Source organism: Protopterus annectens, chromosome 2.part0 (assembly GCF_019279795.1).
Source record: "Protopterus annectens isolate FY-2018-M chromosome 2.part0, PAN1.0, whole genome shotgun sequence".
Taxonomy (NCBI): domain Eukaryota; kingdom Metazoa; phylum Chordata; order Ceratodontiformes; family Protopteridae; genus Protopterus; species Protopterus annectens.
The window spans coordinates 568,631,103-568,775,281 of NC_056728.1; positions in this window are offsets into that span (position 1 = coordinate 568,631,103).

A 144,179-nucleotide genomic window follows, 5' to 3' on the forward strand; every position below is an offset into this window, starting at 1 on the left:
TGAATTGCACTATGCTTGTGAGTGTCTGCAACTTGTGCTAGTATGCAGAGTGCACTTGCATAAATGACTATGAAAACATCCATAAAATCATGCACACAGCTTCATCTATTTGTAATGTTTACCACCGTGTAAGTGTCAGTATGGGGAGAAGGGTGGCTCAAGCATAAAGCAAATATTCAGAAACTCATAATCCTTTACCTGAGGACATTTGCTTTTTAGTCGATACAATTTGGTTGACTAAGCAGATGGCTGACAGATGTGTGATAATGCAAAATTCCTTGGAGTTAAGAATATGCCCCTTTTCTCAGTATTGTGTGATCTAGGACTTAGTATATATAATTATCAGGGGGTGTGGGGTGTGAAGGGGGGCTTGCCCCTGCATAAAATTACATTTCTCTCTCTCTCTTTTTTTTTCTTTTTTTAGTTTTGCATGCAGTAAGGTATATCTTCACCATATGCATTTCTGATGTTCTTTGTTGATGTTAGGGATGTTAACATTTGGGTCTGTTGATCTTATTTAGTAGAGCTATATATATAGAGAGAGAGAAAGAAAGAAAGAGAGAGAGAGAGACACACACACACACATTATATATATATATATATATATATATATATATATATATATATATATATATATGTGTGTGTGTGTGTATATGCTTTACATTCATTTTACTGAATTACATGCAGTTAAATCAAACTTGCACAACGTCCTAAACCTGAACGGTGAAAATTCCAAACACCAATATTTCTGACTGAACAATCTTGCTCCCCCGGTCTGGTCTGTAGCAGTAGGGAGTTTCGAGGTTCAGTGTTTATGTCAGGTATAACAGAATTCGGCATTTTGAATTTCGTGGAAGTGCATCGATTATATGATGACTCCACCAAGTGCGATTCATGGAAATGAATGTAAACCTATCTATCTATATATATATATATATATATATATATATATATATATATATATATATATATATATATATATATATGGGTCTACTATACATGATCGAAATTCCAAAAAGCCAATTCACATATGGCCGAGACCATATGATCGACTTTTGGAATTTCAAACATCATTAAAAAAAAAGAAAAGACAAAACAAAAACTTACCTACATGCTGCTCCCCCCCTGCAATTTAAATATACCAACTTCAAGATTGCACTATAGTGTGGAAGATAGAAATCTTTCCATTCCGCACTATACAGAGATGCCTGCTCTGAACGTTCGAAGTTCCAAAAATCAATCATATGGTCTTGGCCATATGGGAATTGGCTTTTTTGGAATTTCAATCATGTTTAGGGGACCTATATACACATATATATATATATATATATATATATATATATATATATATATATATATATATATATCTACACACACACACACACACACACACACACACACACACACATATGTGTGTGTGTGTGTGTGTGTGTGTGTGTGTGTGTGTGTGCGTGTATATGCAATATATGTATTTGTATATATATATATATATATATATATATATATATATATATATATATATATATATATATATATATATATATATATATATATCTCCACAAGAAAGCTAGAACGATGGTCACCAAAGTCAGGTATCCAAAAGTATAAAATAATGAATATCCAAAGTAGAATACCATGACCACCACAGCTAAACAAAGAACTTTATTGGTAAAAGGATGAGTGCTTTCGGGTTGATGTAACCCTTCTTTAGATCAAAGTTCAGACAAACAACTATTTAAATGGCAAAACAACCAATGGAAGTTTTGGCATTAAAGCACCAAAATAGTTAGCCAATAGAATACAATATGTTAATAAAACATAAAAATCAACCTGTCAAATTAAAATATAATCATTGTCTTAAACCAATGGTTGAAGGACATACTGATATCAGTGAAAACCAAAGGTTTTACTTTATTCATATGTATAATGATCTATATATTTTTCTATATATTTAATCAAATTCCTGTTGTATAGTGGTGCACTTTAGACCGATTGTCTTGATTCAAATTCACATTTTCATTTTTTGTATATAATAAAACATTATATTCCTAATTTTTAACTTTAAAAGAATGACAGAATAACAAATATTAGTAGAACCAATCACGAACCCAAGATCCAGTTAAGGACTAATCACAAAATCTTAAAATGATGACCCAATGGCTAATGAGTATTAGCAAATTCCTCCAATAAGAACATGATGTCATTTGACAAATGATTGTAAGTCATAGTGTTCATCAACTAATCAGAATAATATGTATTTATATCTGCATCAGGTCACAGATTATTTACAAATAATTGTGTCATCTCCTAAAGTTGATGTCTCAAATGTAGGAGCCATGATAGAACTCTTTGACAATCGCCAAAATACAGCAGCGTATGAAAAAATAAAATAATCAGCATATTAAAAAATGTGTCGTTCTCCCATAATATGTTGTACAATCACAATAAAACCCATTTCAAATAACAAAAATAAAATAATAAAACATAATCAATGAAAACATGTAATAGTAAGGTTTTTAATAAAAAATAAAGTAGCATATAATATCAAAATCATCTGTCTTTGTATGCCAACTTTTCTTATTCTTGAAACTTACGTTTCATATTTCAGTGTCTAAAAGAATCAGTCATATTTTAAAACTAACTTCATAACCAATGGGTCTATTTTAGTGAAAATAGGAAGTCATATTGACAAAGTAAATTTAGACATGCAATACTCCAATCAGTAGGATGAACTCTAAATATTAACCAAATGGATTTAAGTGGGTAAAGAGAGTGTGTAGCTCAATCATAAGAACACAGCTTTAGAATATAATATGAGTCACTGCAGTGGCTCTGCTGGACCGAGGCACAGGGAACTAATCTAAGGGGGTGGCGAAAGCCAACACATTCTGGCTAGGCTTATAGATGCCCTCGGGTAGATAGCCTAGTACTTACCTATGAACCTATGAAAGCATAGTGCTCCAATTATGCACGTTAGAGTATTGGCATCATGATCAACTCTAAAGATCATCTAATACAAAATGTTAACACCTTAAAAGATCGATAAAATCTACATTCTAATGCTGTTAGTCAATAGTATCAATCGACCAAAGTCAAGAATCCATGTTGATAACCAATTATATTACATTCAACTTTCCACTAGTTAAGTGAAGGAATTTCACTCAGCAACCAATCATATTTAAGAGTTTACATTGTCTTCTTTAGGTTTGTATTACATAGTGCTTTCACATAGAACTTGATTGTTTCAGAATCAGAGATATGATGTCTGAACACAAGAATCAAAACTATAGTAAAAAGAAGAAATGCGAACAATGGATGTAAAGCAGGTGAAGAATGAGCTTAACTATGTAAACAACACCAACATCGAAGGACATAGAATCGAGCAAAAGTATGCCCAATCAAATCCAAAATCCCTGGCCAAACAAACTGAACAATTTCTATTAGTAGCCAATAATAATCACAGTGGGTTGTTCAAAAATCAAATGGTATATATCCATTCAGCAACCAATGAGTGCTAACACCTTATGTTAGTATTAGAGAATATCTCTACAAAAGGCAATGTTTGCAATTTTCACTATAAAAAATTCAGACAACAATGAAAGCATCAAGATGCCCATAAGTAAATCAGGATATGAAAAGCTATACTTCAATGTTAATGAACAAGAAATCTTGCATTCGCATCGAATAATGCTATTCCATACAGCTGTTTTTTAAAGAAAAACATATTTGTCATAAAACTATAGTCAAAGATCAATGAATTACATAACACCAAAATAAAACCAAATAGAACATTACAATAAATGTTGAGTCTCTGAATTATAACGCCAAATATAGAATACATAATCCATGTGCAAAAGGCTCAAACATTACATAAAGTTAGTATTCCAAGGTATCTCAAAACACAAGAGCAATGCTTAATTTTGTAAAATATATACTGTATATAGACCCATATACCCATACACACACATACATACATACATATCTACATATGATATATTATTGCAGGTATTTCATTACATGCTGAAATGCTGTTTTTGTCATTTGTGGCACAGTTGGTCAAATTAAGTATTGGTCAAAGTTCATTAGATCAACAGTTACATAATTCCAGTTATTTCTCTCTTTCTTTGAGTTTGTGCAACTCTTGAGTTAATATATTTAATTTCTGGGGGTGTGGGGAGAAAAGCCTCCTAAATAAAAGTTGTTTCTTGTTTTTCTTTTGTCAGTCACAAATATAACCTAATGGTCTGTATTTCTGATTACATTTTTTGATGGCTTTAGTGGTGATTAATGGTAACAATGGATGAGAGTGGTCAATGTTTTGTGTTTCAGTCACACTCACTGCTGATTATTCATTATAAACTTACATATATCTTAGTACTCATAATATCATCATCAGCCCTGTTTTCCCATTTTCTACATGTGGTTGGATTTCCATGTTAACTATCGCCATCTCTTTTGATTCAATGCCACACTCCTGCTTTCTTTGACACTCATGCTTGACTGTCGCAGATCTTCTTTCACACATTCCATCCACCTCTTTTGTGGATGTCCTCATTTCCTCCTATCTTCTTCTTGTCTGTCCCAATCATCTTCACCAGATTGTCTTCTGCTTTTCTGCACTTGTATCCAAACCACCATAATCTGTTCTCTTTGATCTTTTCTGCAATTGGAGCTACTTTGGCTTCTGCTCTTATGTCCTCATTTCTTTGTCTGTCCCACACTGTGCATCCTACCACCCTTCTCAGGCACTTCATTTCTGTTGCATCTAGTTTCCTCATCTGTTCTGCCTTTACTGCCCAGGTTTCTGTACCATACAGAAGTACTGGTCACACCACTGTCTTGTACACCTTACTTTTCATCTTCTTTGGCATTCTTCTGTCATAGAGTACACCTGAGATTCTATGCCTGTTGGCTGCAGCTCCTCTGATTCTAGCTATGACCTCTTCATTAAGACTTCCCTTCTTCTCAACCACCCCTTACAGATGCTTGAAGCTATTTACCTGTTCCAATATCTTCCCTTCTAGCTCATTTCTCAGTTTCTTCTGATTTCCTCAAGTTTGCTGCCATTACCACTGTGTTATCTGTGCTTAGTTTCATCCCATGTGCCTTCAGTTTTGAATTCCATTCCCCTAGCCTTTGCTGAAGTTCTTGCTCAGAGTTAGCCTGTAATGCCACATCATCTGTATGCAGCAACTTTGTTGATCTATCCACTCCGACATGTTTGCTAATGTAGTCCATCACCAGTATGAACAGCAGTGTGGGCTCAGAGCTGAACTCTGGTGCACACCCACTCACACTGGGAACCTCTCTGCGAGATAAAACACTGTTCATACTTGAGTCATTGGGTCCTAGTACATTGCTTGCATTAATTCTACCAATGTTTCTTGGATTTTGAACCACCACAGTACTGCCCAAATCAGCTTCCTTGGGACCTTGATACATGCTTTCTACCAGTCTAGGAATGCCCAGTTGGGCTCTATCCTCATCTCTTGCTTCTTCTCAATTATCTGTCTCACTGCAAACATCGGGTCAATGGTGCTGCACTCTGATCTGAATCCAAACTGCTCATCCCCCATCTTACATCCTACTACTATGCATATCCATTTATCAACCACCCTCTCCATAACTTTCATGCAATGCAACAGGAGTTTGATACCTCTGTAGTGCCCAGAGTTGTGGATGCCTCTTTTGTTCTTGTACACTGCCATGAGTATGCTTGTTCTCCTGTCATCTGGGATATACCTTTCTCTCCACACTAATATGAGTACCTTCAGGGGCCATTTCTGTCCTATCTCACCCAGCATCTTTATCATATCTGCTGTGATGTCATCTCAGCCTGTTACTTTCCATGACTTCATTTTCCTTAGTGCTATTCTTACCTCTTTTAGGATGGGCTCCTCTCTTCCTCTCTCATCATAGGCTTATCCTAGGGCAGTACAGCTTCTGTGCATTTTTCTTCATTCAGAAGCTGCTGGAAATACTCCTTCCACCTGCCTTATTGTCCTGTGAATGGGTGAGCAGGTTGTTGCTGGCATCCCTTATGAAGGTTATCTTTCTGTCTGTCTTGCAACCTGATATAGTTACTTTGTGTCATCTACTGAGTCACTTTTCAGAAGCTAGTCGAGTGCCTCTGATGCCCTGTTCTTTGCTATTGCAACTCCTTTCTTAGCTTCTTTGTTAGCCAACCAGTATTTCTTCCTATCCTGGTTGGTCTTTTTTATCTCCCACTTTTTCTTGCACTTTGTCTTGACTTTCTGGACTTCTACACTCCACTAGCAGTTTTCCTTATGTACCTTATTTCCATACCTGGCTCAGCCACATATCAGTTCTGTAGTCCTCACACATGATGTTCTGAGGAGCTGCCATTCTTTTTCAACTCCACCTATTTCCTACTCTTTTTGGGGTGCTAGAGCCCTGAGTAATGCCTTGAGCTGTTGTACTTTTTCTACAGTTAACCTCCAAGTCTTCAGCCTGGTCTATGTTGACCTTAGAGTCTTCTCTGACCATTGCTTGCAGCTGACTGTGACAACCAGTGGTTTATGCTGTGGGCTGACTGTTTAGCTGGGGATGACTTTGCAATTACTGAGTCTAACCCAGTGCCCTTTCCTTACTAGGAGGAAGTCTGCCTGAATTGCATGTTTGCTGCTCTTGTATGTGATCTTGTGATTGGCTCTCTTTCTAAGCCATATGTTGGCTACTATCAAGCCATTTACCAGACAGACATCTAGAATGATCTCTCCTTCTTTCTTCCAGTTTCCCCATTCATGTGGACCCAGGCAGTCCTCATATCCTGTTCTGCTTGTCCCAATATGTGCATTCAGCTCACCCATTATCAACACCAATTCATGTTTTTCATGCATTATCTAGTAGATCCTGCAACTGATGTCTGAATGCACTCTTTTCTTCACTATCACAACCTGCTGTGTGGCATAGGCTGAGATTATGAATACTGTCCTATTATTACATCGGAGTGTGATCGCCATGAGTCTGTCACTAATTCTGATGATATCCTTCACTGCCTTCTGAAGCCCTTCTCTCACCACAATTCCCACACCATTTCTAGCTTGTCCTCCTCCTGAGTAGTTGACTCTGGATCCCAAGCCAATTGGCTTCACTGCACTGCCCTTCTATCTTGTCTCTTGGATAGATAAGATGTCCAGCCTCATCTGTATTATCATGTCATCCACATCCAAGCTGCATGCTGTCAGTGACCCTACATTAAATGTAGCAATTCTCAGTTCATGTTTGGCAGGTTAATTGGTTTTATGTCTAGCTTTCACTCAACAGAGCTATCCCACATAACCCAGGATGGGCAACTAGACACTGGCCAGCCAGTAGCTTATTGACCCAGGGCTCTTGGGTTTTATGGTGGGCACACACTGGCCCACAGAGGCACATACATCCCTCCCATGGATAGCATGGGTACCTGGTGTAGGTTGAGTCCTTAACCCACTTATCACCAGTAACTACCAATGTCCATTTTGGAAACATTAGTCAACATGACCAAATCCTGTGATCTGTGTTTTCCTCTCTTGAGTATGCTGCACACCACAGTAGATGCCCAAAGTGGTTGGTCTGTACAACTCTTCCACCTATAGGGCACCATGTAGAGTTTGTGTTGCTGCCCACAGCTCCATTCATTGGTGAGTTTGAGATGCAAACACTCAATTTGTTTTCCAGAGGTGGGAGGAACCCTACAGAGACACAGGAAGAACATGCAAACTCCAAACAGGCATTGGCTAGAGATTGAAGATTGTACCTTGTACTTTGGGCATGGGATGTGAAGACCTTAGCCATTATGCTGCCTGGACAAGTTACAAAGTGATGACAAGTCATATAAAGTCACCCTCTGTAAACCAGGTATAAAGCAGAATTCAGATTGTATCAATATGTTAAGTAGGAGGAAGAAATGCATATTTGTTGTGAAATGCATGAAATGACATTTGCAGAAAGGCTGTCTTGAAAAGTAATAATAATAATAATAATAATAATATTTGGAAGGTGAAAAACATGGGCTGTATTACCACTGTATTTATGTATGTGTTTCCGTTATGTTTGTAACACTCTGCACTCACATTGTGTCATAGTCAAATATGTCTATTCTGGCAAGATGCATCTAATTTGACTGTGAAAAAGTGACTTAAAGCCATGTTATCACATACATCCAATGCCCCCCCCACACACACACACAATGATGATTCCAACCATATCAATGACTAGTAACTGTAATAAAACAACAGCAGGTGTCCATCACTTTCATTCACATATTGTTTCCATCTCCACCAATTACATCTACTATTGAATATGTACAGCTTAGGTATCTGTTTGCGAGCAAACAAAAATTATTGGCCACAATGCATGTCATCTTGTTTCGCAATACATATTACTAGATCAATAACAATTTAAATCTGAACAAACAACAGGAGGTGGGTCACTCACTTTCATCCATAGACTGTCTCTATACTCACCATTTACTGTCACTTCATTGACTCTGTACACTGCAGATGCCTGACTGAAATCAAATTAAAAAAATGGTCACAGTAATGTACCTCAGCTTGTTTCATACAAATGCATAAAAGTGCTGTTAAACTTAATTAATGCTTGCTTAACTATGAACAAATGACAGCAGAGGGTAATCACATACATCTATAGAATGTCTGTGTGTACACTAATTATAAGCACTTTATTGACTGCATACACCTTAGATGTCTGATTGTAAACAAATAAAAATATATAATAGCCACAGCATGAATTTCAACCACCCAAAATACTTTAAAAAGCACTATTACATGTTATAAAATAAAATGAGAAACAATAGCATTTCCAAGGCAAAATGAGAAAACATGCAAGTAAAAAAATACCTTTTTAAGTGATCATGACAAAAGCAGCTGTTACCTCGTTGAGCATCTGCATGTGCAAGATAATATTTTATTTTTTCATCCTATAAAATGAAAATAGTTAAATACACGGAGTTAATGTAATTATATTGCTTTTCCATTTCATTGTCATATAATGGAATCTAATTTAGGGATACAATCCCTGATTCACAGCTCAATTGTTTAATTTCTAGGGGTGTGGGGGACAAAGTTTCCCAAATAAAAATTTTGACCTCCAGTCACTATGTATTCAATGCTTCATGTTTCCAGGTACCTGAATGGGTTTTTCTTGAGCCTTTTGTCTGCAGTGTTATGGCATCCACATCTGAGCTCCTGCAGAAACCAGATTTAGCTTGTTTTTTTTTCATTTGACTCCATTCTTCAGGCCCTTCAAACACTAGTAACCCATGTTTCAATTATTTAAATTGCCATTTAACATGTACATTTTTTCACTGTATATTGGTTAGTGGGTATAACTTAGTTTGGCAGTGTTTGAGGCTACTTAGGAACATTGTTAGTGATTATCTTGTGCAAGAATGCAATTTGTTGTTTTTTCTGGCAGTTCAAATTACTTATGCCTGAGAAAAACTGTTTGGCAGTGTTTAGGGGCTATTGGAGCAGATTATTTATTTATTTAGCCAGTTAGTTATTTATCCTTTGTTGATCAGGCTAGTTGTCCCTTTTTAATGGTGACCCAAGGTGGTATTATAGTACTAGGGGAAATTTTTTCAGGGAATTTGGGAATTTCACCAGTTTTTTGGATAGGTACTGTGGGATCTTTTACATTCACCTGAGCTACCACCAGCTCAAGCAGATGGGACCTCAAGTGAATGTCTCATCTAGTGATGGGCCACTATTAATTGTCTGTTGTGTGTTACTGCATTGCTACTAGTTGAACAGACTCCTTTTTATTGTAGTGTTCTTGCATAAACTGCATTGCTACTGGTTGAACAGACTCCTTTTTATTGTAGTGTTCTTGCATAAACTGCATTGCTACTAGTTGAACAGACTCCTTTTTATCGTAGTGTTCTTGCATAAACTGTGTTGTTCTCACATAATGTGTGCACGTGCGCGCGCGCGCGTGTGTGTGTGTGTGTGTGTGTGTGTGTGTGTGTGTGTGTGTGTAGTTGTGCTAAATTACTCTTAGCTGCTCAGAATTAATTGCTCCATTGCTTAGCACAGTTTTCCTTTTACACCCTATATCCTGAACAGTTAAACAAACAGATTCAAGACTCACCAGAACAAAACTGAAAGTAAACCTGCTTGATCCCTTCTGTTGCCAGCTGTATAGCATGTGGTACTCTCAGGCAGTGTAGGATGTGCCATATGTTCTACAGGCAATGAACCTGAACTTAGCACAAATAATGCAGTCTGTGAGGAGTGCAAATGTCTATGCAATCATGGCTGTAAGAAAGGCCCTAACAAAGCCTCCTAGGAATAATAAGAACAGGTCTCAGCAGATATCGACAACCACATCAGCACTATGCTAACACATACAGTAAAACATCACCGAGAGATAGACTGCAAATCATCTAATAGTTCAAATTCCATGAGTAAAAACAATAACCTCTTAGTGACTGGACTCTATTATCAGGCAGACTGACTTCACACTCTTTAGACTGGACAAACATGATTATAACCTACTGGTAGTCCACATGAGTGTGGCGTGAGATGTATAACTCTGATGGATATGCAGAGAGACATAATGACTCTCTCTGTGCATGTGTCCAATGTCAGCAAGATACAGATCCTGAGAGGAATCCTTCCTTCACTGAAAATGATACTTATGCACAAAGAAAAAATAGGCAGTGTTCTACAAACTAGTAAACACAAAGGCTGTTCTCCTATTAGTCCCATAGAGTCAGCAATGGTTCAAGAAACATATTCCAGCCAATCTTACTTTCAACGTTTCTCTAGAAACGAGTGCTGCTTATTTCAAGGGTAAAATCCAGCACTCCTCAGTTTTAAGGAGAATTAATCAGACAACATATTCCTCTTCTTTCTCAACATAAGGAAACAACTCTCCCAAATCCCTCAGACTTCTTTTTAAGTGGAAGATTTGTAAATTTCTGTTTACTACAACTACACAATACCTTAGTTTACAGTAACTATAGTTCCAACCTGTCTTATCTTCTGCATGGAATTAACCCTTTCTTTTCTAACAACCACTTAAGGATCTGTCTATACCAAATCAAACACATTTCCTAAATAAGATTCCCTAAAAGGGGGGAGTGCACATGTGTGTGTGTGTGTGTGTGTGTGTGTGTGTGTGTGTGTGTGTGTGTGTGTGTGTGTATATATATATATATATATACTAAATGCCTTACAGTTTGTCAGAGAGAGCTGGGTGGTTTAATTATAGAGTTGATAAGTACAAGTCAGAGGATTGTGGTGGCAGAGCACTATTGTTAGGGGGAATGGGGCAAAGCCCCACACATAAAAATAGTATTAGGATATTAGGATATACTTTTATGGTAGGTGTATGTCAGTAAGGTGGGGAGTTTGTCTTTGCTGTCTGTCTCTTTTGAGTGTGCTTTCATGTAGAGTGTTATTATCACAAATATGGACTTTGTGCTTAAATTTGTGACTGGGGACATTCGAGGACAACTTTCCTTGATAATTGTGGCATTAGATGAAATTAGTTGATATAGTGTGCGTTGACCGATTTCAGCTTTGATGAATTGTAATTTACTCATGTATGCATACATTGTACCACATAAACACACGCACATACAAGCACACACACACGTGCTCATGAGCACACCCATGTATCTCTACCAATATGGGAGCATATATACATATATAAACACATTTGCAGAGATTCAGATAAAACTAGATATATGAATTACTGTATATATTTATGTTTATATATATGCTGACATTGTAATCCACATTACGTACAATAAAATATGCACTGTCACACACATGCAGGAAACTGCACACACAAAATTACAAGCTAAATGCAAAGTATGTCAAACAACCTGCAGTAACAGATGTAGGTATGGGGAGGGTTAGCATGTGCTGCTTGTGCAACACAGCGTGACCAGAGGAAATGGAATTCCTACAGATGTACATATATGTACATAAATACATACATTAATGAAACACATACCTATTTACTCATTCATATTTAAGAAGCAATTACATAGCTCTCAACCTCTCCAGAATCAGGGACACGTCCAGAAATAATCATGGACAATCAGGGACACTTTTTTTAATATTAGTACTTATAACTCGAGAAGCTGACAGAATGAGAGAATGTGAATTAACATGCATTTTTCTGAAGAAAAAGATGTATATAGCTTTAATTTATGTAATTATTTATTAAGTGCAATCCACCACCTTTTTTCTCAAAATTGCTTGTTTTAGGAGGGAATAAAAGGGACAGAGCAAAATTCTGAATAAATATCAAGGGCATCCCTGAAAATCAGGGACAATTCAGAGGCACCAAAAAAGTGGCAACAGCAAGTATATATAGAACTAAACTAGAAAGACCCTGATTAACCCTATAAAAAAAAACAGTTATAAACCTATCCTGATAAAGAAATCATAAGGTATATGCAAATTATCCCTTAGGGGCACGCATGATTTCAAACTGACTCACTTCTGATTAAACAGTAACCCATACGTCTTCATTAATGCATGCAGGCCAACAAAGACAGACTTTACTAACTGTATACACAGCAAGCCTTGTCCATATATATGAACACAGATGCAATTCAGGGGAATACTGCATTTGTCAGTTTGAGAAAAATTGCAAATGAACATGTGTTTTAGAAAATGAATGATGTGAACTAGTACTGAGCAGTATCTTGCCATTGCCAAGAATGATGCCACAATACAAACAAAAGATTACTGAATTCAATTATTGGCTTAGCCACTGCTGTCATTCTGAGGGGATTCAATATAGATCAGCTTGAGAGAGATGACAGACAACCCAGGATGCTTTGTTACGGATGACCTGCACCTGTCTCCTCATAACTTCTGTATATTAGCTAGGACCTTTTTCTCCTCCATAGTGCCTTTTTTAGTCATTATCAGTATTTTACCTGCATAGCTATACAAAAGCAAAACTGTATGAAGGTAGGACTGTTCAATGCTATAAGCTTAAACAAGAAGGTGTACTCCTTGTAGGCATTTTTAAGTTTTGGAAAAATGGTTATCTGTACCCCAAAGGTGCAGGGTTCCAGTGTGTACCTCTCTTTTAGACCCAACACAAAAAATGAAGGTGTTACTGGGGGGGGGGTTAATGCAGTTCTAAGAAGCCATCTGCTCTCAAGACTGTTAAATCAAGCCAATGACTTTGAACTTCTCCATATCATATTATAGTAAACAGAAATTGATACCATATCCTAGCCAACTACCGACCCGCGGTAGTGGTACTGCTGTAGCGTTGTCACCTCACAGCAAGACATTGTCACGTTTGATTCTCAGCTAGAGCGTCTTCTGTGTGGAGGCATGCGTGAATGGGCGTGCCTTCATTGAAGGTTGTGCGTCAGGGCTGGTAACTCGGCATGTAAACATCCACTACCAAACATTAGTGGACCGGAGTTCCGCTGTGGCGACCCCTAACTGGGATAAGCTGAAAGAAACAACATCCTAGCCAACTACCACATACCTCTCAACCTGGAATCAAAAACATTCTTGACAAAGGCCCATGAAAAATAGGTACAACTGCCCAAAATCTGTACACTGATTAACATACAATTTGCATACATGATTAATACATGATTATGTAACCCTGCCCACTCCAGTGGAATTGTGGGATACCAGCTTTCAAACACCAACTGAAGAACAGACAAAATATGAAACATAATACACAAAATAAACAGAAGAACAATCATGTTTTATTTATAATAATATTTGAACTTGTATCAAACTTTAAACTTGTGCAAAACTAAAGTACAGTTTTCTTTTATAAAAATACAATTAACTGATTCTACATTGTCTGTATATATTTAGTATGTATGTATAAAGCAGTTATTGTTTAGCAGGATTTATTGTAGGTGTAAAATGAGCATATTTTGCATGCCCCTTTTAGATTAATCAGTCAGATTGCTTAACATTCAGGCCTGTTTCTCACACACACACACACACACACACACACACACACACACACACACACACACACAGTACAAATGTTCATATATTTAACTTTTACACAAGGGTACATTCGTACTAACTGCTAGTCAATATGATTGGCTTAGATATCGCCAGTGGAATAACATTTCAGTGTGCGCATTCTATGATTGTGAAGCTAAGTCCATAAATCATAAAAATGTGTGCCCTCAAGAATCTGTACTCACAGAAACATCTCCACTCTGAAAAGACTGGATCACCTATGATCTGGGGAAACCACAATGTCATTTAGGACCTGCTGATGTCTCTTGTCATTCTGAGTGATCAATTTCACCTTCACTGTAGCAAAAAGAAAACCTTGAGCTTTTACAAAACTAGCAGCCTACTTCAGACTACAAAAAGTAGGAGGTCCCTCTAAGGTCCCTCTAGCAGTATACACTGTATTAGTTTTATGTTTGCGGAAAATGAGACCACCACAGTTTGTTTTCTCATTAAATGAGTAGTAAAATCATTATAAAGGTCTATCTTTGTCTTGGGTAGTAAATATTAGGTAACAACCTTATAGTTCTCAAAACCATCTCCTTCTGCATGGAGGACAAAAAGTACATAATTATGGTGGAGCACAGTTTACGTGGTAGTGGTAAGGGGCCACCAGATAATAGTGGCTCTCATTAAATAAGAGATGTCTTAATTCAACTTTAAAGTAAAAGGAATCCAAGCTCAGAGAAAGCCAACAAGATCCTTCTAATAATATCCTTCTGGAAAACTAGATATGCATATTTTGTTCCAACAAATGTGAGCCTCTAGGTCATCGATCTTTTCAAAAAGCTTTAGAATAAAATCACATTTTATATGTACCTCTTTTTTCAGTAATACAAAGCTCCAAATGAGACAGAGCTGTCTCCTGATGGGCATCTTGCTGCTTAACTACAGTAAGAGCTTCTTTCAGCTCTTTCCTGAGACTGCAGAAGAGACTGAAAGGTGTCTAGTGTAAAATTAAGGTTCATAAGGTTGATACAGCTAGATAGTGATATCAGGAAATGAGTCCTCCGGTAGTAAAGGAATACTAGCTGTTGAAACCAGGGAATAGTGGTTAAAGAATGAATTTGTCTCCTCACGGTCATCGTGAGATGGAAGAAAATAACTCTGTTGTGTTAAAATCTTATTCTTGCTCCTATTTAGGTAACAGAAAAGAGTTCAGCAGCAGTTCCAAAAAGTCAGAACAGACTGCATCTAAATTACTAAATGAAGCAAACATACAGTTAATGACATGATGTGAACAGAGACAGAAGCCCTCTCTTTTCAACTCCTGTGTATCTTAATTTACTTTCTCAGTTTCAGTTGGCAATCATATAGATTTGGCAATTTCTGCTAATAAGACATTTTTCATAGGTTTGATTGTTTCTTTTTATACTGTTGCATAATTTTATCATTTTATAATGCCACCATAATGGTTTGTTATTGTTTCCCTCCTTTTAATGTGTTCCATAACTAGATAAGTTTAACAATATAGTCACTTAAGATATCATAAATATCTTGATAATTTCTAGATAAATCAGACTAGTTTGCCATAGAAAGGGTGCCAACAATAGCTGAATAATCAACCTTTCAAAATCCTGCTGCTGATGTGAATTTCTAGCATGTCTAGTGAGCCCTTGTATTTCAAACAAGAATGAGTTATAATCTGCTTCTGTTGTTTGTCTGTTACATAATTTATTTTCTTTTGGGGAGGATTTTCTTAACTTTTTCATGTTGTAAGAAAATAGAATATGTACTGAAAAAAAGTGTATGTGCAGAAAATATGGTTTTCTTTCTTAAAATGTCTTTAATTTCCTTTTTGTTTTTTGTTTTACAAATAAAAAAACATCAATGCAACCCAAAACCTCCCAGATGAAGGAACACATTTTTTTTATTCTTTTACCTGCCATTGGAGATAAATTTCCTCATCCTGTCCCTCCTGAATCTGATTCCGGGTCTGGGATTCTTGGGCACTGAGCGTACCGGTCTGGACTATGGACTCTGCTCAAGCTCGAGCTCGACTGCACTGCACTGCAGAAACTCCAGAAAGTATTACTTGCAGTTGCAGTTCTTTCTTATTCTTCTTGGCTTTGCTGGCAGTAGTTAGCTTCAATATTATTTAAAACAGCACCTTTGCTTGCTGGAAGCTATGTGTCTGCTGCTGCCTGTTGCTGTGCTACCGCCCAACTGTCCAACGTATGAGAAGTACTATGAATGTATGTACGTAAAGGTAAACAGTAATGTAAACACACAGACACACCGTCCAAGCCTTCAGTTGAATTTCGACTGGCTGGCAGTCTGCTTCATGAAGTTGATGTCATCACGCACGCCCCTGCATGTGATGACAACAGCAACAATTTCAACTATAAAAAAAAAACGGGAATTGAAGGGGCCACTTGGGAATTCATGGCACCCCATTATTTTGAACTCAAAACTGGTAAATACTGAGGAATTCAATACGGTTGAGAGGTATGACCACACCCATATTGAAGCAAAGTGATATTCCTTTCTATCAAGTCTAATACTATTTTCTTGAGAGACCTCAATTATCCCCCCATTAACTGAGACACTTATATCACCTCAAATAAATGTGCACAAATATTCCAGGACATCATTAATGCTAACTCTTTAGATCAGCTGGCTCAAGTTCCAAACAGGGATTCAAAAATGCTGCACCTGGTTCTCATTAATATTGCCACTCTATGCTCAGCAATTACAGTCATCACATCACTGGTCAAATTTGACCACAAACACTCACAATTAGGGTAAAACCCTGACTTACAACAAAACCCTTCTGTCTTTAGAAATTACTCTAAGGCAAATATAATCCAACTAACTGATGACCTGATGAACTTTAAGTAACCTCCTCACCTTAATGACTCCATTTCTCATGCTGTCATATTTGTGGATAATTTCATATGCTCACCTTAACATGTACATTGAGACGTATGTACCCATAAGGCACAAGTACAGTGCTGAATTCAGGAATAAACTCCTATGGTGGAACCTTAGTATAGACAAACTATACAATATGAGGAAGAAATTAATAGCCATAAAAGCAAACTTAATACCCCATCATCTAGAGATGATCTCAGAAAGATCAATAATACAGTACTCAGAAACAAAATCAAATCTTCCAAAATTAAGTATGAACTGAGAAATGCTTGTTCTGTTAAGGATGACCACAAAGCCTTTTTCAGTCAGAAAACTTAGAGGTAATGCCCAGCAATGCTCGGAGCTAAAAATTGAACAGCAGCACTGATGCATCCCTGATGACATAGTCAACATACTAGCAGACAAATTCAGCTCTGACTTTACTCCACTATCTCCCCTTATCTTTTTCCAACTTATTAGAACACCAACACCACCCGTCTGCTCATAGGATCATAGAAAGCTACTAGGCTATTGGGCCTGAGGCCCTTACAAGCCTAGCCAAGAGTTTAGACCATATTTAGACAAGTCAACACCATATTCCCCTGTACAGCAGGGACATAGGTGGAATCCTAGGGATGTATTTTCTGTTTACCATCCACTTATCCAGGTTACACTTAAAAAGGGGTAAAGATGTACTCTGCTTGACGTGGAGAGGGAGTCTATTCCACAGATGGCGGAGTCGTCTCTGGGACACAAATCTGTTCTGCCAACATGTCCTATTGATGTCACAGACCAGGTTGAGGCTGTGCATGCTGGCTATTTGAGTGGAGCTTGACTTGCAGATATGCAGCAGTCCCATCAAGGCGGGGATGTTCAACTCTAAGGAAGTTGTGAATACTCCCCCCAAGGCCAAAAACCACTGGCTCCATGGGTACTGATAATGTTGCCAGGCTGCCTCATCAGACACTTTCTGGAAGCCTTGCAAGTAAGCCTATTCATCCTCTGCCTCTCCAGTGGATTCATGCCAGAGGAATAGAGAACTGTGGTAGTCATTCCACTCTACAAGGGGCAATACACTACTGATCCAGCAAACTACAGACCTTTAAGCTTCACAAATCTTATCTGCAAAGCAATGGCGTGCATCATTATGGAACTTATTAACAAAGACAAAGGCATTCTACAAGCCCTGAAAACAAGCCAGTTTGGGTTTGTTAAAGGCAGATCCTGCTCCCTAAACTTGTTGTGCTTCTATGAACATGTTATTGATGCATTACACATGAGGATATCAGTTTAAACTACTTACCTGGAACTGTCCAAGCTCTTTCATACCATTCCACATTCTGATATTGTCAACAAGCTAATCAAACAAAATGTAAACCCCTCTGTTACCCATTGGGTAGCAAACAGGTTAGCTGACAGAACCCCAATATATTAATGTGGGAGACATGCTCTCTTCAAAAAGGGTAATTATTCCCTAATTACCCTCCATGGAGAGGAGAGGAAGAGGAGCCCATACTAGAAGAAGTAAGAATAGTACTAAGGAAAATGAAGTCAGGGAAAGCAGCAGGCTCAGATGAGGTCACAGCAGATATGATCATGGTACTGGGTAAGATAGGGGAGAAATGGCTCCTGAGGGTACTCATAACAGTGTGGAGAGAAGTGTTTATCCCAGATGACTGGAGAATAAGCATATTTGTGCCAGTGTATTAGAACAAGGGACATCCTCAACTGTGGGCAGTACAGAGGTCTCAAACTTCTGCCGCATTGCATGAAAGTTCTGGAGAGGGTGATTGATAAACAAATATGCAGAGTAGTAGAAAGTAAAATGGGAGATGAGCAGTTTAGGTTCAGATCAGAATGCAGCACAACTGATCTGATGTTTGCAGTGAGACAGACAGTTGAGAAAAAGCTAGAGATGAGGAAAGACTCCAACTGGGCAATCCTACACTAGGAGAAAGCATACAACAAAGTCCCAAGAAAGCTGATTTGGACAGTACTGTGGTGGTTCAAAGTCCCAGAAACATTGGTAGAATTAGTGCAGGCTATGTACAAGGACCCAGTGACTCAAGTATGAACAGTGTTCGAGTCACAGAGGGAGCCCCAGTGTGAGTAGGTGTTTACCAGGGTTGAGCTCTGATCTCACTGCTATTCATACTGGTGATAAACAGGTCAGAGGGGACAGATCAACAAAGCTGATGTATGCAGATTATGTGGCATTACAGACAGACTCAAGAACGTTAGCAAAGGAGAGGGGAATGGGATGCAAAACCGAAGGCACATGGGATAAAACTAAGGACAGATATGACAGTGGTAATGGCAGCAAACTGAGGAAATCAGAAGGTGCGAATTGAGATAGAAGGAAGATAGTGGAACAGGTTAATAGCTTCAAGTATCTGGGAGGGGTGGTTGAGGAGAAGGAAAGTCTTAATGAAGAGGACAAATCTAGAATCGGTGGGAGTGCAGCCAACTGGCATAGAGTGTCAGGTGTAGTATATGACAAAAGAATGCCAAAGAACCTGAAAAGTAAGGTGTACAAAACAGTAGTGGGCCAGTATTACTGTATGGTACAGAATGCTGGGCAGTAATGGCAGAGCAGTTGAGAAAGCTAGACGTGATTGAAATGAAGTGTCTGAGAAGGGTGGTAAGATGCACACTCTGAGACAAACGAAGAAATGAGGACATAAGAGCAGAAGCCAAAGTAGCTTCAATTGCAGAAAAGATCAAAGAGAACAGATTATGGTTGTTCTGGCACATGTGCAGAAAAGCAGAAGACAATCTGGTGAAAAAAGATTTGGGGTACCCTTTAAAGAGATGGATGGACTGTGAGAGAGGATCTGTGACAGTCAGGCATGAGTGTTGAAGAAAGCAGGAGTGTGGCACTGAATAGAGAGAGAGAGAGATGGTGACAGTTAACATGACATCCTGACCCCATGTAGAACATGGGGGAAAAAGGGGGATGATGATGATGATGATGATGATGATAATGATGATGATGATACCCTGCAGGGATCGGCTCTAGAACCACTTGTGTTTGGGATTTACTTCTCTGATATCAAGGCAGACATCAAGGGCCTGTAGATGACCATGTTTGCAGATGACTGCAAACTTGGAGCTGTCTTTAAATCCCTATCTGACTTGCAAATTCTTCAGGAGGAACTAGCACACACCAGTAGGTAGTGTCTGGCCATGGCCTAAAGCTAAATTCCAAGAAATGCAGCATTGTGTCCTTAGGCAAAATTGGTGACAGCATTAGGAATCTGGGGATTTTTGTTGGTGGTGAACTGTCCTTTGATCACCTTGTATACACTGCTGTACATACATACATACATATTATGTGTGTGTGTGTGTGTGTGTGTGTGTGTGTGTGTGTGTGTGTGTGTGTGCATGTGTGCGTGTGTATGTATATATATATATATATATATATATATATATATATATATATATATATATCTATATACACACACACACACACACACACACACATATATATATATATATATATATATATATATATATATATATATATATTTAGATACATACATGTAAAATAAAAACACGAAAAGTGCAGTTCCACGGCTGATAAAAGATGAAATTCTAGAGAGGTATTTAAAAAGACAAGCACAGCAAAAAACATCCTTCATAAAAAAAAATATGTATAAACAAGTTACATAAAAACTGTTAAAAATTCTACAACACTCTAAATGACCTGAAAAAACTAGATATAGATATATTGATTAAATATTATGTTAATTAATGTAGTATAAATATTATATAAAATTACTTTCTCAAACCCCTGTTATTTAATCTGGTTTCCGGGGAACTACATAATTTAGAACGGAGCCTTTATGCGCTCTGAGTCTAAGAATCCATCTAGTTTCATTGCGTTCAGTGTTATTAATAATATCACCTAATCTCATATCAGTCCTGGTAACCTCCAATACCTGAAAGGCAAATGTATGCTGATCCCCTTCCTGTGCTACATGTTTAGCAAGTGCACTGTACTCTAATCATTTACTAATACAATATAAATGATGTCTTATCCATTTACGGAGACGTCTGTTGGTCTTGCCAACATAAAATGTTCTACATGTCATACACTTAGTTAAATATACTAGATTTTTGGTGTTACAATCTGCTTTAACATTAAGCATGAACTTATGCCCAGAGTCAGGATATATAAAGCTCGTATCTTCATTTATACTAGTACAAAATTTACAAGCACTACATCTCTTACTGCCTGTCAGTTTGTTTGTTTGTGTCTTTCGGCTTTTCCCGGTTAGGGGTCGCCACAGTGGAACTCCGGTCCGCTAATGATTGGTAGTGGATTTTTACATACCGGGTTACCAGCCCTGATGCACAACCTTCAACGAAGGCATGCTCCATTCACGTATGCCTCCACACAGAAGACGCTCTAGCTGAGAATCGAATGGGACAACGTCTTGCTATGAGTGACAATGCTACCGCAGCACCACCACTAGTGCCTGTCAGTATATGGTTCATATCTTGCCCTTCATGTTTAGGGTAACATAGCTGTCTTCTTAAAGATTTTTTATTCCTGTAAACAAAAGAGGGCTTAGTTCCAAGAATTCCAGCTGCGTTTTCATCAGTTTGCAAAACATGCCAATGTTTACTAACTATATTCTTAAAAAACACTGACTTCACTACTGTATGTTAAATTAAAACAAAATTTTCTGTCTCTAGATCTGTGATTTGAAACATTTCTTCTCTGGGGTGAGGAAAAATAAGGTTTACCAAGATTCTTCCTCTCCTCCCTAATTACTTCACTTGTTTTATGAATCTCAGTACTATCATAACCCCTATGTTCAAAATCTTTAATGAGTTTAACCAAGCTCTCTTCAAAATCTATATCATTAACTGTTAATCTTGAGGCACGTAACATTTGTCTCTTCATAACATTGGGGACTATATGTCCCGGATGCATACTATCTCTATGCAGGTAAGAAGGTACATAACATTCTTTCCTATAAACATTTATGGAAATACTGCCATCTTCTTTATCCCGCTGATTTAGTACATCCAAATAATGTGAAAACTCAGAAGAGTATTCAAAAGTAAACTTCAGGAAACTGACTGTTGTGTTCATATAATCAAAGAACTGTAAAAATTCTGTCTCAGTTCCTTTCCATAAAAGGAAAAGATTGTCTACAAAACGACAAGAGAATGCTATATTCTTCCCTATTAGGCATTTAATATATTGAGATTCCCATTCTGCCATTACAAGGTTGGTGTAGCTATTGGCGCAAGGAGTGCCCATAGCTATGCCAGCCAATTGCAAATAATAATGGTGCTCAAAAATAAACACATTGTGTTCTAGAGTCATTTCCAGTAAAAAACATATAAGGTCAAGGTGTTGTACACTGTATTCACTATTTCTTAAAACAAATGCTTTCATCTTCATCATTTCTCTCCCTACTGAAGTGGGAATCATGGTGAATAGAGATACAACATCCATGGTAACAAAAAAACTCAAAATCACAAAACTGTAGAATTCAAATACATATAAAGCTGTTCAAGAAATTGTTTACTGTCTTTTAATACTAAGTCATATTTGTTCAGTATAGGTCTCAATTGTTTTTCAATATAGATGGAAAAAGATTCTGTTAACCAGACAGTGCCCGAAACAATAGATCTAAATTTAGGGGTTTGTGGGTCCTTATGTACTTTAGGTAACCCATGTAAATATAGAACCAGTGGTTGTTCAATAATAAAATACTGAAACATTTCCTTGGAAATGATACCCATCTGCAGTGTTTCCATAAGTGCTCTCTGCACTCTTGATTTCATTGCTTCTATTGCAACCACATCAATTTTCTTATAGGTGTTAGAATCACTCAACATATCCCTGATAGTATCAAAATAGTAGTAAAGCAAGTGGCGCCAAAAACACTAATAAACAACCAAATCCACCACAGTCCACCAAGCGCAAATAAATCCAGTCCTTGGAGTACGTGAAATTGTAATTTAATCAGCGAAATCAGCAAAACACACCAAACAATAAAACGCATACAGGACGTTTTCGTCTTCAACTTTGTCAATACACACTGAAATAACTGTTAAGACCGTATGTATATATATCCCAAAATTCCCTCCAAATCTAGACTAATTATCCAATAAAAACTTGTCAATACCAACCAATGGATTTTATAACTAGTCAAATAAATTAATAAATAAACCACAAGTATCGATACATAAAATTTCCTATTACTGCCTATAAATACATAATAAATATATGTGTAAATTCCTTTAGTAGTCATATAATAAGTACATGTTAAAAACATTCATAAAAAAACTTTCCATTAAAAACTAGCGAAATATGTTGACCAAAAGGTTAAAAATATTTTGGAAACTAGCACAAATATTTTAAAAGACTCTTGGGATTTTTTGAGAAGATTGAAGGCTAATTTATATACTGAAAATATAGCTTTTGCTACTATGGATGTAATAGATCTTTTTACAAGTATTCCGCATGATATAGGTATGTTGTGGTTTGAAGAAATGCTAATAGTTAGTAGGAAGTTTACTCACATTGAATTCAGAAACATTTTAACCTTCATGGAATTAATCTTAAAAAATAATTTTATTTATTTTCAGGGTGAATATTTTAAGCAAGTTAAAGGAGTAGCAATGGGGGCTCATTGTGCCCCAATATTTGCAAATACAATTATGGCATATTGGGAAATGAAATTCCTTGTAAATTCACCCTATTATAGTAATTGTGTTTTATATTCTAGATTTTTAGATGACTTATGTTTTGTTTGGAATGGAACTAAGAATGAGTTTGATAATTTTAAACAATACTTAGATAATACCACTAGCTTTTTAAGATTTACAGCCAATTTTAACCAAGATGAGCTCCATTTTTTGGATGTGAAAATTGGTAAGAAAAATGGTAATTTCACCTCAAGGATTCACAGAAAAGAGACATTTTCTAATTCCTACTTGCACTTTTCTAGTTGCCACCCCTTTCATCAGAAGAAGGGGGTGGTTAAAGGACAATTGGTGTGTGCAAGTAGGATGATATCTGATGACTTAGTATTTTTGGAGGAAGTGGAATACTTGAGAGGTCTCTTTAACAATAGAGGGTACCCACACAAATTATTTGATTCCATTTTAGGAGAAGTAAAAGAAAAAAGGAAGGACAAATTTGCACCTATTTTGGGCAAAACTGACATTATAAATAAGGAAAACATTGAGAATATTCCCACTGGTGAATATGATTCTGGATTAATAACTACCTTTGATGGAAATTCAGGTATAATTAGAAAGATTTTCCTAAGGGAATGGAATAATTTTTCCAAGATTTCTGACCTGGAGGGTATTTTTGATAAGGAGTCCACTTATACATATCGAAAAGGAAAAACAATTAAGAATATAGTAGAAAATAGGTTCGGGACCAAAGGTGGTGACAGGTTGAATAGAACTACAAAGAAAGGTTTGTTCAAATGTGGCAGGTGCAGATATTGTACATATTTAATAGGTGGTGACCACATATTTTTGGATGCCAGAAAAAGGAAATTGTTTTTAGATACCTATGTAAATTGTGAAACAAAAGGTATTATTTATATTGCAATCTGTGAAAAATGTGGCTATTTTTACATAGGAAAAAGTGAGAGGAAACTTAGACAAAGAATCTACGAACATTTATATGACATTAGGGTTAAAAATGATAGGAATGCACTATATAAACATTCAGTAAAGTGTGGTTGTCAAAAGTTTGGATTCTTTGTCCTAGAGGTTGTACCTATGAACCCAAGAGGTGGCATGTGGGAAACCCAAATCGAGTATAGAGAGCTATACTGGCAAGTGGTTTTAGATGCTGGGAGAAGTCCCAGGCTCAATGAAATGGTTTCAATTGCACCTGTATTAAAATTAAGGGCTGCAAAACTTTAGCTAGTGGTTAAAAATTTGACCTTTTCTTGTCTTGTTATTTAATTTAACAATACCTTTATTATTTATTCAATATTTAATTCATTACATACTTATTTTAGTATTTTAACTATTTATACATTACAATTTACAAGTTTATTCATCTAATTCTTCTCATATGAATTTAGTTTTCATGTATTCCACTAGATGGTGCTGTTTTGCTGTTGCTTTTTTTTATTACACTTGTATTTTAATGGAAAGTTTTTTTATGAATGTTTTTAACATGTACTTATTATATGACTACTAAAGGAATTTACACATATATTTATTATGTATTTATAGGCAGTAATAGGAAATTTTTATGTATCAATACTTGTGGTTTATTTATTAATTTATTTGACTAGTTATAAAATCCATTGGTTGGTATTGACAAGTTTTTATTGGATAATTAGCCTAGATTTGGAGGGAATTTTGGGATATATATACATACAGTCTTAACAGTTATTTCAGTGTGTATTGACAAAGTTGAAGACGAAAACGTCCTGTATGCGTTTTATTGTTTGGTGTGTTTTGCTGATTTCGCTGATTAAATTACAATTTCACGTACTCCAAGGACTGGATTTATTTGTGCTTGGTGGACTGTGGTGGATTTGGTTGTTTATCAAAATAGTAGGCCCTATTCATAATAACTATTGACCCCCACTTTATCAGCTGGGCGAATAACTATAGTATTATCATTATGTAAATTACTGACAGACAATTTTTCATCAATAGATAGATTCACAAACTTATTACATTTTCTGTTAAAAACAAACAAAAAAATCCCCAAAAGGGTTATAGACATCTTCACACAATTTGAGAACATTTTCAAAAGCAGGACTGGTTGCAGGTATAAAAGCACTAGGCTTTTTAAAAAGACAAGTAGCACTGGTAAATTCTTGATCTTTAAAAATGACTTTCAAAGACAAATTATGTATAAACAGTCTAAAGTCTAATAAAGTTTCAGGTAAATCAGCCATTTGGGTAGGAATGAATGACAAACCTCTGTTCAGTTCCTTATATTCAAGGTCCATAAGTATTCGATCCGAAATGTTCCATACTAAGTTGTATTGTTCATGTTCCACATCCTTTTCAAGGTATAATTGCTGTCTTGGAAATGTTGCTTCCTTTTTACCCCATTTCCCTTTGAAGTACTCTCGACTGACTTCGCCCTGTGCCTCTTGAAAGGGAGAGGTAGACCAGAAAAAACTTGTTCGTTTACCACAGAGCCCACTTTACTTCTAACAACAGGCTCCAATTCTCAAGCTCTACCTACAGGTTGCTGTACCAGAATGGCAAGGGTCTCATCCACAAGCAGTGCGCTATACACCAAATGTGTTGGAGCACTCTGAATAGAAGGCAAGATTTCCTTCTGATGTTCCATTGTAGGTGTAGCTGTGGTAACAAGATTCTCATTCAGCTCATTCACCTTGGGTGTATCACGCATCACAACTGGTTCTCTGGGCCAAGTAAAAACCCAATTGTTGCTGAAATCACGGATATCACGCTGAAGTTTTTTCTTTTTAGTTGTAAGTAAACACTGTTCATAACCAGATACTCGATCAATAAGTTCACGGCAATGTACATCAGCAAAAACATCACCGGTCTCTTTGCATAACTCAGTCTGTGCTAATTGTATTTTATTAACCAAGGAATGCTCAATGGGCATAAAAAAGTCTATCAGAAGCTGTGTATATCTGAAACTGGTGTCTAAATTAATCTGCTGCCAGTTTGCAAGCAGCTCAGCATAAGTGTTACCATAGGTGGGCATATTAAATACCGATAACCCTCTTGGTATTACCTTCAGTGATATGCATGCTTCAAAATGAAGCCTCTGACACTGGAGTCTCCTCAGTTGGTAAAGATCAATCTCTATCTGCTTCATTATACTCCGAACCTTTATTTTTTCACCTTGAATCTCATTTTCAGAAGGAACATCTGTTTGTAAATCAGGATCCAATAAAGGATTATTGTCCAAGCACATAAAATTAATGAGTCTCTCACCAGTAGGTCTCATAGGTAACGTATTCACAGTAACATTTCCTTCAGCCATGTCCTTGTGAGGTACAAAACAGCAACAAGTCAAGAAAATATAAATACCTCACAATGGTTAACTGCACAAAACCAAACAGTCAACAGGTAAATAAACAAGAAAAGTGCAGTTCCATGGCTGATAAAAGATAAAATTCCAGATCCAATGTAGTCAAAAAGTTTAATGAAAAAGATGATCGCTTTCACAATTCAAACAATTGCTTCTTCAGATCACAAAAAGACCAAAAAACCACAGGTTTAAATACTCCATCAATTAAGAATAATTAGTCATGTGATATGTAAAACGTAGTAAATGTGCTCAGGAAGAGAGCTATTTAAAAAGACAACCACAGTAAAAAACATCCTTCATAAAAAAAATGTGTATAAACAACATACATAAAAACTGTTAAAAATTCTACAACATGCTAAATGACCTGAAAATCTAGATATAGGTATATTTATTATATATTATGTTAACTGATGTATCATATATTGACAGGGACTAAGAGATGTGGTGCTTGTAATTTTTGTACTAGTATAAATGAAGATCCGAGCTTTATACATCCAGACTCTGGGCATAAGTTCATGCTTAATGTTAAAGCAGATTGTAACACCAAAATCTAGTATATGTAGAAAATATGTAGTATGACATGTAGAAAATGTTATGTTGGCAAGACCAACAGACGTCTCCGTGAATGGATAAGAGATCATTTATATTGTATTAGTAAAAAATTAGAGTACAGTGCACTTGCTAAACATGTAGCACAGGAAGGGGATCAGCATAAATTTGCCTTTTAGGTACTGGAGGTTACCAGGACTGATATGAGATTAGGTGATATTATTAATAACACTGAATGCAATGAAACTAGATGGATTCTTAGACTCAGAGCACATAAAGGCTTTGGTCTAAATGATGTAGTTCCCCTGAAACCAGAATTAAAGAACAGGGGTTTGAGAAAGTAATTTTATATAATATTTATACTAAATTAGTCATGCCAATTGGTACCTACAATATGGGGTACTGTGGCTAGGTTACTAATGGTCTTCTGGATTAACAACCTAATATTGATCTTTAGATTTGTGAACCTATGAAAGACAAAAAACAGTACACCCAAATGGCTGTATAATACTACTGTCATATTTATCAATATATTTTTAGCCAAATTAAACTAGCAACTTTTATCCAAATACTATGTCAAGACCATCAGCACAGGGGTCTGCAACCTGTGGCTCTGGAGCCGCATGTGGGTATTCCATCCCTCTGCAGTGGCTTCCTGTAGCTTTGAAAAATAATGGTCATTCTACAGCTCACACACACACACACACACACACACACACACACACACACACACACACACACACACACACACTGAGAGTGATCAAGTGACAGACTTTAAATATTGCTTTTATAAACTTATAAATTTTCTAGAATATCACAGTTTCTGTTGCTATGCATTCCACACAGTGAGACTGATCAAGCAATCGCTTTTCAGCAGCAGCTTCTCCTAAAATGTTTCCATACCTCTCATACCTCTCAAAGTCTTACCGCAAGAAATCTGGACAGAACCACAAATAAAGGGGAAACAAAGGAACAAAAATAGGGATTGACTTTAAATATTGCTTTTATAAACATTGAAACTTGCTAGAATAACATGGATTCTGTTAGCATCCATTTTACACACAAACACACACACACACACACACACACACACACACACACACACACACACACACACACACACACACACACAGTTACCGCTCAACTGCACAGATTTTTGCAGAATGTCCCGACTTTTGCCTCATATTTTTTGTCTGTTTCTCATAAAATTGTGGTTTTCTGGCAAATCATTGTGGACTGAAGTTAGAAAATAGACAGACATTTGAGTTTCAGACTTCATACTCTTCAGAAAATTCATGCTAATGCAAAATCTGTTATTCTATCAACTTTCTAAATTTGTAACAGCAATATTTAAAAAGTGTCCTTATTTTTGGGCCTTTGTGCCCCACTATTTATGGCTTTGTGCAGATTTCTTGTTCTAAGAGGTCGAGAAAAATCACACACACACACACACACACACACACACACACACACACACACACACACACACACACACACACACACACACACAATAAGAGTGATCAAGCAATCCCAACAAAGGAACAAAAATAGGGACGGATTTTAATTATCGCTCTTATAAACTTAGTTCTTTTATATTTAGTATAATAACTATATATAAAACTTTATACACTGTGTTATCTTCATTTTAGTGGTCAAATAGGTTTTGTGGCTCCTGATTAATTTTATTTGGTATGAGAGGGGTCAAAATGGCTCTTTTGATAGTGAAGATTGCAGACCCCTGAGCTAGAGAATGTAATTAGCTGGAGATTCCAGCCACAAAGACTCATCCACAAATAAATATAATACACTCATCTGCATGTGAGACTAAATTATGTTGGGGGAGGTCATCGTTCTATTGACAAAGCATTTCTCTTTACAGGATAAATACATAGGATTTTTACTTTTGATGTAAAACACCAAGCTCAGCTTTTTGAGCACAGGCACACATATTGTCCTAGGAAAAAGTACACCTTCTGAGAGGGTACAAAAACTCTGCAAATTGATCACGTAAATATAATGTCCACATTCCTCTTAGAGGCATGCAGTACAAACCCCTACAAACCATATCACTGATCATTCAACAATGATCATGTAAATCATCTTTGATTTCACATAAAACCTAATCATGAAAAAAGAAATGCACAGTGTCTAAACTTAATCTAATGTCTCACTGAGAGGAAAACGAAAGACATAATGGCCACAGAAACACATTTTAACTTGTAGCTGTCAGACAAGTGCACTGCTCCTCAACAAAGTAAATGATCATTAAACAGTTATAATATAATTCCTATGTGCTTTCACACACAGCTTGTCTCCCTATCCCTCCACAAAATAACCATATTCTGTATACCCCTGTGATAGTACACTAGGATGAAGATGAACAAAAATAAATGGCCACATTAGTGTATTTCACATTGATGCTGTCAGGCATATATATATATATATATATATATATATATATATATATATATATATATATATATATATATATAGATACAGCATGCCTTTTCCTTATCGTTTGCCAAAAAAGAAAACCAGTTTCTATTTACCCTTCTTGTACTGGATTAGGAAGAAAGTGAAAAAGAAGCAAATGGACACAATAATGTAATTCTAAATGCTGCTGTCAGATTATACAAATAACATGAACCTTCAGCACACTTCTAAAAGAAATCCAATTTCTGTGTATACCTTTAATGTTAGCTTGATATGAAAGTAGAAGAAATAATGACCACAATGATATAATTCCGCTTATTGCTCATAGTTAGTACACTGCCCCATATAACTCATAATGCTCATTCAAGAATGATCATGATTGCCTTGTGATTGCAGATGCAGCCTGTTGCCCAGTCCTCCCAAAAAGCAACCTTCTGTGTACACTTGCAACGTTAGCTTAAGATGAAAAGCAACAGACAAACTGCTGTTGTAATACATTACAACTTCAACTATTAGAACACCTATTCCCATAACAGAGATCTGAAAGGAATAGAATGAGTCAGCTTACAGGTTCTGTGGATTGGCCTACCCATCCATCCTTGCAGGCTTCTCATGAGCTTGCTATAGTTGCCGTGCCAGGGAGAGGAGGTGTACATGTGTCACACTTCCTGTTTCCCCTGACTCAGCAGGGAAATTCCTGTGGATTATGCATGAGCCAGGCGGCCATTACAATTGGGGAACACCCCCCACTAACAATACCTAGCAGCGTCTCTTGTCACAGGATGAGACAGCTCATGATGCCCACTCAGTCTCATCCTTTTACTGCAATGTCCCACAGGTGTTCATGCCACTAATGAAATACAAGTTGTCTAGGTGATAGTCAAGGCTTCATCCCTTTATGCATTGGGGTCATTGCCTGATTTTTGATAAAAGCTGTAGGTGTTGCCAGACTGGAGAGAAAACCAACTGTTTTACCATTTGTCTGTTTTCTGAAGTAGTATTATGTTCTGAGAGAGGTTCTTTAATCAAGCCTGCATGTCATAGTATACTCTTCATTATTAAAGCAACTGATGTCAGCCTGAAAAGTTATTCACATCTGGGCCTTGATTATAAACATTAATATGCAGTGGTGCAGAGCTTTTATGTGGCATACTTGCTTACCAAAGTCCATAACAATTCATAAAGCTTTTACACAGTGGAACAAAACCATGCATATTTTCTTTCTCTACTCTGTAGCTATTGTATGTCATGTGGAGAGTACATATTCAAACCAGTCCATTGGTCACATGAAGTCCACAAAGGCAGCACCATCGGAGTACCAAATGGTCCCAATGGGGTAACCTCTAGGATAACAGCCAGCAAAATGATTCCCTCCCTGCTAATATGTCAATCAGAATATCATGTTGAGCAGCATATTAGTGCTGTTAAAACAACCCCCAGCACTTCTTTTGCATGGCAGGAAAAAAAGCTACCAGCTGTAACATTTACTAAAAAGCAGCAAAGTTGCCCCCATATCAACCTTGTTCCACCCCCTCAAACAGTGAGGATAGTACATTACCACCAGTAGGGGACTGCAAATGATCAGATCTCCTCATTACCATGCTATGATAATAATTCTAGTTCCATTGACATGCTAAATAAGTGTGATATCTCTATGAATTGCAGTCAGGCATAATGGACACAGTAAGGCAAAGCCTAGTTTTATTCAAGTGGAAATAACCTGCAAGTATGGTAGCTGCACAGCTCCAAACGTCCTCAGTGTAGTTCAAAAAAAGCAAGAGCCAGCAAAATAGTGATTGTTAAACTAGGGGCATTATTTACCCAGGACTCAATGAATATTTCTAACACTTTTATATGTGTATTTTTATACAAGTGTAATTTCCTTAAACAACCTCCAGGTGGACCAAGTACTATTTAAGGGGAATATCTGTTAAGAAACATTGATACACTGATGAAGGCTCAATAACTATTTAGCCTTTCTCTACTACATAGGGTTTATGTCCAATAGGCCTTTGGGAAGTGTAGGGATATATACATCATATTGATTGCATCTTAGCTATTTTGTAAGTTAGGCTTTGCACAGCAGCAGGCTTTACTAAACTACATAACATTTTTGTCTGTTAACTTGGTATATTGTTTAAGACACTTACATTGGATATTTTTATCCAGAGCACTGTACCAATACCATTACAGGGTACTAGCCCTAAGCATTTTTTGGATAATATTTAAGTATATAGGGCACTTAGGACATTAATACAGATATATTATGCCTAAATACTCAAGTTGGATTCAACTTCAGGTGCCCCATCAATATATATTATTTAAATTTCTACCCTTTGGTGAACTTGATCGATACTTTTGTCGGCAATTTTTTTGTTGGAATAATTATTGCCCCAAGGCAGCTTATATACTATTTTTTATATTACATTTAGATTGGTATGTTCTGTTGATGTTGTTCCTTTACCATTCATAGCAACATAAAATAATTCCAGGAGGTGGACATAGCACCGCTTGATTGTATGTGTAATAAGAACAATATATGCAGGGGCTATCATAGTCCACTTTTATCTGATTGGGGGCATTTATTGGGCTTTAACAGGGGTTATTTTGCTCTCATATATTTTTGAGTATTTATATACAGTTTTTGGGTGCTTAACACTAACTATGCCCTTTTTGATTATAGGTGGAATAACTATAATCACTGCTTGAACTACTTCAATCTTATTTGGATTCTTGACCTTAATTGCAGTCAGTGGGATATATGAATATCCATTTGGCTTTAGCAGGGGTTGATATTGCTCCCATATCTTAGAATACACACAAATATATATGTGTGTATATATATATATATATATATATATATATATATATATATATATATATATATATATATATATATATATATATATATATATAAATACATACAACTTTTGGGTGCTTAACACAGCTAATAACACCTTTTTTGTGATAACTATTATATACCATATTCCTGTTTGTCCACAACAGTATATTTCACTATAAATTGGATTGTTATTCAGCTGACAAGGGGCCATATTTTATACCAACAATATTTTATATTGAATATATGATCTAGATATATTGACCAACAATGGATTTATCCAGCTTACTCAAAAAGCTCCACTCAGACAGGGATGACTTGACCATTTTTGGCATAAATAATACAGTGGATATCTCCAATGGGACTGTGCACTCCAATACTTGTGAAATAGAATTTCACAAACTTAGTAAGAGTATGAGGGCCTTAAGGGCCAACATTTGGCATGCCAAGATATTCAAGGCATCTATGACCAAGGATATTTCCCCTAGGGGCTTGAGGGTGCGAATTCAACCATTAGTCCCAGAGGTTGATCCCACCCTTTTACAACAATGGGCAGAAGTGCAACACAAGGCATCTATGGATCTTGTCAGGACATTAGCTTCATACTGTGACAAAACCATAGACAGGAATATCTCTGAGATTACAACCATATGTAATGACATCACCCAATTTGAAAGTGATGAAGGATACAATCAATGTCTGGGGAAATTGAGTCAGGACCTCTTATTGTTGGAGCAGCAAATAAAGGAGAAAAGGGCTAGGAAGTTCCAAAGGGACGTCTCAGATTATGAGGCAGGTCACCCATATGCAAATAGCAAACATGTTAGATTTGAACCCTCCAACAAGAAAGTTACCAAAAGAAAGAGGCCACAATCAATACTTAAAAGATCTACGGCTTCCAGTGGTGAGGGATCAGGGGAAGAATCTTCCTCTGGTTTGGAGTCCTATGCACAGAATGTCACAGCCTCACCTACAGCCAAAAAAAGCAACATGACTAACCCTTTAGGGTTAAATCAAAGCGGGGGGGGGTCAGGAACCTCAGGGCCGGAAAGCATGGAACAACTACTCAGGTTAATGGTAAAGAAGTAACACTGAATAATGTAATAAACATTTCTTCTGTTCATCTGTCACCCTCTTATGTTAAATTACTAAATAAAGGACTTAATTTTACACCTGGGCTCTTTGTGTCTGAGGAAACCTTTGCACAGGATGTATCATGCTTCTGTAGATGTCTTAACTTGAAACTGTTTTTTCATACAGCATCTGACTCCCAACCACATTCTGGATTTAAATATCATAAGTCTAGTTTCAATCCACCCATGCATCCCACTGTTTTTATGTTCCAGAATTTGATCCTCAAAGATCTACACTTTAATTTTATGGAACATCAGATAAAATCCAATAATCTATCCAAACATGAGATGGATATGGTGTAGGAATTGGGTAAGAATCAAGATATAGTTATTTTGCCAGCAGGCAAGGCTGGTGCTATTGTGATACAGGATATGATACAATACCAAGAGGAAGTCATGCAACAACTTTCAAATAAATGGTACTACACACATATGGTATGTGATCCTACCAAAGGTTTCAAGAAACAGATTGATAGTTTTCTTCATCTTGCCAGAGAAGAGGGTATCATTACAGATGACATATTACACCACCTTACAGTCAGGGATCCCTTCAGTCAATATATTTATTTTTTACCAAGAATTCACAAAAATATGCAAAATGTACCAGGGAGACCAATCGTCTCTGGCAGGGGATCCATCACGGAACCTCTTTCTCAATTCTTGACATTACATCTCAAGCCCTTACTTACAAATGTAAGGGCTAGAATACAAGACACCACCGAATTTCTGAGGATTTTCTCAGATATGCAGTTGGAGGCCGGGTGGCTTATGTGTTCTTTGGATGTTTCTGCATTGTACACTAGTATCCCTCATTGGGCGAGCTTGGAGGCTCTTGAGTAATGGCTTACAAAAACCGAATTATATCCACCAGGTTTTAACACATTCCTGATTTGCTTAACAGAACATATTCTGACCAAAAATGTGTTTTACTTCCAGGAATCATGTTATCTACAGTTGAATGGCACTGCAGTGGGAGCCTCCTTTGCCCCCATATATGCCGATCTCTTCATTGCCTATATTGAAGAACAACTTATTTATGATCAGGCCCATAACATCTATTTGGAAGAAATCAACATATGGAGGAGATACTTGGATGATTGCTGGTTGGTATGGAGATCTGATAGTATCTATCTTCAGGAATTTGTTGAATACCTCAATCATAACAAGTGGGGGATTGAGTTTATGGTCTCTTTTGATATCAGTAGCATTACATTTCTGGGTGTAATGGTAACACAGAATACTGACCACACTCTTTCTATTGAAGTATATAGAAAACATCCCCAATTCAATTCCTTACTCCATGCCACCAGTTTTTATCCATCTCACATATGCAGAAACATCCCAAAGTCACAGTTTCTAAGAATCAAAAGGATATGCTCAGACGCTTATACAGTCTGTTTGTTCTCCTTATTGTATTACAATAAACCTTATTGTCACTGTTTTGCTGGCTCTTAATTTTTTTGAAATATACTTTTACACATAGATGCGCTATGTTGAAGTGTGCTGCACTGTCATACAACCGAATACCGTGCAGCAGATGCTGGACCCAGAGGAAGGGGCAGGAATGAACTGGGCACTAAAGCAATGAGGGGCAGGAATGAACTGGGCACTGGAGCACTTTGTATATCACTGTCTACAATGTGCTCCTCTGCACATTTCATAAAGTACAGGATACACCTGTCCACTGACGTTGTTGGCCATGTTCCATGACTATGATCCACAAGTCAGAACAAAGGAATACAAGACATAGTATGCAGAGTGCTTTTATTCATTTACAAACTGAGTCTGTAAATACCAGGACCCATTAACTGTTTGGGTATCTGTGCTGAAGTAATTGCTTTTATTACTTATATGACCTTGACATGGACAAAAAAAAGAAAGTTAATACAAACTTTATGTTTTGTTATATATGTATATATATATATATATATATATATATATATATATATATATATATATATATACATACACACACACACACACACACACACACACACACACACACACACACACACACACACACACACACACACACACACACAGAATCCTGTATATTCTGAGGACAGTAATTTCAGTTCTCCGAATATTGGAAATCAAAGTGTGAATCAGAGGAAATATACAATAAGTTCAAAACATTCAAGCCAATAAATCTATACCGCATTAGCTGTGAGCATGCATGTGACCTCATCAACACAGCATAAGTGGATTGGTTGGCTATTCACAAAGCTTCAACTCAAGCCTGAAGTCCTTAAAAATGAAGGTGCCTACAAGAGGCCTGAATGCACCTATAAAGCCTTAAAACATAAAAAAATCCACGGGACTTCACACATACAAATTCTCTGGATCAATTAATTTGCACCTCATTCAGGCAATCAGGGGTGATAAGATCCTGGACTTGGTCCTTACCAATATGAAAGTATCTCTCTCTCTCTCTCTGTCTGTCTCTGTGGACAAATCAGGCCAGAAGCCATGTAGCTGAAACACTGTATATCCTTAAGGGGTCATTTGCATATATCTCATGGACCTTCATTACAGAAAGTTTAAGGTATTACACATTGAAGACTTTAGTTTGGGCTTCTTATGCAATTTTGGCATGTCCTTTTTACCATTTGGTTTTGTGTGTATGTTTGTGTGTATATAACGTTGTGAAGACTGCCAGCCTAGCCAGATAGAATTTTATAGATAATTCTGTCATCTGTAAATATTAATGTAAACCACAGGCTTGTGTCTTAAATGGTAAAAATAGTGTTACATGTGGAACTGGAAAAAATGTAACAACAGTGCACTCTACTGACCAAGTAAAGGATGTCATGTGACCCTTTGATTTAACACTGAAGGCAAGAAGCAAGCAACACCAGGAACAGAGAACAAGAATTTATTGAAAACCTTAGCGCTTTTGTCAGATTATATCCCCAGATGTCTTCAGAGGTATTAAAACCAACAAAATCACTTCACCTTTTAAATATCCCTCCAAAAACAGTCATGTGACATAATTAATTAACAATTAAAAGAAAATCCACCTAAAAAATATATGTATATACAAAAATACAATGCATATAAAAGCACTACATAAAACAATGTATGAATAAAACAGTTAATAAATATATTAATATTGTTAATAAATATTATTAATAAAAATGTTCACCTGCAGTTTAAACATTTACAAATAATAAGAGTGAAGTTTTAAAACACTGCTAATAGAAACACATTCATTCAGTCCAGGATAAACACAAGCGTTTAATTTTAATTGCCATCTAAGTTCTTGAAGTTCTAAAAAATCTTTCCAAGGTCCCCTCCCTCACATTTCTAACCACATGGTCAATACCAACAAAACCAAACTCATGACCAGGATTCTCACCAGTATGTTTGGATAAAGCATTCTTATGGTTTCTCTTCCTGATATCTAAAGTGTGTTCATATATACGCTCTTTCAGTTTTCTTTGTGTCTTCCCAATGTAAAAACAACTACAAAATTTACAAAGGGCAAGATACACTATGTCCTCAGTGTTGCAATTACAAAAAAAGGAGACTCGAATACAGGTCCCATTTATATACACCCTATTTAATTCAATGAGGTATTTACAGTAATTACACAAGCCACATCTATGAGTGCCCTTCTTTCTTGTAGAGCCCATCTTTTCTACATCCACAATATTTTCCAATATTTTTTTAAAACATCAACCCCTCCGATACACCATTCTGATGTCTTTATTATAAATTTCCTTAAATTCATCATGAACACTAAGTGTGTGCCAATATGTGTTCAAAATGTTGTATATTTGGGCACACTCAGGGGTATAAGTAGTAATAAAGGAAATGTTATAATCAGTGTTAGAGTCAGAAACAGTCTCCAAGACAGGAATATTTGTCACTTCAGTTGAACCTAAAAGAAGGGGAAGGTAGAAACCAGACCTTCTCTTCATTGTAACTTCAGAACAAATAGCTGCAACCGAAGTCCTAGGATAACCCCCTGGATAAAAACATATCAGTAAGAACTTTGGCTCCCCTTACATAAATTGCATCAACAGAAGTCATTCTAGTGAGGGATACAAATTGTGCCTTAACAATGCCTTTCTTCTGATGTATAGGGTGACAACTATCAAAATGCAGGTACCCATTAGAAAAAGTGGGTTTCCTGTATATCTCACTAACAAACCTTTTATTAACTGTATCCTTGGAAAGATGAACATCCAAATAGTTGATGTCACTTTTACTCTAAGTAGCAGTAAAAGTAAGAAAGGGGGTGGTTTGGTTCAAATATTCAATGAATCTACACAATTGGTCCTCAGGTTCTTTCCAAAATATGATGACATCATCCAGAAACCTCAAATATAAAGGCTGAGGTAGAGAAGCCCCAAAAAAATCAAGAACACATTTCCTTTCTCAAAATAGCATTACCACATTTGCAAAAATGGGGGCACACACTGCCCACATTGCAACACCTTGTTTCTGAAAAAAGTAATGCTCCTCTAAATACACAAAGTTGTTTTTTAAAACAAGCTCCATCAGTGTATCCAAGGTGTTAATGTCATTATTTGATAATGTACCCAACTCTACCAGAATCTCATGAAACCAATCTAAGGCAATGTCATGAGAAATAACATTGAACAAGTTTACAGCATCAATTGTACAAAAAAATCAACTTCTCATCATATATGACCTTGGATGCCTTACTTGAAAAGTCCCAAGAATCCCTACAAATGTGTTGATACCGTTCCATAACATTTTTCAGTTTACAATCCACATATCTAGCCAATGAATGTGTTTTTGATTTGGAAGCATTAACAATAGGCCTAAGAGGTGGATCTCTGAAATCCTTGTGGGTTTTGGGTAGGACAAATATAGAGGGTATGAAAGGAAATTTAACATTTAAAAAGGACCATGTAGCAAAATCAATGTGTTCTTGATCAAGCATATCCTGCAATAACCAATCAATTCTAGAATGTGCAATTTTAATCATGTTAAGTGAAACTTCTTCATAAAAATTGTCGTCACATAAGAATTGAAACATTTTGTTCAAATAATCCTCCATATTCATTAATACAGCCCACCCTCCCTTATCGGGTTTCATAACATGAATAGATCTGTTTGAACACAAATTAATGAAAAGCTCATTTTCTGGGCCTAAGTTATTACAAACACATTGGTCAACCTTGTTTAAATAGGCCATTAATTCAAAATCACAACGTTTTTCAAATATGAGCAAAGGTAAAGCCAGTGGGGGTTGAATACACTGCTCTTTTTCAAAACATCATGAAAGTCAGTCAAAAACTTCTCTCTAAATAACAATTGAAAGTTGACTTTATGCAAAAATAGTTTCAAGTCAACAATAAGATGCTGAATTTTTGTATGGGTAGTAGGAACTTAGTTAAACCTTTTACATAACAAGTCTGCCAAAGCCATGTCAAAATTTTCACTAGAATAATTGTAAATAACAAAATCACCTGTTGAGTTTGTGATAGTTTTCAGTGTGCAATCACCCAAAAAAGCCATGTCCGGTTCCTCGTTCACATTATCAAGCAAGGAGGCTAGTTCCGATTCCTGTTCCTCCACTGTTGGCGTAGATAACCGCCATTCCAGTTGCTCTCCCTCCTCCCAGTCGTTTGGTTGTAATTCTGACGGTTGCGTATTCTCTCCGAACATCGGTGAGGATTGGGGCCTAAAGGGGCCAGCCCAGACTGCTCAGTGTCATCAACCACATGCTCCGTATCCAAAGGGGCTGTATTAGAATGTACCAAGTGAGTGGGAGGGGTAGGATAGGCTATACCATCACTGTATTCCTTGTGATCCCATTCAAATTTTTTAACTTTTCTCACTTGAATGTCAGTGATAGTTCTGTCAATGGTGGAAAAGATGTTATTGAAACTATCCTGAACCTGTTCAAACAGTAAGTCATTCCGGATGGTTTTCTCCAAATCACCAGCTTCTTGTATCAAGTGATCTATTGTCACTTGATTATGCTTAAGAAGAACCTCTAACAGTTTGCATCCTTGTTGATCAAGCAAGTCTATCAGTTGTTTATGCAGAGGAGAATTAATGTGCAAACCATTAGGGAATTTCAAGTGACAGACACCCTTCGGTACTCTCTGTACTTTGATAGACTCAATAAAATAACTGTTCTCCACTTGTAATTTTATTATTTTAAACAACTTGTCTTTTAATAAATCCATAGACTCATTCATAGTGTAATTAGTCCTAGGAACATCTTTTTGAAAAACAATACCTTGCTGGATCCAGACTGATAAATTAAAAAGTTGTTCATTTGGCCTCGGTCTCAATGTTTCAGGGGTCACTGTAAAATCATGACCATTGCAATTTACATTTGCTCCATGGATGTTGTTAGGATAAACAACTTGAGCCTGACCTGGAGGGATGGAAGAATTTTGAGTCCACACGCACTGCCAAACCAGAAACCTGCTGGGTTAATTGCTGAACCAACTGAGTCAACAGTCCAACTTGTGTAGTCAAGGCATCAAGTCCATCCAAACCCGATGTGCTAGCCCCAATTCCTGTAACGGGGTACCATTAGACATCTCCACAAACCAATAACCACAATGAAAGCAAGGAGCAAGCAACACCAGGAACAGAGAACCAGAATTCACTTGAAAACCTTAGCGCTTTCATCAGACTATATCCACAGACTTCTTCAGAGGTATTAAAACCAACAAACATCACTTCACCTTTTAAATATCCCTCCAAAAACAGTCATGTGACATAATTAATTAACAATTAAAGGAAAATCCACCTAAAAAAAAATATATATATATATATATATATATATATATATATATATATATATATATATACACAAAAATACAATGCATATAAAAGCACTACATAAAACAATATATGAATAAAACATTTTCTCTAATGGGTACCTGCATTTTGATAGTTGTCACCCTATACATCAGAAGAAAGGCATTGTTAAGGCACAATTTGTATGCCTTACTAGAATAAATTCTGTTGATGCAATTTATGTAAGGGGAACCAAAGTTCTTACTGATATGTTTTTATCCAGGGGTTATCCTAGGACTTTGGTTGAAGCTATTTGTTCTGAAGTTACAATGAAGAGAAGATCTGGTTTCTAGAGAAACTTTTAGAGAAAATTTTTGAACACATACTGGCACACACTTAGTGTTCATGATGAATTTAAGGAAATTTATAATAAAGGCATCAGAATGATGTATCACAGGGGTAGATGTTTTAAAGAAATTTTGGAAAATGTTGTGGATGTAGAAAAGAGGGCACTCATAGATGTGGCTCATGTCATCATCATCTTTTGGCTTTTCCCGTTAGGGGTCGCCACAGTGGATCATCTGTTTCCATTTCTTCCTGTCCTCTGCATCTTGCTCTATCACACCAACCACCTGCATGTCCTCTCTCACCACATCCATAAACCTTATCTTAAGCCTTCCTCTTTTCTGGTTACCTGGTAGCTTCATCCTTAGCATCAATTTCCCAATTTACTCAGCATCCCTCCTCAACATATGTCCAAATCAACATAATCTTGCCTCTCTGGCTTTGTCTCCAAACCTTCCAACCTGGGCTGACCCTCTAATATACTTATTCCTAATCCTGTCCACCCTCATCACACCCAATGCAAATCTTAACATCTTTAACTCTGCCACATCCAGCTCTAACTCCTGCCTTTTTGTCAATGCCACTGTCTCCAACCCATATAACATAGCTGGTCTCACTACCCTCTTGTAGACCTTCCCTTTCACTCTTACTGGTACTCGTCTGTCACAAATCACTCCTGACACTCTTCTCCACCCACTCCATCCTGCCTGTACTCTCATCTTCACCTCTCTTCCACACTCACCATTACTCTGAACTATTGATCCCAAGTATTTAAACTCATCCACCTTCGCCACCTCTACTCCTTGAATCCTCACCATTCCTCTATCCTCCCTGTCATTCACACACATATATTCTGTCTTAGTCCTGCTGACCTTCATTCCTCTTTTCTATAGGGCATATCTCCATCTCTCCAGGGTCTCCTCCACCTCTTCCCTACTCTCACTACAGATCACAATGTAATCTGCAAACATCATAGTCCACGGGGACTCCTGTCTGATCTCGTCTGTCAACCTGTCCATCACAATTGCAAATAAGAAAGGGCTCAGAACTGATCCTTGATGTAATTCCACCTCCACCTTAAATGCATCCGTCACTCCCACTGCAGACCTCACCGCTGTCACACTACCCTTGTACATATCCTGTACCACTCTTACATACTTCTCTGACACTCCCAACTTCCTCATACAATACCACAACTCCTTTCTAGGCACCCTGTCATATGCTTTCTCTAAGTCTACAAAAACACAATGCAGCTCCTTCTAATCTTCTCTGTACTTCTCCATCAACACTCTCAGAGCAAACATTGCATCTGTAGTGCTCTTTCCCGGCATGAAACCATACTGATGATCACTAATCATCACATCCCTTCTTAACCTAGCTTCCACTACTCTTTCCCATAACATCATGCTGTGATTGATCAATTTAATCCCTCTGTAGTTACTACAGCTCTGCACATCACCCTTATTCTTAAAAATCGGTACCAAAACACTTTTTCTCCATTCCTTAGGCATCCTCTCACTTTCCAAAATTTCATTAAACAATCTGGTTAAAAACTCCACTGCCATTTCACCTAAACACCTCCATGCTTCCAAAGGTATGTCATCTGGACCAGCAGCCTTGTCATTCTTCATCCTCTTCATAGCTATCCTTACTTCCTCCTTGCTAATCCATTGTACTTCATGATTCACTATCCCCACATCATCCAACCTTCTCTCCCTCTTATTCTCTTCATTCATCAACACCTCAAAGTACTCTTTCCATCTGCTCAACACACTCTCCTTACTTTTAAGTATGTTTCCCTCATTATCCTTTATCACCTTTACCTGCTGCACATCTTTCCTAGCTCAGTTCCTCTGTCTAGCCAATCAGTACAGGTCCTTTTCTCCTTCCTTAGTGTCCAACCTTTCATACAGCTCTTCATATGCCTTATCCTTAGCCTTCGCCACCTCTCTCTTTGCCATGCACCTCATCTCCTTATACTCCTGTTTACTTTCTTCATCTCTCTCACAATACCACTTCTTCTTTGCCAACCTCTTTCTCTGTATACTCTCCTGTGCTTCCTAATTCCACCACCATGCCTCCTTGTCATCCTTCCTCTGTCCAGATGTCATACCAAGCACCTTTCTAGCCGTCTCCCTTACTAGCTCTGCTGTAGTTACCCAGCTATTTGGTAACTTTTCACTGCTACCCAGTGCCTGTCTTAACTCTTCCCTAAACTCCACCTCACAATTACCCTTTTTCAATTTCCACCATTTGATACTTAGTGCTGCCCTCACACTCCTCCTCCTCTTCTTGATCACCAGCTTCATCTTACAAACCACCATCCTATGTTGTCTAACTACACTTTTCCTGGTTGCCACTTTACAGTCTCCAATCTCCTTCAAACTGGCCCTCTTACATAAGATATAATCCACCTGTGTGCATCTTCCTCCACTCTTGTATGTCACCCTATGCTTCTCCCTCTTTTTAAAATACGTATTCACCACAGCCATGTCCATCCTTTTTGCAAAATCCACTACCATCTGACCTTCTGCATTCCTTTGTTTAACACCATACCTACCCATTACTTCCTCATCCCCTCTGCTCCCTTCACCAACATGCCCATTGAAATCTGCTCCAATCACCACTCCCTCACCCTTAGGTACAGTCATCATGACTTCATCCAACTCATTCTAAAATTTTTCTTTTTCGTCCATTGCACACCCAACTTGTTGATCATATACACTAACAACATTCATCATTACACTATCAATTTCCAGCTTCATAAACATCACTCTATCCGACACTCTTTTCACCTCCAAAACACTCTTAGCATACTGTTCCTTCGGGATAACTCCTATGCCATTTCTCCTCCCATCCACACCATGATAAAACAATTTGAACCCACCTCTAATACACCTAGCCTTACTCCCCTTCCATCTGGTCTCTTGCACACCCAATATACCAACCTTCCTTCTGTCCATCATATTGGCTAGCTCTATCCCTATACCAGTCATATTGCCTAGATTGGTTCACCTGTATATCAGAACCACCAAGTAATCTAATAAATCTCCATGGCTACCAGCAGCTAGTCCAAATTCCAACTAGGTGTGATAAAAAATCTAAAAGGGAATCCATCCTTGACTGGGTCCTAACTAGCAACCCCACATTGTACCCTCACACAGGCAGTCTCCCAGACACCTTAAGTGACCACAACATAATATACTTTATACATAGTCGAACAAGCATATGCAAAACCACTAACTATATATCCACTACAAACACAAAACAAATGTTCTCTTGAGGTCCTCAGTACTTTACTGTGTAACTGTAACTGGACCCCCCTAAAAACCCTCCCACTTGCTGTAGCATATTTCAACAAAACATTTCTACAACACCTAGACACTGTCTCTCCATTGCACAAAATCAAGGTTAGAACCTCTACAAACCCATGGCTCAGTAAAGAAACCAAACAAATCCTCAAGTCCAGAGACACTGCCTACTATCAAAAACAAAGAAACACAAAGCCTAACTAAGTACCAAGAACTGCGAACTGCAAAAATGCATTGCTGGACAAAAATCCTACTACACAACATTGCAAACTAAATACCAACACAACCCGCAAAATTTTGGCAAAATGTAAACCAGCTACTAAAATTCACCCAAAAGGCTACCCCAAACCAACCACCCTGACACTAAAGTTCCCATCGAAACACAATTCAACTCCCACTTTGTGAACTCAATTCTATCCTTAGTATCACAGGACAGTTCCTTCCTCACTATCACCCCCAACACAAATAACACTAATACAAGCTTTACCCTCAAAACAGTTTCCACCACTTCAATCAAAAGCATGCTCTCCAAACTAAAACCTCATCAACAGCAGCTGACCTACTCCCCAGCTATTTCTTGAAACTCACAGCAGATGCTATTGCTATCCCAGTCTCCACTCTCATAAACAGATCAATTGTTGAAAACTATGTGCCCAAACTCTGGAAAATATCCTATGTTACACCCATATATAAAGCGGGACCTCCACTGAACTTAATAACTACAGACCCATTGCTTTACTCTCCCCTGGCCAAAATCCTAGAAAATGCATCCATACCCAGATGCTAAACTATCTCCTAGACTGCAACATCCTGTCACCTACTCAGCATGGTTTCAGACCTGCCCATAGTACCACTACAGCTCTCCTCTGCTTCACAGACACAGTAAACCATCTCAAAATGAAGGCCTGCAAGTGTCAACTCTTTTTGGATATGTCCAAAGCATTTGACACAGTCTCGCACCAAATCCTGCTAAACAAACTAAACCAATATCATCTATCTAATTCCACTCTTACCTGGTTCCAAAGCTACTTAACTGACAGGTACCAAGCTGTGAAATGGGAAAATTCTCTCCTCAGCTGCCCATAACTATAGGAGTCCCACAGGGTTCTATCTTAGGACCACTACTATTCACAGTCTTCACAAATGACCTCCGCCTCCACACAGCATGCATCTATAATTCAGTATGCAGATGACACTACCTTAATCTGTGCTGCACAAAACATTCCCACCCTCCTGCAAACAACTCAACTAGCATTCTCTGACGTTGAAAACTACCTTACCAAAGCCCAACTTATCCTCAATCCAAAGAAAACTCAGCTTATGATTATAACCAGTTCTAACAAAACACTAACAGTCAATTCACTATCTACTCCACAAATGCTACTCCAATTGCTCCAGTGGCACAGGCTAAGCTATTGGGAATAACCATAGACTCCCACCTAAAATTTGATAGTCATCTGAACTTATCTATTAAAAAGTACATGCCAAACTGGGGTCACTCTACCGCATCAAACCATTTCTTACCAACAACACAAGATCAGCCATTGCTCGCTCCCAACTTCTATCCACCCTACTCTATGCATCTCCCATTCTGACTAATCTCAACAAAACTGAACTAAGCAAAATGGAAGCTTGCTATAACAGAATTGCCCGCTTTGCTGCAAATTGCTCATATAGAACTCATCACTGTACTGCTTTGAGACAGCTCCACTGGCTTGAACTGCCCAACCTCCTAACCTACAATCAGCTCTGCCTCTGTCATTCTATCTATTACCTCCCCAATAAGTGTCCTGCCCTCAAAAACCTAGTACAACATCACTCAGCCAAAAGGCCTCTTAGATCATCAAGCAAACTACTACTAGAAGTCACCAACAGCTACAATAGCTTTGGAGATGCACTATATAGTAGTTCGGTGGCTAAAAATGGAACTCTGTCCCTACTAGCATTCAAAACACATCATCCAAAGCCTCCTTTAAAGACCTCATCAGGCAACATCTCAAGCAAAGTTGGCAGTGCCATGATTGCTCCCCAGGCTAGTGAAAGCGGATAACATATGCATACTAAATCTAGAGCAATTGATAATAGTTTTTCAATCTTACTCACAAACACTGGCTAATCTACAATGTATGTACTGTACCTGTGTACTATGTATGTATTCTACCTACATTCCAAAGTTCAGCTGTACACCACAAATCTATTACTTACCTTTATTTTTAAAATTAATATCTTTTTTGATTGTTCTCTCCACTGTAACTGTTTGTGCCGCATACCACTGTAAAAACATGTCTCTTGTAATTTGTGTGTATACTGATTATGTCTAAATAACTAAATGTATCTGTAATTTTTCTTTGTGGAGCTTTTCTCCCCGAGCCTCTGCTGAAAAAGGGCCTTTTCGGCTCAGTCAGACACCCCCGGTTAACAAATGTAAAATAAATAAAATAAATAAAAATAAATAAATATTGCCAACATACAAAGTTCCGATCCTCACTACCACAGTCCTAACTTTTCTCCTCTCTTCCTGCCTTTGGCCATGCCTTCCACCTCCTCTCCTCCTCCAGCCAAAAGTAGGCCAATTTTAGCCAGCACCCTGTTGGCTAACAGTACTGGTGGCGGTTGTTGTTAACCTGGGCCTCGACTGATCCAGTATGTAAATCTTTTCTGGTGTTCGCATGAATAATTTGGCCAAGTTTTACGCTGGATGCCCTTCCTGATGCAACCCTCCCCATTAATCCGGGCTTGGGACAAGCACAAAGGAATGCACAGGCTTGTGCATCCCCAGTGGCTGGGTTATAGATGTGGCTCGTGTAACTACTGTAAATACCTCATTGAATTGGATAGGGTGTATGTAAATGGGACTTGTATTCGAGTCTCCTTTTATTGTAATTGCAACACTGAGGGCATAGTGTATCTTGCCCTTTGTAAATTTTGTAGTTGTTTTTACATTGGGAAGACACAAAGAAAACTGAAAGAGCATATATACAATCACACTTTAGACAGCAGGAAGAGAAACCATAAGAATGCTTTATCCAAACATATTGGTGAGAATCCTGGTCATGAGTTTGATTTTGTTGGTATTGACCATGTGGTTAGAAATGAGAGGGGGGACCTTGGAAAGACTTTTTAGAACCTCAAGATGGCAATTAAAATTAAATGCTTGTGTTTATCCTGGACTGAATGAATGTGTTTCTATTAGCAGTGTTTTAAAAGTTCGCTCTTATTATGTGTAAATGTTTAAACTGCAGGTGAACATTTTTATTAATAATATTTATTAACAACATTTATTATATTTATTAACTGTTTTATTCATATATTGTTTTATGTAGTGCTTTTATATGCATTGTATTTTTGTATATACATATGATTTTTAAGTGGATTTTCCTTTAATTGTTAATTAATTATGTCACATGACTGTTTTTGGAGGGATATTTAAAAGGTGAAGTGATGTTTGTGTTGGTTTTAATATCTCTGAAGAAGTCTGTGGATATAATCTGATGAAAGCACTAAGGTTTTCAATAAATTCTGGTTCTGTTCCTGGTGTTGCTTGCTCCTTGCCTTCATTGTCGTTCTTGGTTTGTGGAGCAGTCTAATGGTACCCTTTGATGTAAACATGGCTCCGGCCGGTCTAGATGAAGGAATACTGGCTATTGTTTTAAGGCCATAGTTAATGGCCAGAATTTGCATGCATAAATGTCCTTAATAGCTTTGCTTCCTGACCTGGTGTGAGCTTACTAAATAATGTAGCCTGTTAGCCTGGTAACCCAGGGAAGTGTGAAGAATGATGTAATGTGAACCAGGAATGTGATTTTAAATACAGAGGGAATCAGAAAGCATTAAGCATTTTTTGGCTTGACCATCCAACTCAGCACTGTCTTGATCTATATGTACGTATATCTTAGACTTGTGTTTTCTGTTAGAAATAGTTAGAAACTAGAAAGATTAGACTAAGTGTTTTTTCTGTGATGTCAGAACTGTACTACTGAATTATTATAAGTATTTCTCTGTGATCTCTGAACTCTTGACTAGCAATGTGTAGTAAAAAGTATTGTCTTGTGTTTTGACTATTTGTTATTAAATATTTTCAACTGTGGCTGTTTCTGTAGAGATAATTTAAGCTCTTTAGAGCACCTGCATGCCTTTGGTAAAATTGTACAAAGCCACTCCAATACCTTTAGCCATGGGCTATACTACCAATTGGATAATAATATTGCACAGTAATAATTGGACACCCTTTTAAGGGCCTTTGAGTAGCTGATAAATATTAGTGGGTGGTGGCAGGATACTAACATATAGTCTGGGGAAAGGGGTCACAGCTGGAGAACCTGTGCCAGCCTTCCTCAGGAGTGTGTGTGTGGTTATATAAACTCTTCTCAAAGTGTGTGTGTGTGTGTGTGTGTGTGTGTGTGTGTGTGTGTGTGTGTGTGTGTGTGTGTGTGTGTCAGCTACTTGGGCAGGGACACAAAGCACTGGTTGGACAGAGAGGGTGCTGGAGGTTTTAGCTTGCCCACTAGGCTGAGATCTGGACCCTATAGCTGTGCCAGTGGGGAGTCTTATTAGGGACCTGGAGAGCAAGGGAGCGACCAGCCTCGGACTAACTGTGATCTCTTTGTGCTCTTAAGGGAAATTGCACTTTACTGTGAGTAATTGTTATCCTTTCCTCCTATATGAGATGCCCCTCACTGGTGTTATTGGTGAAGATTGAGGCTCCTTGATTGCTGGGCCAGGGCATGGGTGTCCCATATTAATTGGTGGCAGTGGTGGGACATCCACACCACATATTAATTAGTTGGCAAATACTAATTGGCTTGTAGTAGTGCGGGAAGAGTGAATTTTGTAGCTGGTGTACAGTGAGCTCTGAAGGTGTTTTGTACTCTAAAACAGCCACGCAGTGAATACTCAGAGTTCAGATCACAATTGTTTTATTTCTTTTGTTAGCTTAGTTTGTTAGGGTGAGCAGTCAGCATGTCACCAGAGGAGTATGGAAAGCTGACAAGGAACCAGCTGGCGGAGATGTGCAAGTCTAGGGGACTGGTACGTGGAAACCTGACTAAGGCAGACCTGAATGCAACCTTGGTTACAGTTGCATCAGACAACAGCAACCAGGAGGACAATCAGACTGGCAGTGGAGATATAATACTGCCAGAGAATGGACAGCTCAACCTTTCTGCAGAGGACTTAAAAATCCATCTGGAGCTAAAGAGACTTGAGTTGGAGGCCAGGCATTTGGAGATAGAAGCAGCTGAGAGACTGAGGAGTCTACAGGCTGAGGAGAATGAGAAACTGCTATGCCTAGAAGCTGAGGAAAAGGAGCAACAGAGGAAGCATGAGAGGGAAATGCTGACTCTTCTCCAGAGTCATAGAGATAATGGGGAAGGGAGTAACTGGACCCTGAAAGCACAACAGGTCTGTAAGTTTCTTCTGCATTTTAAAGAGGGAGATAATTTTGATAGTTTCATTCATATGTTTGAGAGGGTATGCAAACAGTATGGTGTTGGCCAAAGGCTCTGGGTATGGTTCCTGACCCCCTTACTCCATGGTAAAGCTGTAACTGTTTTGTCAAAAATGTCTGACATTGCATGTTTTGATAATACTGTTGTTAAAAATAACTTGTTAGAATTGTTTAAGCTAACACCTGAAATGTATAGGAAAAAGTTTCATGAGCATAGACACAAGACAGATGAAAGTGTGTGTGAATATGTTGCTGAACTGAGCACTTATTTCCATAGGCAGGTGAGTGGATGTCAGGTCACCACTTTTGAAGGGCTGGCAGACCTTTTTGTGAGGGAACAAGCCCTTAGCACTTTGCCTGAGGATATAAGGATCTGATTAGCTGATAGACAATGTGCTACTTCAGATGAGTTGGGGAAGAAGGGAGACCTATACCTAGCAAACAGGGCAGCCCTGCACAGGAAAGGGACCCCCAGTACTGCTAATGGGTCTAAAGGAACTCATGATGGGTAGTACAGACTGCCCCAACAGAATCTGCCAATAGCAGGGGAAGCCACTAGTACAGGTACACGTCCAGGAGCTAGGGTTAAATGTTTTGAATGCAACCGATGGGGCCATGTGGCATACAGGTGTCCATGGAGGCAAGGTGGGGAACAAAAGGTGTGGGAGCCAGTAAGTGGGAAAGACAAAATGCCAATAGTAGGTTGTCTTGGGACAACAAGGGTACCAAACTACCATCCTGCAGATATCCTGATAGGGAAGGATTTGGATGAGGCAGTACCATGTGCTTATGCAGTTACATGCAGTCAGGCTAGGAGACAAGCATGTGGGTCAAGTAGCCTAGGGGAGACCCAAACAGACTGCATACTTGCAGCCAGGACTGGTGAGGTGGTTACTTCAGGGAGGGTGCTACCCTGTAGCAGTGAGACTGAAGGTGAGCCACAGCTGCTTGGGGGTACTGATGGTCCCTTGGACAGAGTGACTACAAAGGTAGGGGTGAGTAGTAGTACCCAGGCTGACAGTGAGGCACCACTGTCAGAGGATGCCAGACTTCCTGTGGAAGGGGAGCTGGGAAGGGTTATAAGGAGAGAGTTGAGACAGGCTCAGCTCTCAGACCCTACATTGCAAGGCCTGAGGCACATGGCTAGGGAGGCACCTGATTCTCAAGGAAAGGGGGAATCTGTATACTGGCACAGAGGGTTACTATACAGAGAGTGGACCCCGAGGGAGGGCTAGAAGGTGAGAGTACAGCAGTTGGTAGTGCCTAGAGCCTACCTTCTGGCGCTTCTAGCCATAGCCCATGATATTCCCTTTGCAGGTCATATGGGCATAAAATGTACAAAGAGGTGTATTATGCAGAACTTCTATTGGCCTGGAATTTCCAGAGATGTAACAGGGTACTGCAGGACCTGTGAGCAGTGCCAAAAGGTAGTCAAGGCAGGAGACAAGGTGAGAGCTCCTTTATGCCTTTGCTTGTGATTGAGGAGCCATTTCAGAGGGTAGCTATGGATATTGTGGGTCCACTGAGTACTCCAAATTCTATGGGGAAAAAGTATATCCTAGTGGTAGTGGATTATGCTACACGATACCCTGAGGAGATGGCTTTGTCTTCTATTGAGGCAGAGAAGGTGGCAAATGCTTTATTGGAGATTTTCAACAGGGTAGGTTTCACAAAAGAAATACTGACCGACAGAGGTGACAATTTCATGTTAGACCTGCTGGCCTGTCTGTGGAAGTCCTGTGGGTGAAGCACATGAAGACCACCCCCTACCATCGCCAAACTAATTTTCTTGTTGAGAGGTTAAACTCTACAATCAAGTCCATGCTACAGGCATTTGCAGATCAGTTTAAGAGGAAGTTGGACAAATATTTGCCCCATCTGTTGTTTGCTTACAGAGAGGTTCCCCAGGAATCCACAGGGTTTTCACCCTTTGAGTTGCTGTATGGGCATAGGGTGAGGGGACCTCTAGATTTAAATCGAGATGAGTGGGAAGGTGAGTGCAAGTCTCAAAAGGAGTCTGTTGTGGCATACGTCCTAAACCTCAGGACAAGTCTCAGGGAACTCCTGGGCTTGGCCCAGTAGAACCTGGCAGAAGCCCAACAACAGAAAAAGGTGTGGTATGACAGGAATGCTCAAGCTAGAGAGTATGCTGTGGGGCAGCAGATAATGGTTCTCATTCCTGTCAGACACAACAAGCTGCAAGCAGCTTGGGAGGGACACTACAAGGTGGTAAGAAAAGTAAGTGATGTTAATTACATGGTGGAACTGCCAGGCAGAAGGCAGGGGCACAAATTGTACCATCTTAACTTGATGAAACCTTACCATGACAGGGAGGCCCTTGTGCTGAGCATTTGCAGTGAATTGCAGGAGGAGCCTGAGGGAGATCTGGGGACTGATCTCCTCAGTGAGGCTCAGGCTGACACCTCAGTAGAAGGGATAGCAATGTCCCAGCATCTGTCTCCTACCCACGTTCGAGAAATCCGAGTAGTGTTGCAGGAATTTGGGGACATGTTCTCTGGGAAACTAGCTTGCACCCACCTGGGGCAGCACCAGGTGGATACAGGACCCCAAAGGCCTATTAGGCAGGCCCCTTATAGCGTGTCTGAGAGAGTCAAACAGACTCTGAAGGAGGAGGTACAGGAGATGTTAGAACTAGGGGTGATTCAAGAGTCCAACAGTCCCTGGGCCTCCCCAGTGGTGCTGGTGCCAAAGAAGGATGGCAGCACCAGGTTCTGTGAGGACTGCAGGAAATTAAATAGTCACACAGAGTCAGATGCTTACCCCATGCCTAGGACAGATGAGGCCCTAGAGCAACTGGGTGGGGCTACGTGTCTTACAACTATTGCTCTTACCAAGGGTTGCTGGCAGGTGCCCTTGACTCACAGTGCTATTGAGAAGTCAGCCTTTTTGACTCATTTTGGCTTGTATGAGTTCACAAAGATGCCCTTTTGGATGAAGAATGCCCCAGAGACTTTCCAGAGGCTGGTAGATCGTATCCTATCAGGAGCAGGAGAGTTTAAACTTGCTTACCTAGATGATATTGCCATCTACAGCCATTCCTGGCCAGAGCACCTTCAGCATGTCAGGGAGGTGCTGGGCAGACTACAGAGGGCAGGGTTGACCTTTAAGCTGAGCAAATGTCAGGTCGGTATGGCAGAGGTCTCCTACCTTGGACATACAGTGGGGAGTAGTAAGATAAGGCCAGAACCTGAAAAAGTGGAAGACATTCAGGCATGGCCTGCACCTTTTACCAAAAAGCAGGTGAGGGCATTTTTAGGGACAGCAGGGTACTACAGAAAGTTCGTCCCCAGTTATAGTACCATAGTTGCTCCCCTCACAGATCTGACAAGGAAGAACAGGCCAGATAAGGTAGTGTGGACCCCAGTATGTGAGAAGACATTCTAGAAGCTTAAAGAAGCTTTGGGAGGACCTCCTATGTTAGCCATTCCAGATTACAGCAAATAATTTGTTGTGCAGGTGGATACTTTGAACCATGGGGTGGGAGCTGTACTTAGCCAGATTTCTTCAGAGGGAGGAGAGCACCTAGTGGTTTATCTCAGTTGTAGGCTCCAACCCAGGGTGGAATGCTATGCAGCTGTAGAAAAGGAATGTCTAGCCATAGTGTGGGCACTGCAGAAACCTCAGCCTTATCTGGATGGAAAGAAATTCACTGTTATGACAGATCACAACCCCCTATCATAGTTAAACAGAGCCAGACAGCAAAATGCCAAGTTGTTAAGATGGAGCCTGGGGTTGCAAGCGTATGATATGTCTGTACAGTACTGCAGTGGGATTAGCAATGCCAATGCAGATAGGCTCTCAAGACAGGTGATGGGGTAAGGTATACTCAGATAGACCTAACCCTCTCAAGCAGCGTTTCTCAAGGGTCACTTGAACAACTAGCTTGAGTTCTCCAGTGGGGGGGGGGGATGTGAAGGCTGCCAGCCTAGCCAGATAAAATTTTATAGATAATTCTGTCATCTGTAAATATTAATGTAAACTACAGGCTTGTGTCTTAAATGGTAACAATAGTATTACATGTGAAACTGGAAAAAAATGTAACAACAGTGCAATCTACTGACCAAGTAAAGCATGTTGTGATCCTTTGATTTAAACACGGCTCCAGACGGTCTAGATGAAGGAATTCTTGCTATTGTTTTATGGTCGTAGTTAATAGCCAGAATTTGCATGCACAAATGTCCTTAATGGCTTTGCTTCCTGATCTGGTGTGAGCTTACTAAAAATGTAGCCTGTTAGCCTGGGAAGCCAGGGAAAAGAGAATCAGAGAGCATTAAGCATTTTTTGTCTTGACCATCCAACTCAGCACTGTCTTGCTCTATATATAAGTTTATCTTATACTTGTGTTTTCTCTTAGAAATAGCTAGAAACTAGAAAGATTAGACTAAGTGTTTTTCTGTGATGTCAGAACTGTACTACTAAATTATTTTAAGTATTTCTCTGATCTCTGAACTCTTGACTAGCACTGTGTAGTAAAAAGTATTGTCTTGTGTTTTGACTATTTGTTATTAAACATTTTAAACCTTTTCAACTGTGGCTGTTTTTGAAGAGATAATTTAAGCTCTTTAGAGTACTTGCATGCCTTTGGTAAAATTGTACAAAGCCACTCCAATAGCTTTAGCCGTGGGCTATACTACCAACTGGATAATAATATTGCACAGTAATAATTGGACACCCTTTTAAGGGCCTTTGAGTAGCTGATAAATATTAGTTGGTGGTGGTAGGATACTACCATATAGCCTGGGAAAAAGAGGCATAGCTGGAGAACCTGTGCCAGCCTTCCCCAGGAGTGTCTGTGTGGTTATGTAAACTCTTCTCAAAGTGTGTGTGTGTGTGTGTGTGTGTGTGTGTGTGTGTGTGTGTGTGTGTGTGTGTGTGTGTGTGTGTGTGTGTGTGTCTGTGTCAGCTACTTTGGCAGGGACACGAAGCACTGGTTGGACAGAAAGTGTGCTGGAGCTAGGCTAAGATCTGGAAGTGTCTGAGCCAGTGGGGAGTCTTATTGGGGACCTGGAGAGCAAGGAAGCGACAAACCCTGGACTGACTGTGATCTCTGTGTGCTCTTAAGGGAAATTGCACTTTACTGTGTGTAATTGTTATCCTTTCCTCCTATATGAGATGCCCCTCACTGGTGTTAGTGGTGAGGATTGAGGCTCCTTGATTGCTAGGCCAGGACTTGGGCGTCACAAATGTATATATATATATATATATATATATATATATATATATATATATGAATAAGAAACCAACCAAATTCGAAAAAGATATGGTAAGAAACAAAATGACCCAGAGGAGCGTAGGCGTATAAACCACAATGAAACTGTTCAACGCGTGAGTATAAGCCAAACCTTCAATAATCTCCAATAAATCCAACCATTCGGTTCAGATATAAAACGTTTATTACTGTGAGCGCTTTCACAGCAAAATAGTAGCCGCTTCTTCAGACGATCATACCTCTCAATCTCTTAGAGCAAAACAATCTGGACAGAGCCATAAATAATGGAGGGACAAGAGCCCAAAGTAGCGGCAATTTTTAAATATTGCAATTACCAACTTAGAAAGTTGATAGAATAACAGGATTTGAATTAGCTTGAATTTTCTGAAGGGTATAATGTCTCTCAACAACATGTACCATTATGACTCCGTCATAGTTCATGTTGGTGTAAATGACTTGAGACATACCTCTCTGGACTATATGAAGAGAGACATGATTGAGTTTTCTGAATATGTGTCCCAGGTGGGTATGTCCCTAGCTTTGAGCAGCATTTTACCCTCGCATAGGATGATACCACAATATAAATAGAAAATGATTGACTTCAATAATTGGCTTAGTTTCTGTTGTCATTCTAAGGGGATCCAGTTCCTGTCAGCCTGGGCTGACCTGGTGGATAGACCATGCAACTTTGTTAGAGATGGTCTTCACCTGACACCTATAGGCTTTCGGTTGTTGGCTAAGGCACTTGCCTCCCCCATAATGCCTTTTTTAGGCAAGGTCACAATAACATAATTCCCGACATGAAAATATCAAACGCAAAGAAACTAAGGGTCATGCTGCTAAATTCTAGGAGTTTAAATAAGAAAATGCACTCTCTGGAAAAATTCCTCTCATTGGAAGCTGTTACAGTCATAGAAACCTGGCTCAAAGCCACAGAAAGTACCCAGCCTTGCAAGGGTACAATGCCTTCCACATTTTCAAACTGCAAATTGAAGATGTGAGAACCAAAGGAGGTGGAGTATCTATCTTCATTAAAGATAATCACACCGTTAGACTGCTTAGACAAGAAAAACTCTATGGAACTACCCCAAGTCCAAATTACCATGGATATTCCTTCAGGTCATCATCAGTTACAGGCCCCCTTCCATGAACCAAGAAACCCACACAGCTTATTTAGACTTACTTGGGACAATTAAGGTACAACCTAACACCCTAGTCACAGGTGACTTCAACTATCCTTCCATTAATTGGGAGACTTATACCAGCTCAAACTCACTCGCACAGAAGTTCCTGGACTTTGTTTTCTCAAATGACCTGGAACAAATAGTGCACCACCCCACAAAGGGCTCCAGTATTCTAGACCTGGTCCTCACCAATATGAGTGACCGATGCAATGCCTCAAGTGTAGGGCATGCACTGGTTAAATCCAACCAGAAATCAGTCATTTTTGATGTAGCAATAGCACCAGAACTCCCTAAAGGAGAAGTCAGGCTAAAAAACTTCACCAAAGCTAACTATACCATCCTAAGGGAAGGTATAATAGACTTCCAAGCTCCAGTTTCCACAGATGTCATTGATGGCTATAATAAGGCATACACTGATGCCCTGTATAAACATCTAAACAAATCTATAGACACAGCCGTGCCGGATAGGAATAAAGCAAGATCCTCGAGAAAAAAAAGCCATTCTGGTGGACGTCTAGCATTAATAAATTAGACAATAAGTGAAATAAGCTGCTGTCTAAAAATATAAAAGTGAGATCCCAGAACTGGAAGAGCACCCTCCTCAGCCTAAACAAGCATAACCATAAGGCTTTCTTCAGCTACGTCCGCAACCTAAAAGGTAGGACTCAGATGTGTGCTGAACTAATTGTGGATGGCATCACACACACTAACCTTGCAGAAATTGCAAACCTGCTAGCAGACAGGTTTGGTGAAAATTTTACTCCCCCATCCCCCAAGCATATCACAAGCCATGTCTTCATTATCTCCTCCTCCTCCCTGCATCTCCAAAGAACAAGAAATCAATGCTCTCCTCAAGGCTAAGAACATAGCCTCCATGGGACCAGATGGCATTCTGGGTTGCATTCTTAATGTTCTAAAACAAGAGCTAGCTACTCCATTAGGCACTCTATTCAACCGCAGCCTGAGTACTGACTTTGTCCTCAGTGAATGGAAAACAGCAACTGTTATCCCCCTCCACAAGGGCAGTGTGTGTGTGTGTGTGTGTGTGTGTGTGTGTGTGTGTGTGTGTGTGTGTGTGTGTGTGTGTGTGTGTGTGTGTGTGTGTGTGTGCGTGTACATGTGTGTGTGCATACACACACACACACACACATATATATATATATATATATATATATATATATATATATATATATATATATATATATATATATATATATATAGGTTCATAGGTTCATAGGTTCATAGGTAGGTACTAGGCTATTGGCAATAGGGCCTATACAAGCCTAGCCAAAAATGTACCCTGGCTTTCGCCACCCAAGAAAATTATTTTCCTGTGCCCCTGTCAAGCAGAACCACAGAAGTGATCCCCTTGGTGAATTTCCTATTACCCATCCAATCATCAAGATTTTTCTTGAAGAGTGCTAATGAGGAGCTCTGTTTGACATAGATAGGTAGTCTGTTCCAGAGTATGGGAAGTCTCTGGGACAGGAATCTACCCCTCCAGCATGTTCCGTTTATTATGGTGACAAGGTTTAGGCCCCTAGAGCGTGTAGCTCAGAGGGATTGGGATTTCTTTAAGTGGAACATGTCCAACAGCTCTGGGTTTGACATAGCTTTGTATGTTAGGCAGAGATCGCCTCTGAGTAGGCGATATGCGACTGAGTAAAGCTGAAGTTTTTGAGACAGTCTGCGTAAGGCATCTGTTTGAGGCCAGTAATCCTTTTTGTGAGGTATTTTTGCGGCCTTTCCAGTTGTTGTAGATGTCTTGTGAGGTACATACCAAAAGGGGCATTGTACTCTATAATGGGTCTAATGAGTGATGAGTAGAGGGGAACAATGACCTCTTTTTTTCTGGATGAGAAACCTTTTGTGATGAGGTGTGCCACGTAGACGGATTTCCTGACCACTTTGGCGATGTGATTATCAAAGGAGAGACTACTGTCCACCTGTGTCCCAAGGTTTCTTATCACACTTTCAGTGTTAAGTAGACTGCCGCCTATGTGGTATTTCATGGGTACAGAATTTTTACCAAAGGGGATGACAATGCACTTTTTGGCATTGAGCTTGGGACCATGTCTTTGACACCAGGCATCTGTCTCAGTGAGGCCCTTTTGTAGGATGTCCACATCATTAGGAGTTTCAATTATGGCTCCTAGTTTGCAGTCATCTGTGAATTTAGTTAGCCAAAGACCTTCTGTGTTAGCCTGTACTTCAGAGAAGTAGATACCAAACAGGAGAGGACCCAGGACTGAACCCTGTGGTACTCCACTTGTCACTGGTCTGAAGTCTGATTTGGAGTCTGCTACTTTCACAGTGTGGGTTCTTTCAGTAAGCCAGTTGGCAGCCCATCTTGTGACATAGGGATTTATACCTAGCTTAGTGAGTTTATCTATAATTCCAGAGTGGGGGATGGTGTTGAACGCCTTGGCGAGCTCTAGATAGGCTGTGTGAACCACCTTACCCTCATCTATGGCTTTGGTGACTACTTCAAAGAAGTCTATCAGGTTTAGGAGACATGATCTGCCTTTTACAAACCCAAACTGTGTGGGGTCCAAGGTTTGGAGATCTCCATTGTCTTTGTTTATGAGTTTCATGATGATACGTTCCATGGCCTTGCAGATGAGGCTCGTCAGGCTAATGGGGCGGTAGTTCCCGGGGTTTGTTGTGGCCCCCCCTTTGTGGAGTGGGATATCTGTCGCGGTGCACCATTCAGTGGGCACAAAGCCTGAGGTGAGGCAATGATTGAACATGGTACTTAGGTGGGGTGCCAGTTCATTCTGTAGTTCATGTAGAAATCAGCCTGGGATGTTGTCAGGTCCCATGGATGCTGTGTTCTTGGCTTTGGAGAGTGAAGTTTTTACCTGTGCAGCTGTGATTACAGGAACTTTGCATTCTTCCGGTATAAATATGGGCCCTTTAGGGGGTGAGAGGGGGGTAAAGTTAGCACTGAACCTATCTGCCAGGATGTTGGCAATATCAGTTGGTTCTGTATATTTAGTGTCATTGTGCTGTAACTCAGAACAGATCTGAGTGTTGCCATTGAGATTTTTGACATAGCTATAGAATGCTTTGTGGTTGTCTTTAGAATCAGTGGCAATTTTATTTTCATAACTTGCTTATAGATATATATGTGTGTGTGTGTGTGTGTGTGTGTGTGTGTGTGTGTGTGTGTGTGTGTGTGTGTGTGTGTGTGTATTATATAAAAGAATACAAAGAAACTTCAATGAATTCAAACCCTTACCTAGTGTTGCCCCTATAGAATAATCCAGTTTTATTCCTTTTCATGTAAATCACAAAACACACATAGTTTATCAAATTTATTAGGGGAAGATAAAATAACTCTGTCTATTTCTACAAAATTAAATATTGCATTTATATGTAGTCATTTATTTCAAAGAAAAGCACTCCTATCCCTGTTATATCCTGCATTACTTGCATGTAATATAATACTTTGCTTAAAAGGACCCAATGTTACTGCCACATACAAAGCACCACAGACATGTTGTGCAAGACAGATCACCCATTTAGTAGAAGATATGATACATTTAAAAATCTGAAAAACGTTTGTGGTATTAATAAAAGTGAAACATCTAGATTTCATAATTACTTAACAACAGACACATTTCTCACAAGAAAATAAACTCACAGGTTTAGTCCCCAATAATGGTTCTCTATGCCCTTGAATTATGAGCCTATATACATTTCAACAGAATCCTAACTTAAACCTAGCAACAGAATATTTTATTTATCGATGTATAACTTGATAATTTCGACAAGGAAAAACATATCATTACTGGTGGGGATACACAAAGGCTAGAAAGCTAATGGAATTATTACCAGCCTCTGTTAATTACAGCACATTACATTTCCAATGAGAGGGTTGGATACCTTAAATGTGGTATTTATTATTCTTAATGTGTTTGTTACTAATGTTTCTTCTTCTGTTGAACTCAGATCATTTTTGTACCAAACCAAATATAAAGTACACTTTCTTTAAAAAAGTTCTGTAGGGCGACTGTTGTAATGCATCTGCTGAAATCTACAAGTGTGATTGCAATGAAGCAGTCAGAAACTGTCAAAAGATTTATTGGTTCTTTTATAATAACATCACTACACATATTTTCTTATATCCTAGTAGTGATCACACGTATTAGGAAAATTAGCAAACATCCATTCCAAAATGTGACATCACTGACAAATTTACAAAAAATTTCCATTGGCCAAAATTATCAAGAATTTCAGAAAACAGTAATATGCTTCACTGAAGTTAAATGTCACAGGAAATGCAATCATAGAAGAGAACTGGCACATTTTTAAATATATTGGGGAGGAGGGACAAACAGTAAACAAGAAGTCATCATTTATTTAAAATAAGGTGGTTCAAGATCCCTTGACAATTGCATGCATCTTGAGTAAGGTATTTGTATCAAGAAACACATACACTTGGACTTCCATAGCCCACTCTGTTAGTGAGAATGAAGCTGGCTGTCCTATTGTATCCAAAGCTGTCTTAGATGAGAAATGTAAGAGTTTCAAATCTAACAATTTAGTGGGATAAGATAGTATACCGTGTGTTTTTGTTAAAAGATTAAATGATAATTTATTCCAAGTATTTACAAAATCATTCCAACAAATGCTATAGATTGGTTTTCTGTATCATCACAATACCAATGATTAAAGGGGCAGACATGATTTGCTCAATCATCTATTTTACTATTACCTTTATTTATATTACTGTAAACATATTTGAAAACTGAATCTTAAAACATCCTTCTGAAAATATTCTATTGCTAGACTTTACCCATGGTGGCTGTATCTCTAGCAAATTGTAATTGCATATTATTAACCTGCTACAGTATTATAGTGAAGTAATAAATGCCTTCCATATAGGTCTTCTGGGTGATGCTGTATATTTAGGTATGAAACAGGCATTTGCTTTGATCTCTTGATGATAAAAGTTTTTCCCAGTTGCTAGTCCATAAAGTAGAACTATATAATGTACAATGGATTAATAACTGTCTCTGCAATCAACTCATTGGTGTTAAAGTTGGTAATTGTCACTCAACAGTAACAACTGCATATCAAGAAGTCCCACAAGGCTCAGTATTGGACCCTATCTTACTAATTTTTTATGACAAGTTTAGCAGTTCTCCTACTGATTAAGTGTTATGAGTTTGCAGGCAGCACTGAGTTGGCTCCTCAGTACCAAACATCTTGAATCAAAGGACTTTTCAAGATGAACTAGCTGATCGTGTTAATTAGGAAAAGAGACACACACTTGAATTTAACATCAAGAAATATGTCATTTATATTAAGAATGTAAATAAAAAGTATCCACATGCTCCTGATGATATTATCAATGATGTCGACTACTAGAGGGACTCAAAAATCTGTATTTCCAAAGGTCTATCATTTGAAAGAAATATGACATTATATTTAATAAGATATTTTATATCAATAAAACCATGTTGTGCTCCATTTCATTATGAACCACTGACATAATGGCCACAATATTTGCAGCATTGATACATCTCCATATGAACTATGAAGTATCATTTTGCATATGCTCTGTGGCGAACATCAAAAAGTTGGAATATAGTCAGCAAATATCTATAATAAAGATTACTGGTGTTAAAAGGCTAAGTTACGAACAGCATTTGCAATCTTTGAATTTATACTCTATTTACTATTGGACTACAAGTAGTTGATTTTAGTAAACTTTTTGATCCATAAATGGTAATATATTGGCAGTTAATCTAAAGTTTATAGAAGCTACAATGTTAACGTTCATAGAAACAATATACCTCAAGAAGTTGGCAGTGGATGATCTGGGATGAAACGTTTACCTTTCAGACTTGTGTAGCTAGACTATAGAACAGACTCCTTTGAGAAAAAAAAGATTATTTCCAACCTTGGCTGAGTTTAAAATTAAGTTTGGCACTTAACACAGTAATCTAAAATTCATGACACTTTTTAAGGGACACAGCCACCAGAATGGTCTTTTCAGAAAATGAGACTATAAACTGATCCTTGAAACCCTAAACTTTGACCTTGTCACATTCTTTTTATCTTAGTCTGCTTAATACCCTTCTTGGTACAAAAGGCCACAATTCATCTTGTGCTTCCCTCTCTCTTTCTCTCTCTGATGTAATGTCTGCCACCATTATAGCCACATCTTCCTTAAAGGCTAGTTTTAAGCCAACACACTTGAGGTGCATGTAAATAACTATTTTGTTGTAGTGTGAACATTTTTGTGTTTTTTCTGATAGCCACATCCTTGTTTCTTACACAGCAAATATTTGAAACTACTACAATGAAATTTGAACACCAGTGTGAAGGACACGAATGTAAATGCTAATTTGGACAAAAGAATCAGTCAAAAAAATGCCACTCTCATGTTTCTAAATGTTACTTTGAGGCAAAATCTCACCACATGTTTCATGCTCTGCTCCCCTCTTATTATAATTGACTCCAGGATCACTGAATCACAGGGGAAAGGAGACTGTCCTATGCAACATTATGTATAATTTGGCACACCATTCACTGACGTGTCTGTGCATTATAATTTGGCACAACATTCATTGACATGTGTCTGTGCATTATAATTTGGCACACCATTCACTGACATGTGTCTGTGCATTATAATTTGCCACACCATTCACTGACGTGTCTGTGCATTATAATTTGGCACACCATTCACTACATGTGTATGTGCATTATAATTTGGCACACCATTCACTGATGTGTATGTGCATTATAATTTGGCACACCATTCACTGGCATGTGTATGTGCATTATAATTTGGCACACTATTCACTGACATGTGTGTGTAGATTATAGTTTGGCACACCATTCACTGGCATGTGTATGTGCATTATAATTTGGCACACCATTCAATGATGTGTGTGCGCATTATAATTTGGCACACCAATCACTGACGTGTGTGTGTGTGTGTGTGTGTGTGTGTGTGTGTGTGTGTGTGTGTGTGTGTGTGTGTGTGTGTGTGCATTATAATTTGGCACACCATTCACTGACACATGTGTGCATTATAATTTGGCACATCATTCACTGGCATGTGTGTGCATTATAATTTGGCACACCATTCACTGACATGTGAGTGCATTATAATTTGGCACACCATTCACTGATGTGTGTGTGCATTATAATTTGGCACACTATTCAATTCACTGACGTGTGTGTGTGTGTGTGTGTGTGTGTGTGTGTGTGTGTGTGTGTGTGTGTGTGTGTGTGTGTGTGTGTGTGTGTGTGTTATAATTTGGCACATCATTCACTGGCATGTGGTATGTGCATTATAATTTGGCACACTATTCACTGACATATGTCTGTGCATTATAATTTGACACACCATTCGCTGACGTGTCTGTGCATTAAAACTGGCACACCATTCATTGATGTGTCTGTGCATTATAATTTGACACACCATTCACTGACGCATGTGTGCATTATAATTTGGTACACCATTCACTGGCATGTGTGTGCATTATAATTTAGCACATCATTCACTGACGTGTGAGTGCATTATAATTTGGCACACCATTCACTGACGTGTGTGTGCATTATAATTTAGCACACTATTCAATTCACTGACGTGTGTGTGTGTGTGTGTGTGTGTGTGTGTGTGTGTGTGTGCGTGTGCGTGTGTGTGTGTTATAATTTGGCACATCATTCACTGGCATGTGGTATGTGCATTATAATTTGGCACACTATTCACTGACATATGTCTGTGCATTATAATTTGACACACCATTTGCTGACATGTCTGTGCATTAAAACTGGCACACCATTCATTGACGTGTCTGTGCATTATAATTTGACACACCATTCACTGACGCATTTGTGCATTATAATTTGGCACACCATTCACTGGCGTGTGTGTGCATTATAATTTAGCACATCATTCACTGACGTGTCTGTGCATTATAATTTGGCACACCATTCACTGAACTGTGTATGTGCATGGATACCATCTCTGTACACATCCTGCCCCCAACTATAAAAATGCACTTTTTGTCATAAATATCTTCTGGTATGAGGTGGTATTACATAATTTGCAAAAATTGTGTAGACAACTTTTTAAAAACTACTTTTCTGTTTTTATCATATACTCTTTGTTACAACAATTTGCTTGTTTTTTTCTACTTGTCCAGTTTTATTCACAACCCCTCTTTTTGGTATCAGCTTCAGTTAGTGTCCTGTGGGATAAATAACATATTTGCCTTGATTTTGCCACTAAGGCCTAATTTAATAGTCAGTCAGCAAAGTATTTTAGTTTAGTTATTGAGGAGTCACCTTATAAACAGCTATAGACTATATGTTGTTGTACAAGCATATCCTTCCAGAGGATTCATGTTTTACTAATCAACTATGCATTATTCCTTCAGAATGAAATGAGATTTCTTAATACAGGGGTTTCTGGATTCATTCCAATATATGCAGAAGGTCTTTATGTAACGGTCATAGAACTGCTAACATATACAAGGCATTTTACTATCTTCCTGACTTCTTCCTGTATATGTTTCTGTCTTGGCAGAGTACACAGCAACTTAATTTGTCTTAGATGCAGAATGACAATCAACTTATCCTGCCTAGCTAAATCTCAAATGACCTTTAATATTTCACTTATCTGTCTGAAATGTCCCCCATAAGAGATATTTTATGATGTATTACCATTAAGAGAAGCTATATTACATGGATTCATGTTTAAAGAAATTTCAGCATGTGGCAATGTAGCAAAGCTAAAATGACTGAAAAAACATTTCCAATGACTCTAAAATTATGTTTTATGCTTTTCTTTAATTGGGGTAAAATCCCTTCACTACCCCCCCACCATGTGGAAAAATGTCCACACCTCTGAACCTGTATATAACAATTCCACAGTCATACAATGCTGAGGAAATGTACAAACATCATTAGCATGCAAAGTGTTTTTCAGCAGTTACTTTGTGATATTGTTTCCCATTGAAACTGTTTCAGTATACCGGTCTTGCTCTCCATTAACTACATTTTTTAGACAAATAATATTAGAAAATACGACAGATTTCTGAAACTGAATGAGAACAGAACAAACCTTTTATGTGCATATAAATATCTGGGATCTTTACACTGGGAAAACGATTTCAATACTTTGCGTCTGTATGACACATTGTTTCCACTAGAACCATTTAAGATTATTTACAAAGCATCTGGTGGGAGTTGCAATTTTTTATTACTTTTGCTGAATAGTAGATTATTTATTTAAATTGGTAAATTTTAGATGGTTAAGGAGAGGGGCTAAGCTCCTGTATTCCAAGTAACTGGTCGACATTTAAAAACCTAACCTCATTCAAGATGTTTGTAGATTGGGCAATGCAGCAGAATTCAAAGCCCTTGAGAATATGTAGTGTGACCTGCACAATAGTGTATCATCATGGACTCACACAGTGAGGCTTACAGACCTTACTATGCCAAATATTCTGAAAATATAGCCCTGTCTCACAAGTGCCACTTACAATATTACATTCAGTTAAAATTCTTTCATACATTCACAAATGGTTAGAATTTTGACCTGCAGATACAAAGAAGCTATCTATTAAACATGCATTATATATGCCATGTTTTGAATGAAGATAACATCATTTAAAAGCTGTCAAAAGTGTTTGCAGATCAGGAATACAAAATCTATTTTTAAGATATAATTGTGTAAGGAATACACACAAATCATGAAATTAAAGTCTAAGGCAACTCCGATGAAAATCTGAACTAAGGATCATGACAAGTCCAAAGTTAGGGGCTTGTATTCTATTAGACAAATTTGCCCTAATAGCATTGGCTCTTTTTCTTGTTTAGATTCTTGTCCGATAACATACTAATTTCTCAGACTGCCTCTTTAATGTAACCACTGTTACTGTCCCGTAGTGGTTAAATTGATTTATTTTAATCTACAAATGAAAAACTTAGTTTTATCTGAAATCATATTTTGTAGCAACACACATTCAAGTATTTGAGGCTACACTGATTTATTTTTAATCTACAAATGGAAAATTAGTTTCATTATCTGAAATCATCTTTGTAGCAATACACATTCAGCTATCTAATTTTAGTCTGTAATGTACAACTGTAACATTCATATAGCATAGCCTGCAGACACTATTGTTTTTCTCTGTTTGGCTGTTGGCCACTTGAGCATTTACTTCTGCTACAAACTTATATTAAACACATAGATGCTTATATAAAAGACATAGATGCTTATATATATATTTGTATTTACTTGTTAGTCTTAAGAGAGGGTACTATTTTACTTTATATCTATGCCTAGTTGTTTCTGTCACTAATCCATAGTCATGGATCCACATGGTAGCAGCCAGATCAATTGCTGAGATTAAGACTCACCAGGGAGGGCTATGCAGTTTGAGTCTGGGAATAATTGATTGACAGTAGTGAGCAGCAGGAATCATGGCATGCATTCCTGTAGTTGAGCTATACTTAACTTAATTTTCACAACAAAGAAAAGAAAGAAATGCATTATTAATACATTTCTCACTCAACCTACAGTTTGCTGATCATACATGTTGATTTATAATTCTCTGATATCTGTAAGAGGACAGCTAGCCCCTTAACCCCTGACAGCTGCATTTTTTTTTTATGGTGTGTGGAAATACTGGCCACCTAAAAGACATACCTTTTAAATGTACCTCATGATAAATGATCCTCATTTTGAGAATTAAAAAAAACTATGTTTCTTGCTCTTCTACATTGAAAGGACCTCTCACATGGTCATTGTTAAGAATTTTTAACTATTATCCAATCTGTCACACAATCATTTTAAGAATTTGTTTTAGTAATGTCCATGGTAAATAATATTTCATATTAATTAATCAAAATAACATTTTCTAAGTCCCATCCAAATTGCCATTAGTGAAAGGGCCTTCTTCAAATTAGGCCCTGCCACCTGAAACAACATACCAGATAATGTTATACATACTAAAATATTATATTTAGAAAGAAGCCATTTGTACCTGTTTTGTGCCTGCTTTTGAGATACTGGGTAATATTCAGCCAGTCATCCATACCTGACTTACTGTGCAGGTATATCATGCTGAACAAGTTTTATGCTTGGACTGCCAAGCCACACCAAAACAGAGACATATTATAGTAAATTTTGTAAATACTGTCTAATGTTTGTGTGTTTGTGTGTGTGCATTTGTATGTACAGTATATACCTATATCTATATATCTATCTATATATTTATCTAGATCTATATATATATATATATATATATATATGCATATTTATTTTTCTGTTGTAAACATACAGTAATTGCTTGTAAAGTAAGATACACTACAGTCCTGTAGCACATTTCCAATCTCTAATCCCAGGTTATGAGTAAAAAGGGTCAATAGTCCAGTTCACTTATTTGGTTAACAAATAAATAAATACAGGTATAAAGTAACACATTTTAACCATGTTATGAGTTTCTTAGTTGAAGTTGTTAGTTGTTGGCAAGTGTTCCGTATTTTATCCATTCGTTCCACATTATGTGAGGAAGTGTTTCACATTTTGGAGATAGAAGGTTGAGAGCTATGCTAGCAGATGATATAGTTGAATATGCTTTTTGGGTGGAAATTCTCCCTACCTATAAGATGTTACAGTGTTGTGTACACATGCTGACATTAAAAGCTATAATAGCAAATAATGTAATCATTCTTCTGTTCTTTTTTTTTACATTAAATACATGGTGGGGGTTAAGGGGGTGCAGTCCCCCTTGCAGATATTACTTTCTTAATCTCCTAATTATGCCCCCTGCACATGTACTCTTAATAATAACTTTTACTTTGCTATAAAGTTTCTACTGCATTTATTAATCTCTGTACAATTGTTAATTAAATGTGGAGATTTTCTCCCAGGGCCTCCATGGAAAAGGGGTATGCCTGTTATCCCAGCTGGACCACCCCAATAAACAAATGATAAATAAAATTAAATAAATTATTTTTTACACATACTGCAAACTCTTTATGCAGGAAGAACAATCATCACTTTCATCACATTTAATGCTGCATATGTATTAAGGGGTGTGCATTTTGGCTGTCCATGGAAAGTTGTAAAATTAACATTAAAGACTGGTACATCACTGTGATGAGTCTGCAAACATAACAAAACTTATGCTGTGAGGACTCCATGAGGCAAGGATTCAAACAATGCTGCTGCTTTTCTGGGAGCAAACATATTAATTCCTGATGAAATAAAACTATTTAAACTAAGAAACACAACAAAATAACAGTTTAGATTGCCCCAGATAATTTCACAGGAAGATACATTTAATCAAGAATGCTTCAAACTTAGAACAATATTTGAACTTTGGGGGTATCCGACAGTTTTTAGCCCTTTGATGCAGGAGGCAAAAAGAAAAAGAGAGAATAGTTTATTTTACCCCTTGTTAGGGAGGGGCAAACACATCTGGAATATGGAGATTAACGCAGATACAACTAAAAGGTAAGATAAAGAATTTATTCCTACCTATAATTTGGATTTGAATGCTATTAGTGCTGTTGTGAACAAGAACTGACCCACAGTTTCAGCTAGTAAAGAATATATGGGAGTTTAAGGTGCACAACCTAATTTTGTTTATAAAAAGATACTTGTTTTAAGCCAATGATTGAAAATACTGATACATGTTTAGAAGCTGGGAGTATGACAAAATAGAGACACTGCAAACAATGCAGTTCCATATTAGAAGGCTCTACTTTTTATATTAAAAATTATGGTAAAGTAAAAGTACCACAAAATTATTACTGTTTTAGTAAAGCTGTTGTTTACGTAGCCCAGAGCCAACAGTGCCCTGGCTTCTATACAGGGAAAACTATACAACCCCTTAAAGCTAGGATTTATAGGCATCTTTATGATATTATGAAAAAAAGATGAACGTGCACTTTTTAAGCACCTTAATATATATGACTGTCAGAGTTTTAAATTTTATGTTATACATCACATTGCCATAGATATGTGGTGTGGCCCTGTAAGTGATTTACTAGAGTTAAAAGAATTAAAATCGTAGTTGTTGACTAATGCAAGCAAAGGTTACGGTTTAAATGACATGGTTTCTGTAGTGTTTTAAGACTGAAAGCATCTTTTTATGTAACACATTTACTCAATTTTATTGTATTTTTATTTAGGATATGTAATAAAGAGATGACTGTATATGAAGTTTGTACTTTACCTTTTATTTTGATGTTTACATATGCAATATATTATAAAATGGTACTATGTTATTAGTAAGATTTTATTTGGTTTTCTAACACCTGCACTACACCTCAAGCAACATATAGCCTCTCAAAACCCTTACCACCAACACCCACACATAGCAACACTAAACCTACATATGCAAAGGTCCTTGATATTAACCTGCCCAAGAAACAAGGACCTCTGAAGCTGAAATGCAAACAAACACCAATCACAACCAAAGTTTCACATAGCTCACAACACCTGTGTGCCACCCAACAACAGCCCCTAAGGCAAGACAACGTACCCAACACTTTAGTCTTAGGTAACGCTATAGTCAGGCACACTGATGTCCCACTCACCAGGCTGAACAAGGAGAAAAATACAGTCAGCTGCCTGTTGGGTGCCAGGATCCTCCACATAACGCATGCACCCAAGTCACTCCACAACAAGTATAAATATGACTCTGTCGTTGTCCATTTTGGAGTGAATGACTTGAGACATACCTCCCTGGACTACATGAAAAGAGACATGGAAGAGCTCTCGGATCATGTAGCCCAGGCAGGTATGACCCTAGCCCTGAGTAGCATCCTGCCTTTGCCCAGAATGATACCACAATATAAGGACAAAATAATTGACTGTAACAATTGGCTAAGCTTCTGGTGTCATTCAAAGGGGATCCAGTACCTGTCTTCCTGAGATGACATGATCAACAGACCACGATACTTTGCCAGAGATGGTTTGCACCTGTTGCCCCTGGGATTCAGGTTACTGGCTAAGGCTCTTGCCACCCCTATAGTGCCTTTCTAGGCAAGGCTCAAAGGACATAACCACCACTATAACAGATGCAAGCTTGAAAAAACTGAAGGTTATGCTACTCAATGCTAGAAGTCTCAACCTCAAAATGCACTCTCTTGAGGCACTCCGAAAAAAGGAGTACATCAATATCTGTGCAGTAACTGAGACCTGGTTCAAGGCTCCAGAGAGCACCCCTGCAATACCAGACTACAACTCTTACCACACATACTGGCCATCAAACCAGGACCGAAACACTAAAGGTGGAGGAGTGTCCATATTCACCAAGGATATCAATACCTCCAGGCTAGTTGCCTAACACAATGCATCTGAAATTTTCCAGGTGCAACTAAGACTAGGTAAGACTGCAATTCAAACTGTAGCTTGCTACAGATCCCCCACCCTGCTCCAAGATTCTCACTACACCTTTCTAAACATAATGGAAAATATTAAGATTCAACCAAACACTCTAATACTGAGTGGTTTCAACTACCCTGCCATTAACTGGGAAAACTACTCATGTACCAATACCTTTGCCCAACGATTCATGGAATTCATAAATTCCAATGCCCAGGATCAACTAATCCATAGTCCCACCAGGGGTGCCAATATCCTGGACCTGGTCATTACCAACATGGGAAATTGTTGCTCCACACCAGTGGTCATCCCCTCGTTGGTTAGGTCCGACCATAAGCTAATCACCTTTGACATCCACATCCCACCTTTACCCCCTAGTAAGGAAACCTCCGTGAAAAACTTCTCCAAGGCCAACTTCATGCTACTCAAGTCAGAAGTGACAAACTTCAGGGCACACATACAGCCGGGAACTGAAAGTTCAACTGCTGAATCCTACACTAAAGCACTGTACGAGCACATACAATTGTGCATGAATCATGCCATCCCAAATAGAATCAAGATGCTCTCCTCCAAAAAAAGGAAACCAATCTGGTGGTCCCCTGCCATAAACAAATTATACAATAGAAGGAAGAAACTGTTGCAGAAAAAAGTAAAATCCCAGGAAGCAAAAAACTCCCTTACTAGCCTCAGTAAGCAGCTGAGATCCCTCATAAAATCCTCCAAAGCTAGTTATGACAATAAAATTGCCAAAGATTCCAAAGATGACCACAAGGCATTCTATAGCTAGGTCAGGAATCTAAATGGCAATGCTCAAATCTGCTCTGAGTTACAACAGAATACTGATCCCAAGGACATTGCCAATATCCTGGGAGATTGATTCAGTGCCAACTTCACCCCCCTCTCACCCCCTAAAGGGCCCATCTCAATACCGAAAGATAGCCAAATTCTGGTAATCATGACCACACAGGTAAAATCCGCACTTACAAAGCTAAAAATACAGCATCCATGGGACCAGATGACATCCTGGGCTGTTTATTACATGAACTACAAAATGAGCTGACACCTCACCTAAGTGTCATATTTAATCATAGCCTCATCTCAGGCTTTGTACCCACTGAGTGGAGCACAGCTACAGCCATCCCACTCCACAAGGGGGGATCCACCTTGGATCCTGGAAACTACCGTGCTGTTGCTGTATTTGAAAAGCTTGCCGCAATGCAGCATTCAAACAAAACACTGCTGCCTGTGCCCTGATATCACTGGTCTAGGACTTATTGTCGGAGGCAGTGAGAAGCGCTGCTGTTATGCTGGGGCCTGGGACTACCTGAAGATGGGTATGCTTTACTGTGGATGCTGTTGCTTCACTTACTGCCTGTTTGTGTTGCCCGGACTCGGAACTTCACGGAGACATAGCAGTGGCGATGGTGACATAATTTAAACTTTTACCGATCAGCCCACCTTGTGTCCCCATCCTCAGGTAAACAACTCTGAACTGTTTTGTGAAGCCTTAGCGAGAACTTTGTGGTTTTGTTTGTTTAGATGCTGGCAAAGAAGAACTGTGCTATTTTCCAGCAAAAGCATTTGGCAATGTTCTCGGCTGTGTTTATCTGCATTATTCTCGCTCAATCTGCTAGCAAGTGTATTTAAGTTCTACATTTAATCAATTTGCTGCTATAAGTGTGTGTGTATTATCTGCATTAATCTACTGCTCTGTGTGACTGTGTTTATTATGTATTTATTTTATTTGTCATTTTATTAACTGGAGGTTGGTCTGGCTGGGCAGGTGCCCTTTCAGCAGAACCCGAGGCTACATTGTTGCACAGCATTTGTGTACTGAATGGATGGAAATGTGAATTTCCAGCAGACCCATCAGTCTGATGAGCCTGATCTGTAAGGCTATGGAATGTATTATTATGGAACTTATAAACAAAGACATTGGCAACCTTCAAACACTGGACCCTACCCAGTTTGGTTTGTGAAGGGCCGATAGTGTCTCCTGAACCTGATTGACTTCTTTGAATCAGTCTCTAGAGCCGTGGATGAGGTTAAGGCGGTCCATACAACCTATCTGAACATAGCCAAGGCCTTCGACACCATCCCCCACACTGGAATCATAGATAAACTTACAAAGCTGGGAATTAATCCCTTAATGGGTTGCTAACTGGCTTACTGACAGAACCCACACTGTAAAAGTAGCTGACTCCAAATCTAGCTCCAGACAAGTGACAAGTGGAGTGCCTCAGGGTTCAGTTCTGGGACCAGGGAGTTCAGGGAAGTAATATTCTGATAGAAAAACCAGGGAATTATTATGGCTAGGCTTGTATAGGCCCTAGGGCCAATAGCCTAGTACCAACCTATGAACCTAATATGAAATAACTACATGATTGTTGGTGTAATTGACTAACTTTATTATTCTTTGTTCATTTTTTTTTTGATTATTTTATTCCATTGTGTATCTATATATTATCCATTTTTGTAAATAATTGGTTTTAATTTGGTTGTTAACTATTCATGCAACGAGCTTGTGAGAATTTTTAATGTGTGTTGGGGAAGTCTTTATACAGCTTTAATGTGACTGACTTGGTTATTCTGAAGAAGTCCAGTTACCAGGATGAAAGCATTTAATTGTGCAATAAAGAAGTGTGTCGAGAACTATTTCGGCACCTGGTTTGATGTTTTTGAGTTTTATTTTGTTGTGGTTCTTATTAATTCCTGACAATAAAACAGTCATTCATTTATTAATCAATTACCCCCACATAATCTAATTCAGGGTCACATGGCTGCTGGAGCTCGATCTGCAACCTCTTAGGATTTTTTCCTGGATAGCAGCAATCAGGGTCCTTGTAAGGAAATCTGGTTTTGGTGAGTGATTGACAAGCATTTTGAGCTATTCCCCAATCTGTATACTGTTTTACTTGGATTTCCTAGCTGACTTTATGTTGTCAGAATAGTATTTTGTTTGCCTTATCTGGCAACCTGGGAGGTATGCAATATAATAATTAGCAGATATTTAGACTAATCAAAAGAATTATGTTCATCTCAATAGAAGCATATGAGGCCTAAAAAAATGGACCCTTATTTTCATAAAAGTGTCCCAAAGGGATAGCTAGACTCAGTTGAATTCAATGAACCTTAGTTAGTCTGTAACAATGAAACCTCTTCTCCAGAGAAAAAAGGCAAACTGAGTCTGTTTTCTCATTAGTCAATTGACTAATAAAGATATTTGGAGAATCATTGAGCAATAAAGATGCTTAGAGAAAACACCCTCATGTTTATCTCTTTCCAGCAAATACAGCAGTTGCTGAAACAATAAGAATCCTATAAAAATGTATAATGTGTGCAGAATATTTATATGCTGACCCATTTGATGCATTAAACACATTATTTACTACTTCTTCAAGGCTGTTGCTAGCATGATAATTAACTTTGAAAGACAAACAATGTATGTTTACTTATTGCAATGAAAGAATGAATGAAACAAGGAGATGGAACAAAAGGTTGGATTTTATCTGTTTCTTTTTCTTCCAAAGCTGGAAACCCTAATTGGAATCTATCCTAGCACTAACTGGTCAAAAATCAAAAGCTAGTCTTGTATAGGAAGGGGGCTAGCCTGTCACAGGATGGACAGACACACACACACATGGACAGGGACACCCAATTACATACATGCACACAGACACATAGACACACACACACATACACATGAAAAGACACACATGTACACATGTGCACGCATACACATACGCACCCAGTCATGCATGTGCACACACATAGAGTACATGCTCTCACAGCACATACAGTAATGTAGAACTTGGGCATAATCAATTAAGTGAATTTTAGAGGACTACCAATTCATGATGACCTATTAGAATTTAAAGACTCTGCTATGTGAGTCTTGAAACTCTGAAAATTTAAGCTTGATTTTTCAGATGCAGTTATACATGAAAAACTTGCTTTTACACATGAAAAGTAATTTTTGCAGATAGCACAAAAGCGTCTGCACTCTTCATCCTCTGTGACCCCACAACCCCACTAGTTATATAAACAATCACCAAAATTGTGGTATCTCAAAGAGGAACTCTTCAGCATACACTAATTTTGGATGTGTTATTTATGTACATATATATATATATATATATATATATATATATATATATATATATATATATATGGTTTACTATTGAATTGATGCGTCGATATGTGCGACTCACCTTGCCCGAGCGCTGAACTGCGATCGTCACTACCGACTCCCAGATGTGCGAATGGCACCCCATCCGACCCATGGTAGCATGGGTGTGGAGGTGTTGCACGGCCGGTAATGTCGATCGTCAGAGTTTTCGCGGTTTTGGTTCGCTAGCGAAATGTTTTCGGGGTTTCGGTTCGTGCAAACGCGTCAGTGGGGTTGCCGTTCGAACGAAGTGCATTCGCACATTTAATAGTAAACCATATATATATACTGTTTTGGGGGCTCTCACTAATGAAACTAGAACATACAATGGTAACTCTCAATTCATCTATAACACATCTTTTGGTAGAAACTCTAGCGCCTAGTAAAAGCTCACATGCACACAGGAAGGACGTAGATTTCACACAGAAAGCACCTCAGATGACAACCAACTGGAAAACCAAGAGCCATAAAGCAATAGCTCTGACTAGAATCACACATATACAAGTAGAAAATAAAATCAGTAATTGCCTGTAATCCAGCCCAGGGAAAATCAACATGTCCTACTCTGGATAAGCACAAAAAGGCATATTTAGTGTATTATTGCAGCTGATTTCTGTAACCTGCAATGGTCTTGGAAACATAATATAATGAATAGTTAAATGAAAAGAAGAAAAAATACAGAAAAAAATATTGTGAAGTCATCAACTTAAATTATATGAACACCAAAATTACCAATGTAAAAAGTGAAGTCATGCACTTTGGTAAACACCAGTGTTCATTTACAAAAGAGCCATTTGTTTTTTGATCATTAAAAGCAAAGAAATAATGTATGCCCCAGTCTTAAATTCCATAAAGTTATACTTCAGTAATACCATATCTAAATAAAACTCTGTATACCGCAACAGAGCAGATGATACAGAAATCTACAGTTACAGACTCCTGCTCTTGTGGTTTATAAAGCCAAAAGTTCAGTTTTTAATAACATAGTAAATATCTTATTGCTGCCTTTATAGCCTGATGAAAAATCGCAAATAGATCCACATATATTTATAGCAAATTATCATATTATTAGTTGTTTACTGAAGCTATTTTGAGTAATACTAGCAGTTTGAAGGCCTGCATGCAGACAGTTTTAATCTGTCCTCAGTCTCTGCTGCTATCCCACAGTGCACACAACAGGAAGATTACAGGCTTTGTGTACATGATATGCCTCTTCAAATACAGCATGAAGCTAGATGGATAATTCCACTAGCAAAGCCAGCAATATACATAAACATGGGCTACTGAATTTGTTACCAGCTTGTTTTTTTCTTAGCAAAAGCTACTGAAATGAAGCAGAATAATATGAGATTTACATGAAGGCCTAGCATGCTATAAGGATTGTAAACAATAAAAGGACAAAAAATGTGGTTTAAAATAACCACACAAACATAGTGAGTGGCAATATGTTAAGTGTAAGAGGAGTGGCAATATTTGTTTCTGTTGTTGATTTATATTGCCTTATAGCATCAAGTTGTACTAAGAAGTGATTCTCTGCTCCTATTTGATGACTACTACTGTTAAAATTTTGCAGTAGAGTGTCCTACCTCATGTAAGTCTGAAAGAAAACATATTCTTTGAGAATGAAATGTCAGTGGGTTGTGCATGGATCACAAAACTGTAATAACAAATAAACCAGTGCCTAACGGTTCCTTTATATATCCAAAGGTCACTGGAATGTATCACTCGCTTTTGAGAAAATAATGTGATAACGCAGTAGTCATTATGGGGCAAGGTATAGGTGTGAATACTTCCCTTGCACTAAAAAGGTGTAATACTAATTAGAAATGTATGCAGTGATTATATTTGCAGCTGCCTGTCTCCGATCCCAGGCTTATTAGAACCACTCACTTTTGTCAGATTCACTCCAGGAAATGACTTAAAGGTAATCAAAAACCAACATGGGGGGTTGTTGTTGTTGCTTTAGAAAAATGAATGAACTAAAGAATTCATGAGTTCCTGGAGCCCCCTGTGTTCTTTCTTTCTTTCTCCAAGGAACTACAGTTTTGTTTGCTGCTTTTTCTCAGAATAATAATGCATTTGCTGTTGTATTTTTTTGCTCTGCACTGTACCACTAGCCTTAAACAGAAACTATTCATGTTTCTGGTTTATAGTACATGGAACACAATATAAACTGAAAATTATTACTTTTTTTAATATAAGAGGCTATTTGTTATTACTAATTGAATCTTTTTTTAATGTATTCTACTGTGATTGAGAACTAAACAAGCATTCAGCAGATGCCCCGTTTTTCCTCAGAAAACAGCACATGACTTTCGATTCCCCCTTTCATTCATATCACAGCTGCTGTTATTAATGATGACAGCCTTGCCATATGGTCCCGCCTACTCATCTCCAGCCAAAAGTAACAGGCTCAGTTTATTAAAATTTCTCCTGCACTTTTCTGACAAATAATTTTCACAGCGCTGCAGTTATCTGCTGAGCTGTTAGTGGGTCCAGTTACAGTGTTAATAATGAGTATTAGAACCACCCAGCTCATGGATTTCTGTAATCTGCATTTTCATTTATACCTTCTGGCATCATACTTTTTCGGCAATGTAGATGAATGTTGCTCATGAAATGTATAACTGATTATTTGGTTCAGTGAGTAAAATGAATGCAAGGAAACTGATTTCTAAAAATGGAACACAAGCACTACGTAACTACATTTGTTTTTCTGTTGTGGGTTAACTCAACCGTAATTACCCCCAGAATATCCAGTGTGTGTGTGTGTGTGTGTGTGTGTGTGTGTGTGTGTGTGTGTGTGTGTGTGTGTGTGTGTGTGTGTGTGTGTGTGTGCGTGTGTCTGCTAACTCCATTTGTGAATGGTGTTTTATAACCCAGCTGTTAAGCAGAAAGGAAATGACAGATCCATTGTTTTCTTACTACCTTGGTATAAATCTGTAAGGTGCAACACTCAGCCCAAATATAGAGTTGTTGCAAATGTAAACATTGCCAGATATTTACTGTCTTGAAGTAAACATTGCCTTTTCTCTGCAAGTAAATACAATGACCTGGGGGGAGGTCAGACTTATCTGTAGCTCTTGAGCATGTCACATATATTAATAGAATACCGCACGACTTAGAACAGACTTCACCTTAATAGCATAGCTTTCTGCATGGCTAAAAGCCCTTATCATCTTCTTAAGTCGCCCACGCTGGCTTGAATTTCAGGAAATGCAGTCTATACGCTTATGCTGGCTCTGTTTTTCCTTGAGGGAAGTACATTCATTGAGATTTAAGGTCCAAATATTAAAAAGGCATATGATGCATTATTTAAAGGTGTAGAATCATTTGCCATTCTTATGATGCATAATGCATTTTATATTACAAGCCAAAAAAAAAGAAGTCCATGACACAGGTACTGGCTAGAAATTAAGTAAAATGGTAAATGCTGGTTGCTTATACTTATTTTAGTGCAAAGAATCACAGACAATGTAACAACTTCAAAAAAACACATTTGAGCACATGAAGAATGCCATCTCACCATACCTTTCAACCATTTAGAGCAAGAAATCTGAACAAAGCCGTAAACAAAAGTGGGAAAAAGTCCCAAAAATAGGGACAATTTTTAAATATTGCTGTTACAAACTTAGAAAGTTGATAGAATAACAGTTTTTGCATTAGCATGAATTTTCTCCACAATGTGAAATCTGAAACTCAAATGTCTCACATTATTTTCTAAATTCAGTCTTTAGTGCTTTACCACGAATTAGCCAGAAAAACTCAATTTCTGAAAAACGGACCAAAAACATGAGGCAAAAATCTGGACATTCTGCGAAAATCTGTACAGTTGAGTGGTATGCAATAACTATAAAATGTGTACACATACTAATCCACACTTAATGGCAAAGAGAACTGAGAACACCTTTGAACTTTGGTTCATAGCTAACAATGATATACAGCGGCAATATTTTGCAGTGCTAAAATGTTGATACTAGGTAAGTTATGAATGGCTTCACCACATGCTAGATTGTAGGAATAATACTTTGCAGGTGTGATTTACAGTCAAGAGATGAAGAAGAAAATATAAACCATAATTCCCACCCCTGCAGGTTATGATTCCTAAAATTAATAATAAATTAATTTTACTGTTTCTTTTTCTTTAATGTCTCATGGTCATTGGGCACACTCACCGTATGCTACCTAGCAATAGCATGAAAGAGACATTTAGTTTAGTCAGAAAGGGAGGCATTTCTTACTGTGTAAGGAGCTAGTATATAGACATAAAGATGCAGCTGTAGTGCTCTACATTTGAATAGCTAAGTATCATTTTTCTACAAGGTATCATTTATGACTGTACTATTTTAGCATGTTTCTTAGCAAGGATGCACAGCATACCTCTCAACTGTCCAGATTTTCACACAATGTCCATATTTTTGCCTCATAGTTTTGGTGTGTTGCCCCCAGAATTTGTGATTTTCTGGCAAATCACTGAAGAATGACATCACTAAATAATGCCATACATTTGTGTTTCAGACTTTATATCCTTCAGAACATTCATGCTAACACAAAACCTTTTATTCTAGCAACTTTGTAAATTTATAAGAGCAACATTTAAAATATGTCCATATTTTTGGGCCTTTGTCCTCCCATTATTTTAGGCTTTGTCCAGATCTCTTGTGCTAAGAGTTTGAGTGATAGACAGTCTTTAATGTTTATTGGATCGTAGGAACTCAGTAGCATTAATGTTCAATATTCTAATCATTTTATATACTTCACACAGATGAATAGTGTCATTGTGTGTGGGTGTATATGTGTGCATGTGTGTCTATGGGTGTGCATGTGTGTGTGTATGTGTGTGTGTGTGTGTGCATGCATGTGCGTGTGCATGTGTGTGTATGGTGTGTGTGTGTGTGTGTGTGTGTGTGTGTGTGTGTGTGTGTGTGTGTGTGTGTGTGTGTGTGTGTGTGTGTGCGCGTATGTGTGTGTTTATGTGTGTGGGTGTGCATGTGTGCCTATGTGTGTGTGTGTTTGTATGTGTGTCTGCATCTGAAAGGGCATAGTGATCTGAAAAGCAATGATAAAAAGGGTATGTCTGGCCTAAATAAACTCTTTCTTTTGTGGTACCTTTTCCTTAATCACAACATTCATATAGTACACATTTAGTTGATGAAGTTAAGGCAGAGCAAGGGATGCTTCTGTGAAACCAGCATTTTTTTAATTAGCATGGAAATTAAACCTTTTTCTTTGAACCTCTTCCATGCTGCAGGGAGGGTTTCAGGGCAATAACACCTCTGCTAGAATATCCAGTTTGGCATTCTGACTGCCTACATCCTGGAATTTATATGCCTGCATACTTTACTGCAGCCTATTTCACATGTGAATTGATTTCAGTCTAATGCTGGACTTTAAACATCATTACACACAGTTAAACAATGATTTAACCACAGTATCACTTTCTTACATTGACAGTGTTTAAGTACTGGAATCCACTGACCTTTTTTTAAGGAATTAACAGATAAGGAAAAGGTGGGAGGGGGGCTTTCTGAAATACCAGGTACCGTAACTCTGATTCCTGGAAAAGTGAAACTGAAAGTGCAGAATGATGTAGGAGAATATATAATGTCTGAGTCTAATAAATATTGGGATTATTCCACCTACTCGAGGTACTGAAAGCTTCAGCGTCAGTATGTATATGCAGCATGGGTGGGGGTGGGGGGCAGGGTTCAGAGTTTGCTCTAAATCATAGTTTATTTTCAGAGTGTCAGGAGTCACAACATTGTGACCCAAGTGCATGACAGGAAGTCAGTACTACTTTTAACATTTTTAATTTGCTTTGTTAATGTTCTGTACCTGGAATATTTTTTTTAGTTTGGAACAGCTACAAAAGCAACAATGTTGTGTGAATATTTGTCATATTTTAATTTGCAGTGACTATACTGATATTGTTTATAGCCATTTCATTTTAATTTAATCTTTTCTTCTTGGAGTTTTAAAATTTCTGTTTTTTAGTACAGAAATTAAACTTTTATGTTTCTTTTTGTGAGGCGAAAATGATTAACAGCTTCTGGATTGTGTCAGGAGTTAAGAAATATCAGTTTTATTTAAGGTAAGGAAACAGGCCAATATTTTCTAGAGACAGCAGTCAGAAAAAGATGTATTTTGGTTCATAGCATGCACACTTACAGTGGGAATCTAAAAAGGAGTGATGCTTGGGGTAATATGTTCCTCCAAATAATCACTCTACGTCCAAGTCTCAAAAAAAAAGCCGCCACGTGGGCAGAGAAGAGCTCACTTGGGATCTGTGCCTGATTCCAGAACTACATCATCACAATACTTAAAAAATTACATTGGTGTAAAACTACAGTGTAAAATGTCAAAAACCAAAGTTGCCATTAATGTCTATGAGCCTATGCAGCATAACTGCATTTCCACCTGTGTGTCAGAACTGGTACAGCAGACATTACGTGGTGTACAGCCCAAATATTTGTAGCACTAGCTCCAGCATAGAAGTGAAACTATACAGAGATCAGTGAGAGATGCACTTGCAAATGGTAATGACCACACATATATTAAATAGTATGTTTTGTGACTGGTCCCTTTCCTTAACTGGAGATGAATCACAACATGAACTCTCTCACATGTACTTCTGCGCAACTTGCTACCACTTTATTTTCACACTGTGTACTATGTGCATGACAGGGTTTTCCATCTCATGCATACAATATCATGGTTAACTTACAGGTAGTGCTATGAGGACAGCTGGCTTTGAGTGTCCTTGGTGGTTACTTTACAAAGTTAGCAGCCATCAGATTATGCTTAGTAAAAGAAATTTGGTTCATTAACACTGTGAATCTCATTACTTGTTCCTGAAATAGTCAGTGTCCTTAAAACTTGCTGTGTCTGTACAGCATTGGGTTGTGAAGGAAATTCTCTACCCCCTGTTATGGCATCATATTGGGGTACAGTTAGGATTTAATGTCAGGTTAGCATTATCCAGTATGCTACCCTTGTCTTTATGGCATCTGGCCCTCATTGTTTACTTTATTTTCATTCTTACTTTTTACAATATGATTATCATTTGGGCCTATATTAGAACATCGAAGTTTCAAAGCTTCAAATGTTCCAATATCGACCCCTATTCAGTGAAAGCTGAAAATATTGAAGCAACAGAAAACTGAATTTTTTTCCTAGGGAAAGAATTCGGTTTTCCGTTTCTGTTGCTTCGGTATTTTCAGTGCTGTGGTGTAAAGTTACGGGTCAGGTTCAGGTAAGTGTGCAATTGAGTGTGGGTTAGGTTAGTTAGGGTTAGGGTGCAGGTTAGGTTAGTTAGGGTTAGGGTGTGGGTTAGGTATGTGTGCGATTGTGTGGACGTGAGGGTTAGGGCGAGTTAGGTGAGTTAGGGTTAGGGCATGGGTTAGGTATGTGTGAGATTGTGTGGATGTGAGGGTTAGAGTGGGGTAGGTGAGTTAGGGTTAGGGCGCAGGTGAGGTGAGTGTGTGATAGTGACGGATCTTAGGGTTAGGGTTTGGGTTAAGGTAAGTGGATAGCTAGTGGTGTGTGTTTAGTTTAGTGTAGGGTTAGGTGTAAGATTTTAGATGTATGCGTGTGGATTGCTGTTTGTTTGGTGTGCTTGTGTTGTATGTATGTGTTTTGGAACAGCAAATTTTTTCCCTAGGAAAAATTCGCTGTTCTGTATGTTCGATGTTTTCAGCTTTTGCTGAATAGGGGTCGATATTAGAACATTCGAAGTTTTGAAACTTTGATGTTCTAATATAGACCCTATCATTTAAATATTCTTTTGTTTAAATTTTAAAATTTCCAGTTTAGAACAGAAATACAATTTTGTGTTTCTTTCACTAAGACTAAAGAGACTATGCTTTTTATTTTTTAACACACTGTAAAAGTAGCCAACTCCAAATCCAGCTCCAGACAAGTGGAGTACCTCAGGGTTCAGTCCTGGGACCGCTCTTGTTTGGCATCTACTTCTCTGAAGTACAAGCCAACACTAACGGACTCTAGCTAACAAAGTTTGCAGATGAATGCAAACTGGGAGCCATTATTGAATCCCCAAATGACGTGGATATTCTACAAAAGAACCTTACAGAAACAGATGCTTGGTGCCAGAGCCATGGACTCAAGCCCAATGCCAAGAAGTGTATAGTTACCCTTTTTGGGAAAAAACAAGTACCCATGAATTACCACATAGGTGGCAGCACACTAAACACTGAAAGTATGATAAGTGACCTGGGAACACAGGTGGACAGTGGTCTCACCTTCGATAACCATGTTGCCACAACAATTAGGAAATCCTTCTATGTGGGACACCTCATCACTAAGGGCTTTTCATCCAAAAAAAAGTGGTCATTGTCCCACTGTACACATCTCTTATTAGACCCATCATTGAGTAACATGCCCCATTTAGTATGTACCTCTCAAGACATCTGCAGCAACTGGAACGGCCGCAGAAGTACCTGACTAAAAGAATCACAGGTCTAAAGCAGATGCCCTATGCTGCCCGACTAAAAAAACTCCAGCTGTACTCTGTCGCATATCATCTACTCAGAGGCGATCTCTGCTTGACATACAAGGCCATGTCAAACCCAGAGCTGTTGGACATGCTACACTTAAAGAAATCCCAATCGCTCAGAGCCACATGCTCCAAGGACCTAGACCTTGTCATCACAATGAACAAGACATGCTGGAGAGATAGGTTCCTGACCCAGAGACTGCCATACTCTAGAATAGACTGCCCATACATGTCAAGCAGAGCGCCTCCTTGGCCCTCTTCAAAAAGAACCTCGACGACTGGATAGGAGATAGGAAATTCACCCCAGGGATCATGTCAGTTGCCTTACTAGACAGCGGTCCAGGGAAGTAAATATTGTAGGAAGAAATAGCCAGGGAATTGTCATGGCTAGGCTTGTATAGGCCCTAGGGCCAATAGCCTAGTACCAACCTATGAACCTATGAACCTATGCACCTACAAATTGTTGACGGAGCTGGTAGATATGATTTTTATTAAAAGCTGACAGAAAAGACTGCTATGGTATTATTTTAGTTTATTATTTATTTATTTGGTTAATACTTTTTTCATTACCTTATTTTTTTCACTCTTGTTTTACTGTAGTGTTATTTTAGTGTAAATATTCTTTTTTTTAGGCTATTAAAGGGTCTAGGGTGGTGAAAAAACAACCATTTAATTAGAGTCCCCAGCTTAGTGCAAAAAATCAGACCTTGTGGCTTTGAATCAGAAACAGTTATTTCAATGAGCAAATGAAGGAAGACAGTATAAAGAAGTGATTCAGACATGTATGAAGACCTTGACCTGAAACACCACCACCAGTGACACCAAAAATGTACCCGAAGGTATCAAGCTCATAAAAATCCACAACCTTAACCGGAACACTCAAGCTGTTTATTAAAAAGTACTGTTTAATAAATGGCTTGAGTGTTCTGGTTAAGGTTGTGAATTTTTTATTTTACCGCCACCAGTGAGTCTAACCACCATAAAATCTTGGTGTTATAACAGGGGCATAACAGAGCTGTGTTGGGGTAACCACATCTTTAATAAATGTGTACATGCAACAGGCTGTTATTGCCACTAGTAGCCACTGTGTTGCACATTGTTGCCTTTGGAGATGCCATGTCACCATACTTAACATTTCATAGTCTTCATGGCACCAGCATTATAGACTAACACAATGGGATACAAGCGCTGATAGATATAAGTCACTCTCATCTTGACTACCTATCATAGTGAATACTAAGTTATGTGTGAATTTAAGAATTCTAGCTACAGAGATATTTCAGTGACCAGCAGGAGACACAGTGGTGGTATTCCAGGCATCTGCCTCAAGCATGCTCCACTAATTACTCAATGCCATGCTGCAGCATGTGGTGTAGTATATGTGGTTTCCTTGCACCACAGAGGAGAGAACAAACACTATGCAAGACCTTTCTGGTATAGCCCATTTTCTGAAGTTCTGGGGCCATAGATTGCACTTACATTGAAATAAAGGCCCCCCCCCAGTGAGCTCGGAAGAAAGTATGTGTACCGTAAAAGTTACCACTTCATCGACTGCCAGGAGTCTTTAATGCACAGGAGGTATTATCTGCAGTGTGTCTGCAGGCCAACCAGGCAGCCACCATAACTCCCTCATGTGGCACACATATGATGTGTATTGGCAGTTTGTGAGGAATGGATTTCCCCAGAGGCATATTATTGACAATGTTGGATATGCTGTGGAGTAATGATTTATGACACCTATCAGAAATCCACATATCATGGCAGACAATGGATGCAACTATGTCGTATCACAAACCTGGGTCATCACTGAGCATGTGTTTGGGTTGCTAAAGGCACACTTTCACTGCCTGAGTATATATGTTGGTGCCCTGCAGTATAACCCTGCACATGTGCAAAGCTATTCTCAGTATGTGCAATGTTACACAATATAATATTGAGGAAACAGTTACAGCAGTGAAGGTATATGCAGGAGGAACATATCCCTTTACAACAGATGATGATGGGGGATGAGTTACATGAGGAATCAGTGTAGGATGAGGCAGAAGGGGATGACCATGTGGGATGAAGGCAGACACAGTATGCTGTGGCACTGGCCAAGAGGCAATAACTGGCATACAGCTTTGAGCCATAGTAAAGCATATACATTACATTAACAGTGATACATGCATGACCTACAACCATATTGTGCTCACCCATGCATAGACTGGCCACACTGTGCATCAGCCATTGGCAACCCAAGTAACAAAGTACAAAGGACACAGCACAGTTATTATCATTGGCACAGGTGGGGGCAGGAACATGAGTGTGCAGTGTCATCCACAGAGAACTGTGTGCATGTTCTTGTAACTGAAAATAACTTTGTGCACTGTGGGCCTGATGTGGGACTGGAGGATACTATTGCAAAATGTTCTGTGAGAGGCCTCAGTCACTGTTTGTGTGTGTGTGTGTGTGTGTGTGTGTGTGTGTGTGTGTGTGTGTGTGTGTGTGTGGATATTCTGGGATATGGCCTTTGCAGATGTTGCAGCACAGAGGCTGACCAGTCCATAGCACCCACAGATATGTGGGCATCCTGTGCATGCTCCTTTCCATGGGAGCTGCCTCTACTCAAAGTTTCACAGGTAGGAACAAGACCTTGGCTAACAGGGGGTGTGAGGTGTGACTGTGAGTGATGGCCTCTGCCACATGTGGCACTTGCATAAGACCCACTCTCTCATGGTTATCCTTTCCATTCTGTATGCACCTCCACACTAGATGTAGCTGTGGGAGTAGTGGTGCTATGTGACCTTGACAAAGGCCACTGACATCCATGATGTCCGTCAGCACTAGAGCCAGAGTTGGACCAGGAAGTGAGGACATGAGTTGCACAAGCAAGTGATAGAACATGCCTAGAATTTCACACATACAGGACATGCAATTAAGTAGCTCATCATACATACCCTGCAATACACATACCATGTCTGCAAAGACCAAGGTGTTACTAACCTGAGCCTCTATGATGACCATGTACATTTACTGGATTATGGACATTAAGACAGCTAATTCTGGAGGGGGAACCATGGTAGTAAATGGCCACTAGTATGACAAGCCACACAGTCAGCCCCAAGCCATGTGGAGCTTGTGGCAGGCAATGAAGTATGTGCCAGTGGGAGAGAAATACTTTCCCATCTGGGTCTGTCAACAATCTGACCTTCCATGTGGCTCAATGTATCTTGTGTATGTACCCCTGGTACAGGGGCTATGTTCAGTATCTGTCTAGATGATCTGGTTTCCATATTCCTTTGTATTCAACACTGACAACATGTTCCCTGACCATACTAACTGTTTGCCACCATCATTGTCAGAGTTACACTCATCTTCAGCATCAGACAGTGGAATATCCACAGTGATGAATAGTACATCACCCGTGGAGACACCAAAACACAATACCTACTATAAGTATTACCTACCACCTCTATTTTATTCCCAGTGCAAAATTACTGGGCATGTCAAATAATGTTGTTACTACTGTAAAAGATAGACCTTATCTTGTGAAGCTCCATATGAAGCTTCCGGCCTTGAAGTTATTACAGAACAGCAAAAACACAGTTTCAAAGGCATGATGTACACTACCTAGATCACAAATATGCCCTTCCCAGTAAAGCACTGAAACACATCAAGGGCATCCCCAGTGAAGACTGTTGGGGCACAGTATTACTCAGTACCTAGGTCCAAAATACCCAAAAGGGAAAGTGATGAGTTTGATACCCTACAGAGAGTATCAAGAATCTCTTTCATCTCAGTCAGTGATAGTTTGACCAATGGACCACCTCCCATCGCACTACACTGCCATGTAAGGCAGGCAGGGTGGCTTTATGCATCTCTAATCATGATGGTGGCCTTGTGTTTGACATGCTCCTATGATTGTTCTTGGCCATATACAGCAGTAATGTCTGTAGCACCATCCTACCACGCAAAGTTACAGTAGGGCCAGTCAGAATTCTCCTGGCTGAACATCTGTTAGCTATTGACACACATGGCTTGCAACAATATCTCATTTTCCATGTGTTCAAGCTTGCATTTTTGAAACTTTCCTTTGCTAGGCATGATGCTGTGTGGGTAAAAGATTATATCATGTGAGTGTACCAGTAAACATTGCTTTTCCTATCATGCCATCTGCACTGCACTGCTCAGCCTGTGTCTTTGCCTACTGGAAAATAACTGTAGTTCATAATATTACTGGGGGCTCAGCTGCTCTTACATACCATTCTAGTGAGTCCTGGAGTGAAAAAACATAACACAATATGTGAAGTAAGCTACTTTATGAAGTAATAGTGTATATAGGAAGGGTCAGCTTAGTACTTACCCACCATCATAGTGCTGCAACAGCAATACCTCCTCCCGACATTCAGAAGTACAGTGTCATGTATGTATCATGTATGTGTACATTGTACTTGCCTTCATAGAAATGCATTCAGTATCACACTGAGCATGTAGGGAGATTGTTCAACAGACATTCTGTGTTCTAAACATATGACAAAGGCCTACAAAAGGTAAGCTGCACATGAACCTGTTACATTCATTTGGTACATATTTACTGCTCTAAAGTTCTGATAACCAGTCTGCCCTAAAAGTACACACAATTATTATACAATTGAGAGTGTAGTCTGCTGAGAAATCATCTGAGCAATCCACATGTCCTTCATGCTCAGGTTTTCTGTCACTGTATATTGATGTGTTGGAACTGCAAACTATATATTTTGGTAGAATGGGTACATTTTCTGTGACTAGATTTATATCTACATACATCTAGGTCAGTAGTATCTGCCCACTGATTTCCCCTTCATGTATCAAGTTGAGAGTACTCCAGACTGTGCATTTCCTAGTGGAGGTGATAGTTGGGTGTTAGGGAGTAGCCTGGTCCTGTGGACTGACCTATTCCCAACATCTGACCGCTTGTGCAGTCCACAACTGCTGCCCTCAAGCAGTATGGGTGCGTGTGTGCTACCATGCATGAGTAGCCAATTGATAAGTGACTCACCACTTCTTAGTGTAGGCATGTTACACTTGATGTTACAAGTTATAAACCTGCACTCCTGCAGGTGTCACTGGTGCAGTGAGCTGAGCTGCCTTTCTCCTCCCAGGATGTATGAGCTGGTATCTGCTGCTACCTGTCATCCTCTCACATCTGGTCCCCCCCTATGCCTGTACCACTTGTAGAACACAGAGCATCTAGAGTAGAGTCAAAGCTTTATTCCTCTGCACCCTAAGGCAGGGGACAGCATCCCTCTAAATTTAGACTCATACAGTGTAATGCACTTTGCAAAAAGATAAGGTTGTGGACATGATTTTATATCTGAAGTCACTATCTTAAAGCATTCTACAACTAAGAGCCATAGTGTATATTTCTGAGAAATTTGCTGGAATATTTCAGATTGTTTTAAGAGATATGCTGTTATACTATTAGGTACTACCCATAGTCCTAAGATGTTCTGTTTTTTTACATTCTGTTCTGATAGCTCAACATTGTTTTAAGCTACCATTAATGTGTGTTTTTATGAAATCAGATGTATAAATAATACTATTTTCTCAGAAAATCTGATAATTTCTGTCATATTAAATGTTGTAGCAAATTTTTGGTTGCTCTGTCAGTTATGCACATAGTTGAGATTATGCTTTGTGATTTCCCTAAGTGCCAGTAGCTCATGCAATGTGAAATACAAGTCTGAGCATCTATGTTTTGTGTCCTGATACTATTATAAGACTATCTTGGAGTAATGTTTGCATTTGTAGGTTGGCTTAAACTTAGGCCAGAAAAGCCAGATGAAATGAAAAACTACCTCTGGGATTCAGCAAGCTCTGCATGGCGTTCAGGAATAGTGCAAGAGCTGCTGGAGGCAATATGACCACCGAGAGATCCAGGAACAAGTTCCCAGGACGTACACGAGCACTGCTGCACTATTTCTGCATGGACACAGCTCCTGTAGGCTAATTACCACATTTACAGGTGATAACCATGCAAATGAGGTGAATTAGCAATCCAGGAAGCAAGCAGTCATCCGCGCAGGATTAGTGTAACCTGCAGAAATGTATTCAGCTAGTAACCTGGTACATTTCTGCAAACTACAAAACGGAGCCATGACAGCTCCAAATAAAGGGTGTATATAATGTGGAAGGCATGCCAATGGCCAAATATATAGCCATTGGCATGAAAAATAGTTTAAAAAAAAAAAAAACTTTTTTTTTTTGGCCAATTTTGGATGTTTAAGCGTAGGGCAGCTGTGTGCAAATGGGATTGGCCCGAAAATAAAAATAAAACCTTGAAAAAAAGCTTTTTAGGCAAAATCACAATTTTGCCATTATAGTCAATGGCAGGCAGAAGACAACAAGGCCACTGAATAGTGGTTGCTAAGGGGGAAGGCTCAGTTTTAATCTTGTAACAAGGCATTAGCAGTCAGTTCTAAGCAAATGAAGGGAATGATACTGAATCACAAATTCCCCCTCATTGCTAGTCAGCACCCAACCGTGTAGGTGCAGGAAAACCATGGTGCAAGCCTAAGAGTTAGCTGACATCATAGAAGGATGTGTCAGGCATACTGTAAGCTTAATGGAGCTCTGTGGCTCGGGTTTGCCCTTAGCTTAGCAGAGCTAAGGAAGGGTTGTGTCTGAAACTGCCTAGCAGTATTTACATTGCCTAAACAGGTGTGCATGCCACGCACTGGGTTTTAAACAAAACAAATAAATAAACCAGGAAATAGGAGCTCCGTTCACATCTGAGCACTGTGTTTGCACGGTGCTCCTCGGGGCTTAAACAGGAAGGCAATGGGAAGGGAAAACAGAGTAGGAAGGTAATCAAGGAGAACTAGCATAGCTGGCAGGTGAAATGTATCAGAATCAGCCAATTACACAGGCAGCAGACCAGCCCAGCACACTACTATAAACTATGCAAACACCTTTCCCTCTGTTTTTTTCCCACAAAATCTACACCACCAGTGTACACAAACGGGGAAGTTTTACCTAACAAAAGAAACAAAATTATAGGGGCTGCTTTTGCTCTCATAAATCAGTATGTGGAAGAGGCTGAGGGTGGTGAGGATGAAAATGCTAATGACCAACCCCCCCCAGTGAGGAGAAGGAGAAGAGTGTACAGACCCAGGGTAACCTACTAGAGGCTACATGAGCTGGAGATAGTGGAGCGCTATAGGGTGGACAGGGACCTCCTGCAGAAAATTGTTGAGTTGTGCCAGCCACGTCTCACCTCACACACAGTACCAACAGAGGGGAACCCATCCCAGTAGATACCAAGGTGTGTGTAGGCTTAAGAATACTAGTCACAGGTACCTTCCAAAGGCCAACTGGGGATATCTTGGGATCTCACAGTCATTAGCATCCAGGGTACTCCACCAGTTCCTGGATGCCATGTCAGCACATGTCAGTGAGCACATATATTCCCACAACACCCGTGAGGTGTTAACCAGCAATATGCATCTCTTCCACCAAATAGCAGAATACCCTGAGGTAGTGGGTGCTATAGACTGCATGCACATACACATCAAAGCATCACCCGGTGAGCGGGATAGAGTCTACATAAACCGTAAGGGCTTCCCCTGCATCAGCTGCCAGGTTGTGTGTGATGCCCAGGACATTATAATAAATGTGTGTGCTGGCAGCCCTGGAAGCTATCACAACTCCCACATCTGGCATATGATGCAGCTATACCAGAGATTTGCCAGTGGGGACATCCCATATGGCCACCTAGTGGGGAATGCTGGTTATGCACTGGAGCTGTGGCTGATAACACCCATCAGAAATGCACTCACACCCGAACAAGAACTCCATAATGAAGCAAAAGCACAAACCAGAATCATAATAGAGCATGTGTTTGGGATGCTCTAGTCATGGTTCTGGTGGCTGGACATATCCAGTGGAGCCTTGCAGTACTCTCCAGCTACATGTACCCAAATTTTCATTGTATGTGCCATGCTACACAATATGATCCCAAAGAAACAGTTGCAACAGGAACAGTACGGGGCAGGGTCACACAGCCCACTACCATTGCCAAGGCCAGCACAAGCACAGACTGACTCAGATGAGGAACAACCTGAGCTTGCCCCTGTAGGCAGAAGGAAGCATGCCCAGTATGCCCAGGCCTTGTCAAAGAGGCAAAACATAGCACATACACTGACATGTTAGGAACCCAGGGAATGACACCTCTCTCTGACTCGCACATACAGTAAAAGGGATGCCAAACATGACACTACCTATGCTTAACCATGTATAGGGAGTGTACTATGTGCATCCAATATAGTCAGCCCTCCAGCACCATCCTCAATACTGGCACAGCCACAAGGTAAGTCACTCTCCCTGTCAATTGCTGAATGGAGTAATATGTTCTGCTACTTGTATCTATAGTACAGATGTGGGCATGCAAGGGAATCGGGTGGCTGAATGGGATAGCAGCAGATAGTAGACACCTATATGGGTGGCATGAAATCCATAACAGATATTGGTGTCAACATAGTAGGCAGTACTAGACAAGGTGACAAATCCCACTGTAGGACATGTGGTGGGCCAAATGTGTGTCCATAGGACACACACATGGATGTCAGTGAGGCTCACATACCCAACAACAGTCTCAGCCAGCAGGACAGGTGTAGATGACCACAAAGAAAGGCTGTGCTAAGGCCTCCAATTGATGGCAATGGAGAACAGCCCCCCTCCAGACCTACACAGACAGACTACAACAGATCAGGCAGTTGGATGTTCATTCGGAAAGATAAGATGTCTGAAACTGAAATGTCGGTCAATAAAACCTATGATCTGTACTACACTGATATGCCTCTAGTCTGCATGATAGGTCAGAACACCAAATGAAATGGAAGCCAACAGAGTACCTGAAATACCAGTACAGTCATAGCAAATGTTTACAGTTGTCAGGTGTGCCCCCCCAATCCTACATAGAAAAGTAGTAACATGTACGGCTGGGTATAATAACAGTGGAGCACAGATTACCTGAGCTGGCCAAATTAGCAGGATAGATTGTTGCACGTGTACAATATGCAGGGCTCTGTGTGTTAGGTTGTTGTGTGTTGTATATTGTGTGAAAGTGGTCATCATGTAGGTATGGAGGGTTGTGTCCCAGTGGCCTATGGCCAGTACTGTGGATGACAGGACCAAATTCGAACAACTGCAGTACCAAACACAATGCATCCCAGCAAGACCCACTCCAGCAATAATCCATACTAAGTATTTGGATGTAATATCTGTCACCACCTGAAGGATGGACATGGCATGAATGTAGGCCCATTCATACACACAGTACACAGGTGGAAGTACCCCAGACAGAGAGTGTATAAACTGTTACTATCAAATGGGCACACCTTTGGAATTGTACATACAGGGTAGTAGCACATTAGTTGTCTGTGTAGTATGGAATACTGGTGTAGTCTGGCCAAACACTGGCAGATCACAAAAGGCACAGTTATGAAGTACTGAGGAAACCACTGATGTCCTTGCACAAACCAGCATAAGGGGAATGCCCCACGTATATCTGTGAGTCATCTGCAAGAAGTTTCCATCACACACATGCACTCAGCTCATCCCACCATCAGCCACAGGTTTATCACAGGTCATATCCCTACTGTTGGGAATAAGTACAATATGACCCCCACATCTGTATGGGAATACCCACAGAATACAGCATGCTTAAGAGGTGTTCTATGCAGGTGTGTCCCTAGCTGTAAGCAACACCCTACCAGCATCCACACCAATGGATTAATAAGGACAGAAACTATTGCCATTAACACCTTGCACACCTACCCTGTCACCTCAGGGGAATCCTGTGGCTTGCATCCTGGGATTGTAGGAGTTAAAGAATGCACTGGCCTGCTGCAAATGGCCTGCATCACTACCAAATGCCCTACAGTCCTCTGTCAAAGGCCTGTGTCTCACCCGTACTGCCAATGTATGTTATCTCATGGAGTCCCAAATAATGACATAACACAGTCCACAGAAAACAAATGCAAGGCCATGTCGACAAATTCCAGTAGCATATCCACCATGTCCTACTGCATGAACTGTGGACCAACCCCTAAATACTGCTGGGATAAAGTGATAACTATAGGGATACTTATCTGATATTGCTCGCATAATGTTAGGAAGAGGATAGAATAACATGGGGGGTAGAAGCATGGACGCCATGGAGTGTGTGAGGTCTGAAACTCTGATGTGTGCTTATACTATCCCTGCCTGCAAACCCATGAATGGTGGCTACAAACTTGCTCGTAAACCACAATGTGAAGGGGAAATGACCTGATATATGACCCCTGCCTCTGAGTAACCTGTGTGAATCTGTACAGCTGAGAGGTATGACCACAGCAGGATATGGCCATTCTGTCATGTAGATAGATGTACAAGCATGGGATCCTCAGCCACCACAGTACCAAGGTGTTAGACCATTTACACAGACCCATCAGTAAGTGTCTGCAGCTCCCCCTCCAGAATGGCATAATTGTGCAATAATATGTAGGCTGCAGACCACAATACTGGACACAACTTCATTCATCTTGTATTCCCCAGGAAATGACTGCAAGCAAATAAGTATATCTCTCAGTAGTCCATGACATAATACATCACAGTGTAAAATAGTACATATGCCTGAATATCTTTACTAACACCAAAACCACATAGCAGAAACAGCATAGACACAATTAGTTACAGTATCCCACTATTCTTTGCGCATTGTGACTCAGTATTGTCAACCTATCTATAGATATCTGGCAGAAACAGGCTGATAGCTGTAGGTGTAGAACACAAATGCCTGCACTGAAGTACAACCTACCTGGAATGGATTTGCACATTCAGTACAGAAGGACCATACTGGGCATGCTCCCACACTTAACAGAAATTAAGCCCATAGCAAAAAGAGGAACCTTGTTTGCAGAAGGAACGCCACCTGGTCACAAAAAATCCTATAAGGATTTTTTGTGACCAGGTGGCGTTCCTTCTGCAAACAAGGTTCCTCTTTTTGCTCTACACTTCGTTTGGTTTGGTTTTGCATTTTTTCTTCTAGAAATTAAGCCCATGTCTGGCAACAATAGTGGACTACACATATCTGTCAGTCACAGATGTCTGTGCACACACACCACATTGCACACCAGTCATGCTTTGCATACACATTGGATAGGAATACAAACATATATCCAAGGACAACACACTATAATAGGTAAAAAATACACAAAAAGAGATGTGGTGAAGAGAGAGACAGACAGTGACAACGAGCTTCCCATCATGAAGCCTGTCCCACCCACCACACATCCCAATTGGCAAGTATCACATGATGTGCCAATGTCTATCGTGTAGACATTTGCTTCTGATAGTCCTCAGCACTATAGTGTCTTTGGTGCTTGTGATAACTGTGTAACACGACAGTACAAGTCATTATTCATGTAGCAGTCATATACACAGTCTTGTCAAATGTAAAGTGTGTGACTGAGTGTTGTGTGTGTTTCCAGAGGAATGGATTATGGCCCATTCACACACACTACACTCCCAATTGCCCTAGTTTGGCTAGCCTGCTGATGTCAGTCACCTTAAAATACCCTTTGGAGAAGGATCATCCCTATAAACTCTGTGGAGTGTGCAATAACTGTGTAATGCTATAGTATGATGAATTAGTTAGGTAGGAGTTCTAATCCCAGACATGGCAATTGTGAAATTCTGTGTGTAGGGAGCTGTCAAAGGACAAATATACTATAAAAATGATCAATACACAATAGGTTCAGGTTAAGGCACTTTAATCTTGCAGCAAGGAGACAAAAACATGCTAATACAGAGTTTGTCCAACTAGAATCAGGAAATACCAGCATTTTTATACATTTTCTAATAAGACATTGCCTACCAAGCTGACGTAGCAGATCACAAGTTTTAACATCATCATTACATAGCAGTTGTTTTCATACTTTTCTGCTTGTACTATCAAATTTTGTGAGAAACTTCCTAAGAAAAACAACGTGCCCTTGGCTACAATCGGTTAGATATGTGCAATGTTACCATTCAAGGTACTACGGCTAATTTGAGCACAAAGCAAGTATAGATTGCAGTTCATTTCTTCAACAGTTCTTTGTCTGTCTTTATCTCTTCCCTCTGCAGCTGTGCATGTTCTCATACCACGAACAGAGCTAATTGTTCAAAATCATAACATTATAGAATATAGCATTGTTTCATTCATTGCTTCCTGACCTAGCAGATAATCACCTGTTTTTCAAGTACATTTCCAAAAGGCATAAACATGAATTTTGCTGTGCTAGCAATTACTAGGTCAGAGGGTATCTTGCAAGTTTCAGAAAGCACACTGCAGTTTCAAAAGCATCTTTTAATCTCATATAAAACTAAGCTGTATATAAAATAGAATGAATGAAAAACGTGTTAACTCTTTTAGCTTCTAATTAGCATTAAGCACACACATTAATACATATTTTTCTAACATTTCCCCCCTGTTAATACTTTTTAATTCTATTTTCAAAAGCATAAACAGTTTGCTTCTTCTCCTAACCTCTTCCATTCAGGATTTGCAGTTAAGAGAGTCATTCAGTTTAAACTTATGAAAGTGTTTCACTTTTCAACAACTCTTCAATTTCAGTACTTTGATACAAAGTCTCAGAAACTGACATGTCTATAAAATCTTTGATTAACTTTTTCATGCAGGGAATAGCACAACAAATGCATGCTCCTAATGGGAGGAATCCCACACAAATGGCAATCAGGATGTTCATTAGGATGGAACCCCACCCCCCAAACATATTCTGGAAAAAGGCCATCAGAGGGTTTGGGTCTGGTTTGTTCATGGTCGACACTTGCTGGATGACCTCAAGATGGTCATTTATCTCGTGCTGGTTGTCATGAATATAAGAACAGCATTCTTCTTTGATTAAAGTGCATGTACCATTTCTCACCGCTAGGGTGAAGTCAAGAGCCATGCGGTTTTGAAGTACCACAGTTCTCATAGCATTTAGTTCATCAGTCACTAATTCGAGAGCAGAAAAAGTTGCATTGCTCATAACTTCGAGAAGTTTAGACAGTTTTCTCAGCTCCCAAATCGATTTCACTCGCCATATGCAGGGACTATGCCTGCCCATGATATAATGGTGTCACTCAAGTCCATGTGTGTCAGTTTATCTTTGTTTTTCACAGAGTTATAGTTTCTCCACCCTGCTTCGATTCATCCCACTGGATTCTCAGGTCTCTTGATTGGACTTCTAGGTTTACTGCCAACCTCTCTGACATTTCAAATTTTTTTCCTGAGGCAAAGCTGCAGTGTGTTGTATGGCCGGAACCAGGTAACCTAAAAAAACAACTGCCGGACCAATTCTCAGGTAGCCATTGATATGCTTTTTTCCCACAAACAAAATAACAATTCTCTACTTTAGTATTGATATAAGCTTTCCCTGCATGAAACATTTTCTTATCAATAATAAAAAGCTGCTTTAAAAGAACAGGATAATGTTGTACTTCACTAACACTTCTATGCATCTTTTCAAAATATGCATCATAATTTGTATCACAGATAGTTTTAGTCTTACTGGCTTTAATATAACATTTATAAGAAACACTCACATTGCAATTACTCCAACCCACTGAATAGTGTCATTCTTATAAAAACATACAATCCCTTTTTGTGTAACAGGTAGGTACAATGCTATTTTGTCTTGTGATTTCACAGGTGTAGTATCAAAAATCAAGTTTTCCCAGGTCTCATTGACCCCTAGGGGGACAGCAGTCATCAATAATCCCCTGTATGCTGTTGGTATAGCTGTGCAAATCCAGCAGTTCAAAACATTAAAAGTCTCAGCATACACATATTTAATTGCTTGGTAAGTGTAAAAGTTTGGATGCCAGTCTATGAGTAATGCATCACGTTTGTTCAGTTCAACTCATGTGGCTGGGAAAAGGAAAGGCCACAGCAAAAAGATCAATGTTATCAGTATAGCTATCAGAATAATCATGCAAATTTTCTGAGGTTGTTCTGCATCTTTGTTTACTCTATACCAGGTCATTTTGTTCTCGTTGTACAACAGTAACAAGGTTTTTGTCTAGTTCAAAGTTTTTAACCAATTTACAGTGTGTCAGATGAATCCAGGACGCTCACTCTGCAATCTTGACTGCAGTGGGTGTTGACAGTAGCACCTGGTATGGTCCTTCCCACTTCGGAGAACTCCAATTCTTTTTCTTCATGACTTTCACCCAGACCCACGTGCCTGGGACTATTGCTGCTTCCGATGGTCTGGCTTGTTCTTTATCTGAAACAGAATTTAACTGCAAAAGTTTGTTATTCAAAAATCACCTCATATACTCTGCAAGTGAACTGTCAGCCTCCTGGTCTGCAGGCATGAGAGGTTTCCACTGAGGTGTATAATATGCCCTCCCAAACAGAATTTCAAAAGGAGTTAACCCTTTTACATTTGGAACAGTTCTCATACTCAACACTGCCAGAGGTAGACAGTGCACCCAGTTCTTTTGTGTCTCACTAATCAATTTCCTGAGCTTATTTTTCAAAACTCCATTGTGCCTCTCTACTAATCCTGCAGATTGGGGGTGGTATGCACAATGGTTTTTCAGAGAAATCCCGAAGTAACGGCTCAATTGTTGTATAGTTTGATTTACAAAGTGTGTGCCATTGTCACTATAAATCTATTCCGATATGCCAAATCTAGGAATAATTTCTTTAACGAGGACTTTTGCAACAGTAACTACATCTGGATTTTTAGTTGGAAAAGCTTCCACCCATTTGGAAAACATATCTATAATGACAAGGCAGTACTTCTTATTTTCACATTTGTTCAGCTCTATAAAATCCATACAGATAATATGGAACGGATACGGTGGTGTAGGGAAGCTCCCTTGCTTAGGCTTCAATGCCCCTTGTGCATGATGCTTGTTACAAACATGGCATGCTGCACAAAAATTGTTTGTGTAGTTTGTAAATCCATACATTGTAAACACTCTATTCATTAACTGTACCATCTCCCCTGTTGAGACATGGCACTGCCCATGGCTCAACAAAGCTGCATATCTAAACAAGTTAGATGGTAAAATTAGTTTCCTCTCTTTGGAGATGTACAGCCCTTTCTCAAGAATTGCTCCTCATTTTATCCATTTGCTTTGCAGCTGTATCAGCCCTCGCATTACCTTTTGAAATCCTATCCTGTTGTTTGGTATGAGCTGCGCATTTGCAAATAGCTACTTTCTGAGGTAACTGAATAGAGTCTAACAAATCTAAAATAAATTGCGCATGATTAATTGGTTTACCAGTAGATGATATCATTCCTCTATTTTTCCACTTCTGCGCAAAAACATTTACAGTAGTAAAAGCATACTGGCTGTCAGTAAAAATGTTCACTCGTTTACCCTTTGCCAAGGTACATGCCCTTGTTAAAGCAATCAATTCTGCTGCTTGTGCAGATAAGTTGTTCAGTAAAGACTTTGCTTCTAAAATCTCAGTATCAGATACTACTGCCTACCCCACTAGATTCTGTCCTGTAGGACCCCTCCTACACGAGCCGTCCACATAATATGTCACCTCGGCATCATCCAAGGGAACATCCGTGAGATCTTTTCTAGGTAGTGTCTTTTGCTCAATCTCCTGCAGGCAGCAGTGTGGTTTGCCATCTGCAGGGGTTGAGAGCAAGGTCGACGGATTCAAAGTTGTGCATCGTTCAGTTGTCATATGAGGTTGGCTCAACAGTATAGTCATACAGGAAAGATGTCTAGCAGGAGAAAGATATGCTACTTTTTCTTGCAGTAAAATAATCGCGACTGCATGAGGCACTCTCAATGTGAGAGGGTGGAATAACACTACTGAGGCTGAAGCCTGCACTGCCATTGCAGCTGCGACTACTGCTTGTACACAGTGGGGCAGGGATCGTGCCACTGGGTCTAGCTGTGATGAATAGTAAGCTATGGGGCGTTGTTTGTCCCCATGCTGCTGTGTTAATACTGATGTCATATAACCCTGCTTACAATCTACAGTTTGGAAAAATCGTTTATGATAATTCGGTAATCCTAAAACTAATGAGGATGCTATCAGTTGTTTTAATTTGCAGAAAGCTGATTCTGCTTCTGGTGTCCACTGTAATAAATCTTGTGCTGCCATAGGCTTTTTTAATATTAAGTTAGTCAGTGGAGCAAATTCCAAGGCATATTTTGGAATCCAACTCCGACAAAAATTAGTAGTACCTAGGAAGGACATAATTTCCTTCTTGGTAGTTGGTTTAGGTGCTTGTAATATTGCTGTTTTTCTGTCTTCATCTAATATTCTGCCCTCTTTGGATATTACGTATCCCAGGTATTTGACCTGTTTTTTCCAAAGTTGCAGTTTGTTTTTGTTCACCTTGTGTCCTTGAGTAGCTAAAAATTCTAGTAAGGCTATGGTATCTTCTCTGCATTCTTGCTGGGTGGGGGCTGCCAGCAGAATGTCGTCTACATAAAGTAAAATCTGGCTGCCTTTCGGTGGGATAAATCCTGCCAGTTTACTTGCCATTTCCTGTGCTAATATTGTTGGACTCTCACAATATCCCTGTGGTAGTCGTGTATATGTATACCTTTTTCCCTGAAATGTAAATGCAAATCAATGTTGGCTGTCAGGGTGTATCGGTATTGAGAAAAACGCATTACTAATATCTACCACAGAAAAATACTTTTGTTGCGGTTTCAAATCATTTAACAAGGTGTGTGGATCTGGCACTGTAGGTGCCCTGAGTATAACTGCGTCATTTACAGCTTGTAAATCTTGGACCATACGCCATTCTCCGTTTGCTTTCCTAACAGGAAATAAGGGTGTATTACTTGGTGAATCGGGAGATTCTATCAATACTCCTTCCTTAAGTAAGGCTGCTATTATAGGTTTGATTCCTACTTCTGCATCCTTTCTCAAGGGATACTGTCTCTTTTGAGGTCTAAATGCTGACTTTGGCATGATAGTGACTGGTCCTGCTGTATGAATAAGTCCTACATCTGATTTTCCTGTTGACCAGAGAGTCTCTGGTATGTCTTGTAAGGCTTTTTCCTCTTCTCCTAGTAAGAGTGCTACTCAGCTGTCCTCACTTGCCTGCAAGTGTACAGCTGGGTGTGTCTGTGTTATCCAATTCAACTTCTGCTTTTGTACTCCCTGTTCTGAAAGTTCTATCTCTGTCTGCTTTTCCCACCTTGTGACTTTTTCTCCTAGGCCTGCCCACTTCACGTTTCTATCTTTAGTCAAACTCACATGTGGTAATCGATTAGATTTGTAAAGTGCTAGGAATTCCTTGGGCAATGAACAGCTTACTACACTGTTTCCTTCTGTGTCCCAGTACAGATTTCATAATACTAATCTGTTAGCATGGTTTCTAAACAATTCTTGTTCATATTGTTTATCAGGTCCTGGTTTGCTACAGTAATATAAAGTGCAATGCAACAAATGCTGTTTATCAGTGTCAAGGGAGGGGGATTTACTGATGGCTACGTTCATCAGTTTTTCGGTCATTGCCCCTGGACCAGTCGTAACCAAGTCCTGGCTGTACCAATAAAATGTTTCACCCTCCGGTCGCACTACAAAAGTATCCATTTGTCGCTGTGCGTCCATACCCTGCATAGTTGGAACTACTGCTATGCCAAATATCTGCATTAGGTCTCTGCCCAAAAGATTTACTGGGCATTTTGCAGAAACAACAATTTTGCTTTTCTGGGTTATCCCTGAAACAGGGTCAGTTATTGCTATGTTGTGGGAGAGTGGCTCTCAATACAGCTGTCCATTAGCTGCTTTCACTAATATGTAATCAAGTGATTCTGAATTTTCTGGTAGTTTGGAAGGATGTATCAGGGTCCGTGAAGCCCCTGAGTCACACAGGAATTTAACTTCCCTCCCCTCTACCAGAAGTGTATCTTCCGGTTTTGTGTCTGCTAAATAGAGCTCTAGGCTCAATAATGCCAAGTCTAAAATTTCATTTTCTTCATTATCTGTGATTTCATGCACATCCTCTATTTCTTCTATCACATTTTCTACTCCTTCTATCACATTTGCACTTGTCTTTTCTTGATTATTCCTTTTCAGTGATTCTTGACTATCATATAGTCAGTCCTCACTCTCCTTGTCTTCTGTGGTTACCTTTTTATTTTGCCTGCAATCCCTTGCTAAATGTCCCTTTTTCCTGCATTTAAAACATTCACCCTTTTTCTTTCTCTCTTCAAAGTCCTCTGATCGTTTATCAGATTGTTTGTTTCCCTGGGCATTTTTCTTACCCTTCTTCCCGGTCTGTACTACAAAGACTTCTGATCCATCTTCTACTGCAAATACTTGAGTTTTCTTTTTCTTTTTGCTATTAAAATGCCTTTTGGTATGTCTTGCATATTCAAGTAATGACTGTAATCTACTTGTATGATGATCTACCATGTGCTTTGTAATAAAGCTGCTAATGGGTGCAATACTGCCTTTCAAAAATGCATTCTTTAGCTGCTGCTCATATGGGGAATAATGTGTTTGGACTTCAGGTACCTGCATTTCACAATGGTTATTAAACACTCTAATAATCTGGCATAATATCTATCAACAGTTTCACCTTATTGTTGTATGCATTGATTAATGCAAGTCCGGTCAGCCTTAGGCTTCCATTTCTCAGAGATTCGGTCTGCCAGACCTTTCACTCTGTTATCCAGTTCTGCATTACTATGTGGGAGTGGCCTATGTTCTGCGTCACGTGGATTCCAGTTGCCACTGATCATGTGCCAGTCTGGACCCACGATTTGTCTGACTACTTTCTCTACTTCCTCTCCATTTAAATGGTAACTTAACCTCATGCCCTGTAAGTCTTCTAAGAATTTTGTAAAATTAGCTTTCGGATGGGGAATTCCTTCTGTGGCTTTCCGGATGTCTTCCAGTGTCCACGGTCTATATACTAGAAGAGTTGGGTCCTGTCCTGCCTGTGGATTTGGTACTTCTATGAGTGGACATATCTCTTCTTCACTCATAGCTTGTGAATTTTTATTTATTTCATACAATTCAATATCCCCTCTTAAGTTGCGTGTTTGAGACCTAGTCTCTATAGGATCTCTGACAAATGGTTTTGTTTTTGCAGGAACAGCTGGATATAGCGGAGGTGGATCAGCTTGTCCACTCGCTTCATATTCTGGTAAGGGAAGCGGAGGGGGTGGAGGGGCTGTTGCTATTACCAAGTTATAGTTTTATTTATCTAAAAACATTGCTTTTGAATTTTTATTCTTTTGTTCCCTGCGGTTCGCTTCCTCAAGCCACCTGTGTGCCTGAGGAACTCCTAATTGACATTGCTTTTTTATCTGACCTTTCGCGTCTGTTTTAAGTTGTTTGACAAGTTTGATAAGTGAAGGTTTATCTAAATTACAATCAAATTTGTATTTATTAACCCATTTTGTATAGTACCTAACATTGTCGGCACGCTGTAATTGCATATATTTCACATCTTCAATTAAGGGCGGATCTCGGGAACTTTTTGTGCACTTATTTCCCATATTGTCTTAGCTAAGTTAAAAATTGTTATGTAACCCTTTTTATCACATGGTACCACGATTTATACTTCTTCACAGTTTATCTAGAATAACTGCCTACCTATTCTGTTTCCCTGATCTATGACAAGACAGCAATCTTTTTTTGTCCCTGATCTGCACTTTACAGATATCCCTGACAAAAACAAAATACTGTTACAAGTCCGAAGGACCAATTTGTCAAAGGAAAAATATACTTTAAAAATGATCAATACACGGTAGGTTCAGGTTAAGGCACTTTAATCTTGCAGCAAGGAGACAAAAACGTGCTAATACAGAGTTTGTCCAACTAGAATCAGGAAACACCAGCATTTTTATACATTTTCTAATAATACATTGCCTACCAAGCTGACGTAGCAGATCACAAGTTTTAACATCATCATTACATAGCAGTTGTTTTCATACTTTTCTGCTTGTACTATCAATTTTTGTGAGAAACTTCCTAAGAAAAACCCATGTGGCCTTGGCTACCACCGGTTAGATATATGCAATGTTACCATTCAAGGTACTACGGCTAATTTGAGCACAAAGCAAGTATAGATTGCAGTTCATTTCTTCGACAGTTCTTTTTCTGTCTTTATCTCTTCCCTTTGCAGCTGTGCATGTTCTCATACCACGAACAGAGCTAATTGTTCAAAATCATAACATTATAGAATATAGCATTGTTTCATTCATTGCTTCCTGACCTAGCAGATAATCACCTGTTTTTCAAGTACATTTCCAAAAGGCATAAACATGAATTTTGCTGTGCTAGCAGTTACTAGGTCAGAGGGCATCTTGCAAGTTTCAGAAAGCACACTGCAGTTTCAAAAGCATCTTTTAGTCTCATATAAAACTAAGCTGTATATAAAATAGAATGAAAAATGTGTTAACTCTTTTAGCTTCTAATTAGCATTAAGCACACACATTAATACATATTTTTCTAACAGGAGCAATGATTCTGAGGTCATTCATAGACACTACACCTCCAATTGCCCTACTTTAGCAAAGCTGCTGATGTCATTCACCTTGAAATACATCTTTGGATAAGGGGTAGCCCTAAAAGCTCTGTGGCATGTGCAGTAACTGCATAATGCTATAGTGTGATATACTAGTTAGGCAGGAGTTCTAATCCCAAACATGGCAACTGTGAAACTTAGTGTGTGTGTGGGGAGCAATGATTTTGAGGCCATTCATAGACACTACACCTCCCATTTCCCTACTTTAGCAAGGCTGCTGATGTCAGTCACCTTGAAATACACCTCTGGATAAAGGCTAACCCTATAAGCTCCATGGCATGTGTGATAATTGCATAATGCTACAGTGTGATGTGCTAGATTTGTAGGCATTCTAATCCCAGACATGGCAACTGTGAAACTCTGTGTTTGTGTGTAGAGATTAATGATTTTTAGGCTATTCACTGTCACAACACCTCCCATAGCCCCACTTTACCAAGTCTGCTGATGCCATCCACCTTGAAATATACCTTTGGACAAGGGCAAGTCCTATAACCTTTGTGGTGCATGTGATAACTGCATAATGCTGTAGTGTAATGTACTAGTCAGGTAGGAGTCCTAATCTCAGACATGGCAACTGTGAAACACTTGTGTGTGTAGGGAGCAATGATTTTGAGGCCATTCATAGGCACAACACCTCCCATTGCCCTACTTTAGCAAGGCTGCTGATGTCATTCACCTTGAAATATACCTTTGGATAAGGGCTAACCCTTTAAATTCTGTGCTGCGTGTCATAACTGTGTAATGCTATAGTGTGAAGTACTAGTTAGGTAGGAGTTCTAATCCCACACATGGCAACTGTGAAACTGTGTGTAGAGATTAATGATTTTAGGCTATTCACAGTCACAACACTTCCCATAGCCCCACTTTACCAAGCCTGCTGATGTAATCCACCTTGAAATACACATTTGAATAAGGGCTAGCCCTATAAGCTCTGTGGTGTGTGCAATAACTGCGTAATGCTATAGTGTGAGGTCCTAGTTTAGGAGTTCTACTCGCAGGCATGGCAATTGTAAAGCTGTGTGTGTGTGTGTGTGTGTGTGTGTGTGTGTGTGTGTGTGTGTGTGTGTGTAGGGAGCAATGATTCTGAGGCCATTCCTAGACATTACACCTCCCATTGCCCTACTTTAGCAAGGCTGCTGATGTCATTTACATTGAAATGCACCACTGGATAAGGGCTAGCCCTGTAAGCTCTGTGGCACATGTGATAACTGTCTAATGCTATAGTGTGATGTACTAGTTAGATAGGGGTTCTAATCCCAGACATAGAAACTGTGTGAATGTGTTTGTGTGTAGAGATTAATGATTTTAGGCTATTCACAGTCAAAACACCTCCCATAGCCACACTTTACCAAGCCTGCTGATGCCATCCACCTTGAAATATACCTTTGAACAAGGGCAAGTCCTATAACCTGTGTTGTGCATGTGATAACTGCATAATGCTGTAGTGTAATGTACTAGTCAGGTAGGAGTCCTAATCTCAGACATGGCAACCGTGAAACTCTGTGTAGAGATTAATGATTTTAGGCTATTCACAGTCACAGCACCTCCCATAGCCCCATTTTACCAAGCCTGCTGGTGTCATTCACCTTGAAATACACCTTTGGAAAAGGGTTAGACCTATAGTCTGTGTGGTGCAGGCAATAACTGCATAATGCTGTAGTGTAATTTACTAGGCAGGTAGGAGTTCTAATCCTTGACATAGCAATTGTGAAACTGTGTGTGTGAGTGTGCATAGAGTTTAATTATTTTGAGGCCAGTCACAGTCACAACACCTCCCATTGCCCTACTTTTCCAAGCCTGCTGATGTCATTCCCCTTCAAATACACTTTTGGAGAAAGGCAACCCCTGTAGGGCACATGGTGCATGCTGTGATTGCAGAACCATGTAGTAGCTGTTAATACACAGCTATGGGTTTGAATCTGATCTGTGTCATGTTTTTATGTGGGTACATATGTATGTGTGTACCTCAATGATTTTGGCCCCATTTACATCCAGTACACATCTCAGAGCCTGACTTTAGCAGTCCTGCAGATAGCATCCACCTTACAAGTACCTGTTGTGAAACCCAAACTATGTCAGAACAGTGGTGCATGTGGTAAATGGGTAATATAGTGACCTGTAAAAGTTATTAAGTAGTGGTTTTAACCCCACCACTGGCAAATGGAAATGTGTGATTAGGGGGAAATAATTTCTGTAAACTCTCACCGACTATGTCACCCAATGCTAGTATTTCCAAGGGCTGGTGATGCTCCTCACCATAGAAGTACCTTGGGACAACATTCACCTAATATGCTTTGTGGCATGTGTGATAAATGCAGTACACTGTAGTAGCAATATATAGCTAGGTAGGGGTTTGAATCTCAGTACTGGCAAGTGTGTGTGGGTTTGTCATCAGTATCCTGTGTGGAGATTGCATGAGGTATTGTGGGGTGGATTTTGCTAAATTATTATATTGAGGACCTGCTATATTTGACAATGTTCACCTTACAAGGAGAGCAGATGTCAAACAGCAGAGAGGCTGGTGTACACAATCCATAGCCCAACATGTGACATAATGGATTGGTGAACAATATGGGTAACCCTTGTAGTACTCAGAGAACACTCTCCACCCATGTGTCCTACACAAACACAGTTGGCTCTTGTTGTATTACACCCTTCCTTTCTTACTTTGTCTCTGTCTCATTGTCTCTCTCTCTCTCTCTCTCTCTCTCCCTCTCTGGTGGATGTGGAAAAGTACAAGTGTTTTACGTAGGCAGCAGCTTGACTATTGTAAGGAATGCTCATGATCAGCTGATGGCCTATGCACAAATAGCAGTCTTGCACTTGCAAATTGCATGTGGAACAGCTCTGGTATCATTCCATAGCCAATTGCTTGCAAACACACTCCAATAACTGAGCACTTCATGTGGGTGTGGGCTCTTTTCCTTCACTGTGAGTAGTATTGCATGTGGGTGTTTGACAAACAGCATCACAGAGGGTATTTGGAAATACCTTTACAACATACACTGTGGAAACAGGCCAACAAACAGGAAGGGGAAGTTCCAGACATGGTGACAGAATGTAAGTAATGCTGTTCTACATTTTAAGTAATGTTGGTTTAACAGGGTTTGTGGGGATATGGCCATTCTACATTATTTGAAGTCTGGCATGACAGCATTATGTGGGTGAGGAAAGTCTCACCTGTAGGGCTATCTGCAGACTGTCCAGAGTTTGGAGTCTTAAATGTGTTTTGTTACTGACACATCTCATATCTGTAGATATGCAGTAGCATACTCTGATGATTGCAGTCAATACATGCTGACATCCATGTCAGTTACTGACTTCATATCCCTCAGAAGACATTTGACACAACAAATCCTGGTACACCAGGTAATATTCAGATTATCACAGTAAAATGTCAATACCAGTGCTGTGTTTGTGCCTCTGTCCTCCATATCTGTCACCTTTTGTCCATATGTCACGCAGTTAGAGGTGAAGATCTATAGTACATCATTATTTACTGAAATCATACCTGGTAACAAGCTAGTGAGATATCAGAGTGCTAGACATGTAATGTATAGTAGGCCTCATATTTCAGTACAGAACCTGGACATTCTGTTGTAATGTGTACAATATTGAGGTCTGTGTACTTATGGTGATTGTTGACAAAGTGTGTATAGTGCATATGTTACCTGACCTGTGTACAGGCTGTGGTAGATGTCAATGTCCTTGGTCCTGTTCTATCATATGTTGCATGCTGCCCCAGGTGATGGTACCCTATCAGTGTACATGTTTGTAGGGCCAGACCAACACATGTCCCATACCACAGTCAGGCATCAGACTACACTGTGTAGTGGCCAACTATATGTAGGGTTACTGTGTGAGTGGTTCATATGAGGGTAGTGTTGTTCACACAGTACATATACTGTAATATTACTTAGGCTTACCTTAATGTGACTGTGACTGTGTTCGTATTGGTTGTGAGCATGCACTTTAACCTTGTTGTCTGTTACTCCATGCTGTTACATGCCTGCAGTGCCTGCTATATTTGCAAGTACAGGTGTATACCCCCATAGGACACTTGGATCAATGTTGTGGCAGTCTGCCTGTGGTTTGCACTGTGCTGTCCGACATGCCTAGCAGATCAGATGTGATGTTATGTCCAGATATTTGTTGGATGAACTGTTGCCTGCCCACCATAACTGTTGTGTATGTCCAAAAGAGCAATGGGATGGTGTAAAGATGCATGTCATTAAGTAGTGTGTAGTATGTGACCTTGGGACCTCTGCTCCTCCAGTTAATATGTGTTAGGGCAGACAGGAGTGTGTGAATGCATCAACTGTGTGAGCTTATCTATTCCAGTATTTTTGTGATATCCCCATTTACATGGCTGTCAACATCCACTTTGTGAGGTGAGGTACACGCATCTTGCACTCAGGTCAGTGTATACCTCTGCACTGACCAGATTGTCAGAGTGTTCATGTTTATTGGTCATGTCTCTGCTGTATTCCACATGATCAGTACTGTGATTAGTTTGGTACTTCACTATGCTGATCTTATGATGTCTGTCATCACTGATGGTGTACCTGTCAGTAGCAGAAGTGACATCCCACACGACATGTCTGTTAACACAACCCCTGTTACTGTAGCAACATTCCACATTTATACCTGCAACACTTACATGACATCCCCATGCAGTAAAAGGTTGTAACCATTGCTGCTGCAGTATGACTCCAGTACAATGTTATGGCCATTTGGTATATATATATATATATATATATATATATATATATATATATATATATATATATATATATATATATACATATCAAAGTATATAATCTATATATATATATATATATATATATATATATATTTGGTTTTGGCCCTGTTTCTAATCAGGGGTTGCATGGCCCATGTTGGTATATCAGGTAATTTTTTTTGTGGGGAAACAATTGTTCCCATTTTTGGGGTTTTTTCGGGAATTTTAACTGGGTTTTGGGCCAATAATGTGGGGTTATGTTTGGGTGGAAATATAAGGGTGTTTGGGAAATCCCTTTACGTTTTCAAAGGCCCTTACCTTTGGGAGGTGCTGTGGTATTGGGGTAATTTTCCCACGGGTTTTTCGGGTTTCCCCATGTTTTGTTTCCCAACCTGGGGGTGGGGGTATTTTGGGAAAGAATTATACCCCTGGACTTTTTGGGGAAAAAGGGGTTGGGTTTAACCTGGGTTTCCCGGGGGTTAACCCTTTGAACCAGGTTTTATTTTTTTTGTTAAATAAATGTTCCTCCCACCAAAAAGGGTTTAGTAAAAAGAAAGGGGGAGGTTTTAAAAGTTTTGGCTTTGTCATTAATTTTTATTTGTGTATATGGGTTGGGCTTGCCCTTTCCAAAAATAGGGGTTAGAAAGCCCCAAAGGAGGGTGAAGCCCCCCAATTTGGTGTGAGCTTTCTTTCCCGGGAAAATTTTGGATTCCCTTTTAAAAATCCCTTTTTAAAACCCACTTTTTATTTTCACATTTTCTTTGGGGTTAGTGTATAACCTCTGCCGGGGCCAAATTTGTCAGAGCTTTTTTTGGTCTTTTTCCTGTGTATTCCAAGATCTCTGGTATTAAGTTTGGACTTACTATATGTTTGTGCCGGGGTATGATGGTTTTATGTGGTAGCGAAGGCGCCCCAAACCCCTTTTTCCCCTTGTTCACAACCCTGTACTGTGGGAAAACCATTAAAAACATTTTTTTTTACCGGGCAACCCCTTTTTTGGACATTTTGCTTTTTAAGGGGTTTGGTTCCATTTTTGTTTTGGATTTGCTTACAATTTTATTTAATTTATTTTTTTTTATTTTTTTTTTATTTTAATAATTTTAAAAATATTTTCCCCCCCACACACCAACAAAAACCCCCAACAACACCCACATAAATTTTTAAATTTTAAATAACATTGAAAAAACTTTCCTAAATTCCCCAAATTTAATTTTGGAAAATTTTCAATCCCTTTAATTTTAAAAATTTTAAAAACCTTTATAATTGAAAAAACCAATAAAAAAGGGACTTTGGTGAAAATGTTTTAATTTTTTTATTGCCCAAAGGGTTTTTTGTGAAAATAAATTTAAATTTGCATTTACAAAACCCCAAATGCAAAATTGAAAAAGAAACTTTTTGTGAAAAAAGGAAATAAGTACAGTAAAAATGGGAAAAGGGGATAAAATGTTTAAAACCCCATTTTTAATTGATTTAAAATAAAAAAAATAAAATAATTAGGGTGGGTTTTGTGGGTTAAATTATAAAATTAAATATAATATATTTAATAAAATTTATAAAAACCCACCTTTCCCTCCAAAAATCACCCCAAAACCTTTTAATTTAAAAAATGGTTAACAAGTGAAAAGAAAAAACCCTTTTTGAAAAAAACAGATAAACATTTCCAGTCTGAAAAAGCGGGGTTAATGACATTTTTAAATTAAGTTTATTTCAGGGATTGTTTCTTTACATGGGAGTACCCCAGGTATATGCAGTCACAGCATTACATTACCACTGTAACAGTGCTTTCCCAAGTAAGAGGGTTTGCAGATTGTAGTACTGGAACCTTACCCCCTTTGCATGAAAAGGGGAATCGGGACTACTGATACTGCATTGTCGGGTGTGTGAGCTGTGTGTTTTTAAGTATTCTACTGGATATGATCTGATATGTGGATATTAACTGTAGACTATTGTTTATAGGACATGTCATTAAAGGGGTGCTGTCATGTAGAAATGGCATACCTATCATTGTCAGATGTTTTGCCCAAACTTTCTTAATGCAAAACCCGGGTTGACTAGCTGTTTCTGTCTGTCCTCTGTGCAGATGTGCAGATGTCAGGTATCCATCGGGGCTGAAGGCAATCTATGGACTGACCTGACATTTCTCCCAGCTGTGTTATGAATGCCAATATGAAACCACCCCCTGTATGCACCACATGCCATGGACCCCCCAACTACACTACACAGTAAACAGAACAGGGTTTACAGGTATCCAACCCAGACACTGGCCATTTTTGTAATATTTTTGCATACAGGTCAGTTGGGCTTTTTGGGGGCCCTGCAAGAGAAAAAGATGATTGGATGTTGCATGTAACCTAAAAATCATCATGGGAAAGTTGATAGATGGCCTGCTGACAAATGTCAGGTGGCATGATAATACTGTACCCACATCCCAACTCTTCACATCTATCCATGGACAATATCCCGGTACACACCTAGGAACACCTCCCCTAGGGGAAAACCAACATATGTGTTACTGTGCATTCTGATAAAAACAGTTTTCTGTGTTTGTAAACCTTTTGATAATCCCCCGGGGACCTCCCACACTGCCCCCCCCTTTGGGCCATAGTTAGAAATGGCTGCTGTACTGCCCCAATGTCCCTTGTACACTCTTCACCCTAGGGCTACCTGGAGCTTGCATCCAGAAAACACTTTTTACAAAGGGCTAGATATCCATGGGTTACCTCTGAGCCCTTTAAAGTGTGTGTATGTGTGCAAGTGTGTATATTTGTGGGGTACAACATTCTGGGGCCCAATTGTCCAAATATAATGCAACTGCCCATACACTGAAAAACATAGTGATGTGCTGACATTAGAGAGCCATGACAAAAAATCCCCCCTACTATCCCGGGCATGTGCAAAAATGCATATCCCTGTAGTAGAACTGTTAAATAGAAAAGGGGTTTTGTATTGCAGCCCTGGTCTGTGTGTTTGGGAGTGGGGTATTATCATGGGTTTCAGTAAAATCCCCAAAATATAGGGTGTGGGTGTTGGGTTACTTTTTACACCATGGTACCCCAGCACATTTTCCAAGGTCCACTGTATGAGGCCACTGTCACCATCAACCTTTGTAACTGATAACTATCCGGGCCAATGATCCCTGTGCTGTGTGCAATATCTGTAACAGAAGGGAACTCACTGACAGGTAGTTGCATGGTAAACCCAGGTCTGTCAGATTTTCTATGACTTTTAATGTGTTTGTCAATGTGTATGACAGTATGGCATACTATGTGTTTTTCCATAACACCCAGTACATCCCCATTACCATACTGTACAAGGCCTGGTGATGTTCTCCCCAAGAAAAACCCAGGACACACCTCATCCTAAAGTGTTTTGGTTTTGAAATTTAAACCAATAACATTATTACAATATAAAACCTGGGTGGGGGTTCTACTGTCAAATTTTTTGTGTGTGTATGTGAAGGGATCTACTTCAGTTTGCGAATATACATGTCCCAGGAGGTCATCTGTCCATGAACTGACTGGCATATGATGACATTTAAAAATTTTCCTTTTAGGGGAATTTTTTCCATCAAAACAAGTGGTAGATGTAAAAATCCCCTTTTTCCCACTGTAGAGTTTAACATTGATACTGGAGGGGTATATAGTTGGATGTTAATGTTGTGGAAAAGCCACCCTCATTGGGGTTATTGTTGTGTGTATCCATGCTTAGTATGCTGTAATACTGTACATTTATGTTAACAGGTTGGGTAGTCATCAATCACACAGGGCAGTGTACACCCCCCAACCTCCAAAGTTTTGCTGTGCCACCCCACCAGCACACCTATTTTTAAACAATGCCAGGATTGCAAAAATTTGGGGAAAGGGGCCCCCACCATCCCCAAAAAAGGCCAAGTACCTTTTTTTTGAACAATTAAAGGGAAAAGGCAGACTAATTATTTTACTTGGCTGTGATGTTTTGGGGGCCTTTTTTCCTTGGTGGTTAAAAAATTTAAAATTTTTCCACTGAAAATCTACACCCAGGCCCCAGATAATTGTATACATAAACCCTAAAGCCTTGGGGGTTTTGTTTACAAAACCCTGGGGTGTGTACCCGGGAATGACACCAGTAATGTGTCACCCCCATGAAAACCCTTGTGGAATAACCCCAGACCACCCTGGGGCACATAAAATAAAAAAAAAGGGTCCTTTGGGCCCCCAACAGTGTTTTAATAACCTAAAGGGAAAATCAGGTTACAGCAAACCCAACCCTGCCAGTCCCCCCCTTTGCCTGCTGAAAACATTTACACAGCATTACATTGATGCCCCTTTTCCATTCACCCTGTGCATCAAAACCATATTAGCCTGTCCCTGCATGTTTATGGATGACAGGGATGTGGGGGGGGGGTGTGTTTTTTAAAAAAAAATTTTTTTTAAATTTTTGTGTGTTTGGGGGGGGGTTTTTTTTGGGGGAAAGGGGGGGGGGGGGTGCCCCTTTTTTGGGGTTTTGTGTGTGTGTGTGTGTGTGTTTGGGGTTTCCCCGGGGGTTTTTTTGGGGGGCCCCAAATTGGGGGGGGCCCCCCCCCCCCCCAAAAAATTTCCCCCCCTTCCCCGGCAAAAACCCCCCGGGGGGCCCCCCCCGGGGGGCCCCCCCGGGGGGGGGGCCGTTCCCCCCGGGGGGGGGGGTTTTTTGGGGGGTTCCCCTTTTGGAAACCCAAATTTTTTTGGGGGCCCCCCTTTTTTTCCCCCCCAAACCGCATGTATTTCCCCTTCCCCAACCCAAAAATTTTCCCGCCCCCCAAAAAATTTTCCCCCCCAAAAAGGGGGCCCCAAAAGGATTTTTTAAACCGAAAGGGGGGCCCCCCCCCCCCCATTTCCCAAAAACCCGGGGCCCCCCCCGGGCCCCCAAAAAGGGGGTTTTAACCCCCCCCCAGGGGTTTTTTTTTTAATTTTTTAAACCCCCCCCCAAAAGAAATTTTTTCCCCCCCCCCCGCCCCCTTTTTCCCCCCAAAGGGGAAAAAAATTTTTTTTGGGGGGGGGGAAAAGGGGGGGGGAAAAAGGGGAGGTTTTTTAAAAACCCCCCCCCTTTTTCCCCCCTTTTTTCCCAAAAAGAAAAAAACCCCAAAAAACCCCCCCCACCCCAAAAAAAAAAACCCCCCAAAAAAAAATTTCCCCCCCCCAAAAAACCCCCCCCCAAAAAAAAAAAAAAACAAAAAACCCCCCCCCACAAAAAAAAAAAAATTAAATTTTGGGGAATTTTTAAAAAAACCCCCCCCAAACCCCCAAAAAAAAATTTTTTTTTCCCCTTTCCCAAAAATTCATCCCCAAAAAAAATTTTTTTTCCCCCTTTTTTTTTTTAAAAATTTTTTTTTGGGCCCCCGGGGAAAAAAGGGGGGGAAAGGGGGTTTTTTAGGGGGGGCCTTTTTGTTTTTTTTAAAAAAAAAAAAACCCCCCGGGCCCCCAAAAAGAAAACCCCCAAAACCCCCCTTTTGGGGCCCCCCAAAAAACCCCCCCCTTTTTAAAAAATCCCCCAAAAAAACCTATGAACCCCCTTTTTTTAAAAAATTTTTTTAAAAAAAAAATTTTTAAAAAATTTTTTTTTCCCCCTTTTTAAAAAAAAAAAAAATTTAACAAATGGTTTTTTTTTTTTTCCCCCAAAAAAACCCAAATTTTTTGCAAGGCCCTCCCCCCTTTTTTTCCCCCCCCCCCCCCAAAAAAAAAAAATTTTTTCCCCCTTGGGGAAACAGCCCTTTAAACCCTTTTTTTTTTCCCTTTTTTTTTTAAAAAATTTTTTTTAGGGGAAAAATATGGGTTTTTTGTTTGGGGGCCCCCCCCCCCCCCCCCCCCCAATTCCCAAAAATTGGGGGGGGGGCCCCCCCCCCCGAAAATGGGGGTTTTCCCAAAAGGGGGGAAAAAACCCCCAAAAAAGGGGGGGGGTTGGGGGGAAAAAATTTTTCCCTTTTCCTTGGGTTTTTTTAAATTTTTTTTGGGGGGGGGCCCCCCCCCCAAAACCCAAAAATTTTTAAAATTTCCCCTTTTCCGGGGGGGCCCCCCCCCCCTTTTTTCCCCCCAAGGCCCCAATTTTTTGGGGGGGGTTTTTTTGGCCGGGTTTTTTTTTCCCCCGGGGGGGTTTTTTTTTGGGGTTTTTCCCTTTGAAAACCCCATTTTTGGGGTTTTTTTTTCAAATTTTTTAAAAAAACCCCCCCCTTTTTTTTTTTTTTTAGGGGAAAAAGGGGGGGGGGTTTTGGGGGGAATTCCCTTTTTGGGGCGGGGGCCCCCTTTTTTTGAAAGGGGGGGGGAAGGGGGGTTTTTTCCCGAAATTTAAGGGGGAAAACCCCGGGAAAAAATTTTTTGGGGAAAAATTTTTTTTTGGGTTTAAACCCCTTTTTTTTTTAAAATTTTTTTTTTTTTAAATTTTTTTTTTAAAAAAAAAAAATTTTTTTTCCTTTTTTATTGATTTAAAATTTTTTTTACTTTTTTTTTTTTTAAAATTTTTCCCCTTTTTGGGGGGGTTTTTTTCCCCCCAAATTTTTTCCCCCCGGGGCTTTTTTTTAAAATGGGTTTTTTCCCCCCTTTTTTCCCCCCCATTTTTTTTTGGGGGAAAAAAAAAACCCCCCCCTTTTTGGGGTTTTTTAAAAGGGGGGGGAAAAAAAAAAAGGAAAAACCCCCTTTTTTTAAAAAAAAATTTTTTTTTCCCCCCTTTCCCCGGAAAAGGGCCCTTTTTTTTAAAAAAAAATCCCTTCCCCCCTTTTTTTGGGGGGAAAAAACCCAAAAAAAAAGGAAAAAACCCCTTTTTTTTAAAAAAAAAATTTTTTAAAAAAAAAAAACAAAAGGGGGAAAAACCTTTTCTTTTCCCCCAAAAAAATTTTTTTTGGGTTTCCCCCCAAAAATTTTTGGGGGTTCCGGGGGGGGCCCCCGGGGGCCCCCCCGGGGGGGTGGGGAAACCCCCAAATTTTTTGGGGGTTTTTCCCGGGGCCCCGTGGGGGAAATTGGGGGGGGTTTTTAAAAACCCCCCCTTTGGGCCCCCCTTTCCCCCCTTTCCCCGGGGGTTTGGGTTTGGGTTTTTTTTTGGTTTTTTTAAAATTTTTTTTTTGGGGAGGCCCTTCCCAAAAGTTTTTCCCCCCCTTTTTTAGGTTTAAAATTTAAATTAAAAAAGAAAAAAATTTAAAAAAAGGAATTTTTAAAAAAAATTTTTTTAAAAAAATTTTTTAAATTTTTTTAAAAAAATTTTAAAATTTTTTTTTTGAAAAAAAAAATTTTAGTTAAAAAAAAAAAAATTTTTTGGAATTTTGGGGTTTTTTTCCCCTTTTTTTCCCCCTGAATTTTTGGGGGGTTTTGGTTTTTGGGGTTTTAAAAATAATTTTTAAAAAAGAAAATATAATTTGGAAAAATTTAAAAAAACCCCCCCCCTTTCGGTTTTAAATTTTAAATTTGGGCCTTAAAGATGAGGAAAAACACACGGGCGGGCCTTACTAGATGCTCCTGCTCCATTGTAGGTAACTTACTCTACAATACTTTCTTTAGCTGCTGGTGCCAGTGGGTGCCCGAGGTTGGTGAAACTCCTCCCTTGCAGTCAGTGGGGCTGGATGTGGTACAGCCCCCACCACAGCAGCTTCACTGGTCCCCTTCCTGACACAGCAGCATGTTAGCTGGGAGTGTCCAGATGAGGTCAGTACATAGCGATATAAGTGCCTGCTCATAACTTCAGTTATGCGGGAGGCCAACATAAATTTTGCCTGTAGACAAGCTCATTACAGGGCGATCCTCTCCTGCACTTATCATGTGATGTCCGTGAAAACAGGGTTACGCGATGCGCATGATGTGCTCAAAATGATCTCTGTTCATCTACAGTATGCAGGCGGCACCGGGGACATAGTACCTGAAAGACATAAACTGATTGACAAGTTCGAGGGACATCGCTGCAAAGGTTATCATACCTGATACTTAACAACTCCCTCCCCCATCTTATAAGCCGCATATCTAGTCTGGTACAAACTGTCACCAAATTATGTTTGCAAACATTCAGTTAGGACATATATCCTGCTGTTACGCGCTCTGAGAACTGGCTGGCTATTCATGTTTCATGTTTAAGCAATTATCATTGCTGTTACTGTTGCTAACAATGTCACCTGCATGCTCATTATAATAGCACTGTAAGTTCCATATATGCATCATTCACTGTTACTATGCAACATTATGCATGCGCTGTTATAGCTAATCCTGGATTATGTTGCGACTATTACTGACAGCATATGTTGTAACACTGCAACTCAATATCACATTTAGGAAGAGCTGTTAGCAGACCACTTCTTCCATCTCATCTGGCCAAAAGCTGCAAACTTACTGCATCACATCCTGGGACCTGACGCAGACTCTGCTCTGCTGATCACACACTACCTTCCAGCAGGTAAGACCCACCTCGGGGGATGGAGCCTGTGCCCCAGGTGCATACAGACAGGATCCCTTAGCAACTGGCGTCAGGTCAGGATCTGTTCAGGGAGCTCACTGCAGAGGGTATGTGATCAACAAAGAAACAACACGTGATATCCTCATGTTACACATGCAGAGTTCAGCCTGCACTCATCTAGCATACTTTTCCAGGGCCATGAAGGGCAGTGGTGACCTACTGCCTACCTATGTGAGGGGCTCAAACCCACTATTTCCATTTAGCCTGTATAGGGGCTTCCCTATTTCCAAACTTCCTACATCATTTGCCACAAATGTGCCATACACACCAACCCTGTGTGCTGTTTTATCACTCAGCCAACTCTGTTTTCCAAACCACCAACCTCCCATATACCTACTATCCTTTACATATTCCACTCTCACCTTAACACACAGAGAGCAATGTGTTACCAACACAAATGTCACACCATACACGAATGTCCATTTTGCACCCACTAACATGTGCTTAAGGGAGCCTTAATCACTATGTGTCTAACAGCCCTTGTTCTGGCCAGAACATACATTATCAGTCCTTGCAGGTGTGTAACCCAGGACCCTGCACACCATAGCCACATATATTTACCAATGTAAACCATCTGAGGCTGCAGGTAGCAGCAATGAGTGGTACAAACATTTCATAGCACAGTCATTCCAACAGTAGAGGGACATTTTAATATGTATGCTCTGCAGATTCGTATCTTCACTGAAGGAGCCATTTACTGTCACCATTTCACTGAGAGACAAGCCTTTCACCTATGGTGGAAATTGCACCCTAATATTGTGTTTTCACTGACAAGTACTACTGTAAAAAACCCAGTCAAAGGTATGTGTCCTTTTTTCCCACTGTATTGCAATCCTGGTGTTAGTATATATAGTTAGGGGTGGTGTGGGGGGTGCCGGCCAGCCCCAGAGTTAAGGTTTACCATATAATATATAATGTATAACACCAGACAACGAAAACCAACATGTGTGGGGGACTACACACCACCCACATCCCCCATTAATATTAAAACCATAGTGAGAACAGGACATATACTATTTAGCTGAACCTAAAGGCCACTACTTGTGAGAGAGTGAAATGGGCTTTAAATAAAATGAACTCAATGAAATGAACTGTAGGTGATTTGGTCTCCAGTGGGAGTAGGTGTCAATGAAATACAGTGAAATTTCGTGATAAGACTCTCTCTCTCTCTCTCTATATATATATATATATATATATATATATAATATATATGAGTGTATATATATATATATATATATATATATATATATGTATATATATATATATATATATATATATATATATATATATACTCTTTCTGCCTAATATGTATATATAGAAGTGACCTCAGATATGAGAGGTCCACACCCCTGTGACACTCTTTCCTGAACTGCTGCACTGTTCTGCCTTGCTACAACACAAGCATCATGTAAGACACAGCCTCCATTAGAATATGTAGGAACAGATTGCCAGATGAGTCTGTACACCTATAGCGTTTTTGCACGTGCATTTCAAATTAGCATGACTGTTCTGCAGGTGATGAGGGTCCTGACACTCCGCGTGTGTGCATAATGACTTAATTTATCACAACTTCTTGCTGGAGCTCATGTACATGTTTGGAGAATAGCACGACATTATATTAGGTTTTCATCCATGTCATTCGTATCTTTTATATAAAAACATTTTCCCTAATGTTTAATGACTATGCTGCATGATATGTTTGATGATACCTCAATGTTAGGTACAGCTCATATGATGTAGTGGTAATTCACTGTGGCTATGGTTTCTAGAGTCACAGGCTCCACCACCTTCAAAGAAGGCCTGATTATTTGTTGCTGCTGGGCAGAACAAGGGCTGGCCCAGATGCAAGTAGGTAAGCCGCACCTAGCAGTTGTAGCTTGAGGTTTGCATGGGTTTGGCTGATGGCCAATGCTTGCTAACTTCTGGTTGACCAACCTTTGCAGAGGTGCTTCAAATTGCTTGTTCTGGCCAATGTGGCGTTGCTTACTCCCATGCAAAACAACCCAACCCTTACTATAGCCAAAGTGCTTGCTCTACACTTACTAACAGTTTCTTTGAAAGAAAAAGGTGATAAGAGATGATGAAAAGAGATACAAAATTAGGAAGGCAATGATGAAAATAGCTAGGGATGGCACCAAGAACAGCAGAATTGTGAGAAGGTCCAAGCTGCCCATTTTGTTCTATAGCAAAGCAGCTGTGCATATACACTGAATTTGGAGTGAATTTAGACACTCAAACAACTGAGAGAGGGGTAGGGACAACAACAATATATTTGTGAAGCCAATTATACCAGATTACGTGGCTGTCCAGTGATGGACCTGGCTAATGCGAAATGGACAGCTATGTATGCAAATGAATTTTTTGAAACAGATTGCCTGCAAGTGAGTGGGATGTTGGGGAAGGATAGTGAGCATATTGAGGAAGGTAAGTTGGGTAAGATGACAGACAAGACAGATAGACAGCAGCCACAGGGGTGATATGTAACCTTTTATATTTAGGGTAAGCACGCCTTGGATGAGGAGGGGTGATTTTAGAAGTCGAGTCAGGCTTTAAATGGAAACAGTGGGACTGATGTCTCCACCCATGGGCAGTCACCACTGCACCGTCACGGCCCTGAAGGTGGCTGTGCTGCAGGCTGGGTAGGAGGGGCAGGCTGATTCTCTAAATGCATCACACGGCCTTCAAGCTGGCATAGCAGATCTCCAAACTCCCTGCGGGGCTCACTATGCACCAGACCCAGGACCTGACAATGGGTGACAGTTTCCTGTCCACACCCTCTCCCGGGGGGGGTGAGCCCCATCCCCTGAGGTGGTTCCACCCAAAGGTGATGCAGGACCAGCGGACGAGGAGGTCCAGGGGTGGGTGCCAGATGTGCTGGTGCCTCCAGTGCAGCAGCAGACATAAGGAGGTATTAGAGAGGTGGGTCTGCTGGGACCGGCCTTCCCAAACGTGTTATGGTGTTGCAATTTTAAAACATATATGGGTTAGTAATAGTCAACACATTCCAGGATTAGATATAACAGCATGCATACATATTCCCATTAACCCAAAACACCAGATTTGGAACAGTTGCATAGCTAACAGAACACATGCATATATGGAACCACAGTGGCCATAACAACAGCATGCAGGTTACATTGATGGCAACATGCCACCAATGTGGAAGTATTTCGACATGACACATGCATAGAAACACATTTCAGTATTTATCAAACAATAGGACATATGTCCCAACAGTAGATTTAATTGTACACATACCCGTTGAGTTGTGTATTTAGATTATTGTTGCAGATATGGTGGGGGGAGAGACAGATGTCAGCTAACATCCCTGTAGTTCTCACAACTTTCTTAGTCACTGCTGTAATCTGTACCTTACAGGTATTATTACACTACCCTATGGCTTTAGTTTCGACAGTGGTATGTTTGTAGACAAGTATATACATGAACTATGCTTTACCTACAGTCTACACGTCTTACCTGGTATACCTGTGGAGGTATTGTTTGTTAACACTACCTGACTGTTTCTACACATATTCCCAGATGCCAAGTTGATGTTATACACATCCCTCTCAATCTCTTATTGCATACACTCTGGCCAAGGCTTGCCAACATGCAGGTGGAACTGGGACATATTTTGACAATTGCTCTCTTAAACTTTTGGTGAGTTGCTACAATGACAAGTTTGTTTTCATATACATTTTTTGAACATTTACAGGTCTGGCAATCAGTTATATGTCATTAAAAGCTGCCTAAAATTCAGAGATCATCACACTGATTTGCCAAGGGGACAGGGTAACAGGCAGCGGCTATGGGCCAATTATCTGGACATTCTGAATAAATCTGTACAGATGAGGGGTATGATTATGCATACATCTTACTACCACTCCCAGGATTCAAACCATGGCCATGTCTGCTAAAAATAATACAGTGTACATTACAGTTAAGTTGCTATTTAAATATTGCTGTGTATCTCTTTACTGTTTTCTGTCTATAAGTCTCCCGTGGTTTTACAATCTGACCTTATAATTACAGCAGTCTTATACAGGGATTCCTAGACATTTTTATTATGTAGCACAGTTTGGGTGAGCAGAAATTGATGACTATCACATTATTATCTCGGAAGAAACTGCAACACTAACAATGCCATACAATACCAGAAAAAACAGTACCAGTCCAGGATTTCAATCTTTATTTCCAGGCACAGTTTTCTTATCTGACAGCAAGACCTGAGGGGAGGGTGCTTGTTAACACTGCCTGAATATTTGCCACACATGTTACCAGATTACATGTTATTACGAGTGCACATACGTCTCACTCTGTTAACTGCACACACTCAAGGGTCACAGCTTCACAACATGGGGATAGAGATGGGACATAATATGCATATTACTCTCATAACATGAGTTGCTAGAGTGACAGGTTTGTTCTTATCGATATTTTTCTGACGGTTATGATGTCTGACAATCAGGTGTATGTCATTATTTGCCGCCTAAACTTTTGGGATCACTCACTGGAATTGGCCAGGGGGACAGGGTGACAGGCAGAAAATGTAAGCCAATTATCTGAACATTCTGAAAACATCTGTACAGTTGAGGGGTTTGATTATGCATACAGCTTACTACCATTCCCAGGATTCGAACAATGGCTGTGTGCTAAAAATACACCAGTTTACAGCACAGTAGACTGTGCTATTTGTATTTTGCAGTGTATATGTTCACTGTTTTCTGTCTAAGTCTCTCTCATTTGTACAATATGACCTTGTGATTACAACAATGTTATACAGACATTCCTACACATTTTATTTATGTAGCACAGTGTGGGTAACATTGCTTAATATAACAGTACTATTATTAAGTGAGATTGCAACACTACATTTACCACATATGATACCAGAGTAAACACAAGCAGTCCAGGAGTTAGACTTTTTTATTGCCAGGCTGTTACCGCTTTTACATTAAATACAACCTATAGCAGAGACTCTTCCTACAACATATTGTCTGGTTTATTCAGTACATCCCATACCACAATACAAGTTTTATATCACAGCAATTAACTTTCTACCACTTTTAGATTTCACTTCTTATAGGCAGTACATGCAAGATTATTACTAACCTGCCTCATGACGCAGCTTCCCCTTGTGCTTTACGGCAGCCTACATGCATGGGCTCCTGATCTCACAAGCTTCGCTCCACTGCAGCTGGGTCAGGAGACATAGGTCTCTTCATAGGGTTCATTATTAGGTTCATACTAGGCTATCTGCCCAAGGGCATTTATAAGCCTAGCCCAGAGTTTTTGTGGCTTTCACCACCCCTTTAGTTTGGAGAGGATGCACTATGCCCATTATTTTGCTTGTGCCTCTGTCCAAGCAGTGACACTGAGAGTAATCCCTGGGGTATATCTGCAATCTCCCATCCATTGAGTCAAGATTTCCTTGAACAAAGCCAGCGAGGGTGCTCTGGCCCCTCACATGTACTACAGGATTTTGTTCCATGTTATTAGCGCAGGCTGAGTCTCTGGGTGATGAATATGTCCCTCCAAGCACGTCCCTTCTATTAATAACACACACACACACAGGTGGTGGGTGGGTGGTGTCACATCCAGGTTTAAGTAAGTCTCCACTTGCCTTTGTAGTTCTGAGGGATCTAGGATTTTTTGAGGTGAAGCATGTTCATCAATTCCGGGTTGGACATGGCCTTGTATGTTAATAGGCAGGCCTGGGTCACTTCTACAGGCAGGCAGACGTGGTTTAACTGAATGATCAGGAGCTGGGAGTTCCTTCAGTCCCGGACAGCATAAGACATATTTTTGAGACCCTTTGTATCCTTTTGGTGAGGAACTTTTGGGGCCTTTCCAGTTGCTGCAGGTGTCGGGTCAGATACATTCCAGATGGGGCATATGTACTCAATCATTGGTCTGATGAGTGATAGAGTACAGAGGGGAGGATGACTGTCCCATTGAGTCTAGAGTGTGAATCCCTTCATGATCAGGTGGGCAATGTAGCAGAAGGTCTTCCTAACTACTTTGTGGCCACGTGGAGTGTCAAATGAAAGGTTACTGTCAACGCTGGGTCCTTGGATCCTGGATAACCTCTTCTGGTAGCTTAGTGGATTGCCACCCTGTATATGGTAGCTATAGGGGCAGGGCTCTGTTTTCCCGAAGGAGTATGACTATTATGCATTTTTGGCTGCTTTGCTTTGGGCTAGGGTTGGGTGGCTCTGCACCAGTTATCCGCTTCTATGAGACCCCTTCACCTGAAGGATATCTGTAATCCAGATGTGTGTTCGACTATGGCGCCAGTTGCAATCATCTGCATAGAATATTCTTCATACCTATCCATAATACACATAGGCTAAACGGTATTAATCAGTTAATAGGAATGAGTACTTTTACACTGCCCAGGATATCACTCCTCTACCATAACTTCATCCGTTTCAAGTTGGCATAGTACTGACCCGCAACTCATCAGTTCAGGGTACCAGTGGCACTTTGGTGAGGTCCTGAAACAGATAGTTCCTACTTCGAGTTTTATGTTAGAACCCTGGTACTGGCCCCTGCAGCAGTCTCTCTACATGGTCTTTGCAGGGTCCTGCCATGACCTTAGACTCCTGGATGCCCCATCACTGCACTGAGTGTGATCCTTCCCAGCTTTCCAGTCATTGTGTCTGCAGGAAGCTGCAGCCAGTTATGAGATGTATTCCTGCTTGTGGAGTTTTAAATAAGACGATTTCCTGCCCTGTGCCATGATTGAACCAGTTTTGAAAATGCTAAGCTATGGGCAAACCACTGCTTACCTAATTTAGCACATTAGCAAAAGGGAGGCATACCAATGGGCAAATCTATTTAGCTGGGCTATGTATTGCTTACACTTGGTAAGCAAAGGTGTGCAATGTTTATCGTTGATTATTTTTAATTTTACACACTATTTGCTCTTTGACATTATTTTATTATTCATTACATGTTATAAATTTGTTTAGTACCTGTGATTCATTGAACATATATACTGGCATGGGGCACTTGTGTTTATCGGGGGATTTCACCACTTTATTACAATGACACTTCACATCTAAACTTAATGCAGTACTCCAGTTCACAAATATATGTAATTTAGTAGGTTATACAACAAAAAAATTGTTTCTAAATTCCTTTCACATGTAAAATGTGAATTTGTTCTAGTGAGGATCAAACCTTGAATGACTGATCACAAAGCGAGCACTCTAACCACTAAATATTGGAGTATTTCTTCAATTGAGTGAATCTTGCTATTTATCTTCTTGTGCCATTTAAGTTGGAGTATGCATAGCTAACAAGGCCCCACCATGTTAAACTTTATCACTTTTATAAAAAAATAAAATTGTAATTGTTCTCATAGCTGTCATACAATCAGGGACAACTCTCAAAAGAATCAGGGACAAATCCAGACAAAATCGGGGACAATCAGGGACACTTTTAACATATTAGTTCTATTAACTTGAGACATTTAATGTACTACAGCATGTGAATTAATATACATTTCCTGCAGTGAAATAAATGATCAGCTCTTAATTATTGTCATTATTTATTCAGTATAATTCCAATGGCACCAGTGTTAAGAGGAATTCAGAGGGACAATGCTAACATTTGCGTGTACATCAGGGACGTCCCTGACAATCGGGGACAGTTGTGAGGTATGCATTTGTTTTATATGTATATATATATATATATATATATATATATATATATATATATATATATATATGTCTGTATATCTAGTTTATATATATATATATATATATATATATATATATATATATATATTATATATATATATATATATATATATATATATATATATATATATATATATATATATATGTACAAAATATATATTGTGGGTCTACTTACATAACAACACTCAAATTTAAATTCTATGGCAGACATAGATTGAACATTTGAATGTTCATGTGAGCTAGACCCATAAATAACAACATTAAACTGTTATAGCACTTGTCTGCCATGACAACAAAAATACTTAAATATACCAATGATTGCACTACAGAAAAATTTCTGTCGCCCTTTTACATTAGAGCAGATTTTTAACATATGGCGATCAAAGGGTTTGTTTTTAATTTTTAACATATATATATATATATATGTGTATATATATATATATATATATGGCATACATACATGTACATATATAAAAACATTTTCCCTAATGTTGAATGACTGTGCTGCATGATATGTTTGATGATACCTCAATGTCAGGTACAGCTCATATGATGTAGTGGTAATTCACTGTGGCTATGGTTTCTAGAGTCCTGGGCTCAAGACCTTCAAAGGCTGATTATTTTGTTGCTGGGCAGAACAAGGGCTGTTGGATACAGAGTGAGTAAGCCACTTTTAAGCAGTTGTAAGTAGCCTGTGGCTGGTTTGAGCTACTCTGTGAAGCAATGCTAACTTCAAGTTAAATATGTTGCAGGAGAGTTAGCCTAAATTGCTTATTCTGTGTGCTGCAAGCATTGCTTACCCCCATGAAAAACAGAAAGGGGCTGTCCCCACCTTACTACTGCTTAAAAGTGCTTACTCCTACTTACTCCTGTGCTGATTTCTTTGAAAGAAAAGAAAAAGAGGTGATAAGAAAGTGATGAAAAAGAGATACAAAGTGGGAAAGACAATAGTGAAAATAGCTAGGGATGTGCAAGACGGGTGTAGGGAAGGTCCATAGCTGTGCATTTATTCTACAGCAACAGCTGTGCATGGCATACACTGAATTTGGGAGGTAGATTTGGGAGTACTCAAACCCCTGAGAGAGGGGTGAGGGCAACACTAATGTTGTGCCGTGGAAGCCAATTATACCACTAGAGATTACATGCTGCGTCCAGTGGACATGTGTGCTAAAATGGACAGCTATGTATAAATGCAGATTCTTTTTTGGGAATTTTATTGCCCTTTTTTTTTTAAGGTGAGAGTGGGATGTTGGGAGGTGATAGTAGGTATATTTGGGGAGGCAAGTTAGGTAGGATGACAGACAAGACAGCATACAGGGCGTGTATATGGCTGACATATGGTAAACACCTTGGATGTGGGGAGGGGTGTTTAGTAAGTTGGAAGTCCATGAGCCCCCAACATGGAACAGGGACTGATTGTCTCCACTCATAAGAAGTCGACCACTGCACCTTCATGGCTCCTTGAAGCGTGGGCTGGAAGCTGCAGCTTGAAGGTAGGAGGGGCAGGCTGATTCTGTAGATGCATCACACGGCCTTCAAGCTGGCATAGCAGATCTCCAAACTTACTAAGGGCTCACTTATGCACCAGACTCCATGGACTCCTGGGACAATGGGTGGGGACAGTTTCCTGTCCACACCTCTCCCAGGGGGGTGCTTCCCCATCCCCTGAGGTGGTGGGTTCCCACCTGGGCAGGTGATGACCAGCAGACGCGGAGGTACAGGGGTGGGTGCCAGATGTGCTGGTGCCCAGTGCCATGGCTAGATGAGGTAGGAGAGGTGGGTCTGCTGGGACCGGCCTTCCCAAACGTGTTATGGTGTTGCAATTTTAAAACATATATGGGTTAGTAATAGTCAACACATTCCAGGATTAGATATAACAGCATGCATGAACATATTCACACAACTCCAAAAAAACACTAGGATTTGGAACAGTTGCATGAAGCTAACTGAACACATGCATATATGGAACCACAGTGGCCATGAACAATAAGCATGGTAGGCTTAAGCATAATGCTGGCAACATGCCACCAATGTGGGAGTATTTCAACATTTTGACACATGCATAGAAACAACATTTCCAATATTTATCAAACAATAGGTATCATATGTCCCAACAGAGTAGATTTAACCCTGTAGACATACCCATTGAGTTGTGTATTTAGATTATTGTTGCCAGAAAGATATGGTGGGGAGAGAGACAGATGTCAGCTAACATCCCCTGGGTAGTTCCTTTACAACTTTCTTAGTCACTGCTGTAATCTGTACCTTTTGGCTGACAGGTATTATTACACCACCCTATGGCTTTAGCTTTGGACTAATGGCATATGTTTGTAGACAAGTATATAATGCGGAACTATGCTTTTACCCTACAGCTCTGGTTACACCTCTAATACCTGGTGGTATACTCTGTGGGAGGTATTAGTTTTGTTAACACTACCTGGACTGGTTTCTACATTATATTCTCAGATTCCAAGTTGATGTTATGCACATACCTCTAATCTCTTATTGCACATGACTCTGCCAAGGTATGCATGTGTCAGTGTGGAACTGTGACATATTCTCTGACAATTGCTCTCTTTAAACTCTTTAGTGAGTTGCTACAATGACAGGTTTGCTTTCATACGCTACATTTTCTGAACATTTACAGGTCTATTCAATCACGTTATAATGTCAGTTGAAAAAGCTGCCTAAAATTCAGAGATCACTGCCCACTAATTTTGCCAGGGGGACAGGGTAACAGGCAACTAAGCTATGGGCCAAATTATCTGGACATTCTTGAACAAATCTGTACAGATGAGGGAGTATGATTTATACATACATCTTATTTACCACTCCCATGATTCAAACCATGGCTGTGTCTGCTAAAAATAATACAGTGTACATTACAGTTAAGTTGCTATTTAGATATTGCTGTGTGTCTCTTTACTGTTTTCTGTCTATAAGTCTCCTGTGGTTTTACAGTCTGACCTTGTAATTACAGCAGTCTTATATAGGGATTCCTAGACATTTTTATTATGTAGCACAGTTTGGGTGACAGTGATGACTAATACATTATTATTCAGAGAAACTGCAACACTCAACAATGCTGCATACAATACCAGAAAAAACAGTACCAGTCCAGGATTTCAATCTTTATTTCCAGGCACAGTTTTCTTATCTGACAGACCTGGGGGTGGGGGTGGGGTGGGGGGGGGTGTTTGTTAACACTACCTTAATGTTGCCACACATATTACCAGATTACACGTTATTATTATGCACATACGTCTCACTCTGTTACTGCACACACTCTGGTCACAGCTTCACAACATGGGGATAGAGATGGGACATAATATGCATATTACTCTCATAACATGAGTTGCTAGAGTGGCAGGTTTGTTCTTATAGATATTTTTCTGATGGTTATGATGTCTGACAATCAGTTGTATGTCATTATTTGCTGCCTAAACTTCTGGGATCACCCCACAGAATTGCCAGGGGGACAGGGTGACAGGCATAAAATGTAAGCCAATTATCTGAACATTCTGAAAACATCTGTACAGTTGAGGGGTATGATTATGCATACAGCTTACTACCATTCCCAGGATTCGAACAATGGCTGTGTGCTAAAAATACAACAGTTTACAGCACAGTAGACTGTGCTATTTGTATTTTGCAGTGTATATGTTCACTGTTTTCTGTCTAAGTCTCCCTCAGTTGTACAATATGACCTTGTGATTACAACAGTTGTATATATATATATATATATATATATATTCCTACACATTTTATTTATGTGCAGTTGAATAAGTGTGGGTAACATTATGCTTGCAGCCTACAACAGTACTCATTAAGAGATTGCAACACTACATTACCATATGATACCAGAGGTAAACACAAGCAGTCCAGGAGTTAGACTTTATTGCCACAGGCTGTTACCCTTTATTTAAATACAACCTATATGAGACTCTTCCTGCCATATTGTCTGGTTTATTCAGTACATGCCATACACAATACAAGTTTTATACTGGCAATTAACTTTCTACTACTTTTAGATTTATTTCTTATGGCAATACATGCAAGATTATTACTAACCTGCCTCATGACGCAGTCTCTGCAGCCTACAGGCATGGGCTTCCTGATTCACAGCCTGCTCTGCTGCAGCTGTCAGAGACATTAGAGGAATATTTAGCCACACCTATCCATAATATACATGAGCTGGCAATTATTAAACAGTTAGTAGAATGATACTTACACATTGCTGGGATATCACTCCTCTGCCTCTTCCTCCGTTTCAAGTTGGCATAGTGATGCCTGACCTGCTCATCAGTTCAAGGGGTACCAGTGGCACTGTTGAGGTCACGGGCGAGATGGTCCCAGGCTTCTACTTTATATTGGGAACCCTGGTACTGGCCCTGCAGCAGTCTCTCTACATGGTCTTTTACCAGGGTCCTGCCATGACCTTAGACTCCTGGATGCCCCATCACTGCACTCGGAAGTGTGATCCTTCCCCAACACCAGTCATTGTGTCTACAGGGGGAAGCTGCAACCAGTTATGAGATGTATTCCTGCTTGTGGAGTTTAAATAGGGCAAATTTCCTGCCCTGTGCCATGATTGGACAGTTTTGAAAATGCTAAGCTATGGGCAAACCTGCTTACCTAAATTTGGCATTGCTTAAAGGGGCATACCAATGGGCAAATCTATTTAGCTGGGCTATGCATTGCTTACACTTGGTAAGCAAAGGTGTGCAATGCTTAGCATTGCTTATTTTTAATTTTACACACTATTTGCTCTTTGACATTATTTTATCATTCATTATGTTATAAATTTGTTTAGTACCCATGATTCATGGGTATGTATACTGTATGGGGCACTTGTGTTTGTCGGGGGATTTCACCACTTTATTATAATGACACCTCATATCTAAACTTAATGCAGTACTCCAGTTCACAAATATATGTAATTTAGTAGGTTATACAACAAAAAAATTGTTTCTTTTGAATTCCCTTTCTACATGTAAAATGAATTTGCTATAGTGAGGATCAAACCTTTGAATGATCTGGATCACCAGTTTAAAAGCACTCTAACCACTAAATATTGGAGTATTTCTTCAATTGAGTGAATCTTGCTATTTATCTTCCTGTGCTGTTTAAGTTGGAGTATGCATAGCTAAGCAATGGGCTCACCCACCCAGCTACGGTTAAACTTTATCACTTTTATAAAAAAATAAAATTGCGATTGTTCTCATAGCTGTCATACAATCAGGGACAACTCTCAACAGAATCAGGGACAAATCCAGACAAAATCGGGGACAATCAGGGACACTTTTAACATATTAGTTCTATTAACTTGAGACATTTACGGTATTACAGCATGTGAATTAATATACATTTCCTGCAGTGAAATAAATGATCATCTCTTAATTATTGTCATTAATTTATTCGGCGGAAAGTATATAATTCCAATGGCATCAGTGTTAAGAAGAGGAACGTGAGGGACAATGCTAACATTTTATGTACACTCAGGGACGATCCCTGGACAATCGAGGGACAGTTGTGAGGTATGCAATTTTGGTTTTATATGGGGAGAGATATATATATATACATATATATATATATACATATATATATATATATATATATTTGTATATCTAGATCTCTAGAGATATATAGATATATATATATATATATATATATATATATATATATATATATTTGTGTGTGTGTGTGTGTGTGTGTGTGTGTGTGTGTGTGGGTCTACTTACATTAATTGAACTTGAACACACAAATGTTGAAATTCATATGGCCGGAGACCATATGATTGAACATTTTGAATGTTTGAAAAATGCTTAACTAGACCCATAAAAATAAAAAGAACACACATTAAACTGTAGTATAGCAGGGGAGCTTTGCTCCTCTGCACTCCCCACACACCGGACTACGGTTCCTACAAACCCCCTACTTAAATATACCAACTCCGGGAGATTGCACTACAGCCGAGGAACAAGGGAAATCTCCTGGTTCATGCCTTGTATGCAATTTCTCTCATTCAGAATGTCAGTAGAGTTTCAAAATCTTAAACATATGGTCATGCGATCTATATAGGTTTGCGAAAGTTTTGAATTTCGACATTCTGAAGGGGACCCATATATATATATATATATATATATATATATATATATATATATATACATACATACATCTACATATATAAATACATTTACTCTAATGTTGAATGACTGTACTGCATGATATGTTTGAGAATACCTCAATTTTATGTATAGGTCATATGGTGTAGTGGGAAATCACTGTGGGTAAGGTGTGCAGGGTCCTGGGTTCTAGACTTGCAAAGGTTGATTATTTTGTTGCTGGGTAGAACAAGGGCTGTTGGATACAGAGTGACTAAGGCACTTTTAAGCAGTTGTAAGTGGGTTTGTGTGAAGGTAAGCAATGCTAACTTCCAGTTAAATATGCTTACAGATAGTTAGCCTCAAAATTGCTTATTCTGTGTAGGCATTGCTTACCCCCATGCAGACAGGCTTAAACCTGCCTAGTACTGCTTAAAAGTGCTTACTCCCACTTACCCCTGCGCTGATTTCTTTAAAAAACAAGAAAAAGAGGTGATAGGAGGGAGTTGTGCAATTCTTAGCGTTGCTTATTTTTAATTTTACACACTATTTGCTGTATGGCATTGATTTATCATTTATTACATATCGTAAATTTGTTTAGTATCCCTGATTCATGTGTAAGTATATTGTATGAGGCAATTGTGTTTATCTGGGGATTTCACCACTTTATTATAATGACATCTCACATCTGGACTTAATGCAGTACTCCAGTTCACAAATATATGTTATTTAGTAGGTTATACACAAAATAATTCTTTATGAATTGCTTTCACATGTAAAATAGGAATTATTTACAGTAAGGATCGAACCGGGAATGATTGCTCACAAAATATTCACTCTAACCACTACACTATAGCAGCATTGTTTCTATTGAATGAATCTTGCTATTTAACTTCTTGTGCTGTTTAAGCTGGAGTATACATAACTTAACAATGGGCAGACTCGTGCAGTTATGGTTAAACGTTATCGTTTTTATAAAAAAAAATCTTGTAGTGTTCTTTTATCTATACCCTTCACAAATATCCCTGCCACTGCTACATTTGTTATTTTGGTAGCTTTCTGCTTCACGGTGGGCATACCTCTCAACCTCTTGGAGTGCAAACTCTGGACAAACCTTGAAATGATGGAGGAACAAATGGAGGGACAGATTTAACATATCGCTGTGGATTTCTGCCTGCATCTGTACATTTTACAGCTATCCTCAGATCAATGTTTAGGGAGACTATGAGTGTTCATAAAGCTCATTTTTATTGCCGAATGGTAATTCTTGAGTGCAGGGGCGTGTATATTGTGAGAGCTCTGCTCTCAGACACACCCCCTGCACTCTTCCATGGCTCATTATTAATTTAGGAGCACAGGCAGCTCGCCTTCATAAATATGCATGGCACGCTGCTGTGCTGCACTTAAACGATCATTTCCGTGCAGGAATAACTTATTTCTGCATGGAAGATTAGTGAATCCTGGGGTACAACATTTATAAAACAGCGAGTTTAAAATAGAAGCATAATTACCTGTTCTTTGCAGACTAACAAATAGAAAAGCTATTTAATATATATATATATATATATATATATATATAGATATATTTATTTATTAACTGGGAAAGTCCAACTAGGACAGAGACAGTTATCAGAAGAGGCCCAGTGAGAAACACGCCAAACACATGCCTTTGGAATGTTGGAAGAAACCAGAGTAGTTGGAGAAAACTCACATGAATGCAGGGAGGACATACAGACTCTGCACAGAAGGCACCCCAGCTCAGAATCAAACCAGAGAACCTCTTGCTGTGAGGTTACAATGTCAACTGCTGCACTACTGCACCGCCCTGCTAAAGAAGTTGGCATTCCAAATGTTCATATGCTATTACACATGCGCTGAGCAACAGTCTCAATGTATGACAAATTAAAACATCAAATAAAACAAAAATTAGTTTACTTTAGTAGGAGGGGTACCCACATCCCCTGTTAATTTTATGCATACATATACATATATATATATATATATATATATATATATATATATATACATACACACACACACACACACACACACACACACACACACACACACACACACACACACACACACACACACACACACTAACTCTGATATTGCACAATAACATCTGTCGACCTTGGAAATATCGACTGCCAAAGGTCAACAAATTGAACATCAACATGCTGCCATGCATGCACCAAGAAAAAAACTAGTTCTCTATTAAGGTTTCAACCTTTGAATCAGACACAAGTCACGAATTTTTGAATTTTGAATTTTTGAGTTTTATATATGCTCATTTTGAGCTTTTGAGCTTTTAACTTTTAATAAAATAGGACCGAATGGTCTTTGAATATTACATTTCCTTTACTGGTGAATTTCTTTCTAACTGGACCAAAAGGTTTGATCTATTCTACTTGAAACATTCTGAAAGTGATTCTGTTACAGCTGTGGAGCTACGGCTTGATTTTTTCCACTAAAGAAAAAACCTCAGGGCATGCAGTTTCTATAACCAAACCCCACCCCAAATAACATCATTTTTTTTCAGTTTTGCAAGCCCCCACGCAGCCCCCCCCACAGGTGTGGTTCTGTGTCCATCACACCTTCTGCTGATGAAATATGTTAACTCTGAGATTGCAAACTTCCCAGGGAAAGGGAATACTCCTCTACCCCAAATATCATGTGATCTCGCACTCCTGTTGACCATCTGTTTAGTCGACCAAATTTAGTCAATTAAGCAGATGTCAACCAACTATAGTCAACAAAAATTCAGTTTCCCACATGCACACAGACACACAGACACACACACACACACACACACACACACACACACACATATATATATATATATATATATATATATATATACACACACACACACACACACACACACACACACATCTATATATATATATATATATATATATATATATATATATATATATATATATATATATATATATATAAATATATGTATAAATATATGTATGTATATATAAGGTGTTCTACTTGAAGTTAGATGCTTTCTTGGGAAGGTACATTCAATTCTGCATAAAAACTGCTGGGTAAATGTATTAAAAGTTGTTAATTTGGCTCCCTGTTGAAATGTCAGTACTCAAAATGTTGAGTGCAGACCAGCTGGGAAAAAGTCTGAAAACACATGAAAAAAGCAAATCTTGAGGTGCTCTTCTCCTTTAAACTTCTTTTTGAAGGGGATGGCCCCCTGACCACCCGATGTGAGGTGGGCAAAAGCACTGTGCTACTGCAAACTTTAATATACCAACTCAAGAATTGCCATAACTTAAAGAAGAATATTCGGAAATGGCTATCTTTGACTTAATATATATAAGACACTTTCAGCCATTCAGTCTCAATATTCAGAACTTGTTCTAATAGGTCCTGACTTGTTTAAATAGTTTACAGTCAATTTGGCAAAGGTACTGACACAAACAAGAAATATGTTGTTGCTCTCCTACTTTGGCCACAACAGAAAAGTCTTTGTGGGTTCTGTTCAAGCCCCAGCTTTATTATATAAACTACATCCTGGCAGAAGTTTACTGAGCATTAACCCAAGTAGCTTATATACAAACTAACTACTGCAATCATACAATGCTCACTCTGAAAATGGCACTGGGAATAGCACGACTGCTCAGTATTTATAATGTGCACGTTCAGTCCTTGATATTCTTCTACAAAGACCACAATGCATACACTCAATCATCCTCCCTCTTTGAGGAATAGATAATGCAACTTATGAATCTATTTGGCATGCAGATATCACAAGTAGTTCTTTGTCTATTATACGAACTAGGTACATATATACAATTATACATGTTGCTGCATGTTTCACTGGGCCTAGATGATGCGACCACATATCATGTGACGCTCGACGCTTAGAATTAGGTTTAGCAACTGGAGCTGTCTCTACAGAATATTTCAGCTTTGGAGAGTATTTGGTACATCTTCGGAATGAAGTAGAGGTTGAAACACTCTGGAATAGAGACAACGTCTGGTTAGCTCTGATTCACAAGTGCCATCACAGAACAATGCACATGATGATGATTGGAACAGGAAGATGCCTGCAATTTCTCCTGTACTCCACCTCTGATTCTACAAGGTAGGATGTCAAAAGCTAGTACATATGCCTGTAACTTTTACCAAACTGGTCAAAACTTGTTTCACGGTTTTGTATTCTCCTGTCTCTGCTTCTCTCAATGGACCGAAAATCTACTCAATTTATCTGCTGGACTTTGGATACAGAACTTACTTCTGGAATAATTGAGCCTTGATGGTTTTGTTGTTTTTAGCTTTAGGCCCCAATAAACTAGAACTAATAGGTAGCATAGTTCTTGTTTGCCTGGATAAATGTTGGGCAGGTGAGTAGAAAAGAATATTCTCATGGGCTATGTTTCTAGTTAAGCAAATTCAAAAACATCGGTGTTGTCACGGCTGACCTTTCAAGTAATTGCTTTGCACTCTGCACTGCATGTTCAGCTGAACCATTTGACGGTGGATATTCAGGACTGCTAGTACTGTGCTGAGTCATTCTCTTTTTCAAATTCTAGAACAAGTATTAGTAAATTGGAGTACCATTGTCAGAAATAACTTTGTGCGGACTATAATGGACTGAAAATTACATTTCAGCTTAGTAATAACAGTGGTAGATGTACTCTAAATTTCTCAAACCAATTAGAATAGATCTATAATACCAAATGATGTTGATTATTCCTCTTGAGATATCAAGGGTTTACTGTTTCCAAGTTAGTTCGGGAACTAGACTTGGCTGAGGGGTGATTTTGCTGCAAATGCAGTCTGGTGCTGTGCATACTGAACAGAAGAAAAGTACTTTATCAATGTCATTTGTTCAATGGTGAGCGGAATACTAGTTCTCTCGCTCACCTCTTGAGTAGTGCAGAACCTGGGTGACCACAATTGCAAATCTGGATGTACTCATGTTGTGAGAGCTTAGGAACAACAATTTTAGAGACCTTTGAAAAATACCATCTTCATCAACATTCATCTCTGTAAAAATGGAGTTTGCCTTTGGGTGGTACACTAGATTTGTGATGACCATCCACCATTAGTAAATGACTAGGCTTTTACGCAAAATTAGATCAGTCTTATATGATATCAGTGTCAGCCATAATCCTCCTGTGTTTGCTTGTACTTTGAAAGTAGATGCCAAAAAAGTGGGCCCAGGACTGACTGTGGGACACCACTTGTGACAGGCTTGAGTCTGACATGGCCAGCAACTCTGACCCTGTGGGTTCTGTACCAGTTTGCAACCCATCTTGTGGTATGGGTTTACATTTAAGCTGGTAGTTTTTTAATGATACCCGAGTGGGGGGATTTGTGAAAGCCTTTGCATCAAGGTAGGCTTTTGGACTGCCTTGCCCTCAATGGCCTTGGTGACTGTTTTAAAAAGTCAACCAAGTTTAAAAGGCATGATCTGCCCGACAAAGCCAAACTGGGTTGGATCCAAAGTCTGCAAGTCCCCTATGTCTTTATTTTTGATTCCATTATGATCCTTTCCATAGCTTTGCAGACCAAGCGGGTCAAGCTGATGGGATATTTGGGTGGTGGAGGCACCTCCTTTGTGAAGTGGGACCACCGTTGCCCACCCTTTGTATCCTGAGGTGAGGCTAAGATTAAACAGCTGCCCTAACTGCGGGTTTAATTCCTCATTGAGTTCTGGAGCCCCAAACCGGGACACCATCTGGTCCCATGGATGCTGTGTTTTTCGCCTTGGAGAGAGCAGTTCTCACCTGAGCAATTGACATGTTTGGGGGTCTACAATCCTCTGGTATAGATATCTCTCCGTTTGGGGGGGAGGGGGGGGAAATTTGCACTGAACCTGTCAGCCAGTATGTTGGCAATGTCTGTAGGTTCAGTGATTTTTACATCATTTTGAACTAATTCTGAGCATATCTGGGAGTTTCCTCCCAGGTTTCTAACATAGCTAAAAAAGGCCTTATGATTGTCTTTTTAGTCCTTTGATTTTTCTCTCAAAATTTGCCTTGGATGATTTTATGAGAGATCTCAGTTTTTTCTTATATGATCAAGGGTGTCTTCCTTTAATTTTGCTCTATCTTGTAGTAGCTTCCTCCTTTGTTGTAGAGCTTGTTTATGGCTGGGGTCCACCAGACTGGACGCTTGCCTTTGGTACAAAGAGTCTTTGTTTTGTTTGGGATTGCCTGAACCATGCAGTCCTGGGGGTGCTGGTAGAAGGCATTTGTAAGTGATTCAGCGGTTTGAGTAATGGTTTCCGCTGGCTGGGGGCCTTGAAAGAGACCACACCAGTCTTTAGAAGTGTGAAGTCGGCTTTTTAGAAGTTCTTCACTCTGTTCTTTTTTTCTGGGGGGGGATGTGGACTTCCCGTGAGATTAGTTTATGATCTGATCTCACCAATGATGGGTATACTTTGGTGTTGAACATTGTGACCCCATGTTCTGATGATGAGATCTAGTATGTTTTCTCCTCTTTGGGGATGGTGACTAGTTGTTCCATGGCATTTGAGTTTATGAACTCTAGGAACCTTTTGGGGTAGAGTGTTGGGGCAGTAGTGATCCCAGTCTATATTTGGATAGTTGAAATCACCCAGTATGATGGTGTTTGGAGATACATTTATTCCAGTGTTTTCAGGCAGGAAAAGTACTCAAAAAGTTGAGTGCAGACCAGCTGAGAAAAAGACTGAAAACAAGGAAAAAGCAAATCTTGAAAATTACTCTTCTCCCTTTTAAAATTCTTTTTAAGGGGTAGCTGACCACCCCTGTGGTGGGAAGCACCAAACTCTTTAATATACCAACTCAGAATTATAACTTAAAAGGGAAATTCCAAAAGGCTATCTTTTACAAAATATATAAGACCCTTTTTCGCCATTCAGTCTCTTTCTTCAGAACTTGTTCTTGGGGCCTGACATTTTAAATGGTTGCAGTCAATTTGGCAACATTTTTTACACAAACAAGAAAGATGTTGTTGCCCCCTTTTCCCCAACAGAAAAATCTTTGTGGGTTCTGTTCAAGCAGCTTTATTATATAAACACATCACAACAAAAAAAAAAGAAAAAATAATTAAAACATGTACTCTGGAATTAAGTGAGGGGGGGGGGGGGGGGGAGTTCTAGAGTCTGTATCACAAGAACAATGCGGGTGATGATTCTGGGAAAAGGAAGATGCCTAAATTTTTCCTGTACTCCCCCCTCTGATTCTGGTAGGATGTCACAGGTACATATTGTAAACCAAACTGGTCAAAACATTTCACTTTTTATTCTCACTGTCTCTGCTTTTCTCAAGGAAAAGAAATCTGTCAATTTATCTTAACTGGACTTTGGGAAAAACACTTTGAATAATTGAGCCCTTATTTTTTTTGTTTTTTTAGGAAAAAATAGAACAATAGGTAGATTTTTTTTGCCTGGGTAGAAGTATTTGAGCAGGGGGGAAAAATATTCTCATGGGCTATGTTTCTGAGATTAAGAAATTCAAAAAACATCGGGTTGTCACGCTTTTACCTTTTAATAATTGCTTTTCACTCTGCACTGCATGTTCAGCAGACCATTTGAGGGGGATATTCAGGACTGCTTAAGTACAAAGTCCCATTCTTTCAAATTTCTGAAAAAGTGACTAGTAAATTGAGTACCATTGTCAGAAATAACTTTGGGACTAAGGACTGAGAAATTACATTTCAGCTTAGTTTAAAAGTAGTAGATGTACAAGTCATTCTCAAACCAATTAGAATAAGAGTCACCCAAAACCAAGTAGGGTTATTGTTCCTCTTGAAGATATCAGGGGTACTGTTTTCCGGGTTTAGGAACTGACTTAGCTGAGGGGATTTTCTTTTGCAGTCTGTGCTTTTATACTGAACAAGAAGAAAGTACTTTATCAATGTCTTCAGAAAAGGCCAGAATACTAGTTCTCTGCCACCCTTAGTGAATGCAGAACCCGGGTGACCACAATGCAAAATCTGGATGTTTATGTTGTAAGGAAGCAGGAACAACAATTTTAGGGCCTTTGTGCCATCTTCCATCAACATTTCATCTCTGTAAGGAAAATAGGTTTGCACTTTGGGTGGTAAATAGATTGTTTTCCCTCCACCATTAATGTAGTGACTGAGCTTTGCAAAATTGGGTCGTTATATGCTCTCTCAACTCATAAAGCCTAGTGGTAGAAAAATTATGCAGGGCCATCGCACCAAAGTCAAAATTCTCTGGTTGTTCCATTGTATTCTGGGGAAACTGGATAAAATATAGGTCCTTTGTAGATCATTTTGAAGTTGTACTTTTTCAATTTGAGCATCTTTTTGTAAGCTGGGAAATGAATGCTTAGTCTTCTTTAGAATAGTGACTAGAGGTTGGTCAGTTTCAATCTGAATATCAATAAAAATAATCATGAAACCTGAAACATGCAAATACCATTCCCCTTTTTTCAATTTGAGCATATTGCATCTCAGTTTGGGTAAGTGTTCTAGATGCAAGGCTACTGGTCTGACCACATGAATATAACTGCACCAAGACCAAATTTTGAAGCATCACAGGAAAGAGTAACTTTTTTTTACATCATAGTATCTTAATGTACTGTAGGCAGGGGGGCAATTTTCTGCTTGACATCTTCAAATGGCTTTGGTCTTGTTCTAATTTACCATGCAATGTTTTTTCACTTTAGCTCTTTTAAAAGGGGCTGTCAACTCACTGAAGTTTTTCTTCCTAAATAGTTGATTAAGAAATGTTGTAGAGCTTGAACATTGTCTGGTGCACATCTCAAGAATAGCTGCCGATGGGGTCTGGTCTCAAGCCACTTGTAAAGAAATGACCTACATATGTGACTTTGGTAGTCTGAATTTCCAGAGGGCTGAGGGTCCTTCCCTCCTTTGTTGTAGAGCTTGTTTATGGCTGGGGTCCACCAGACTGGACGCTTGCCTTTGGTACAAAGAGTCTTTGTTTTGTTTGGGATTGCCTGATCCATGCAGTCCTGGAGGTGCTGGTAGAAGGCATTTGTAAGTGATTCAGCGGTTTGAGTAATGGTTTCCGCTGGCTCGGGGGCCTTGAAAGAGACCACACCAGTCTTTAGAAGTGTGAAGTCGGCTTTTGAGAAGTTCTTCACTGTGGTCTTTTTTATCTGGGGTGGCGGGATGTGGACTTCCAGTGAGATTAGTTTATGATCTGATCTCACCAATGATGGGTATACTTCTGGTGTTGAACATTGTGACCCCATGTTCGTGATGATGAGATCTAGTATGTTTTCTCCTCTTGTGGGGATGGTGACTAGTTGTTCCATGGCATTTGAGTTTATGAACTCTAGGAACCGTTGGGCTAGAGTGTTGGGGCTTGAGTAGTGATCCCAGTCTATATTTGGATAGTTGAAATCACCCAGTATGATGGTGTTTGGAGATACATTTATCCCCTCCAGTGTTTTCAGGCAGTTGAAATGTCAGTACTCAAAATGTTGAGTGCAGACCAGCTGAGAAAAAAAGACTGAAAACACAGGAAAAAAGCAAATCTTGAAAATTACTCTTCTCCTTTAAACTTCTTTTTTGAAGGGGATAGCCCCCCTGACCACCCGATGTGGTGGGCAAGCACCAACACTACCCAAACTTTAATATACCAACTCAGAGATTGCCATAACTTAAAGAAAAGGGAATATTCCGGGAAATGGCTATCTTTGACTTAATATATATAAGACACTTTTTTTCAGCCATTCAGTCTCTGTGCTTCAGAACTTGTTCTAATGGGTCCTGACATTTTAAATGGTTGCAGTCAATTTGGCAACATTTTTGACACAAACAAGAAAGATGTTGTTGCTCTCTTACTTTGGCCACAACAGAAAAGTCTTTGTGGGTTCTGTTCAAGCAGCTTTATTATATAAACACATCACAACAGAAGTTTACTGACATTAACTTAAGTAACTTATATACAAACTAACTACTGCAATCATACATGCTCACTCTGAAAATGGCACTGGGAATAGCACATGCTCAGTATTTATATGTGCACGTTCAGTCCTTGATATTCTTCTTAAAGACACAGTGCATACACTCTGATCTACATCCTCCCTCTTTGAGGAATAGATAATGCAACATTATGAATCTATTTGGCATGCAGATATCACAAGTAGTTCTTGGTATGCAATTATACAAGACTAGGTACATATATACAATTATGCCCATGTTGCTGCATATTTCACACTGGGCCTGGATATTCGACCATATCATGTGACATAAAACTGGGAATTAGGTTTAGCAACTGGAGCTGTCTCTACAGAATGTTCAGCTTTGGAAGTATTTGGTACATCTTCAGGAATGGAAGTAGAGGTTGAAACACTCTGGAATGGGAACAACGTCTGGTTCGCTCTGAGTTCTAGAGTCTGTATCACAAGAACAATGCTGTGATGATGATTCTGGAACAGGAAGATGCCTGCAATTTCTCCTGTACTCCACACCCTCTGATTCTACAAGGTAGGATGTCAGCTAGGTACATATGCCTGTAACTTTACCAAACTGGTCAAAACATTTCACCGTTTGTATTCTCACTGTCTCTGCTTCCCTCAATGGACAAAGAAATCTGCTCAATTTATCTTAACTGGACTTCTGGATAGAACACTTCTGGAATAATTGAGCCTTGATGGTTTTGTTGTTTTTAGCTTTAGGCCCCAATAAACTAGAACTAATAGGTAGCATAGTTCTTGTTTGCCTGGATAGAAGTATTTGAGCAGGTGAGTGAAGAATATTCTCATGGGCTATGTTTCTGAGATTAAGCAAATTCAAAAAGACATCGGTGTTGTCACGCTTTGACCTTTCAAGTAATTGGTTTGCACTCTGCACTGCACGTTCAGCTAGACCATTTGACGGTGGATATTCAGGACTGCTAGTACATGTACAAAGTCCCATTCTCTTGCAAATTTCTGAAACAAGTGACTAGTAAATTGAGTACCATTGTCAGAAATAACTTTGTGCGGACTACCATGGACTGAGAAATTACATTTCAGCTTAGTAATAACAGTAGTAGATGTACTAAGTCAATCTCAAACCAATTAGAATAAGAGTCTACCAATACCAAGTAGTGTTGATTGTTCCTCTTGAAGATATCAGGGGCTACTGTTTGCCAAGTTAGTTCAGGAACTAGACTTAGCTGAGGTGATTTTCTTTGCAAATGCAGTCTAGTGCTATTGCATACTGAACAAGAAGAAAGTACTTTATCAATGTCATTCAGTAATGAAGGCCAGAATACTAGTTCTCTCGCTCACCTCTTAGTGAATGCAGAACCTGGGTGACCACAATGCAAAATCTGGATGTACTCATGTTGTAAGGAAGCAGGAACAACAATTTTAGGACCTTTGAAAATGCCATCTTCCATCAACATTTCATCTCTGTAAGGAAAATAGGTTTGCACTTTGGGTGGTACACTAGATTGCTTGTTGGCCATCCACCATTAATGTAGTGACTGAGCTTTTGCAAAATTGGATCAGACGTTATATGATCTCTCAACTCATAAAGCCTAGTGGTAGAAAAATTATGCACTGCCATCACATCAAAGTCAAAATTCTCTGCGGCAAGTTGTTCCATTGTATTCCTGGGTAATCTGGATAAGAATAGAGTAGTGTGCCTTTCGTGTAGATCATTTTGAAGTTGTACTTTTGCAATTTGAGCATCATTCTTTGTAATCTCGCTGGAACTGAATGCTTAGTCTTCTTTAGAATAGTGACTAGAGGTTGGTGGGCAGTTTCAATCTGAATAGCTCGACCATAAAAATAATCATGAAACCTGAAACATGCAAATACCATTGCCCAAAACTCCTTCTCAATTTGAGCATATTGCATCTCAGTTTGGGTAAGTGTTCTAGATGCACAGGCTACTGGTCTGACCACATGAACTATAACTGCACCAAGACCAAATTTTGAAGCATCACAGGAAAGAGTAACAGGTTTGTTCACATCATAGTATCTTAATGTACTGTAGGCAGGGTGGCAATTTTCTGCTTGACATCTTCAAATGGCTTCTGGTCTTGTTCTAATTATGACCATGCAATGTTTTTGCACTTTAGCTCTCTTAAAGGTGCTGTCAACTCACTGAAGTTTGGTATAAACTTGCCTAAATAGTTGACCGTGCCTAAGAAATGTTGTAGAGCTTGAACATTGTCTGGTGCTGACATCTCAAGAATAGCTGCTTACTTGATGGGGTCTGGTCTCAAGCCTGTACTTGTAAAGAAATGACCTACATATGTGACTTCTGGTAGTCTGAATTTGCACGTCAGAGGACTGAGCTTCAAGTTCACTTCACATGCTCTGTCTAGAACTTCCATTAGGTTTCTGTCATGCGCTGCTTCACCATTGCCTCCAACCAATAAATCATCTACTATTATAGCACAAGGATAACCTGAAAAAATTTGCTCCATTGCACGCTGGAAGACTTCACTTGCAGAATTTATTACAAATGGCATCCTTAGGAATCTGTATCTGCCAAACTGGGTACCAAAAGTGGTTAGTAATGAGCATTTGCGATGAAGCATCACTTGCCAAAATTAACTTTTTGCATCCAAGACAGAGAAAAACAGTGGCATTTGGTATTAGAGCTGCAACCTTTTCAACTGTGCTCACTGGATGATGTGGTATCTTCAATGTCTTGTTCAAATCTCTTGGGTCAATGCATATTTTGATTTCATCTGAGCTTTTTTTATGAGCTGCTACCATAGATGACACCCATTCAATTGGTTCTGTAACTGGACAAATTACACCTTGCTGTGCCATTTTGTCCAACTGAGCCTTAACTTTATCCATAGCTATCAGAACTTTTCTTGTGGTTTGACTACTGGAGTGACTTCTGGGTCTAACTTCATAGAATACACAACTGGAAGTCTGCCCAACTTGTCATCGAAAACATCAGCATACTCTGAGAAAATGGCTTCAGAAAAATTGGAACTAGGATATGTACTTATGTGATGAACTTCTTTGGTAAAAGAAAGCAGATTCATTCTCAAACTGTCTTTGAGACCCAGTAATGACTGTACTGGCCTTTGGACTACATAGAATAAAAATTATAACAGTTCTTGGCTAGATAACATGAAAGCATGACTGAGCCTTCAGTTTAAATTTCTTCACCTCTATAAGGAACAAGCTTCACACTGCAGCTGCTCATTAGCTCTCACTTTAGCAAATGTGTCTGCTGATATAAAATTACACTTTGAACCAGTAACTACTTTAAGCTCTGTGGATTTACCATTGATTCACTTTTTGCCAATAAATTCACTGCATCAGTTCTTCCACCAAGCACTGATACACCATCTACATAGAAAGTTGACTGCTGTGTGTCCACTTGATTAACCTGCTTTTTTTGTGTGACCTTTCTTTACAACTGTGTGGGGTTTACTTGATTTGCAAACTTTTTGAAAATAGTTCCATTGTAACATTGCTGACTAAACGCCAAGCATTTCTTTCTTTTAGACTCATGATTTGCACCAGAATTGCGACAGTTAACAATAAAGCTAGACTTGGATTTTGCTGATTCATGCTTGTACTGCACTGAGCATGCTTGTCTAAACTGAATTGGTCTTAGAATT